The sequence below is a fragment of the Blennius ocellaris genome (genome assembly GCF_963422515.1).
Source record: "Blennius ocellaris genome assembly, chromosome: 17".
Taxonomy (NCBI): domain Eukaryota; kingdom Metazoa; phylum Chordata; class Actinopteri; order Blenniiformes; family Blenniidae; genus Blennius; species Blennius ocellaris.
The window spans coordinates 11098125-11226089 of NC_137666.1; the positions used below are offsets into that span (position 1 = coordinate 11098125).

General features: G+C 41.3%; 5 protein-coding genes across 9 annotated transcripts; 2 read left to right on the forward strand and 3 right to left on the reverse strand.

Moving 5' to 3' along the window:
* The first annotated feature begins 5691 nt into the window (after positions 1–5691).
* Positions 5692–15389, forward strand: pygl (phosphorylase, glycogen, liver). The gene is made up of 20 exons (XM_080512529.1): positions 5692–5950; positions 6686–6787; positions 6878–6956; positions 7251–7354; positions 7980–8111; positions 8750–8861; positions 9088–9170; positions 9265–9402; positions 10155–10247; positions 10321–10467; positions 11098–11261; positions 11543–11657; positions 11898–11999; positions 12472–12619; positions 13342–13400; positions 13473–13614; positions 13696–13903; positions 13991–14125; positions 14210–14276; positions 14797–15389. The coding sequence occupies exons 1-20, from the start codon at positions 5708–5710 to the stop codon at positions 14983–14985; spliced, it is 2562 nt and encodes an 853-aa protein (XP_080368655.1). The 5' UTR covers positions 5692–5707; the 3' UTR covers positions 14986–15389.
* Positions 15390–15397: 8 nt separating this feature from the next.
* LOC308142188 (lysophosphatidylserine lipase ABHD12-like) lies at positions 15398–20827 on the reverse strand. The gene is made up of 12 exons (XM_080512530.1): positions 20613–20827; positions 19976–20078; positions 19675–19794; positions 19389–19419; positions 19277–19322; positions 18808–18937; positions 18659–18696; positions 17986–18065; positions 17047–17129; positions 16843–16921; positions 16611–16744; positions 15398–15523 (listed from the first exon to the last, which is right to left on the reverse strand). Exons 1-12 carry the CDS (start codon positions 20719–20721, stop codon positions 15496–15498), a joined length of 981 nt encoding a protein of 326 aa, XP_080368656.1. The 5' UTR covers positions 20722–20827; the 3' UTR covers positions 15398–15495.
* A 2877-nt stretch (positions 20828–23704) lies between these two features.
* Positions 23705–50111, forward strand: mideasb (mitotic deacetylase associated SANT domain protein b). Of its 5 annotated transcripts, none has more exons than XM_080512927.1 (13): positions 23705–23820; positions 28571–30388; positions 31920–32195; positions 32787–33132; positions 33339–33405; positions 35759–35901; positions 36246–36349; positions 38979–39054; positions 40057–40145; positions 41417–41560; positions 42802–42921; positions 44214–44416; positions 46826–50111. In XM_080512927.1, exons 2-13 carry the CDS (start codon positions 28838–28840, stop codon positions 47061–47063), a joined length of 3357 nt encoding a protein of 1118 aa, XP_080369053.1. In that variant the 5' UTR covers positions 23705–23820; positions 28571–28837; the 3' UTR covers positions 47064–50111. The 5 variants fall into 5 exon arrangements, with proteins under 5 accessions (XP_080369053.1, XP_080369054.1, XP_080369052.1 ...); XM_080512928.1 differs by lacking the exon at positions 23705–23820 and adding an exon at positions 26193–26245; XM_080512926.1 differs by lacking the exon at positions 23705–23820 and adding an exon at positions 26540–26690.
* A 9138-nt stretch (positions 50112–59249) lies between these two features.
* crip1 (cysteine-rich protein 1) lies at positions 59250–63762 on the reverse strand. The gene is made up of 5 exons (XM_080512353.1): positions 63572–63762; positions 60241–60335; positions 59998–60055; positions 59542–59589; positions 59250–59451 (listed from the first exon to the last, which is right to left on the reverse strand). The coding sequence occupies exons 1-4, from the start codon at positions 63609–63611 to the stop codon at positions 59546–59548; spliced, it is 237 nt and encodes a 78-aa protein (XP_080368479.1). The 5' UTR covers positions 63612–63762; the 3' UTR covers positions 59250–59451; positions 59542–59545.
* Positions 63763–90115: 26353 nt separating this feature from the next.
* On the reverse strand, positions 90116–113221 carry crip2 (cysteine-rich protein 2). Its single transcript, XM_080512350.1, has 8 exons — positions 113091–113221; positions 98718–98812; positions 94241–94298; positions 93336–93467; positions 92978–93046; positions 92746–92840; positions 91674–91731; positions 90116–91466 (listed from the first exon to the last, which is right to left on the reverse strand). Exons 1-8 carry the CDS (start codon positions 113131–113133, stop codon positions 91399–91401), a joined length of 618 nt encoding a protein of 205 aa, XP_080368476.1. The 5' UTR covers positions 113134–113221; the 3' UTR covers positions 90116–91398.
* Between the last annotated feature and the right edge of the window lie 14744 nt (positions 113222–127965).

Here is a 127965-nt window from a genome sequence, read left to right on the forward strand (position 1 = left end):
AAAATCGTCTTTCTCTTTGAGATTCGGACGAGGAAGCTAACACGACTGCTAACTGCTGAGGCCATTACATCTTCTCATCCAACTCTTCACGAGGAAGCAAGAAAATCTCTCCAATGACGAATTTGTTGAGAAGATTTTTTGAAAATGAGCGTACGAGGAAAAAAGACCCTACTTAAATTATCTCAGTCTGTTACCAGTTATATCAATGAGGGGTCATTTCTCACGTGTTTGTGTGAAAAATGTGTGTGTAGCAACTAATGACAGTATAACAGCCAATAACATAACAATTTTCAAATCTTGATATTTTTGCAAAGCAAAAAATAAATGTATGTATTATTACATTACTGGCTGCAGTTAATAGATTTTAGGCAGATTTTGAATGCTACTTCAATAATGTAATGGCCAGCCAGTGATGTAACAATCCATGTAAATCATTGGCAGAATACATTTGTTCAAATATTCTATGACATTATTGGCTTTATTGCATTTAAACTGGCGACATTTATGACGTTATTGGCAGGTTTTGCATTACGTTTGCTACAGGTGAAGGTGTGTTGAGAGCATGTCGGCCGTGTCACTGTCACTCCCTCATCTGTGTAAATGAGAAGCTTTTCTTAGTGGCTTTAGCTCGTGTGAATTATCCGTATTGTCCGTAAAAGAAAATAAGAGACATGAGACAAAAAAGTGCGACGCAGACGTTGAAATCGCGACTGCGAGCGAGGCCTTCGCGCAGCCTTTCGCTGCAGCACAGCTCACCACACAGGAGGGAGAGGTTCGGTTCGATGTATCATAGAGAAGTGAAGTGAAAGTAATGACTGTGAAGATGTTTGAATAGGGTGCGACAGCAGCTCGCTTAGTCCTGGCTTTTTTTTCCTCTTTTTCTTTCTTTTTTTTACCGTAGGTGACTGAATACTGGTAGTTTTGTAATACTGTTATTGAAATGATCTATTGCAAAGAGGTGTATAGCTTAATAAGTTATTGATGTTCAGAGTTTTTCAAATGACAATTCATCATTGTTTCTTTAGTGGATGTATAGTTACTACAGAGAAAGAGAGAGAGAAACTTTATGTCGCTTTAATAATGTAGTTTGGAGTTTTGTTCTCCAGCTGAAGAGGCTTTTGGGTTTTATTCCCTACAAAAGACGCAGCAGTGAGACACCGGGAGGTTCTTGTAGCACGGCAACAGGGCAACAGTTTCCTCCAAGGGCGACGGCATGCCACGACAGGCGCACATAAAGTTTTACGTAGCTCAAAAGCAACATTTGGTAGCTCTTTCTTGTCATGTAAAGCACAGCTCAGGGTGATGGAAGCACACTCGTTTTGTATCCTTTTGCAACACAACTTGTTTACAGCTCATGAGTGCAGAAAGTCGACCTGACGATGGAGCGAGATGAAAACTTGAATAATCACCTGTGCAATACTAATGCAGTCTTGGCAGAGCCGTCTGTGGCTGGAGGAGGGTCTTCAAGGTTTAGTGCTCAGAGATGCCTGCTTCCCGTGAAAATGCAACACACATTTACAGCTGATTTTGTAAGTCGTGCCAAATCATCATCTTTAAGCTGATTTAAAAACAGCAGTGCTGCACACATCTCCTGCTTTGGTAAAAACAAAAAAACAACAACAACAACGAAAAAACCAAGAAGAACAAACAGGCTTTGCAGGGCCCAGCCTAACATGACCAGACAGCTTGTTTTACAGTTTTAGGTCAACAAACACGCAGTCACCGTCTCCTCTGTGTTTCCAACCTGAAGGACCTCAGAGGTATCAGAGACTCTCAGCTCACAGTTTCATTAGAGAAGAAAAGAAAGATTGCATGCAAAAGCTTAAAATCTATAATAAAATGCACATGGAGCTGGTGAAAAGAGGTCAGGACCGGAGGGAGGACGAGCTGCTGCTTTATGCAGCGGCTGTCGTGGCGAGAGGAAGGCCGAGCTGACACCAGCACAGAGATAAAACATGGACAACACTGAAAATCATTAGAAGATTAAATGGATTTGAGAGTCTGACTCCCACAAAACTCAGTGGGATAAAGGGTCAATGAGTCAGGCAGACAGAGATAAACACTTTGAGCTAAACGACCCCTCTGGATCATGGACAGAGACACTCGTATTGGAGGAAGATGACCCACTGTGGCAAGAATATCTCAGAGATGCAACATCGGACTGTGGGCTCCAGTTCAGGATAATGTGAAGCCGATCAAAAGTCCTAAGCCTCCTGTAGTTTCTCCCCAAATCTTTCTCAATTTAGATGTAAAGAAACATTTTAAACTTAGTTTTCACACTTGCCTATTTTTCAAGGCCTATTATCTCCTGAATGAAAAGGGCTTTAAAAAAAAAAAAAAGATCTAGAATTCTAAGAAAGGAAATTGAAAAAGGTAAAACTGCCAAACTAATTGTCTAAAAGTTAAAAAAAAATAAATTGAAAAGGGCTAAATTAGCTTAAACAACAAAAATAATTAAAATGTTATGCCACCTTAAAAATGTTGTCTTAATTGTGTAGAGGCCTTAAAAATAAAACAGCTGACAAGACTGAAAAAGCTAAAACTGCTACAAGGGCTAAAATATCAAAAATGGTTTAAACAACGATAAAAAAATCATTATTTAAACAAAACAAGCAAAATGTTTTCAAGAAGCTTAAAAAAAATGTCTATATGGGAGTCAAAGGGGCTAAAACAAACAACAAAAACAGCTTACGCATTTCTTTAAAGACAAGCCCTCAACATATGGATATCACAGATGGATTGAAATAATAGACAAATATAACTGATAAAATTACTAAAGCAGGTGACTCTATGAGAAAACATATAAGGAAAACAAACAAAGAAGTGAATCATCAGTGCGAGGCTGCATCCAGAAGGTGACTGGGTTGGTCTGGGGGAACTGTTGCCCTTGAAGCTGCCGGGAACCTTTTCCCTCCCCGAGCATCGTAGCCCTGAGACGTACAGCGCATGTTGAGCAAACACATAAGGTGCTATCCTGTGTTTCAGCTTCATGGGTGTGCCTTTTTCTCCTCTTTTCAGTACCCCCAAAATCTTAATGAAACTTTGCTACAGACTTGAGTTCATTGCTTCAGCAGAGTCAACTGTAACATCTGTGATGCCTGACTTCACCTGCTGCTACATATCTTTTATATTGTACAAGGATCAGAAATTCCACTCGTTTGCTACGAGCCTGACGACCACAGCGATGAAGGGAAATCCCTCAGTCAGGTCTGATTTTATATATATATTTTCCCTCCTCCCTTGGAATCTTGCAGTGATTGTAAACTACACTACTCAACTGGCTGCTCAAATAATCTTTTCCGGTATGAAAAAATGGAAACACACAATTGAGGCTGCTGCAATGTTCAGCGAGTTGCAGGGCCTTGGCTAAATGTTTGAACTCCAGCTTCATTTATCTGCCTGTTCTTTCAAGGGGAGCCACTTTGTTGGCATTTAATTATAAAACACATCCACAAACACACACACACACACACACACACATATATATAGCCATAGTCCAAAGCATTACCCAACTATTTCCAAACACAATTTGGGAACAATTCAGGTAATTAAAGTGCTTTTTGGGTTGTTTTTTTGTGTGAGTTCAGTGTGTAATGACTGATGACCACTATTTTTCCACTTGAGTGCACAAGTGTACTTTTTCAATACAAATGTGTGTTTCAGAGCTGAACACACAAAAAAAATGTGATTGCTGATTGATGTTTTTTTTTGTTGTTGTTGTTTTTTTCCTCACTTCTAAACCAACCAAATACATTTAAACATTGTTGAAACAAACCCGGGGAAGAATAAATTCTATCGTCCAGCCTCATCGTGAAATCTCACACAGTCTCGCTGGGCGACGCTGTGGGTTTTATCTCTAAATGTACATACAACTGAGTGTGAATATGTGTGTGAGTGTGAATGTGTGTGTGTGTGTGTATTTGTACCTGCATTATAATCTCATTTTAAGTGATTCTCTAAGCCCTGTTTGATGCGAGGTAGAATGTCATTTTTTTATTATTATTATTATTATTATTATTATTATTATTATTATTATTTACATGAAATATATCTATAAAGAGTTTTATGAGAATAATAATTTTAACACGATATGATTAATATGATTGCTATAATTATATGTCTATCATTACCATGTTACTGCAAATATTATGATGATTTCAAGTATAATATGAGCCTCTGTGTTTCTGTATGTGTGAATATTCAATAAATAGGTGTCAATAAGATGTTTTACATGTGGAGTCTATCTATCTATCTATCTATCTATCTATCTATCTATCTATCTATCTATCTATCTATCTATCTATCTATCAATCTATTTTGTTAACAAGGTTTATTTCAAGCAACCAAACCTTTTGATTTGTAAACACTCCACTCGTAGAAAGACTGAAGAATTTACCAAGTTTCACAAAAACAACACACATTTGATCAATCATCTTTCTTTATTTTTCAGTCCATTCTTAGGGTTCAATGAGTTCTTCACCATCCTCCTTTGCAGCAGAAACACAAACAAGCAAATATGGATCAAAAGAAAAACAAGAATTACCAACAACAGAAAACATGTAATCTCACAATGCAGTGTCCAAAAGTCCAACAGCAACATGTATGAAAGAGTTCTTGAGCCTCTTGGGTGTACATTTTGGTGCAACAGATCTGCGGCCTGGTTCAGCAGGTGTGGAAGTGGCTGCAACAAACACAATCAGCTTCATGGGAGGAAGAATTTTGGAAAACCAACCACAAGGAGGGTCTTGGGCACTATGTTGGAGCAAAGGAGGGGTCGGGGGTCTGACACAGAGAGAGAGAGTCTGCTTTATAACTGAAGTGAAGATGTTGAACTGGCCCTTTTACTTTGACCACATTTTTCCCAAACATGTCTGTAACTTGAGTACTTGCTTTGAATGTGTTTTCTTTCTCCACATGTATTCATCATGTGTGCTTAAAAAAAACAAACAAAACAAAACAAAGGCCATCATTTGTTGATCCAAGATACAAATTCCAATTCATTTAATTTAATTTCATTCATTATATTTCATTCATATAAGTGCCAAATGCAACACAGTCATCTCAAGGCAATTTTAAATAAATAGAATAGGAGATGGTGGAAGTAAGACTTCTTTCAAAAAAGTCTTTTAACTTGAAGAAGCCTGCAGAAGTAGGCTCAGAGGTGAAGAGACATGATAGATGGATGGATGGATGGACGGACGGACGGATCATTACATGTAATATCCGAGAAGAAAACTCTCCAGCAGAAATTCATATTGCACAATGCTTTGAGCCCTGTACACTTCCACTTTGACCTTCTGCATACTGAAATTCAGTTTATCTTGTGTTGCATCAGTATTAACAGTTATAGGCCCTAATAAAACAATGCATGCGCACTTTGACTTTTGATACTTCATGATGTTGCACTAAGTTGCCTCCCCTTCATAAATAAGTATTATTCTCTTCATTGACACATATTCCACAGGAGTTTCTCTGAAGTTTGAACTCATGTCCATGCATTGAAGTCGTGTTGAGGTGTGTGTGCTTGTCTGTGCGTAATCACTGCTTCCTGCTGCAGCTTCCAGGGGGCTGGACAGGGAAACACCCTCCCCCTGCAGCCACCAATGAACCTCAGCGCGAGGAGGAGACTCCCGCATGAAATCTGCCACCGCCTCACCTCCAGTCGCCACTTGGACTCGGACCTCCCGCAGACCGGTACCGGGCCACCATGGCGACCCCTCTCACCGACCAGGAGAAGCGCAAGCAGATCAGCATCAGGGGCATCGTCGGGGTGGAGAACGTCGCCGAGCTGAAGAAGGGCTTCAACCGACACCTGCACTTCACCCTGGTTAAAGACCGGAACATCGCGACGCCCCGGGATTACTACTTCGCCCTGGCGCACACCGTGAGGGATCACCTGGTGGGGAGGTGGATCAGGACGCAGCAGTTTTATTATGAAGCAGACCCCAAGGTACCGTGAAAAACTTTTTTGTTATACTTTTGGGGAATAATATTTTTTTTTTAAATTGTTAAAAAAAAGCGTCATGCATCTGTGCAAACAGGTTTAGTTCCAACAACAAGGAACCAACTTTATCAACAGGCCCTGTGCACGCACTTCTCATTCCCGTATTTCCTTGTGCGTGTTTTGACAGAAAGGCCATCATATGCTTTCAAATGCATAAACCTGAACAGGTTTTTCCTTCTTTTTTTTTAAATGAGGAAGCAGTTGTTTGTTGCGTAAACATGTGCAGGTTACAAAGAGGCACTGTGTTGTAAGGTCACTCCACCATGAAGACAGAGAAAACGGGCACAGAAACTGGGTTGAGTAGCTTCTTGGCAAATAGATCAAAACTGATTATTTCTATTTTAACCAGCATTTGTGGGATGAACAGCAGTGTTTATTATGTGGCTTGCGCGTATGACAAATTGGCTCATATACGTGGCACCATTGAAACCGAAAGTATTATTTCCAGTTGATTATTGCTAAGAATTGTTGTCATGCGTACATGATCAACACAAATTTCCTAACATTATGAGCATATGCTTGTTTTAGTTTGTATCCATTTGTTGCTCTGTTCTGTTTCTGCGCATTAAACACATTGACAATGAGGCTTTAACTCTTGGTTAACCATCTAAATGCCCCAAAAAAAGATGGTGCATGAGCAGCAAACTGAAGTGTGTGTGTGTCTTGCACCTTCCTTTGCAGAGAGTTTATTATCTGTCTCTGGAGTTCTATATGGGCAGGACCCTTCAAAACACCATGATCAACCTGGGCCTGCAGAACGCCTGCGACGAAGCCATCTACCAGGTCACATTCAAGTCGATGGATCGTTCGGCTACAAATGGCTATGCGTGCATGCAAATGGTGATGGTGCTGTTCTTGTTTGCCCTGCTGCAGCTCGGACTGGACATGGAGGAGCTGGAGGAGATGGAGGAGGACGCGGGGCTCGGGAATGGAGGCCTCGGCAGGCTGGCAGGTAAAATACGGCGGAAGGTTTGAAAAAGGAAAAACAAAGTGTTGGAGATTACTGGAAGTTGCAGGAATTTGAAAAAATGTTTTCCTTTCAAACTGACAGTGGGCCACATCACATTAAGTTCCACGCTGTTCTGGCAGTCGTCCATCAAATACCTAGATGTGCCTGTTGTGCATTTGCAGCAACTTGCAGCCACAGAAAAGTTGCATCAGATTGTGTAAATAACTTCTCAACAGCCTTTAAAAGAACGGAGAGTTTATGCTCTGATTGCATGTGATCCTTTTTTCCCTTTTAAAGCATGCTTCTTGGATTCAATGGCCACCTTGGGTCTGGCAGCGTATGGGTACGGCATTCGATATGAATATGGGATCTTCAATCAGAAGATAAGAGACGGCTGGCAGGTAACTCACAACAGTTTCATTGAGAATAGTCTCAAAATATTAAATTCAAAATAATCTTTGAAGCTTGGCTACAGTCTTTTTGTGGAGCTCAGAGTTCCTCCCATATCTTTTACTTTGAAAATCAGTATTCTCCTCTAAAAGTAGACAAGAATTGGGTCAGAATCCAGCTCCAGTTGATCATTAACACAAACTCAGTTTGGTCAGGCTCCTGTAGAGCGGCTGTGGTGCTGCAGGTTTCTGGTCGAGGCTGGGATGGGTTAGTTCAAGATGAAACAAACAAAATAAACATTGTGTCTCTTGTGATAAGGAATCACAAATCCAGAGGCTTTTGCCCTTTTGAGTCATGCTCATTATTTGCAGTTCAAACCTTCCGTGTAAACATGCACTTGGGCACACATGCACGGTGGGTTTTTTCACAGGGGTGGATGAACTTTCACATCTAATCTGTGTTGCTACTGCAGGTTGTTTACAGAGTGAATGTAGTCCAACCAAAGACCTGATTACCAATTCCCCCTTTTCTTAATCGCAGCCCCAGTCAGAAGAGGTCATAATAAAAGTGTTTTCCTCTCTGCCCTTTCTGCCTCGGAGCTCTAACTTATCTCTGGACGTCTCCGTCCTTGTGTAGGTGGAGGAGGCGGATGATTGGCTGAGGCACGGGAACCCATGGGAGAAAGCTCGGCCTGAGTACATGCTGCCGGTTCATTTCTACGGGCGAGTCGAGGAGACGAAAGAGGGCTCCAAGTGGGTCGACACTCAGGTACTGAATGTGAGGGCTTGATCCGGGAAAACGCCGGCAAGCGTGCACACAGGTATCCAGTGTTTATACACCTGCTTCAGTGTGTAGGCGTTACAAAGTTGGTAAAAGTACACACATTAACTTATGCTTAACACAAACTATAACTCCAGAAAAACTTGATTCCTTAAAAGTAAAGTTCGTCTTTTGAAGGACGTTCCTATGATTTCTCTTGAACACAAATGGGTAAAGTGTCGCTGCCCGAGTTTTCTCCACCGACAATGTCATCAGATTCTCGTTCAGTTGGTGACGTCGCGTTCGTTCAGAGGTTTTTTGACACCGTGTTTTTCAGTGCACAGTGTCCAAAATACCGTGAAATGTCAAAAGGTTGTTTTTCTCTATAGCTCTCACCTTCTCCAGCTAATGCTGAGCAAAATCCTTCTCGTGGGGGCTGCATCAACATCTGAACCTGTACAATGTCCCTCCTTATTGGAGACATTTACTCTGCATATAATGGCATGAAATGGATTGTCAATGGACGATATCATGAACCCACACCGTCTTAAAGGCCGTTGAAGTTTTTAAGGTCTACTTTGTAAGCTATCCCATCAACCTGTCCCTGTGATGTCTGACACGGGCTGTTGTGGTTTCTCTGTGTGCAGGTGGTGCTGGCGATGCCTTACGACACCCCCATCCCAGGCTACATGAACAACACTGTGAACACCATGAGATTGTGGTCCGCCCGTGCCCCCAATGACTTCAACTTAAGAGACTGTGAGTACTCGGAAGGTTTTAGTTTTGTTGTTTTTTTTCCCTCTGCAGGAAATTACAAATCCAGTTTTGCAACACCTCCGCATTTCCTTATTCAGTTTGCATCAGATAAACTTTACAAATCTTCTGCAATCCCTGGAATGTGTTGCAAATGGGCTCAAATGCAGCAGTTGCTACTTGTCCTGCACATTTCCGGGTTTATGTTGTAAATAGTGTTTTCTGTCTCTAGTTAATGTTGGAGATTACATTCAGGCTGTGCTGGACAGGAACCTGGCAGAGAACATCTCCCGGGTGCTTTACCCCAACGACAATGTAGGTGGCGCTATTTAATGCTCCTTTACATCAGCGTGCATGGACCAGGTATCCGCACGTTTGGGAATCTTCATGCGTTTTCTTCATATCGTAGTTTTTTGAAGGAAAAGAGCTTCGCCTGAAGCAGGAATACTTCGTTGTGGCGGCCACACTCCAAGACATCATCCGCCGCTTCAAAACCACAAAGAAGGGCGGCCCCGGGCGTACCTCCTTCGAGAGCTTCCCCGATAAGGTACATTCAGAATCAGTCCTTGGTCAGTTCATGCAAAAGAAGTGCCAGCGTTTTGTTGGTGGATTATCTAAATTTATTTGGTAACCGACAAATGCAATTAGAAGTTTTCTGCTTTTTTTTTTTTATTAATTTTTTTTTACCCTTCCTGAAAAGTGTCTCTCTGTCAAGACATCTTTAGCTTGCAAAACAATAAAACCTTGTACTTGTGTTGGAGGCAGAAATAATAGGAATATCTACACAGGAGACGAGTTCTCTTATACCCCAGACATGCTGCAAAATAGAGACATTGTGGGGGGGAAAAAGCCAAATATAGGGTGATGGGGTTCATTTTCTAAGAACTTGCTGCTCTGTTTTTGTTTTGCCTTTCATCGCTGAAGCTAAAAATATACTTGAATATTTTTGTCCTATTAGGAAGGTTCTTGCCAGGATACTTAGGCTTCAGTGCAGACTGATTATCATAAACATGTACCAATTGTTTTTACATTCATTTATGCTTATAAAATTATTCTGCCTCTGTTTAGGCCCCTCATGATTTCATTGTTTATATCATCCATGTGGTTATCTGAAGCAGAAGTTGGGAATCGGATATGAGATTTGATTTGGCTAGTGATAAAATGTCTTTACCCTCGGCGCACCAGGCAGCAGCTTTAATAAATGGGAGATAAACTCTCGGTTTGATCTCTGTCCTTTAGTAGAGATTGTTGAATGTGGCCATTATAATAATCAAGTCAACACGACGTCATGTTTTCCAGGTTGCCATCCAGCTGAACGACACTCACCCAGCGATGGCCATCCCCGAGCTGATGAGGATCTTTGTGGACATTGAGAAGCTGGACTGGGACACGGTGGGTTTAAGTTCCACCATGATGTCAAATAAATGGCTTGCAATGAGTACCATGGGCTTCCTCTCCTCTGCAGGCCTGGGACCTCACCAAACGCACCTTTGCGTATACCAACCACACGGTCCTGCCCGAGGCTTTGGAGCGCTGGCCGGTGGAGCTCATGGAGAAACTCCTGCCCCGACATCTGCAGATCATCTACCAGATCAACCAAGCCCACCTCGATGTACGAGTAATGTAGCTTCAACAGCGTGTGGAGGCAAACCAGAGTCGAGCATCTGTCCCAAGCCTCGACTTCTCTCCATGATTCAGAAATAAGTTGTTAAAGCTTCGCATATATTAGGAATTGCTTTTCTAATTGATTTAAAAATTTTATGTTGTGGCACACTTAAATATATTTTACTAATAGAAGACAAATGAAATGTTTTAAAAGCTGGATTAAGAGTACAAGTAAGTTTAAGAAGGAAAATAATGAATTAATTTGAAATAGAATGGATGATCTATAAAGGTAGGCATTTGTTTAATTAACCTGTAGACAGTCTGGGCATTACAAGCACATAACAGATCAGTCGATACTTGTTTGTCGTGAAACTGATATAAAATTTTAACTGTAATAATACGATGAAGTACTAGAAAATAATAATTCTACATTATGGCGACAAAACGAGATGAAAAAGTACAATAAGAAAATGTCAAGTTTGATTATAGATGACTAAAGTTTGTAAAAACAAATTATTAATTGTAGCAACATGTATGCTGGTTGAGGGTCATGAGGTGCTTTTTAAAAAAAATATATAGTTACAAAATCCATATTGACAACATAAATGTAGTTTGCTGTTTTGTTTGGTCTGTGCAGAGGATTGCAAAGCTCTTTCCTGAAGACATGGACAAACTGAGGAAAATGTCTCTGATTGAAGAGGACGGCGGTAAGAGGGTGAACATGGCGCACCTGTGCATCGTGGGCTCTCACGCCGTCAACGGAGTCGCAGAGATACACTCCAACATCATCAAGAACGACGTGTAAGGCTCGAATCGTCATGAAATGTGGATGTTTTGAACAAAATCACAAACAAAGGACGGACAAAACAAAGTGTAGTTTGCAAACAAGCCAGCAGGTGACAGTTGCAACATGCATGTGGCCTCAAGTCGCCACAGGATTGAATCATTGCAACATTTTCACTTTTGCAGCAATGTGAGGAAACGATTGAAGGCACATCCACAGAAGTGTATCTGTCCACATTCCTAAAAGTCTGAAGGATGTATTTCTCCTTTTTTACTTTTTTTTTTTTTTCTTCTCCCAGATTTCGTAATTTCAGCGATCTCGAACCGGACAAGTTTCAAAACAAAACCAACGGCATCACTCCCAGACGCTGGCTGCTGCTCTGCAACCCTGGGCTGGCCGAGCTTATAGCTGAGGTCTGTTTGTGCGAGAAATAAACAAACCAGGCAGGCGTCGCGGAGGAGAACCCGAAATCTTCCCAGATATATCCTGCAGCTGTCGTCGGATCAAATATTGGCAGATCTTGCTTTCCTCTCACAGACTGTTGGCTTCATACAATTTTTTATATATATATATATTTATATGAGAAGCAGGGTAAAGTGCATGCTGTCATTTGGTTTTCAGACTTTTTCCATAGTGAAGATTAATTCTTTCAGGCGATTGGGGAGGAGTATGTGAAGGACCTCAGCCAGCTGCAGAAGCTGAATGACTTTGTGGAAGACGCCACCTTCATCCGAGACATCTCCAAAGTGAAACAGGTGGGGTCGAAAAACTAATTTTAGTTCAACTTTAAGGACAAAATGTTGACCAGATTCCTGAATAAGTAAAAATACTATTTTAATGTTATTGACCTCATAATAAAGTGACTCGCGAGGGAATCGAGAGGCTGGAGACGCTACGATTGTTGCACTGTGCACATTGACATTAGTCGATGGCTTTTAAAGTGATGACACAAAATAGTAGAAAAAAAAATCTGGGTTATGTTTGAGAGATGCTCTATTGTTTGCAGGTTTCCTTCAGTTATCACATTTTGTTTGGCATGCTCTGTTGCAGCAGAAATCCATTTCATTTAGACCTGAAAATCACTTTTATTATTTTTAATACCTTCACTTCAGGTAATTTTTTTTTCATGATGAGTTCTGTGTTCCACTTTGCAACTTTTAAAATAGTACTTGTCCAGCCGGCACCTTTTTCAGCTCAGTCACACATTTGTGATCCGTTTTCTCACAGGACAACAAAGTGAAGTTTGCCCAGTTCGTGGAGAAGGAGTACAGGGTGAAAATCAACCCGGCCTCCATGTTCGACGTCCACGTGAAGAGGATCCACGAGTACAAGCGACAAGTCCTCAACTGCCTGCACATCATCGCCATGTACAACCGTACGTTTTAACACTCCAGTTCGATTACCGAGCCGTGGCTCTGAGTGACGACTTTCACGATGCAGCCTGACGTGTTCTGGTGTGAAAGATTCCCCCAAACATCCGTGCAGCGAGAACGCCGTCTGTTCGATTGGATGTGGGAATTTTTCATGCAATTAAGTGGCTGTAATGAACAAGACTTGACTTTTATCAAGAAAATGCTTGTCCTGTCATAGTCTTGTACTAATGCAGCACATGATGAGCAAATGTCATGAGCTGCTTTTGGCTTTAATTGTAATTTAGCCAAAATATTATCCCTTAACAGATTGTTCAAAAGGCCAGTGTGAACATCAAGTAATGCATCTCTTGTACATCAGGTGGCAGTAGTGAGCCTTTATTGATCCACATGGTTTTAACAAAGGAGCCAAGTCAGTCACATGGCGAAAAGTAACTCAAGTCTGACAATCCCATCAGTAGCTTGAGAATTATTGCAGTTACTATCTGAAATGGCTTTCCAACATTAAGTGTATTAATGAATAACTCGACTCCACTGTAGCTCACAGTTCACATCACACTTGATGCAAAAAAACATGCATATCGAAGCTTAAAAGCGTTTTTGCAGAAATGTAGAATAACAATGATCAAATGTATTTAAGAAGTTCACATTTTAACATTACTGTATTTATAAATGAACCAAATCATGTGAAGGATGTGATCACTCATATTAATTTTTTCCCCATCAGGCATTAGAAAGAATCCCAATGCACCTTTTGTTCCACGAACTGTGATCATTGGAGGAAAGGTATGAATTCGAATGAAGAAAATCAAACCTCCCAGAGTGCGGCAGTGAGTAACGCATGTCCGCCCCCTGCAGGCTGCTCCTGGATATCACATGGCTAAGATGATCATCAAGCTGATCACCGCCGTGGCAGACGTGGTGAATAACGACCCCGTGGTGGGAAACAAGCTGAAGGTGGTTTTCCTGGAGAACTACAGAGTGTCTCTCGCTGAGAAAGGTGGAATTCACAGCAACATACCAGAAGAGTTTACCCACCATAAGAGGAGTTTTGTACTGAAGTTCATCTGCTTCTCTTCAGTGATACCTGCCACAGACTTGTCCGAGCAGATCTCCACTGCCGGCACGGAGGCTTCAGGAACAGGAAACATGAAGTTCATGCTGAATGGCGCGCTGACCATCGGCACCATGGACGGGGCCAACGTGGAGATGGCCGAGGAGGCCGGAGAGGAGAACCTCTTCATCTTTGGCATGAGGGTGGAGGACGTCGCCGAGATGGACAAAAAGGGGTACAGGAGGCACTTTTACAGATGTTCTACCATCTGCTATGACTGATTCAGTGTCATTTAAACTCAATTTTCTGTTTTCTTTGCTAGATATGATGCCATGACATACTACAAGACCATCCCCGAGCTGAAACAAGTGATGGACCAGATCACCAGTGGATTTTTCTGTCCCAAAAATCCAGATCTCTTCAAGGATCTCACAAACATGCTCTTCAAATACGACCGGTGAGGCAGGACATGCAAATAGATCAACATGTTTTGTCAGACTTTATCTCTAAGTTTTGTCTTCACGCTCTTGTGTATGTTCAGATTCAAAGTGTTTGCGGACTTTGAAGACTACTTGAAATGCCAAGATAAAGTCAGCAAGCTCTATCAGGTAATATTCACGAAGAAAACTGAACAGTGATCGTTTCCCTGCACTGCAAATTCAAAACTGATTTTGAATATGAAATATTAATTCCTGAAAATTGAACATAATGCAAAGAAATTGTGGATCAACTTCATAATTCAATGGAATCTTCTATTGCCTAATATCTCTGTGGTGAAAATTTACCAAATCCATGCAGTAGTTTTGACCTAATCTTGCTAACAGACAAACTAATACACGCTGAGGATTTTATTACATCCTTTGCTGATATTAATTACCACTATATCAGACAGTTTGTTTTCCAACCTTCTTACAAACAAATGTAATTCCTTGTAGCTTGACTAAGCTTTATTTTTATTTTTGAATCATCCTTCTCTATAGTATCGTGCGAGTGTATCCCATGTTAAATAGAAACGGAAGCACCTTCATTTTGATTTCCCATGTTTGGTTTTTTTTTAAATTTGGTTCAAAGCTTGCAGAATCATCGGGTTGATTGGGGAAAAAAAACCTGTACGTTTTTCTGTTAAAGAATTCAAAGGAGTGGACGAAGATGGTGATCAAGAACATCGCCGCCACGGGAAAGTTCTCCAGCGACAGGACCATCACGGAGTACGCCACCGAGGTGTGGGGGGTGGAGCCCACCGACCTGAAGATCCCGGCCCCCAACGAGCCCCGGGAAGCCATCGAGGAAACGGCCCGAGCTCTGAAGAAAATGTGACGTGGTTTCCGCCAGTGACCGTCTCCATGTTTACAGAGTACTCACTGTTCATTCCTCCACTTTGTTTTAACTCTGTGGTGCGTGGAGGAACTTTCTCGGGTGTTTCTTTACACGATTTTGTTATTGAAGCTTCAAGTCAAAGCACTGTTACAGGTCAGTCAGTAAACCGGGAGTCACGGCAGGGAGCTGTAATATTTAACCATTTGGCCAGATTTTACATTGGAGTGTCACCCGTTATTGTTTTGATTTTTTTTTTTCTTGCATCACTGGTTGTGGTGGACGGTGACCCACAGACGTATCTAAACTCCAAAGTCGACAAGATCTTTGCTTCTCTGCTGGTGAAAAGGTTCAATCTCACTTTATCCCACACTTGTTCTCCCTGCTGCTGAAATAAACGCATTTAACCGTGATGTCATTGGAAGACCTTTTTATTTCAGTCTGTTTTGTGGTTAAAAAGAACATTTCCCTTTTGTTAAAACAATAACAGTCGACCTCTCAAGGAAGGAAACGTCACTGACCCGCCTTTTGCAGAAATTTTCTGAAACAAAACAAAAATGGAGAATTGTCCCTAGCTTGGTTTCACAGACGAGATTTACAAAAATGTGTCAAAGCCTTTGAATCAATTTCTATTATGTATAAACGAGTCCAGTTTGATAAATATGCTTTCAGAGCTAAAGTCACTTTCTAAAATGCCCATAACATATAGAAATATTGCCCTTTTATCCCCATTTTTGGATCCCTGGAGGGTCAGAACTACATTTAATTGGTTTGCGTTAAGGTTTATTGAGACTATTAACCCAAAGCTGCTTTTATTGGTATGTGACGAATCATGTAAAGTATGTTGAGAAAGCTGAAGCAGTAAAAATGTACAATTTAAAGGTCGCGAGAACTTTCACAGTACAAGTAACTCTGCCATTCTTCCATCCACTTTTTTTTTTTTTTTTGCCCCAGTCCTTTTTTCTTATTATTGAAACAATCTCAGTAGCTGAAGGGCTTCACTTGCACCATTCTATTGTTGTGAGATCAAACCGGACTTAAGTCTCTTTAGGAACATTGTTTTTTCAAAGTTGGTGCCAAAATGTCTTTTTGCCCAAACATCAATGAGAGCCAGTAGTTTATATCATGTGAAAGTACAAAATGCCTCTCATTACATTATTTCAAACAACAAAATTGTCTCAATATGTCAAGGTTGCCATTAGTGAGCTGACTTGTCACAGCTTTACATTAATCAAATTTACTCGCACCAATAAAGGTGGCTGCATAGATCTATTGATGGTGAATCAAACCTGCAACCTTCTGATTTGAAGACCCTCTCGGCTGGCCCACATAACAGAATGGCAGATGATAAAGCCAACATGAGCCCAAAATGTGTTATTCATTTTGTTTGTGGCCCAAAAGAAAAATGCATTTTAGGTGACATAAAATCTGTCCTGAAGCTGGACATTGGATGTGTCTAATCTAAATAATAAAACCTTGTATGCCATGACGAACTACATTAATATGTATACTGCTTGTCTTTTCTCAAAGAATTTCCACAGTTTTTTGTATCAATAGGTTGATTTTCATGTTTATATTAATACTAATAGTGGTTGTATTTGGGTATCATAGGATTCTTTCATACTTACCTAACCACATCTGATAAGCTGGGATCGAAGTACACGTTGTTGTGGGAGTATCCAAGTTCGGCTTTGTAAGAGATCATTTCCACCTGAACGCCTGTTTGGAGTTTTCTCTGAGCCTGGAGTGAAATCTCATAAAGCTGCAGAGAAAAAAATAAAAATGCGTCGCATTTCTGCATTGAGGCAGCAATATCCACCAGAAGAATAGTTTAGAAAGAGCCGAATGTCTCTGCTGTACCTTCAGACCCATATGATGAGGAACAATGTTGTCATCCTCTGCGTGCAGAATGAGGACGGGGCTGCTCAGTATCTTCAAACTACAAGGATGTAAGAGGAAAAAGTACAAGAAAAGTAGCACACTATTCATTCATTGAGCGGATAACATTAGAAACGTGGAATTGAATTGATTTAATGAAGTGAAATATGTAGGGATGCTTCTCACTTTTCATCATTTGCAAAAGCAATTTTGTTCCTTTCGAGGATGTTCCAAAGCAAGCGCTCAGATCCTGGAAGGAACGTGTACAACTGGAAGAAAAGATGGAGCATAAACTGCTGTGATGTTTTGTATTTTGTGATAAAAACTAAATATTTGCAGAACAAAAAGGCAACATAACAAAACGTGTCATAATCATGCCTTTTCGTCTGATTGTTCCCTACAGCGCTTCTTCCTCCAGCCACTAGAGGTCAGTAACGTCTATCAAGCTCTGTTCACCTGACCTCATTGCTGGATTACCCCCAGACACACAGGTGCGTCTCAGAAAATTAGAATAAAACCAAAGTAAATGTCTCCCCAAAGCTTAACTAAAACAGTGTCACGTGTATTTTATATTAATGAATAAATGCAAGGCGCATAAAATAAAAAATTATATGAATTAATCTGCTTCTACCAAACAGAGTGAAACAGTAAGTTTAGTATTGTTCATAGTGTAATAATGTGTAGATAAGATATTCCGTGGAAAATATGTACAACTATAGAGTGAAAAGGAAGTATGTATATGCATATCTATAATATAATTAAATGTACAACTTGGATACATTATTATCCAACATACACTGAAATATTAAATGCCTTTTTGATTATATTAGCTTAAGTAATTAAAATCAAAAATACAAAATATTATGATTTTTCACAAGACATATTTTTTTCATTTTGTATTTCCTTCCTTATGGTGATCACAAAAAAAATGTGCTGACGTTTTTAGTTTTAAGACTTTTAAAATCACTGACATAATATTCTATACACCCCTGTATATGCACGGGTATAACTCAACATTTCTCATCTTAATTTTCAGTGTCTGCTGGGATGTTCTTCAAAATGTATCTGCTTCTTTTTACTTTTTGGCTTCATGCATGTTGAGTGGTGCAGAAAACCTGGTCTCACTTTCGCGAGAGGATGAGCGACGACGACTTCTCCGATTCTTGTGTAGGGAGCTTCGAGGATTAAAGCATCAACAACAGACCCTGATATGACAGAGAGTGAAGCAGAAATGATGACAAATACAACAAACAAGGGTCGGGTGGACTGGCGACCCCAACAAAGAAAGCTGAACAGTCCTCTGGTATTACTGTGATTATCATCAATTCAGCAAATCTTGTGCTTCATTATAACTGCGTGAAAATACTTGTTGTTAAAAGCCACTTAGGTGGAAATCAGAGCTTATGAAAGGTGTAATTACTCCGAATAGACTCAAATACAAAAGGTAAGACTTCCAAGTTCATGCTAATTTGCAGTTTCTGCTGCTTTCTTCTCCTCTTGCCGTCTGCAGATTGTTATTAAATCTACCCACAGGTCCTTAAGACAATGACATCCTGTACATGAGATCATATTGTTCTGGCTTTAAAGGCACAGACGTGTTGTTTCACGGAGGGACTTGTTGACCGGCAACGCAGGAATGTTGCTCGCTGTTTGCAAGGTGAACTTTTATAATCACATGAGAGAGAATTCTGTTAAGAAGTAACGTTACGTCGCAGACCCGAAAAACAATAGAATTCAACTGCAGAAATTATTTATAGAATCCATATTTCATCAGTGAGTCAAAGTGACTTCATCCTACCTTGTTGTTGTATTTTCACAGCGCTGTTTGTCGCCACCCTGCAACACAAAATACATAGCACTTTTTTTTAACACTTTAACAATTTCTTCCTGCTTCTTCTTCTTTGTTGGAGGATGCTTGTTTAGCTTGTCGGTGAAGATAAAACTGACCCAGTGCCCAGCGAGTGTCCCCACAGACAGACCAGACTCCCTCTGCTGTGTTTCTTCACCCAGTGGTACAGAAAGAGGGCATCGTGGGTCAATCCAGCCTCGCTGGGCTCCCCACTGGAATCTCCAAAACCTCACCAACAAACAGAATACAAGCTCAACATCCTGATGACTCAGGATCTAATAGTGGCCGATATTTTGTGTTTAGACCACCGACTGTGTGAGTAATTATTCTTTCATTTTTTATTATTTTCTTTTGGCCCTTCAGATTCTCTACAAACAGTATTACTGTGCAGTACACTATTGACAGATTTTACTTATTTTACTACCTTTCTGTTAACAAAGCCTTTCCTTTATTTGTTGTGCCTTTTTTTTAATCACCTTGTTTTAATGTATTGCATGCTATGCACACATTATTAATATTACTTCTGAAACTGCCATGATAAAAATGATCAGACAGTTGACGTCTTACCTCTGTAGTCCAAAGAGAAGACGTGGTATCCTGCTGCACTTAAGATCTGAAATTCAACATTGTGAATTTTATGTTGAGGCCCAAAACATTTAACAAATCTGAAGTATCTTACCTTCACCAGCTCAACTCTGTGATGTACCGCCCTGCAGAAATGAAAGGAGAACAGTAACTGTAAAAGAAGCAGCTTCCTTTAAATCAAGTATTGTGACCGACCGACTCCAACATTGTTTATTTCTATAAGTTAAACCAGTGACCTGTGTAGTCATGTACTGTCTAATGGAAGCATCAATTCTTACATCCATGCGAGTATTGCAATATACGTGTTACAGGTTGCAATACTGAGTAAAAAGTACTTAACATGGATCACAGTACTCTTTGTCCTGGTACGGGAAACACACCTGGTTCCTACATTGCCATGGAGGTAGATGATAACAGGGTGACCGTATCCTAGAGTCTCCCGATAGAACTCTGCGCTTCTCTCTGCAGCCTCCTCCCATTGACCGGCAGGGAGTGTATGCCTATATCCGAAAAAAACAGAAGAAAGGGAGAAAACTGTAAGCTTGAATATCTCTGAACACATATATAATAGATTCTCTATTCTCATGTATAGAAGTCAGAACCAACTTTGTTAAATATGCGTGCTATATTCCAGGATCTGAATGCCCTGAATGGACACAATGGGACTACAGTTTGTCCTACCAGACTCCCACTGAGACGCCTTCCTCCGTGTCGAGGTAGAAGTTGTGTGTGTGGTTCAGCAGGTCTTCGGGTCGGCTGAGATCCACCAAGAATGGAAACCTCACTGCAGCAGAGGAGATCACAAGAGGTCAGTAGGTTTGTGTTTGTCACACAGAGTGATACTGCCGAATCCAATAGCATTTCAAATGTTTCTACATGAATGTTGGGAAATCTTATAGTGCGTGTTGAGGTAGACCCACTTCAATACTGCACTTTTGCTTTATGATAGAAGATCATTATCAGCTGATTGAGCTTATTGTTGCAAGCTGGATTTCAAAAGTTGTTGGGCCTGAAAGTCAGACATGAAAAGCAGATGGCAGCAAATTTTCCACGAATTCTACAATACAGCCACAAAATGAGAAGTTGAGTTTGTGAACGATGGAGCCTGGAGGCTGCAGAAATGGAGTGATCAATGAGAAAACAGTTGAGAGGAGTACTTTGTACTTTTACATTGAACTGATATCAATGTGGGTAATGCAACCGTTTCCGCCACCTCTCGTGATGGCAGGATCGAGTGTCACACATGAATCAAATATTGCAGTTTCCCTCTGATTGAACACTTTGTGGAGTGATAATGGAAACGCTTGACAGAACTTACCCAGGTGGGCATAGATGACCTGCGCAAGGATCCAGGGGAACAGGTAGATGATGACAGGAACTGACACATACGCGGTCAGAAGGACTGACACGGCTCTCCTCGCCCTCATGTATACAGCGATAACAATTCCTATTTGTCCGGACAGAATTTCCAAATGTGCGTCTTTCTTTCTGTCTGAGAGGAAAAGCAGACGTGGGCGCCTGACAACACGAGGACTGCGAAGAGCTGAGCACGGCGGAGAAAGCAGGGCAAGGTTCAAGCAACTCTGCCCCCTGGTGGTAACGGTTCACACCACAAACGGAACGGACAACTGCGACAAACGCATCATGGGTAATGCAGTTCTTTTGCTGTAACTCAGGTTTCATTTTTGTTTTTGATTAGCTTTGTTTATCGACGGTAACAAGAAAAACTTAGAATATAAAATATCAGTGAAGGCTACAATTACTTCCATTTTCTTTATTTTTCACCCCTCCCACATCAATGATGTAAACTATTCTTACAGCATGTCCATCATGAGTATAAATTAGCTGTTCCTCTCCAGACCTCTCTCACACGACTTTTCCCTCCCTCATCACCAATTAATATTATTCACGTAGAAGCCTACATGTATGAAAGTGTAGGTTTTTTCTTCTTCTTCCTTTCAAGCTGCGGGCTTTCATATAAATGCAAATTTGTGAGTTCACTGGCAAAGGATGGCCACCAAGTTTTTGACACTTGAACCATATTGCCATATTGGTAAAGTGGATTGATGAAATAAGGCATGCTGCTAGAAGACCCCAGTTAGGTAATTCTCATTTGGCATCATCAAATATATGATAAAAATGTGTAAAGAATGAATAGGAGAATAGAATGGCCTCTATTATAATGTCACAATGTCTAACAAAATTGGAGAGCTGCTCCGCTCATAGTGCAAAAGATCCAAGAGAATCCCACAAAAACGGTACAATATACGAAACAAAATAATGTGATCAGTGAAAGAAAAGTTTCTTATTCTTGTCAAATGTTACTGATTTGATTTTCAAGACTCAAGGAGAACATTGCACCAGCCAGACAGACTGAAAGAGTGGAGTTGTCTTTTGCCATGCTGGATTTTGAATGTTTTGTAGGGAGGATATAGGCAACAATTATGCTTTCCAATTCTAAAATATAGCTCTATACATGTTCTTTAAAAAATAAATTCACTTTTAAAAATTGACAAACAAAACAATGTTTCCTCTTCTTTTCACAATATTTTAATGTTCTTATCAACTCTTTCCGTCTTGACAATCTTATATGTTTGAAAGGTACAAAGTCAATAAGGGTAATGAGTGTCATTAAAAATTGGTGTATTCAGAGTATTTTACTTAGTAGCGAGCTTCAACGGGATGTCCTATGATTTTCATTCTGGTTACTATTAAATAGGCTATTATCATTACACTCTTTTAGAATGATGTGCTCATAAGTTTGTTTTCTGACCTATTCAAGACATACAATTAAATTCAAGGGTGAAGGGTTTTCAAATCGAGTAGGCTCTCAGTATTCAATTTATTTTGTGGATCATTTGCTTTTGCAGCAACATTGTATTGGACTGACCTTTGATTTCCAGCAGGCTGAATCAACATGGCAACAGGCACATAAAATGTACTTGCAAAAAAAACCCCCAGCAGATGTCGCTCACCCCATGGCAGTTTACAATCCAGAGTCTTCATGTCCTCTAGTGTTTTCTGCTGTGTAATCCGTGAACACCATGGTTTGAGTTTGTTCTGTCTATATACGAATAATCTCTCTTTAAAATAATATATTAGCATGCTCCATTCTATAAACTTGTAAATTATGCCAATGTTGTGCAAAGCTGAGATCTGTCACTGTGCTTTAAAAAAGAGAGATATAAAACTTCGCTCTGAAAGTAATGGCAACAGGAAGTGGTGGACAAGAAATCAACAAATCAACAAATCAATCAATCAATTCTCAGGATTGTCAACCATAGATGATTACGGATGAAGGATGGTCCTGGACGGGATTGACTGAGAGATACCAATTCACCTAATAATCATTTATTTAATGCTTTATTAAACCCAGAGAGAAATTGTTTTACAGCGTTGCTCCACACAGAATAAATAGAACAGAAAGATATAGTTAAAATGTCAAATAAGGAAAGATAAGCAATAAATAAGATATATGAAATATGAATACGTACAAGCTTAATGGTGACTAGTAACGCATAGAAAGACTGAAATTGATCGAAAAACACAACAAACACTAAGTATAAAGAGGACTTCTAGAGTCTTTTGCCCACAGGAAGCAAAGATGAATGTATATGTAGTATACGATAATACCGAGAGAAAACTCAAGCATGCACAGGGAGGACATACAAAGTCGACGTGAAAATTTGCAATTTAAGAATAATGACAGTGGGAGATTTAAAAAGCTATTTGCAACCTAAGAGACATAGCTAACACAAGCAAGATGAATTATAATAAATGAATAAATAACATATTGAAATGTCTAATACTATTTGTAAATTCCTGGATTCGTGTGATGTTTTGGTGATGGTTGCTTTACTCTTGCAACTTGTTATGAATATTCTATTTGCGTCCCTTATGTTATTGTTATGAATCTGTTTACTGAATCGGCTCTGATCACATCAAGATGTTTCTCTTCTACCAACTTCCGGCTCTGCTTGTAGCCCTATTATGTCTTCCCAGAGCTTCTTTGAGTTAGTTTCTTTTTTCTGTTTGTGCTTGACTGGGGGTTAGAAATCACAGTTGCGTACATTTTCTAACACCACTTTACATTTAGCCACTCTCGCAGTTTTTGACTGCGGTATTTGACGATCGTTCAGCCCGCCGATGTTTCGGTATCGCTGCAGATTACCATCTTGATCTGTCGTTGAGCCGTTACGAATGACCACCATACTGTCAGAAAGTGCAGATCGCTTCGCCAGCACCGTCTCATCACCCCCACTTAACATCGGGTTTTTTTACTGAACGTGTTCAACCATGAATTTAATGGAAATTACAGCGCCATCCGATCCCAATCAAAGATATGTGAAGGCGGGTCTTGCTGCAACAGCATCAACTGCTCGTTAAGTGTCTCAACCCGGAAGTGACGTCCTGTGGAGGAATGCGTGTGGGGGAGAAAAAAAAAGTTTGAGATATTTCTGCCGTCACACCAGCAGCAGCACCGCACCAACTTCATCTGTTGGGAGGCAACGACACTGGAGTTTAATGTAAGTAGAGTATGGATGCTAACATTGCACGCTTTCTGCCCATGCTCTTTGCACTGGAAGAGGTGGAAGATGACCTGACGTCACCTTCCCTCCTCATGATCCCCCCCGACACACACTCTGGACATGAACCGTCAAAAATCGCGTTATTGTCATCCACAGCATGCTGCATTCAGCTCGAGTTTCACTGATGTTTGTGGACTCTTGGAAGGCAGATAGTAGAGATTCAGTTTTAAACCCTCTCGCTGGCCACTTTATTATTGGTTACACGTGTTTAACTCTCATGCATATTGATAATCAGCCGATCACATGGCAGCAGCTCAATGTATTCAGGCCTGTTGACTGGTCAACATCTGCTGAAGTTCAAAGCCAGCATGACAACGGGAAACATGAAATGTGCCTGAACACCCTTGGGAGGAACTTGGGGGGGTTTGTGCCCAAAGGTATTTGGGAAGAAGGGGAAACATATCGCCAGCCTAGGGATTAGAAGTCACAGCCACCCAGTCAAGATGATTTTTTTTAGCAGGCAGGGTTGAATGATGCTCTGCCTCTAGATTTATTATTTTTCTCAAATGTGAAGCTTTATTTTTTAATCACTGTTAATTATTGTGTCATTATTCATTGATATCACCAGTAGTGTTCGTTTTAGGTCAGTAACAATATTGCAGTGCAGACTCAGAAATATTATTTAGAAGTTAGAAGTAAAAAGTGAAGTGAAAGTGGTCTGTGCAACCTATTGTACAACTTTTCGAAGTGTATTTTTTTTACTTGCACTTTCAGCAAGAAAACAACAAATACTTTATATTAAAAAAAAATCGAGTTATCGACATCATAATTAAAAATAAGGATATATTTGCAGAATGAATAACAGAAAAATTTGTGTAACACATAAATATACTTAGACCAGAGTGCATTGACCATATCATCAGAGGTAGGCATGACTCAACCGCTTGTCAGCTGCATCTGTGAATGTTTTCAGGCTTTACACTTTATTTTAAGGGCCGTAGCGGAGTGAGAGAGAGAGAGACTGGCAGAGAGACTTACATGCTCTGTCACATCCAGCTCTGAGACTGCAACGTCTGCAGTATCTCTTACTACAGTTGGAGAACGTGGGATCATCCTGTTTACGCAGACTTTTTGGTCTTGTAGGAATCCAGCAGTTATTATTCAGTATATGAAGAAATGCAGGAAGTCAGAATATTGCCTGAAGGCTTGTGTGCTGGAAAAAAAAACATCTGCCATCAAATCCAGACTATCATTTTGTGTTTGTCATACGTCTTGTTTTATTTCACAGAATGGGATTTATTGACTAGATCTTAAGAACAAATAGTGGCATACAATTATCTGTTTTTGCTTGAGAAAGGGAAAATGGCTGTAGAGGTCACCTTATCGTGAACGATATTGTTTGCTTCAGTGTCTCTTACTTACTGTTTTTAGACAGTGATGTATGGATCCTCTGGAGTGTCTATAATTATGTGTATTCAAAGTTCAGGGCATCAATATGGTGCACTCAGTGGTAGGTACAGGTGAATAATACAACCATCTTTCTGCTATTGTAAGAGAGGTAAAGCCACTATTATACTACTATATAGGCGGCTCACATACACTTGTTAATAATGGCACTAACACTTTATTAAGAAAGGGCGTTTATGCCTACTATATTCTTTATCTGGGTTGTTTCACGACTGAGAATTTTAGAAATTTTGTATAAAGTGTAGTATGTGAGCATGTTTGACATGGACATTAAATTGCGATCATTTTACTGTTACAGACCAGTCGAGATTGAAACGGACCCATGAGATTGACCATAATTTGAATTTCTAGTCAAATCTTTTGATCTGCATTTTTGTAGCCAATATATGTAATATGTAATCTAAAAAATATTTTCTCTAACCCTTCTGTCAGGTATTTTCCATTAATTCTGCCTTTTTAAGAAAGAAAAATCTGCATATTCCTTGATTTTCTACTAAAAACAACAAACAAAAAGTGCAGAAATCCTGGTTAAATAACCAACCTCTCTAAACAAAAGTGTTTGTTTTTTCCACACCCTCTGAAGGCCTCTCCTCTGCTTTCAGAAATAGGCTCCTGCTCGCTGTCTCGTATGCAAATCTGAATTTCAAGCACACCCCATGCTTTGGAAAAGGGGGGGGGGGGGAGAGAGTGCGGTGAAGGGAAAGTGTGTCGGGTGCGTCCTCCCTTGTGTGCAGGAATTTCCCGCATGGACTGAGAAGGAGCTTGCTCCGTAAATTACAGCGCCTTCCATGTCAGAGGAACGCCTTATATGGGCATGGAAGTGGGTGTGGCCAGCAGGCTGGTGGCGGGGAGGAGGAGGAGGAGGAGAAGGAGGAGGGGGGGTATGGGGGGGAATCACAAGACAAGCAGAGACGCGGACAGACTGGATATTACAGCAGAAGGCCGCATTGCTCGCGTGAGTTTCATTTTCTGTGTGTGCGTGCAATCGCAGTGCAATAGTGTGCAACAGACAGCGGCGGCATTGCGCTCGAGCTGCTGCAGGTTAGCGCGCAGTTTCCTCCCGGGAAGTGCTCTCGTGTTTACGCAGCGATGTCGACCCCTTTTTCCTCTTGACTTTGTAGCGGAGGGGGGGGGGGGGAGAGTGTGGGGGGCGTGGAGGGAGTGAGGAGGGGAGGCTTTAGAAGAAAAAGTACCAGCGAGTGAGGTCAGCAGTGTAGCATGAGTCAACCTCGGGGATGTATGCAGTCATCATCGCGGGTCGGTGTTATTGTGCGGGGCCTTGCTGTCGCTGCTGGCCGCACAGAGCTGCGGGAGTGTGTGCGCGCGTGTGTGTATATATGTGTGCGTGCGCTCTCCTGCGGGCCGAGCTGCCGTTAGTAGCAGCTTTCATGACAAACACAGTAAGTATCCGGGCAGACTGGAGAGGACTGTGCGCCGTGTTTGTTTATATGCCTGCGACACTGCGTGTTATTGTGACAAAGTAGTTTTTTTGTTTAGTTTTTTTTTCTTTTCTTATTATTGTTTACCTCGACACGGGCGCGCGCTGCTCTTCTTATTGATCGCGGGGGCTTTCTGAAACGCCGTCAGTGTGAGCGGATCGCAACCGAGAAGAGGCGCGACGTGGTCGAAGCTCCTGACAAGTTGCATCGATCCGTTTGTGTTTTGTTTTTACGCACTTGGGTTGTGCGCGCCGCGTTGCGGGTTCGCCCGGTTGCATCGGGACGCGGCATTAGAGACGGGATAATCCGTTTGTTGCAACAAAGGGCTTCTCGTAAATAGCGCTGAGCTTGCTGGCTGGCCTTAGAAAGTGATGTGGAGGGAGGGAGGGGGCGTCCAGGAAGAGTCCTGTCGTGCAGGAGAGCATGTTGACTCCTCTCACATTTATTCTGTATTTGTGCTGTACAGATGGGGGGGTGGGGGGATTTAAATTAGGCAATGAGAATGGATTAGAGCGGCTAATGGTGCCTGACATGTATTTTAAGCCAATTTAACGTGTTAGTTTGTTTATTGGGCTAAACCCCAGGCTTGTGTAAGGTTGCACTTGTGATGCGTCACGATGATCCCTCACCTCTGATGGAGGTTTAAATGCTCGGGTAATCTCAGCACGGTTACTCTGCAAGATGAAGTGCTGCTCCTGCACCTTTCCCCCTGTTTGACAGCATGTGCAGCATCACATGGCATTACTTATGTACACACACTGGCACACACAGTGTTTGTTCGCCACATAGCAGCCATTCACTTTCCTCTGTCAGTGGTGCCCCAGAGCCAGTGCAGGATCTGAACAGCTGCAGCTGGCTATTTTAGGAAGTGTGTGTCTTACTAGCCCACAGGAGTAAAGGCTGACAATTGTCAGTTACTTCCCAAGTTCTAAGAGGCTGCCTTAGCCAAATCCATGCTGTAGAAATTGTTGTATTAATTTACGTAATCTCTTTGTCAAATTCTCATGTGCAACATGAGTCTTTTCGTTTATGTCCTTTGATTATAGGGAGTCTCACAGATGGAGCACGGATTAAAAATGTAACAGAAACATTCAGGATCTGCGTGCATCTTGAAGTTTGGCAGGCTGCATTGTGTCAAAATCTGTTATGAAACCTGGCCATCCGATAATATTTTTGATAACCATAATGAGTTGCCATGACAATTGCCAAGATCCACTATAAGATACTCAAGCGGGTGAGGCGAGTTGAACGTTTTCCTGCTCTCACTTATTTCCCCGTCATTCAGATTGTTACATTATGACTCATGTTTGTTCACTTTCAGTTACCCTTCCTTTTCGAGATCGCAGCAATGGTTCAAAGGGCACAGATTCACTTTTTTCACTTTTAATGAGTCACGCAGTCGTAAAAGAGTGTTTCCTATCATATTTAGGTTTGTGTCTGTTCAGGCACTATGTGATTCACATGTTAGACATACTGGGTTTTTGGTTCAAAAGTCATAGAATTCTAAGTCAATGCAATGTAATAACATCCTGTAATGAAATTTTTTTCAAACTATTGATTTGCTTTTATGCTCCCAGTAGCCCATGCAGGTCTGGACATATACGATATGTGTTAGCTCTTCTACAGGTCATTATCCCTGTGTCATGTGAGCTTAGCAAATAGGTCCACCCCTCCCCAGCTCTATTCACCCACTTGATACCTTTCATTGGCGGTCTATTGTTGAAAAAGCAAACAGCAGGTTTTTACGTAGCTGGGGCAGGATACTAATGAGAGCACCCTCCTTTGGGGACCCCTTTGGGCTGATGGCTCAAGGCTTGACCTCTCTCATTTTCTCTGTACAGGGTGTCACCAATGAATGAGAAACACACCTTGACTTCTGATGTGTTGAGCTCCCTGCTGGTGACCGCCGAGTGGGTCACAAAGAACTCCAGAGGAGAGGATTATCTTGAAGGATCCAACTCCTCGTCACCCTGATGTTATTGTAGCTCATAGCTGTCTTTCACTACGGAAATCCATACCTTTGTCAGTACTTTTTGAAAATAAAGACACCTCCAGTGGACTATCAGTACATTTAGGTGACTGAAATAATTACCTGCCTCGGCTTATTCATGCCCGTCATGAGCGTACCAGCCCAGCAGAAACCCAGCGCCAAAAGAACAGGAAAACGCATCACCTTTTTCACCGATCAAAGTGTAGCTATGAAGGAGACCTCTCAGCACCCAGAAGGTGCCTACTACGTCACAAGCGGTACTTCTTCAGACCCCGGACAAAGTGAGGCTGCAAGTACTGTTACCTCTAATCCGGAAGGTACTCATATGTACCTCAACTCTGTCATCTTCAGCCCAGATAAGGGCGACCAAAGCAGGGGCCATTATCAGCAGACTGTACCCATGAAGTGGGCTCACCAGGAGTCAAGTCAGCCACAGCCATCACTGTCCCAGCAGCAGAGAGCTGCCTCGTGGAATCCTATGTCTAACTGGGGGCAAAACTTTGCAAATTACATCGGTGGGGTTAATGTGTCAGACTCAAGGACCCAGAACACATTTGTGAAGGTGATGCACGAGGCTTCTGGCTTGCCGCCACATCAGCAGCCACCCAACAGAGGAGCAGAAAAGCCTGGAGTCGAAGCGTACAGGGATCCAGCAAAGCCTCGCAGCCTCGAGTGGGAGCAGCAGCAGTCACAAGCCTTTCAGGAGACCCTCAAACCCGGAGTGTTGAACACCCAGTCACAGAGTTCCTCACACCCAGGAGGAAGTTCAGTCTTACAGCCCTTTCAGTTGGCTTTTGGGCAGCCCAAACAGCACCTGCCAGCTTACTATCAGTCGTTTCAAGGGAACAGGACAACGTTACCAAACCCACCAAACTACTCGCAAACAAACCCTAAGCCTGCACATCAGTTACAGCAGCTACAGAGGCAAGAACAAATACAACGCCAGCAACATATCATTCAGCAACAAATTCAGCAACAGCAGCAGCAGCAGCAGCAGCAGCAGCAACACCATCATCAACAACAAATGCAACAGCAACAGATCATTCATCAACAGCATGTGCAGCAGCAGCTACAGCAGCAGCAACAGATGCAGCACGAGCAGCAGCAACAAAAGATACAGCAGCAACAACAGCAGCAACAGCTCCAAATTCAACAGCAAATGCAACATCAGCAGTTGCAACAACAAAACCCTCATGTGCTTGACTATTACCCTGGCGCACAAAATGCACATCCGCACCCGCAGCCTGTCGTGGTGAACTCCCAGGAGTCCACTGCTCCGGCTCCCCCAAAGATCCAGGAGCCGATCATCCAGGATATCACCCCAGAACCCCAGCAACCGTCTGATCCGCTTCTCCCGCCCCTGCAGCCTGAAGCCTTGTCCCAGACGCAACCTCAGACACAGCTTCAGTCCCAAACACATCTTCGCAGATCCCGGCGGCTCTCCAAGGAAGGCGGGGCGCCTTCCGACAACCCTTTCCTTCCTGTTGCTTCTGAGCAGTTGGCCGCCGGTCCACCGGGTTCCCAAAACGGGGCCCGTGACATTCAGGCCGCCCCGACGGGCGTCATCCAAAGCACTCGCAGGAAACGCAGGGTGTCTCAGGAGGTCAACCTGGAGACTCTGGCTCAGAAGGCTTCGGAAAGGGAATCGCTGCCATCACATGTTGTTAAGGTTAGTGGTTTCAATTAGAGGACTTTCTAAACATGCAACTCTCCTTTAAATTTTCTTTTCCCTGTTTCCTTCTTTTGTGCCTTTCCATTTCCATTTTCTGTTGTCAGCTGTTTTCTATCAAGCATAAGAGCCAGAGACATGGCCTTTATTAGGAAAGAACTGTTCTGAATCCCAGTGATTGCACTGCCGTTTAAATCTAAAATCATTGCTACAAGCTGGAAGCTGTAATTTCAAATATATCAACAAGAGTGAAAAATCCGTTTCTCTAGTGTTATCCTCGGGTATAATTGCACTGGGACTTCTACTCCCAGAGCAGAAGCGGGAACTGGAGCAAGCGGCTCAATGTTACTGCCAGGAAAACTGTGCCAAAATTTGTGTTGTTTGTGATTAACATGTTGCTGGAAGAGATGCTGAGTGTAATCAGCACCCAACAAAGTATGCGCCACAGAACTGAACAACGCAGCTCTGCCTTGTGCAGAAAATCTGTAGCTTAAACAAGACTTTACATAGAGCATATTATCAAAGGGTATAAATATTCTTTATTAAGAGCTTGAACATCTTCTTACACGGTGGTTTAAGTGTACCAGTGTGTTGAATTACCCTGATTATACCACGTGAAGTAATACTCCTATCTGTGTTTATCTGATATCTTCATTGTGCAACAAGTTTTGTTGCCAAACAGCACTGAGTCAGTAGTTCAGCATGGCTGTGAACTTATTTTGCCTCAAGGGGAACTGATCACACAGTTCTTTTTAGTTACGTGCCTGCACTCCCCCCACCCAAATCAAAGCAGAGAAACGTCCTGTCGACAGCCTGCCCTCTGCACCCTCCCACCCCACCCACTGTGTTTGAGTGTGTGTGCGTGTGTGTGTGTGTGGGGAGGAGGGGGAGGGGGGGGGGGGGGTCGCCCTGCCTGCAGTGCTCAGCAGAAAAGCTCTCCACCACTCTGGTGTCAGGACTGGAGTTTTCCACCAGCAATAATGAGCACAGATCCAGCAAAGCCACACAGCTGCATGCCTTTCTGCCCATGAAGATGCAGTGTGCAACGGCAGCATCCAGCCTGTGATGTGGTGCTTTAGATGGCTTTGAAGTTGCTTTGCAGATGATCGCAGCTCTAAAGCACAGAGGCTGCTCTTGCCCACTCATTATGGCTTGTTCTCAAAATATGTGAAGAATGCTTTTGGGGACAGTTCCCATGTCAGGCCTGTCACCTTATACACTGCACCGAGCAGTAGTGTACCAAGGTGCAGACGCGGATACCTGTTTGTGAAAGGCATGCTGACTGTGCCAAGACACATGTTGTCTTGATCGATTTGTCAATTTTTACTGCAGTTTATTTACTATTTGGTATTCTGCCATTTATGATGAGAACACTCAATGTTTAAAGGTATCAAAATGTTTGTACACACTGTTTAAATATCGATTACATTTTTGTGACTATAATGCTTGCATGTCAGCATGTTCAGATGAATCGAAAGGCACTGAAGTGAATTTAAACTCAAAATTATAACAACATATGTGCCATCTGCAGCAGGAGCCACACAGGCCGTGGAGTCCCACCGAATCAGAGGACATGAACGCCAAGCGGCCTCGAGACGACAACCTCCTTCCGCTTGTCATCCCCGTGTCTGTTCCAGTCCGGAAGCAGGAGCCGTCATCTCCCAGCAGGGACCCAGCATCTCTGGCGTCCTCCTGGCCCCCCAGGCCCTCAAACCCCATGGACCTCGGTCGCACAGACCACAAACCTTCGGTCATTGTCACCCGCAGACGCTCTCTCAGGAACTCCCTGTCAGAGAGCTCAGATCAGGTGGGCACATGTTCGTAGGGTCTTAGCACTGACAGTACATAGGACCCTATTGAAACCATAGGGATTATTATTCTCTACTTGTTTGTAATTCTCATTTATAGACCTTCAATTACTACAACTGTCAAAAGAAATTATAAAGCAATGTCAGGGATGCATTTTTTTTCCCTGGATCTTTTAATTCCAAACTGATATCCTTGAAGTTACGCCACATCGCCCCACTAACATCCTTTCCCTTCCCCCCACTGTGCTTCATGTCTTCCCTGCCCCCATTTTAGCCCTGCTCAGTTTTCTCCCTTTCCCTCATTTATTTGGGGACTGGATTTGGTGAACTGCATGCCCTGTCCCAGATCAGGCAGATTAGTGGGGTTTAGCTTTGCGATACTGTACATTATGTACCATACAGTGGAGGACCGGGGTACCTTATCCGTTCTCCTGCTCTGTCGGATTCCTCTGCATAAACACACAGCAAACCACCTATATAAGCTTGCAAACGTATCTGTCCTTTACTTGTATAGGCATTCAAATTAAAATGGATCACACAGAGACCCCCTTGTAATAAATGTGCCTCTAACAAGTAACTTCTCTGTCTAGACCGATGTCCCAGAGGGAGATAAAGATGAAGACTGCAAAAAGTCCAAACGACGTCCCCGGCCCGAACCTCTCTTCATTCCACCGCCGAAACCCGGTTTATTCATCGCCCCGCCGGTTTACTCCAGCATTACATCCTACCAAAGCCACCTGCGCTCCCCCGTGCGCCTCGCAGACAACCCGCTCACAATACCCCCCTATACACCCCCACCGATCCTCAGCCCGGTTCGTGAAGGCTCAGGCCTGTACTTTGCCACTTTCCTGTCGTCGTGTGCATCTGGTGCAGCCGGCGGCCCAGGCCTTCCGCCTGCAACGCCAAAATCAGCCACACGCAGCTTGTTGCGTTCCAGTAAGTGAAAAACGTACAAATGTGCTCCCCAACCTCTTTGCACTGGTGAACGCTTTCTTGCAATGAGTTTCCATAAATAATGAAATATAGGAGTGGATAGACGATATGTCACCACAGCAGAGTCATTGCTACTTGCACTGTAGACTTGGTCTTTATTTGAGATATGTTTTTGTGTTGTTATATTTTCTGTGTCTTTGCGCTTCCAGACAGCTGTGACATCACGCCACCAGTTCTGTCTGCTATGAGCGAGGCCACTCCAGTCAGTATTGAGCCGTGAGTATTTACCTCATCTTCTTCCAAGATTGAAATGTGGGTTTGGTTAATTCCGTGCGAAAGTATAGGGGCACACGTTGTCATGGCTGGAGTGACTGTTGTGCAGTACTAAGATTGTACTCAAATCTTAGCAGTGGCTTGAATCCGACTTCTTGAAACTCTAAACCTGTTCCTCAGTGCGGCCCTTCACCCCGCCACGATTACCGCTGGAATCTTTTGCCTCGTCATCCGCACCAGGCATTAGTGCCGGCCTTCAGCCTCTGATCTAACTATGCTGCCTTTCAATAAAACACATCCTGTAATAACAAGTCCATAGTGACTGTCAGCGGAAAGCCTTAAAGATGAAAACCAATGTCAGTGTGTGCTTTAGTGGTTTCTGTGTCTTTCCATTCACAAAGAGCAATTCAGGTTATTCAGTCATTTCAGTGCAATGTGCAGATGTTGGTGAACTGGATTATTAAAATGATGCATTGAAATCACTTCCAAGACATGGCTCTTGTTGCTTTTAAAGTTAAAAACCTATTCGATGCAACTTAAGAGAGGAGCACGATGGTGACGGCAGGATAATATCATAGCAGACACTCACTGAGCGTTTACAGGAGCAACTGTTGTATCTGTTTTCAGGGCAGTCAGACTGTCATTGTTTTAAAAAGAGAAGTCGGATCAATCTGTGATCCAATACCTTGCTTGGGAGTTGAAGGTATGCGCTCCTTCACCTGCAGCTCTCGATCCAACCGCTCCCTGCTGCGTTACTCTGCTGCTGACGAAAAGCCGGAAGAAGACATTTTGTTGTATCTGTGACGCATTTGATGCTATACTGTCTGTGGCTGCTTCTCCATGAAAGAACACCTTGACTATGCGTCGCCAGCTGCAGGAAATATTTAGTTTGCATTTTGTAGTAACTCAATACTGCTCAGACACGGGACTTTCTTGAGGGGAATTACCCCCTTGCACTGCAGTCCCCCTCTGCAATGTAAGAAAGACTGAAGTCGCAATGTCGGTGTTGCGTTTGTCTGTGTATATTTCGAGATTAAGTAATGTGATTGCGTCATTTGTTGTTGCAGTTTGCCAGAACTGCTGATCACATGTGATTTTGACCATGGTGGTTTGTCTCCTTCGCTGTTTTCCCCGGAAAGAGAAGGACAGTGCGTGATGAGTTGTTACTAGAAAGAGTTGACAGACTAATTAAAGAAACAGTATTGTGAGGGCTGAGAATGTATCCGGTTCCCACATACTGAAAACACTTCATAAAAGAGAAAATGGCCTTGACCTTTCTTAGAATGCTGGAAAAAGTTTGAGGTGTGGAGACAAAAACAACAAGGCTATACAGAGAAGCAACTGTTGAAGGATATCATCTCTGTTGAGCTCGGAGCAAGAACACTAGTGGTGGTAAATATTCCAACTCAGAGATTTAGAGATTACTCAGAAATTAAACTAAATGAAAGCAATATCGTACTGTTATACTTATGTAGTTCAGTTATTTACACACATTTTCATTATCAAACCAAATTTTTCTGTCATCTGGCCATTGATAATACTGGTTATCATGGATACTAGAATATAAAAAAAATTGTATATAGAAGAGCAGTTGCAGAAAAAGTCAACAAATGATGCTTAACAATGCATCTAAATACCAAACCAGATTAGAATCTCTGAAATATGACATCTTGATTGGCCACTGTAGAAACATAACCCGTTATAGTTGAAATGTTTTTCTTATAAAAACCTTTTTTTTTTTTTTTTTTTAATTGCGCCAGCATTGATGTGCATTTTATGAGTGTGCATTGTGCGAGCTGCCGCTTCACTAATGCCAGCTGCTCTGCAACTTATTCAGAGACGAGTTAATGAGGCTTTCTATAAATCACACGTTGATAAAATGCAACACAATCCCTCACAATGTCAACTCCATGCAGCCAAAACACGGCGTACAAATGAAACGTCCCTTGCATTTCCGCCGGGGATATGTTGGCTCTTTGATTTGTTTGTGTTTTCACAGCTTTTACACTAAAACATCTGGTATTTGATATGAAGTTAAATTGGAGAGAAGCACATTGTATTGTTTCATGCATTTTTTTTTGTTGCACTATTTAAAGAACATGGCACAAAGAGAAGCAAGCAACCATAAAAAAAAAAATATATATATATATTAATCCAGAATTAACACAGAAGCTTAAGTTTCAATGAAGCTTGAAAATAAAGCTTAAGTCTAAATTCTGACAGTGCAAGTGGCTGAAATATTAGCGTGAATGAACGCCTCCCATCTGCAGAAACAACAAAGGCTGAATTAACAATAGGTTTAACTCAAATTAAAGCGTTTCCAGTCTTGCCACTCACTCTGATGATCTGTTCTCAGACGGATAAATATTGGGTCACGGTACCAGGCCGAGGTGCCAGAGCTGAGGCAGCGGGCGGCTGTTGAGTTGGATCGTTACAGCGCGGACCTGGTCTGGGCGCCGCTCAGCGAGCTGGACGAAAGGCCCGACTTCCAGCAAAGAGGTTAGAAAAACAAATATTTTGTTGTTTAACGTAAAGCTACTATTCAATTGATATGAATGTTGCATGTCAAATACCAAAAGAGTGACAATTTGTAGTTTTAATAGTCTATGCAACACATAAAGCAAATGAAACAACACGAGATAGTCTGTTATATGTTGCGTAACGTTCCCACTGTGGCAGGGGTTCTTAAAGTGCACGAGGATGAGCCTGACCTTCACACTTTTCCTATTTTGGCGTACAGCTCATTCTCCAGTTCATCATCCAACTGTCCATCAGATCTTTTGTCCGCTAAAGAGATACAATGATTCATCCCTCCCCCTTCTCTTGCTCTCTTTTCCTTTCAGTGGAGGACCTCATGCACCTGGCCTGCTCCAGTGTTTTGTGTGGAGGAGGGACCAACCAAGAGTTAGCCCATCACTGTCTGTATGAGTGCAAAGGGGACATAATGGTGAGTGCAAGGAGAACAAGCCGTATTGACTGGCTGCGCAGTGACTTTCATGAATAATAGAAAAATGACCGAGAGCCTTGTTTTGCGTTGCTCGGACTTGTGCCAGGTTTTCTTCGAAGCCCACACATGTACCACCAACCTGTTTTCCTCTTGATGGTTGCCTTCACTGCTTCATTCTCTGTGGTCTTTATCAGACTATCTGGTGCCTCTATATAACGATAAATCTTGATTTTCTTCAGTGAAATGAAAGAAAATACAATTTGCAGATCATTTTTAGGGTTTTTGCATCTGCACACAGATATCTAAATGTTCAGTGGTTACACAGCCAGTTTTCATTTTTGAATTATATGTTGAACACGTTTACATACGCGTTGTCATTATATGCACATTTTTCTTGGATTTCTTTTCAAAATATCCAACCAACCTTTCTTACTTGAATCATCAAAAACTCTAATATTGTTCATGGACCCGCTACTTTTAAATGTGCAGTATAAAGTAACTGTGGAGATGCAGTGCATGTACATGTGTTCGTCCACTTCCTGCCTTAACCTGATATCTCCCAATAACCTGTTTGTACGCGTGCATGCAGATGTAGCCTGTGAGTGCTCTCAGCTAAGCTCTCGGAAGTGACTGATCTGTGGAATTTCACTTTGCTCGGCTGTGAATTTCTGTGGTGGCCTGAGATGACTGAGATAGTAGAAGACTGTTGCCTTGTTTAGAGACGTGAGACGTGCAGAGAGAAAAGAACAGCTTTTCTTTAGCAACTATCTTTAAATGAATGAAGTCTTCAGCAAGTATTCGTAGCTCTTTTGTTGCATGTGATCATAAGATGATCTTTGTCATACTCATGTCACCAAGAACTGTGTCTGGACCAATGAGTGCTCCACCGCAGCAGTGACGCATCCGGTGTGTCATACTTGTGAGATCACTGCTGGACAACAGAAAACATCACAGCTTATCATTTAGAGTGCAGATATCCAAGTATAGATGTACTGGACTGATGTATACAACATTCAACTATCAACAATATACATTGCACTTCTCTCAAGCTGTTTTCTTGCACAAGCAAGGTGTTTAGGAATTGTATTATGAAAACAAGCATAAATCACAGCTAGAAAAATACCAGAACAATAACTTGAAATGATCTGAACAATAAATCGCTTTCACTCCACTAGTTTGCCACAGTAAACATGTTTTAAGTTTGTTTATACAGAAAAGCTTTTTTGTCTTGTTTTAATCCTGGGAAATCTGAGAGTTCTGAGAGCTTCATAAAGTAGCGGTAAATCAGAGATTTATTTCGTGGTTTCTCTTTCCGAATGAAATCATCAATATACCAAGAACAGAGGACACAGTTCTAGTTCTATTTACTGAATGTATTGATTTTATGAGAAAAGCAGATGTTAGTAGCAGGACTGTTGGATGACGACCATTATTAATGCTACTGATGCTTTTACTTAAAAAAACTGCTACTAGTACTATTACCACTACAATTATTACTACCATGACTACTATCATTAGTATTACTAATAACAATAACAATACTACTACTACAACAATCATTGGTAATAATATTTCAACTCTATTACTACTGCCACAATCAGTATTAACATCATCATTAACTCTGGTAATATCTACTCTATTACTTCAGTAGCCACTGATTTACATTATTTGGATGCATTTAAAGGGTTAGAATGATAATGAAAGCTTGGTCTGTGTTTTCAGTGCAGCTCTTTGCTAAAGTGAATCCCTGTAAGGTTGCAAAGAAAATATGAAATTACAACAGCAAACACTGCAAACTGAAAGTTTGAAGTGTGTAAATATGTCACCAAATGATATTAGTTAATAGTCTTCATTAACAGAGGTGTACTCTGAAAACACACACATGCTCATGAAACAGAATGAACGAGTTATATTGTAATCATTTGACGAAGTGAGTTTACATTAAAGCAACAAGCATGTTTACATTGGCACGTGTGGCCCATCATTTCAGATGTTTGTTTTGCTTTTTGAATAAAGACGACTTTTAGACTCTCCTTGCATGTGCAGAACAAACAAGTCACAGATGAAGTCTTCTGTACAGGGAGCTTGAATCAATACTTCCGTTATTGAAGGTGCACCAGTACGATTTGACTCACAGACAGCTTTATGGTTCCACTGGTGGAGATTACAGGCCCTACTGGGCCAACGTTGTCAAGGAAACATTTGGGGGAGTGGGGGCTGTCAGAGCGCCCACTCGCCGCAGCGGTCTGGCTCAAACTGAGCGTCTTCCAGCATTCATGTGCCGTCAGATGGTTTCTTCTCAAAGAGCACAAAGTTGATTCCTGTTTCACAACCATCCACACAGCATAATAACCGTGCAAGGCACTCTGCTTCCTGGTACGTGCATAAAGAAAATGAAAATGGAGGCCCTATCAGCCCCTGGTGGCTTGTAAGCTCCGTTTTCACTTTGCGCCTCACAACATTTTGCAGGTTTATGAAGCAGGATTGGATGGTGTCATAGGGCAGGAGTGGACTTGCTTGGCATTAGTTTCAGGCTGTATAAAGACTCTCTAACAGTCGCTGCTGCGCAGCAGCAGCTGTGCCGCGGCTGTTCATTTTTAAGTGATATTTAAATGTTCTTGCCTCCCAGGCTGCCCTGTCCCTGCTGATGCTGAGGAATCCCATTTTCCCCAAGTCCAACCATCTGTCCAGCTACCACTACTCAGGTGCGTCACTGACAAATAAAGGAACTGTTGACCTTTGCAGTGATAAAATGCTGGTTGATGATTTTCTGATTGCGGTAAGCACTCTGGCCTTTCCGTGGGGACTTTACATGTTCTTCCTGTGAGTGTGTGGGTTTTCCTTCCGCAGCTCAAAAATAAAAGTGTGTGTGCGTGACGGTGTCTCTCTCAGTCAGTATATTTACCTATGTAGCTTAGTTGACCTCCTGTTTACCTTCTCGCATGCTGTTTAACACCCGGGGCATGGGGTCTCGTTCCAGTCTGACCGCTCTGTATACAAGCAGCAGCAGAAGGACTTTCAGTTGCATCATCACGGTGTGTTTGTCCCAGTTTGAAAACTTAGATTTCAGTCTGACTAAGGCAATAAATCAGCTTTTTGGTGTCGTTTAAATCTCGTGTGTGTTTGTGTGATGAACGAATGAACTGTCCTGACAATGGATGGATAAATAATTAGTTGATTCAGCGACTGACATAAAACACACGAGTCTTTAGTGAAATCATAATGAAACCCTCAAAAATATTTGCCACATGAATAGACTGATACCAGCATGTCTAGCCCGTCTTTTAGCCTGTTTGTCATTAAACTGGGCTGGATTTCTACGCTCTGCTCGGCCTCAGAGAGGCGGCAGCTGCGGTAGTGAGAGTGTGTTGTTGGTGGGTTAGTGGGTGACTGTGGAGGATTGTCAGGGTCAACGCGATGAGGGAACGGGGGGGGCAGGGGAGGGGAGGGGAGGGGGCTTACAGCATGTGGTTAATCCCAAGCAGAAGACAGGAGAGCCATTGTTTATCCAGTGATTTCAATGTGTGTGTGTTTAGGGTGGGGGTGGGATTGAATTTATCAGGAACACCACCCTGCCAGTATGTAGTGTGAAAGCAAATACTTTTGCACTTGTGAGGCGTTCCTGAACTTGTTTTGATGCACTTTATCAGTTTCAAACATTTCTCCCATTTCTCTCTCTCTCTCTCTCTCCTTGGCTCGCCCCTCAGGATCAGACAGCTGGACGGCAGCTGAGCGACGCCAGTTCAACAAAGGCATCGCCGCCTACAAGAAGGATTTCTTTATGGTTCAGAAGCAGGTATGTATGTGTCGTGGAACAAAAGAAGAAGGAAGTTAAAAGTCTTGAGTGCAGTGCTAATGAGACCAGGCCACCTCGTGAGCGTGCAGCCAACAGACCTTCCCCAGTGAACGTGATGTTATCTTTTCCTCCCTTTGAGTGCTTGGAGAAAAAGGAAATCCAGTCACTGTGGAACATTGTTTTCCTTTTGTTTGATTATTTGCCATATCACTGGCGGTTATTGATTTTCCACAGCGGGGTAAATATGTTTGTGATGAATCATTGCAAAGGACTTGGCATGTGTACTTCTCGTGATCATAACTCCCAGACTTTTAACTAAGAACTAACTTGTAGAGAAAAGAGAGCTACAGCTTTGCACCCATCCGCAGTTCCCCCCCCCAGGGTGACACAGTGTGACCATCCAATCACGGACAAGATTCAGTACGACGTCAAACCTCTGTGACGAGAGCTACTCTGTAACAGTTGCAAAGGCTACTGTTGAAGTCATGTTGGCAACCCAGCATTTTTACAAAGTATTACTTCTGTCCAAATTTTTTTGCATATTGTTCAACTTACTCTGTACACATTACACATAAGAGTAGATCACCTTCAATCACATTGTGGTGGTGTGTTGGTACGACTATGAAGGCTTCAATTTCAGTCGCGCTAACATGTTTGCTTGTAATTTAAAGCCCAGTCATTCTAGTTGTATGAACTAAACTATTAGACCTTTAAGCCAGAAGACCGACAAACAATAGTGAGCAGCTGTGATCAATTAACAGCTTGTTTTAAAGCAACGATGTTAAACAATGTTAAATGCTGAGGGGAATTATGGTGACGTGTGAGAAATGTGAGGACATTTGATAGGATTATTGGATTTATCACCAATTATAGTAATTGTTATCTGTACGGTTGCACCAGTTTAGCTTTTCATCATTCTTTTTTTTTTTTCTTTTGCCAAAAGAGTTGCTTAAACACATGAAACTAATAAAGCACATTCACATGATTTCTCAGAGCATTTCTACTGTCAAACGTGTTGCTTTTGAGCAGAAGACATGATAACTAGTAAATGTAACCTCGTAACCCAACCTTTAATGCACAAAGGTAATAACCATGCAAGATGTTCAACCATTGAGGGAAATTTGATGATCAGTGCTGTGCCCAAGGATAGTTTGACGTATGGACAGGGCGAGATGGAGGATCAAAACACTTGACCAGGTGGAGCACAGGCAGTAATTGAAAGCAATACAGAATTACATGAATTGGTAATGAGCCGTGCTTGTGATTGACAGGTATCCACAAAGACGGTTGCGCAGTGCGTGGAGTTTTACTACACGCACAAGAAACACGTGAAGATCGGCCGCAACGGGGCGCTACTCTATGGCGAGGCAGAGCCTCTGGAGAGCAGGACCACCGAGGAGGAGACGGACCACAAGGTCAGCAACATGCCATGTTCAATACGTCTACTGCAGAAACCAGAGTGAATGAAGCTGGGCAGTTCAGGAAGAGATGAAAGATGTTGAGCTGGAGTCAAGAAAAAAAAACTCCATACAGCTTATGACTTCACTGTTATATGACTATAGAGGTTTTTTTTGTCTATCCAGGTAAACCATGCTGTTAAAAGCTCCATAAATACACAGTATGGCAGCAAGTAATGACTGCTTTCATTCTAGTGGTATCTCCAGAGGGAGCAAAAGTACTCCCAATACTTAAGTGAAAGATAATTGTGGAAAAACACTTTGAAAAGTTCAGATTCAACTGCTTTTATTTAAGTAGAAGTAGAAAAATGTAAAGGAAATGTATGAAATTACAACAATGTAAGGCAACTTTAACCTTTTAATAGCAGTGGGGGATTTGTTATTTGTACACATCATATGTACACACGCGCAACAACAAACTACACCAACATGATTGTATAATCATTAACCATGACAGAGATCAGTATTTAACTTGTGTCATAGCTTTGAGTCATGAATGTGTGTGAACGTTTTTCTCCAAATTAACTATACTCATAATTTAGGTCTGGGTTTTGTATACATCAGTATGAATTCTATTTAATTAATTTAACTTTTGAGGACTTTTATTATCCTTTAAATGGAAACAATCTTGTCATTCAACTATCATTGAAGTAATTCGAGCTCTTTTATGTTGGTAACCTTCAGTGTGGAGAATTGTTACCTTCAGCTGCTTTGGTCCTTTCACTGCGGCTCTGAATTCTTCTCATCCAGGTTTAAGACGAGTTTGACGAATTTAAGAAGGAAAATAAAAAGTCCTAAGAAAAAAATTACTCGGGTGGGTTTTTCAGGTATTGCATAAGTACAATAACAAACTACATATACTTTATTTTCCACCTCTGTTATTAACAACTCAGAGAACTTGGAATTATCCAAACTGTTAAGTATATACATTAAAAACAGGTTTCATACATGTATTTCATTAAAAGTGCTCAAACGAGACAGGTTGGGAGAGTTGTATAGTTTTTTTTTTTTTTTTTTTTTCCTTTTACTGAGGTTACTGTTTCCCATAGACGTCAGTACATTGTGCTAAGGAAGTTCTTTGTGCTGATGGGGGAAGTGTCCAGTGGACAAACTCAGACAAAGAGACACCAGCCTTCTCTTTCTAGAATCTGTAAGTTGCTCTTCAGCGACAGGACTCACAGATGTTGTTGAACCGGCAGGGCTCGCAGCGCCTGGAGCCACAGCGGGAGGAGGACAGCCGGAAGTGGGAGGGGTCAGCTGACAGGAAGACGGACGTCTGCTCCGGCGGGGTGACGCAAATGCTGCAGTCCTCTGAAAATGTGAGCGTGCAAACATCAGGTCTCTTTCAACCATCAGTCTGGTATATATCTGGATCTTATGGAGCGCAGAAGGTTGTCCATGCTGAATTCATTAACTGAAATAGATATTTTATATAAATGAATTGTACATGTATAAACAGCCACTTCTTCCTCTACAGATTTTAGTACTGGGCTTTTTACAATGAGGACTATTTAGTTCCCAATCCCAGAAACAAAATTGTCCAACATCCACTTGTTCATTTATTTTAGATGTTTGTGTCATAGTTTTTCTTCAAAGACACATTTTTGAATTCTTTTCTGCAAATGTTCTTGTTCGCATATTAAAATAATGACATTTGGTCCAATCAGTGGTTCTCAAAATGAAACCTGAGGAACAAGAGGAAGCCACCATGATTTTCCTTCTCTAAATTTTACAGAAGAACCTGTGATTATAAAAGGCAATGCACAGAGATTAAAACTTGAACTAAAGCATGTTGAAGTGAATGTCTTGCTTAGAAGGATTGGGTTTATTGTGATTTCATATAAAAATGTTTTAACAGGCACAAGGTAAGCTCAATGGAAAATATAATAATTTTTCTATATTGTAATAAAGAAAGATGAGAAACTCAGACCTTCAAAACATAAGTACATGGAGAGGAACAAGTTGGATAAAAACTATTGCTGATTGCGTCTGTGGTTGTCAAAACATAGCCAAAAATTCATGTTTAAATTATATTATGTTGGAAATCAATCCAGTTCCACAGTTTGTGCTACTGTTTGTTTGATCCTCCATAATGTAGATACACAAATAAAATAACACTGTTGGATATTATAAATATTGTGTGGCAGAGAGCGAGAGGAAAGTTTAACCCTCGAGACAAGTGATGAGTATGTTTTCTATTTAAATGGACAATATGTTGCAACGGACGTCCTCGTGATCGGGGCTTAGAAAAATCACTGGGCCTCACCACTCAAGACACTTTGTCCTTTTGAACTCTGCAGACTTGATGGATGTGTGTTTGTTCTGCTGCCCTCTGCTGGAGCTTTAGGGACGCACCTCTGCTTGAGCCTCCCCTCCTGATCTTGTGTAACACAGTTATGTTCTCTCGATAAACAATGACACAGCAGACTTGCTCTTTGCACGAGCTTGAGAGCGTGTTTGTTTTTAAACATCCGTTATGTTGTCCTACATGAAACCTGCTCATAAAGCAGCTTCAGCCTCTTTATTTTCCCTCCTCGTTGCTCCCAGCGACTGTGTTTAAAGACATTTTGGGGCTCACATGTGATCGGCACCTGTCTTTTATTGTGCGCAGCAGCTGGGGACCGTCCTGATCATGAAAGGCCAGGAGGATCTGGGAAGGGAGCATTCGCTGTCACAGGTCATCCACCCTCCTCACCTGCCTCCCCCGACCTCCAAACCGCGCTTCGACGGCAACGCGCGCAAGACGAACCCCTCCACGGGCACCAAACCCTCTGCCGGACAGGAGGGAGAGTTCCCCTGCAAAAAATGCGGCAGGTCAGTGGTCAGAAATGTCACATCAGTCACCATTGTCGTGGACGTCGGCATGGCTTTGTTTACTCCCGCAAATCTGGCAGCAGTGGCCTCACAGCAGTCCGTCTAATTATAACACATGCTGCAGGAACTATATTGCCGCTGCTGCCCACTTGGACTATCTGTTAGTAAATAGAGGCAAGACTCCCGTGATTTCTGTTCTGAGGAATCGAACGGCGGTGTCATGCTTTGATTAAATAACAGCCCGTCCTCTGGCAACACCGGGCCTGTTATTGCCAACCGTTTCCCAGCAACCGAAACACAGAGCAGACACGGCACCTCACACCTCTCGTCAACGCAACTCGACCCAGGCGAGTCCACGAGAGTGCCGCTCACACCTCACATGCGAAACCTGCGCAGAGTGGCCCGGTCATGGATTATCCACCAGCACACAGTCCGTACAGTCAGGTCATTCACAGCTTTTTGAAGATTTAGAGCCGACCCCCTGCTGGGGCCCTGTGATTTCACACTAATTACTTATCGTCTGATCCATCTTGTCCATCAGCAAGTTTTCAAAGCTTATTTGTAATCATTGTGTTTTATCAATTACAGCAGATTCAGTTTGGAAGAATTAATTGGACATTTATCGTAAGCAGATGAATATATTTTTACGTTTGCGACCAAAACATTTCCATTGTTTTCACTTTATTAAGAGAATGATAACTATTGTATGCAAGGGAGGAACGTTGAGACAGGAAACACGTAGGATGTTGATTGTCTGCTCATTTGCAGATATTCGAAAGGTTCATATCTAATATAAATGACACGCTGAAGCCTTTTTCACTCTATGTCCTCCCTCGATTAATTCTGATGCTTTCAGTGTAGCGTGAGCTTCTATTTGCTTTGCAAATGCTGTGCAGTTTGTAGAAAGTGTTCAGATTTCACTATGCAATTGAGAGTTTGTCATTGACCTTGTTTGTTTACTTCAAATCGTTTATAAATAATGCCTGTATTTAGATTATTTGCTAGAAGATGCTTTATTGTGATTGAAAAGGTACAACAGGAAATTACAAGAATGCGTTCCGGTAGCTACATGTGTGTATCAGTATGAAATCTGAACAAGTAAGAATACACCAAAACCTGAATATAATGCAGAGTGGAAGAAGCAGAGCAGTATAAAGATCTGTAACTAATCTGATATTTCACCGCGAACCTATTTGGGAATGAAGGTATCTGCTTTTAAATGTCTCCAGGACAATACAAACCTCAAAATCCCCGATAGCTGCGTGCAAATCTGCCACGAGCTGTCCCCCGTATCCCCGGTAAATGTACTGTAATTTCCAAAATTGTTTTTAAAAAAATGGAGGCGTGTTCAAAGGGGGTTTTCACACTCACTCTTAGGTCCACCTCGTCTTTTTAGAGTCAGCAGCCTCAGAAAGGCACAAACCCACATAAGCATCAAAAAAGGTGCAAATGCACATTATATTTGGGAATGGTTGGGTGTAACAGGGTCAGCGTGAACACGGCACACGCTCTGATTTGGAGCTAAACAGCTGCTCTGAAACCTTTCGGAAGAGGTCGTGTCAGGGTGTGAAGGAACCAACTCCAGGATGCTCTCGTGTATATTTGCCGTGTTGTGTACACGCATGGAAAGAGGCTTCTATCAATCACTTCATAGAAGTCATAGAATGCTATAAATGATGTTCCCATGCACTCTGCATGCTAACGTACTTGACCAATCAGATGGCGCCCTACTGCACGAGATGCCCTCCTACTGTGTAGATGTGAGTATCTGAGGTCACAAAGTGTCTAGAAAAAGAAAAAAGACACCCAGATGTCGTTAAAGGAGATTCTAGCTTCTGGCTTGTTCACCTGATGCATCGCCACTCAAGACATCGGAGAGTGTTGATGAAACGAGAAGCGACAAAAAGGAAAATGTGGTTCAACAAGCTGCACTCGAGAAGCTAAAGGGAGCATTGTATTTCCCACGTAGTCATGGAAACACGAACAGTTGGTTTGATTTTTAGACCGCAACTGAACAAAATGACCAAACTACAGCACTTCAGTCACCTCCAGGTTTAAAAACATCCAGCAATCTCGGTAAATTCCCTTGTTTATGAGCCGAAGATACCCATTTCTGTTTTTACCATGCGCCACTTTTTGTCCTGTCCATCGCTCCCCATCCAGCTCAATCCCACATGGTGCTTGACCCACTTGGTAAAAAAAAAAAAAAAAAAAAAGATTTTTGGGGAGCGATCCAAGCATGGCAGGACTGCTGGGAGCCTTGCATCTCTGCACAGGCCGGCAACTTTGAAGCAGATGATGGATGAAGCTCTATTTCGGGTTTCCTCTTCGTATGTACAGTCCCGCTTCCAATGACGCTTTATCGAATCCAAAAGGCCGCTCTGACTTTCTCCTCCCCCTGTGCTGCAGGATATTCTACAAGGTGAAGAGCCGCAGCGCTCACATGAAGAGCCACGCCGAGCAGGAGAAGAAGGCGGCGGCGCTGCGACAGAAGGAGGCCGAGGAGCGCGCGGCGGCAAAGGCCGCGGCCGAGGCCGCCGCCATCCTGGCGGCGCGGCAGCAGAACGGCACGCGGCAGATGGGCGGCGACAGCACCAACGACGACTCGTCGGAGGGAGAGGACGACGACGACGACGACTGGCAGTGAGAGGAAGGAAGGCCGTACGCAGCGCAGCCTGAACCTCTGGGACGGGAGAAGCACGATGTTTGAATAAAGAAGAAGATTTGAAAACCCTCCATTGAACTTTCTGTACATTTAGTGGATCAAGGAGACGTCGGTTGCTCGGCACATTCAGGGACAGAAGAACTCCCGTTGTTGGTTGTTTTAACTGTGAATGCGTGGACCCAGTGAGCGGGCGCTTTCTAAAAACTCCCCTTTAAACTCTCGCTTGAAAAGCATTTCAAGAGTTACCTCTCTTGGTCACAGGGCTCGGTCAAATCAAAGCCATGCCGCTCCTCCGGGCGACCCCCCCCCCCAGCCAAGGCTTCCCTCTGCACTCTGAGTCTCGCCCTGCTTCGTTTCCACAGACGTTTTGTTTCCCCCCCTCGCCGTGTCCCATCAGTGCGGCGGCTCTGGTCGGAGGATCTCCCTGTAAACTGTTTGCCTCTTGTTCCGCCGCTCTTCTGCACTCGAAGCTGCCAAACGCTCTTTCAGACGCATGACTGTTTCTTCGGGCTTTTCGTTCTGAGACCCCGCCCCCCCCCCCCCCCCTCGCCCTCGTCACCTTTTATAGCCCCAAGCCCCCAGTCTGTTCCCCACTGTTGATGCCTTGGATGTTTTGATGCTTTTTATCTCAAAATGACAATCAATTTTACACTGTTGTTGTTGTTGTTGGTTTTTTTTTTTTAATGAACATATATACAGGTGAACGTCACTTTTTCTGCCTGTGTAGCTATACATGGTTATCGTTGTTGTTTTTGTGAATATTCCCGTCTATGATTATTATTATTATTAATATTATTATTATATTCTGGTTTTGGCTGCAATTCAATTGAGTGCTTTCCTGTTTTCTCCATAGCTTTTTTTTTTTATTTAAACACGAAAAAATGCTATTGCTGCCTGTTTTTAACTGTGAGATGTTTCTTTTGGGAAGCCAGAAATGAAGAAAATGTATGTGCAATAGAACAAGTCGACCCCCCCCCCCCCCCCCACACACACACACACACCTTCATTACCTGAGTGTCCAGGCCCTCCCACCCCCCACAGTCATGCTTACAACCGCCTGCTCTGGATGCCACTCTGTCAACCCTGTAACTGATAGGAGACTGACTCAGACTGTTGAAGCCACACATCTCTATAGATACACAAAACAAAGTGGAAAAGACGGCAAACATGACACACCGACCCAGAGCTGCGTTTCAGGACAACGTCCACTTCCAAACGGGCTTAAAAAACGGGCTTTTTTCCACTGCACAATAAACATGCTTAGCATGTTTAAATATCCAGATTTGACTGCATCACATGACTTCTGTCAATTTTTGCCAGTAAATTATTGCCTTTTGTCAACAAACAGTTCCACAAACATATTTTGATTGCAAACACGATTTTCTTTGTTTTGGAGAATCGGATCATATATTTCTACCTCAGCATTTTGCCCCTCACACCTTCCATAGACTGCTATTGATTGGGTTTTGTTTTTTTTGTGAAATACTAAATTGATTTGTGCAAACTCAAGATTTTAGCAGGCAAGAGAAGATACATGTGGTTTTTGTACTGCACTTTTTTATGCAGTTCATGTAACTAAATTCAGATTCTGCAGGTTTTTTTAAATTTAATATTTCAGAAAAGCTCTTCACTTGAACCTGGTTATTGCAGTTTATTTCCACACTCATGATGACTAAAGATAAATTACTGGAAAAACGTGACTCATGACTATAAAAATTGTTTGGGTTTTTTTTGTTTGTTTTACTGATGATCCAGAAGGCAGAACCAGCAAACACATAGTTTTTATGCTTAGTAATTCTGTTATATTACATTTAGACTGTTTACATGTCAAATCTGTGGACGGGCTTTAAAAAAAAAAAAAAAAAAAACTCCTCTTTGTGTTCAAATTTGAGCAGGTTTTCACATTGAAATTGTGCATTCTTGTGCTGAAATGCTGTTTGTAGTGAAAGCTGATATGTCAGGAGAAAAAGAGGAAGGGATCCTTCTCCGTCTCTCTCTCGGCATGGGAATGTGTCTCGGGTGTGCGGTAGCTGGCTGTTGTGGCACTTTCACGCCCCACCGAGAGCTTCTGTGTGGGGTCAGCAGCCGCTGAAGGGCACGGCCGAAATATGCACCCAGAAAAATGTGCAAATTAGTCGCAGATTCCACATCTGTGTGAATATAGTCATTACAAGGATGCATTAAAAAAAAAAAAAAGTATCTATATTGATTATTTAGAAATGTGGCCATTCAAGGGCAATATTTTAATCCGTCTGATCCTGCTGTGTGTCTCTACAATCGCCTTTATGTACGCGTTTACCTTGTGGCTGGTTTGAGGCACCAAATTGGCCATTTTTAATCCGAATATTATTTCATATGTCGATTTTAAGCCTGCCGGCCCGGAGCCAGAAACAAATGGGTTAAAGGGGGTTACTTTCCTTTAAAGGACAAACCACAGTGGGGGAGCTGGAGGGCTCCAGTTACCAGTTACTCCATGAGCTGAGCCTGGGTCTATGCACAGACTGTGTGTGTGAGAGTGTGTGTGAGTGGATGAGTGCGACGACGTCAAATGTTTAACTGTACGCCAGTTAATGGAGGAAAAAGAAAAAAGGTTTGCAGACTGTTCACATGTTTGGTGTATTAATTTATATTTCCTTTATATCGGGGCTTGTCCGGATGTCGCTGTCGGGGGGCGCTGTGCTCGCATGCTGAAGGTTTTTCACCATTTGGATGAAAGAGAGGCCGCAAACTCACAGCTGTACACTTTCCTACTTTCATCCGGTTGGTTAAGGGAATTTTAAGGGGACAAATGGTTTATTTAGCTAAAGATTAGAAATATACATATATATATATATATATATGAATGGAATTCTATGTTTGCATACTTTCTATGCTATTTTCATATGGGGTTCACACTAATGACAAAAACAAAGGAATCTCAAGTGCTTTTTACTACAGTGTAACTTATTTGTTTTGATTTGATTTTTACCACCCGTGTTTTTAGTAATGATTTATGATGCACTGTATATTAAAGTTTTAAAATATCCTGCACGCTGTTGAGTGGCTCCGTTTTTGATTCCCGTGCCGAAACACTGACGTCTTCCCAAACAAATGTATTGAAAGATGAATCTCCAGCCTCCTTGTGTGTTTTACGATTTATCTGATCAGCCTTTAATCTTGATCAATAAGGGGTCATTTCGACAAAAATCACAATAAAATTCATATTCTGTTCACTTTCACTGAATGGGAACAAAGTCTGAGAAAATCCACAGGTAGAACTTGCTGAGGTGAGAGTGTAAACCATCGCTAATGAAATAGAGAAGGAAAATCTCCTTTAGTGACAAACTATTCACAACAGCCCACTTTTTAGAGTTATTTATTGCAATTCAAATCGTTCCAAGTCCAATGAAATGGTACAAATGCATTTGAACTGTTGGGAAGTAAAAAAAAAAAAAAGGTAAGGTTGCTCAAAATGGAAAATGTTTATTTAATGTATTTTACAAAAAAAGGCCTATTGGCAGGGGAAAAGAAATGTGTTAACTTAAAGATGCTCTGCAGCACTGGCAGTTGATCAAACCTCAACAGATGGTGCTACTAAATCCTTCAGGTGTTCCAAACATTGCTGGATGTCCTACAAACCCCTTAAGACAAAGTGAAACAGTAAAATCAAATAATTTAGATTTTTGTTTTACCAATTCAAGTTTTTCATGTAAAGTATGAAGGACTAACAATGATCAGTATCTCCTGTGGTTAATAGAATAGTTAGAACTTTCAGATATGTATAAATTTATACATTTTCAACAGTTCAAGGGTTTTCAAATTTTGGTCAATCTGACTTTTGGCATTGTGTTGTGATAATTTTGACTACTTTCACACAGCTGTGCAACAATAATGATGACACAGCAAAATATACAGATGAAATATGAAATACTATTTATTTAATTACATGTAATGGAATGATGCACTTGAAATAAATTAATGAAAAGTTGGACATTATACAAAAAGCGCATTTGCTGTTCTCGTGACTGAATATTTAAGGTCCTGCTGCAGAAGCGCTTTAGCTGGTGTTACTCGGTCACGATTCACGAGGGGGCGCCATCGTTGCAGTGTTTAATACACTGAAGTGTCCATACAGACCAGAGGGGGGCGTTGTTAGAAAGAGACGTGTCAGCACTGACATGTCAAACATATTTAGTGTATTGTTTTAGGTAAGGATTTCACTGCGGGATTAAAATAGATTGAGACCATTTTCTAAAATGTGCAGTTTTCACTTGTAACATATTTCAGTTATTTCTCTCTTTAAAAAAAAAAAAAAAAATGTGATTCCTGCACACAGCAGTAGGATGTAATTATCAGCATCTTGAATGGATTTGATATATTTTCCCTTTACTGTGCAGCCTTTTCATGACAATCAGCATTTGTGTGAGGCTACACTTTGCTTGCAGGTTGACATGATTCAAAGCACCATTGGCAAAACAATAAGAGAAGCCAAAGAAAGGTCAAAAGACCTTTAGAATGCAAGCTTAACATACTGAAGTGATTAAAGGTAAATACTTGGTACAGTTTAAATCCCCTTCCACCCTTACTGTGTTCAGTTTATTGCTTTTGTTGTGATTTTATAAGCAGCTAACGCCTCATTTTACACCCTCTTGTGTCTTTTCACCTCCCAAGTGAAGAAAGAAAAATCAGCGGTTCCAGAGAGCATCGCGCAAACGTGGAGATGCGTGAGTGTATTTGTTGCACGGGGAGGTTCAGAGACAACGTTTGTGCTGGAAGATCTGACGGTGGAGATAAAATGACGACTCCAGCAAGCGGCAGGGCAGTCTGGGAAATGCAAACAGCAACAGCAACAACATGCAGCTCAGATGCGTCCTTGTGTACTCTTCTTAGCCTGTTCCAGCTTGTGGGAGGACGACAAGGAGGAGGAAGAGGATTGGATGAACGCAAAGCTTCATATTGAACATCTTTCAGTTGCACAAGACATCAGAGTTCAGCTTTGGGAGGTTTCAGTGGAGAGGCACTGGATCGAGCTGATTCTCGTCCATCTCTCAGAGCTGAAAGAATTGCACATCATGTTTGGCATTTAAAATCACGCTTTGGAGAGCTTCCCCTGACCGAGTGATCACTTTGTGTTCAGCTGCTATTGCAGGGCATCGATCACGTGGTTCACACAGGTTATTTATAACAGTCCAGAGCCTCCGACAACACGTGTCAAAAGAAGCCTGACAAATCTGGCCAGGTGCTGTCCTGAGTGAGTGTGTGTGTGTGTGTGTTTGTGTTTGTGTGTGTGTGAATCAGAGTGTGTATATGAATGAATGTTGGGATTTTATCACCGTTACTGCCAACCACTCTTTATCATCATCATCATCCATCAAGCAACTCCTGAAGTCCAAAACGTCCTGATGAGTTTTTTATTGAAAAGGTCACATGAAGCACCTGATAACATTTTCAATATTCAGGCAAATTATTAATCAATTTGATGAAAACAATACAGTTTCGTGAAAACATGAAAGGTCCCATTTGTGTCCCCATAGCTTGTGTATAAAGAGCACAAAGAGACCAAAAGGGAAAGACAGACCGGGGTTTAGGAACAAAATGATGTTGAAAATACAGTCTAGTGACTAACCAAACCCTAACCCTATATGAGTGAAGTGACAAAAACAAACGAGGCAAAGCAGGATGACTAAGAATTAAGTTTACTTATTCGCATGCATCCATTATACTGATACTATTAGTACAACCCATGAAATATCCTTAATTTATTACAAACATGTTTTAAAGCCTGGGAAGAATTTTTTTTCCCCTGTAGTTTATCATCAGAAAATCTGTGTATATTGGTTCCAGTTGACCAAATGTAATAATCTTTCACGTGTGACTCTTTATTGTGTTGTACTCAAAAGACACACAAATGAAGCGGTAAATTGCCGCCGAGCAAGAGACGTAAAATCCTGGCTGCTTTCCGGCCCTCGGCTCGGCGGACTAATACCTGCAGCATGACGAGGGTGTGAACCGTTGTTGGTTCCACGAAGTCAGTCAAACTGTTGGCGGATGTCAGAGGAAGGGAGAGAGGAGGAACAATCAGACCTTTATGAAGTTTTGCATACATACTTGTCGAAAAATGAAAAGAAGAAAAAGTTGGTGAACTTTACATCTGCCAAATAGCACTTTAATAGCATTAGTGTAAATGTTGTTTTAGCTTGATGTCGAGGTGGTTTGGATTAATAATAGTGAGGCTCTTAAAGGCTGTGAAGCAGTTTAAAGGCTTATTGGAAGAGATGCATGTTTGCCAGACTGTTTAACCTGAAAAAAAATAAAAAATGATTGACACTCTATTTTTTTTCTTTTAGGATCTGGAGCCAGACTCAAAGGCCTGCTGGCCTCATTATCTCCCCCAGCACAGAGGCTTCCTCCTGGCCTTTGAAGCCACTGATGGCGGCCGTGCGAGCCTTCATGGCAGCAGCTCATCTTCATGCACAGACGCTGGATCCTTATTAGCAATTACAACGCCAGAGGGTCTATTTATACACATCTGCTGAGACCGAGCGTCGCAGTGGAAACAGACTCGTCCGCTAATCAACCCCAGCCCCCAATCGTGGCGAACGAGAGGGGGAAGGAGGGGGAAAGAGAAAACCAGGGGCAGCAGTGGGACGAAAGGAGACAGGCATGCATATTCAATCACTAAAACGAAGACCAGATTGCTCTTATTTACCACCTCGTCTCCTCAACGTCTGACTGATCGTTCACCTTCGGATAGAGACATTTAGTAAGGCTGCAACATGTTCTTCTTCACTGTTTCTGCACAGGTTGTGCAATGGATGTTGCACAAATTAAAACGCTGTCATGTTTGATACAAGCGCTGGTTTGTTGAGAGGGTGGCCATAGTTACCAAGGACTTCAAGAGGCGACTGCTTGAGGCATATCAAAGCCGGGCTTTTCACAGCTCTTGATCCTCATCAGTTTGATTACAGAGGATCAACTTCACTCTCCAACACCCAAGCGCACCAGTGGAGTGTGGGCGCTCCACATCAACTCCAGCTCTCAACACAAACATCCAGGACATCCCCATCAACATGCTGCTCCTCCCGGGTCACCTCTACCCCACGCCGTGGCCGGGTCAAGGACTTTCTCACCAGCGCAACTAAACCCCGTTAGACTGAGCCTTCCACCGCTCCTCCGCCGTCAGTGACGGGGGGAAAGAGTCCGAGTTTGAGAGCATGTGAAGTGTTCCCCGCTAAAACCTAATAACCCGCTGTCGTGAAACTAAACTAAGTTAGTTGAACTCAACCAGTCACAGCCGTTTGAAGATTTGAGGTGATTTCACTTTATTTAGACAACTGCGCATCCCACAAATGCTGGTCGCTGCACAAGATCGGGTTTGAACTGCTTTGCTGCCATCGAGCAGTCAGAATAAGATCTGTGACAATGCAACAAGATGATTTTACATTTTTAAGTTGCATTTAAAACACTGGTGATGCAACAGATGGACTCCTTCAGTGAAAATATATCATGACAACAACCTCCCGTACGACATTTTTTTTTGTCAATCTCCTGTCCTGAACTTGTGCCTTTGGAATATTGATGAAGACGTCCTTTCTCTCGCCAAGTCCTAATTATACAGAAACAAATGTTGCTGTTCAATTATTCAAGCTGTGTTGCAGCAATGGTAACAAAAATAAAATAACCTACATACGTGCGGCTAAATCTCCATCTGATGTGAGTGTTGATTTAACAATTTCTACTTAATTTAGCTTGAAACAAATCATTTCTTTTTCTAAATATAATTTAGCAGCACAGGTCAGTTTTTCTCAAATAATTTATGTTGAACTAAATCTCCAGGTGCTACACTTAATAGTTGATGTTTTTTTTTTTTTTTTTTAAGTGTGTGAAAAGTGGACCATTGAGTTCCCTCTTTGATGGCGGGAAAACTTCACTAACTATTTAGAACGTTTCAGAGCGCATATCCAAACACAGACCAGCGTCAAACTTAATCTCACCAACGCACTTAATCATTTTTATGTGTTACAGTCTTGTAAGAAAAACAGATGTCCTCAATAATCTCAGCGTGTGTGTCGGTTCTTATATAAAGTGGCAGACTCCGAGTTTTTACGACTTCCCCAACTTCGCACATCTGATATAGTTTAAAGTATCCACAGTTGGTGGCTATCTAATATCCTTCCTATTTGGCTGGATTATCTCACGTATAGTCTTTTTATCCTTTTTTTTTTTTTTTTAAACTGAGTGTCACTGAAGAAATATTCAGTTGTAAACCCAGGAAAAGCAGACGTGATGTGTAAATCTTCCCCAATGAGGTCTTGAAGTCATGTATGTTGGAGTGAGTCTGGGATTCGTACGCACGGCAGCTTGTCCGGGCCCTTCTCGTTCTCCCCCTGCTCGGGTTCACTGCAGCGATGCAGCATGCAGGTCTGTTTATGCATTTTAATCTGCGAATACCTGAAGAATAAGTACATTGTTTGATGTATTACGCAGGAGAAATGTTCACTCGCGTCCCAACGGAGATAAACTGAGTAAAACTTCTCCTGGCAACATTTGAGTTAATCCATTTATAATGCAAACACTTACTCATGCAATTATGTTCCAGCAGTAATATTACTTGAATCAGGTTCATTTATAGTTTTGTTTATTGTTAAAATGATTGAAATGTTGTTGTTTTTTTACACAGTAAAATCAATTAACTCAAGTGATCTGGGGGTCCGGGTGATGCCTTTTCCCTACAGTTATTTTATTTCCTCCATTCATTTCTCAGAAGAAATTGTGATTAAAACTAAACAATTAGATTGTGAAAGTATAATTTCATGACAGCTAATCTTTTACACTTTGTTCAAATAATTGTGGCTAAATTCTCATCATGTTTACAACTATTATGAATCTTTCATGCCAATGCGATGTTACATAGCCAGCTTTCATTTGTTTCATTTTTTTTGCAGTGATCTTTTTTCTATTTGTTTACATGTAATTTCATCCTACAGGCTGGATGAAACCATCTCGTGGCCTCATTTTGACCTACATGTTTGACTCCCCTGCCCTACCGGTCTCGATCGATGACGATGCTCTTGAGCAGCATGTCTGATCTGATCTTTTGCCTTCTTCCTTCCACTTTCTTCATCCTCTCAAGGCTGATGCCATCCACAATGATTCCTTCACAGTCTCTCAGTGTTCACACAGAGACCTCAATGGTGCCTACCCATGTCTGTGTGCATGACTGATGAAGGCTGTTAAGCTTATTTTCCAGGCACTAATGGCTCTGATTTTATGGTTCCATGGCCGAGAGCTTCAGATTCACGCTGACGAGGCAGGCCCGTCCTTCCCTCACTGCTCCACACAGAACAAAAATAGTAACACTCCACTTTAAGTGCGGCCTAAGTGCTTCATAAATGTACATGCTTTTTTCATTATGATCACATCAGGAAATTATCTCCAGTTTAATACATTCAAGCGTCATGAATCGGGAGGCAGAAATAGATCCGAGCTCTTCTGAGCCGGTTTGTTGCCTTTGAACTTTTGTTCTGGTGTGTTCAACCTCTGATCAGGTTCAGCGTCATGTTGCAGGTTTCACAATGACTGCAAAGATGTTTCCTGTGCGCAAAGCTGAGAGAGGGAAATATTTGCATGCAAAATTAAGAAGCATTACTATCACGGGAGGAATCTATGTATGCTGCAACAAAACAAGTTGGAATAAAACAGAGAAATAAAGGCTAGATTCCCCCAATTTGACAGATTCCATATTTATGCTTGTTTTAAGCATACGTGGGCTGTTTCTGGACACCCTTGGGGCCCCAGACAGGAGGCACCTTGGGGCCGCCCCACCTCAGGATATATCTTCATAAGCACTAAGGTGATATCCAATAATCGTGGTCGTAAAGTAAAGCCGATAAAAATCAAGAGACATTCATATAGAATTGAGATAGAAATTCTATCCCCACCAATGAAAACTGGTCAACTTTGAAAGAAAACCACCTTTAAATTATGACTTAACCCAGTTCATCAAAATATAAATTGTAATTTGTGTTTATAGATATAGTTGACATTCAGCAATCACTTGTTTTAAAAACAGAATTTATAATTGTATTTTATAACTGTACAATCTTGAAAAACTTACATTCTAAATATGAACCCAGCGATGCTAAATTAATTCAATGTTCTGTCCAGAGTTTGTTATTTTCATTCCCTAAAATAAAATTGATCAAGGCTGAATATTTTCTAAATATGCTGGAAGGTACAAAAAGTTTATAATGATTATGATTTATAATCATTTCTGTAAAACAGCATTAGTCTGTGTGCATTCTTATTATAATTATGCAGATTGCGTTGTGTTGATTTTCAGTGTATGCCTTATTTATTTATTTATTAGTTCATTCATTCATTCATTCATCCATTCATTCATTCATTCATTGTGTTTGTCTTCACTATAATGTTTCATCTCACTACTTTAAAACCTGTCTGGTTGTCATTAGTTCATCGCAGCTCTTTTCTTTCTGCTTCTTTTCTTTAATAGTTCATCAATCTGTTTCTGTTGGGAACAGCTAACCTTCACATCAAAGAGCATCTTCCTCCAGCATTAGCTGATTTTTATAAATGTTATTAGACTGATCCGCACAGACCGAACGGCTCAGGAAGCCAATTAAAAATAAATTAAAGAGTCACAAGTTCTTTTTCATTGTAGAAAATAGCACGGTCATTCCACTAGTTTTTATAACCGGCAATTGTACTCATTTAAAACCCTGCTTGACGCTGTGTTTGGCACCTTTTATATTAATTATATTCAGTGCCTGACATTGTTGTGAAAATGGTGATTAAAAACTGCACAACTTCTTCAAAATGACACATCAGTGGTGCATACAGTGGGTGCAGGCTCTGCATGTTTCCATCAGCTGCCTGTGTCTGAGGCCTTCTTCCTCTCTCCCGCTACACTGAACGTCTTTGTGCTGCAGAGGAAAAAAGGGTGACGGCCAGACTGACGGGGCGATGCCCGGCTCACTCTGTTGGGGCTTGTTTGTGTCTGTTGCCACAGCAACCAGCGGAGCTGTGATGGCACAGGCTGGATGGGGAGCACAGAATGAAAAAAAAGAAAAGAAAAAAAAAAAACAAGAGCTAAGAGGAAGCATCTGGTGGATCTGCAAAGACTCAGCTGCTCCGAGGCCGCGCTGCTAACCACCATGTTTGAGCTCGAGCAGGGATGAGATTTTTGGTTCCTGTTAAAGAAATTACTAAAAATATCACAGTGGGAAATGAAACATCACCGCGACTGAGACTGAGAGACTGAGAGACTGAGAGAGGTCCATTCAGCAGCTTAATCTTTGTAATCTCCCCCCCGGAGACACAGTGACTGTGTTGGTGTGTTGAAAAAAAAAAAAACATGATGATTTTTCATGTAAACAAATGCAGATGCAAATTAGTTATCCTCTCTTTTGCAAAATGTAAAATTATTTGCAAAAGAATCTCAAATTGTGTGCATTACTTTTACTTTGGTAAGACAAGAAGTCTTTGTAAAACAGATTTACAATACTATTTAAAGCACAGGTAGTCTAAAATGCTACATAATTACAATAATTTGAGTAAATAACTTATTATCTTACATTGTATTTCAATTTAGTCCAATATTCAGGTTGAATTTGACACCAGGATTTAAAAAAGTTCTTCATTGATATCTGACTCATCTTGGCTCCATTCACACAACCTTTAAAAAATAAAATCTGGGATTAAATTCATGTTCTAGAAACTTTTCATTCTCACAGAGGGTCAAATTGTGACTTTTACCATAAGAATCAACAGTATGTGTTATGGCTGAAAGTAAACTATGAGTCTAAATTAAATCAACATATGTTTTTGTACAATTCAGAAATACAGTCATCAAGATGTCGTGCCAATATGCAGTTCAAATACAATCTCTCCTCCTCTATTGACTCACTGAACTCAGTTTCAACATTCACTCTCAGCTGTAATGAAATTATAAACATGGATCTGTAAAGTGCAGATAAACTACATCTATGGATTTGTTTTGCTGTTTTGCTAAATGATCATGTAACGGTGTCGTTCCAAAACTTGGAACCAATGAAAAAATATGTTTCTTTAGTGTTTCCCATTGATTTATTCATAATGTGTAAATTATGAACAGACAATCTGAGTTTTCCTCCACAGAAACTCTGCGGGGACACAATAAATAAAACAACAAAACATTTACAAATTATTTAATCAGATTCAGGATGAGACTACAATTCATGGCAATACAAAATCAAACAACTGAGTCCATGCCCATAACATAAAAGCATAAACACACAAAATGTTTCTTCTGAATGAGAAAACGGTTCATTTGCTGGCTTTTATGTGGACGTCTATCGCGTGCTGCTTTCTTCGATCGAGGGTGACATCATGACTGCAAACCAAACAGAGGCAATGTGTCAGGAAAGTTTAAACATGTAAAAGGCAAATGCAAATAAATAGAATAATGCTGTGTCTACTGTACCTGTCTACTTATTATAGACGTGACTTTCAGCGCCACCGCGTCCAAATCCTGTGAAGGAACGGAAAAGAAAAATCAGTGGAGATAAACAAGGGTATTTTTCCCCACACTTGTAAAAGATTAAAGAAATATATCAACAGTTTACTCTCAGTGTGCTCCGATAAGAAGCATTTACAGCCTCACAATATTACCAGGGTGTTAAAGCTCAAACCAAAGATGACCAAGAACGTTGTAGATATTTGTACATAAAGGTTAGATAACATTAGATGGGTGATTGTGAGGCAGTGGGTCAAAGAGAGCCAATGATCTGAGGCAAGGAAAAGTGAATGGTGGTAAAATAATGTTTAGGTATGGTGTTTTACGAATGTTTGGGAAAGTGCCATATGAATAATGAGATAATAAATAATGTCACTTCTATGTTATTGTGCAACATGGTTTGTTTGTGGAGAACAGCTTTACCTTTAGGTCCAAACAATGCAGCGTAGCAGGGGTTGTGACAGTATGGCTTGCCCTCATGCTGTAGGAAATATTACACAATATTTGTTTGATACAACTTTGTCACAGTTTTTCTTCTTGCAGGGCAATTAGAGCTGCATTTCTGCAGCAATCTGATGCAAAAATTCACCACAGGGTGATAAAACTGTGCTTTACGTGTTTGAATGTGACAGGATGTGCTCATATTTTGTACTTCAGATATCTCACCTCTGCATGTGCGCCTGACGTCAGCGTCTTCTTGCATTTCTCGCACTTCAGACAAGGCCGGTGCCAGTCCTTTCCCAGTGATGATACCTTCTCGGCTGCAGGACAAAATAAAGAGAAAAAAAACATTTGTGACGACGACCTCGAACTTCTTCAAGAAGTGTTGCAGGGTCACATGCGGGTCAGATCAGGCCTGCAGGGTCTTGAAAGCCATTGCACCATGGATTGTGATCTGCCATAAAGTGAAAATCAGCCAGATTTAATCCCTGCAGATAAGTCTGGGAACATTGTTGGGCGGAGTAATTGAGAGGCGAGTGTCCCTGAGGAATCTGACCTCCTCCGGACTCATAAACTGTGATAAAAGAGCGTCTTTATCAGACCGTAAAAGTGGGAGAAACTTGATTCAACAGTGCTGCTTTTCAGGGCTTTATTGGAGAAGATGTGCAAGCGATTAAATGACTTTTGAGGCTTGTGACTGTGCATTAAGAGACGTTCTGATGAGTGCACGATGTGGTTCAGCTTGAGAGCGAACGCGACGCCCACAGGAAATGCTGGAAATAGAGAAGTGTCATGATGAAACATTCAAACTGAAAAGTACATAATGTGATAAACGTCTGCAGATTTTCCTGAAAAACCATTGAGAAAAGAAGACGAAAAACAACAGATGATACATAAATGAATGAAAATAACATTGTCATTAAAAATCCCAGGATGTGACATAGTTTCCCTCCTGAAAATAACCCGATTTGGCACGAGGTTATGCAACAAGCAGTAGAAACGAGAGAAAGTGCTCAAGGGTGAGGTTAGCCTCTCAGGCCAGTCCCACAAAAATATTTCAGCCCAATGTGGTGAAGCCAGAAATAATTACACTACTTAACTTGAAAAAACAAACCACTGGACCGAGCAAACAGTGGACTTTGAGCGGCCAGGAATCGAGGAGGAAATGGCCAAAACAAAGTCATAATAAGGATGCAGATCATTCAAGAAGCTGGTAAAGGCTACATTTTGTGCATCTGTCGTTTATCTTATCTGCTGATATGACAGGAACCACAGCAGAGATATCCACCCTGCATTAACTCTCAGTGAATAACGTCTGATGGAAGCAGTCCAGTATACACAAACACATTAATCTGAGTGCAAAAACACATTCTGGGAACGATTCATGGAGAGGCTGAAAACATGCTTCAAAAAAACAAAACAAAAGTATGAGAATGCAATTCTAAGCATTCGAGGTTGTGGGAATGAAGAGCGACAGGACTTTGACTCAAGCTTCTGGAAGTACTGTTACTTCTGGAAGTTTGGATATTTCTTTTCATGCTGAGAATGAAAACTGGGATCACACTGCAGCTTGGAGGCAGTAGAGCTTAACAGACAGACAGGAAATGCCAAAACAGCTGGACTATATTTTATCCAGATGTAATACCTTGTGGATGCCAGCACTTTTAATTATATTGGATATAATGTGAGGTATATCCTTGCTTTTGATCCTGGAGAAAAAGCTCTAAATGTATGATGGCTGCTATGTAAGTAAATAAAAGAGCTGGTTTATTGTTTCACCATCAGTTTACAAGGCACTGTTTATGTCTTTGTACAATTACACTCATGCATTTCCTTCGTTCCTGCAGTACAAAGCAGAATCTCCCATTTCCGGCCACCGTAAAGTGTCGTTTATTGTTTCCCCCCTGACTTGGACCTCCATCCTTCAGGCTGCAGTAGCGTGACTGTTTCCACCCGAAAGCTCAGGAACACTGAGGCAGATGAGCAGTGGGGAGTGGAGATGTGAGGTGTGATGGGAGACGAGCACAAGCCACAGGATGGAGTCATGGAGAGCGTTAATGTGGGAGGATTGAGGGGAAACTCGTGCTCGCGGTTCAAGACAATGACGACAATGTGCACACACACACACACACACACACACACACACACACACACACACACACACACACACACACACACACACACACACACACACACACACACACACACACACACACACACACACACACACAAACAATACAGGGCATTTTTACCCAGTTTTGTTTTGGAAATGAACTCTCTCTCGTCTGGCATGGAGAAGGGCGAGCTCCCTCTGGGCAAAACAAATGTGTTTGCTTGTATTGCTCGGGTGGGGGGGGGTGGGGGGGGGGGGGGGGTTATACATGGAGAGGGAGAATGGAAAGAATCGCTCCCTCTTCACATGGTCCATTCATCTGACTGACAGTCCAAAGACTTGGCTCTGTATGTCAAATTGGCCTCGGTCTCTGTGTTTTCCTCTCTAGAAAACTTATCTGCTGAACTACTGAGCCACAGACCATGTGCCAAATGGATTAAGACACAAACAAAAAGTCATCTTTCCTCCTGGGATGTTTGTAATTGGTTCTCACTTTGGTGGCATCCTCCTGGGACAAGTTTGCATGGGGAAACTCTTTCTACTCATTATTGATGAAGTCCATCAATCATCCAGGATGACAATCTAATTCCTACTGGGAGTGGAGTCTTACACGCAAACAGTTACCTGATAACAAGATCAGATCCTGAAAGGCTGTCAAGCTCTAAGCAAGACACACACGAAATAAAGAAAACAGAAGCAAAGTTTAGCTGGGATGTAAATCACCTAATTTAAGTCCCAGGTTGTTAAAATAAACGAGAACAGTTCACACTCAAGTTTTTCTCAGGTCAAGAGTAAAATATTGTACTTTAAGCATCAGAGCATTCAGTGTACAGGATTTCCACTTATGGTCCTCAAAATATGATTAAGATCTCCAGTTATTTGTCACACTATTACTATGATACAATGGGGAAGCAGTTGATATTTCAAATCACTAACATGAAAACATTTGCTTGCAAATTAAGAAAACTTTATATACTTTAATATAAGCGTCAGAATATTAATTATGCATCTTTTATTATTTTCTGTAAGAAATTTGTATTTCAAAAGCCAATGAGTTTTTCTACTGCAACAGACGGTAGTTGTATCCATAAACGATGTATCCTATATCCAAAGACCATCATATTAGCTATAACGTTCACTACATTATGTTTGTTTAATATTGATAATATAATAAACGCTGCTGCTCCAATTTCAATACTTTCACTGCAATTGAGCATTTGAAGGGATTTCAAAAAGACAAATAACGAACTCATCTCCCAGGACATTTTTTTGTGTGTGTGTAATTTCAATTCCCGAGTAACTGAATAGCAGATTACCACGTTGTTGTATTTTGTTTGCTTTCCTACTTCCTCATCCGTGCGTAAAAGCGCATGCCAAAGTGAAATCAGGAACTGCGCTTGAAATAAGAAAGAAAAAAAATAGAAAACAAAACGAAGATCTTACCGAAGTAAACCTCCTTCTGGCAGTTCGGGCACTTTGGCATTTTGCTGGATCTGTGAAGTTGTTGTAGAGGAGAGGAAGCGAAGGAAGTATCCTGCGAGCGGAGAGAGAGAGAGAGAGAGAATGCAGCGGTGCTGATCGAGCGGCCCACCTGTAGGCTGTGTGACTGACCACGCCTCGCTGTGAGGTGCAGATGTGCGCTCCTCCAGTATTTATAGCGGAGAGGGGCGCTCAAACTTTTTCTTTTCTCCCCCCCCCCCCCCCCCCTCCTGACAGTGGGAGAGGCCTCAGAAACAATGTGCTGGACTCTGAGTTCGCACACAAAACATCACATGGGCCACTGAAATGTAATGAGATGAGGCTGCCACTATGCCCTGTCATTCTGTCAGCATGTACTTACATACCAACAGCTTTTAATCCACACAATTAAAGATGATTTACGTACTACAATACTCACAGTTTGTGTGGTTCCCGTATGCATAATTTCACAAGTGAACTTAGTGAAACTATGTTAAACAGTGGTGTCACATATATGGCCTGCATACCAAAGTGGAATCAGCTAAGGTTCAATTGCCTTGCAGTTTGCATATTAATAAAAAAAAAAACTGCAAAGAAAAAACGAGTTTTAAACATTTACGAAAATATGCACACCAATCACTGAATAAGCGACAAACTTTTGCAAACATCAGTCCAGATTTCATCATCATCCATTATATCTACTGTCTCTCCTCGGGACATTTCCAAAACAGCCCATCCATGTGCAATAAATCCATAAGTCACGCCATCCTTACTGTAAACAGTTTGATTTATGAATATGTACTTTGTCGAGGGGAGAGCTGAAGCTGATATCAAAGTATAAGAATGTGAACAAAATATTTTGTTTGTATATGATAAATAACAATAGATATTTAACGCTGCAGCTGAAGGGTGTAACCCGCATACACCCACTGATACCTGATAAGTAATCGTGTCATTACTGGGACGCACTTTAAAAGCTGGACGGCTCATTAAAATGCATTTGCGGGGAAAACACTGAATTATTAATCATCTCTCTCAGCGTCTTGTACCTTTGAATCCCAGTCTTGCTTCGACACCTTATAAAACACTCCTGCAGATCTGTGTAAACTGAGATTATGTGATTGATAAACAGACTCTCCTGATAAAACCTCTTGCCGGGTTTTTATCTGTGTGACTGTGTGATCTGTGGAGAAACGTGACCTCCCAGTCGCTTTGCCATAAACTTCTTGATACTTCTTCTGACTCTGCCAACCTATTCATTGCTGGCAAGATAATCCACTTGTTGAATAATCTAAGTTGAGCTACAGGTGACTCACCTTTGTTTGGAGCTACAACAACACAAAGAGAAGGAAAATTATGATTTTTCTTGCATTTAATGATCTTATCCAAAGAGAATTCTGCTTGATATCCAGTATTTGGCACCATTACCTGTTCAAACATTCAAAAACAGTGTTTTGCTCTTCGATTCTTATGTTTGAGCCTTAAGATGGTCACACCTTTGAAAATATTGCATGTTGGTTTGCACTCAGGGATGAAGTGATGTCAAACGACTCCCAGCTCGGTGTAATCATTACAATTTGAGCAGATCACACCCAACCCCCAGTGACCTTTGACCGTTTGTAAAGTTGTTGAATAATAAATTTGAAAAAAATGCAGGTCTGTGTTTGTGTTGTAAACTGATGTTTATTACTGTATTACTGTTGTGGAGACACGTCTGTCTGCACATCCAAGTGATGACACTTCACTGGATTTGTGGGGACAAAGATTTAAGGACTCATTTGGAAATGCAAAGTGATTTCAGGCGGGTCACGTTTGTAGCGCAAACTCAGGTGAAGGTTAGGGTTGGGCAGTCTGCTGAGTCTGCAGGACCCAGTGGGCCGATGCAAAGTCCTCAGAAGATGGGAAAACACAACAAAGGTATGCATAGATTTTACTTGTAAAATAATTTTATTTTTCAAAGTGTATTCAAAGCAGACACCTTCAGGCTACTTTCTTATAACTTCTCAAACACTGTAAGCCTTCTGAAGAACGTATCCAATGGAATCACCATGGCAACAAAACAAAATCAGCTGTTACCACACTCACTATATAATGTTGAAATTTATTAGTGCAATCTCATGACAGCCACAGTGATAACACTGACATTTTAGAGGTCAATGCATAATTACAAGGACGGGATATTGTATTTATTTAAAACAATGCAAATGCAACTACATTCAAATATTGTTCTGTTTGTACAGCTTGACTTATAACCCTGTGTTCCCACACTAGATTTGTTAATATGCAAGAGTGTGTTCCTTTTATATCATTTATGTATGCTGCCAGGGCCATGAAGAGATGAATAAATCAAGCTAAACATGTGGGTAGGTAACTTTTCTGGTTGACTGTAAGGGCATGGAAAACAATGACAAAGAGGAGTTGTGTGGATGTGGTCTAATATGTTTACTTCATTGGGAATCTGAAGAACTGAAGAGGAAGGACCAATAGCAGGTGTGATAAACAGACCCTAAAGAAAGAAAATTCACCAAAACATAGAAAAATGTAACATGTGGAAACAGTTTTCCGATTAAATAAATCGTCAGTGCTGGAAATTCTTTGGTTTGGCAGATTTTATAAAATAAACTGTGATCCTCCTCAGTTGTGGTTTAAAGTGATGGATCTCCCTGCAGGTTTTTCTGATTGGGGAATCTCCCCAAAGCCACTGAGATGAGAGGATCAGCCACTTCTCTCTTCATCGGATGGCTTCTATTAAATCAAAGAAGCAAAGCAGACAGGAGCTCGGCCCTCTGTGGATTCATCACTGAGCTTATCTCTCTCTCAGCCACCCACATAACTAGGGGGGTCAGGCCTCGCCGGGCCTTGCTCTCCTCCGAGCTTTCAACCAGCGAGGCAGGTTTGATCTGCTGCCGCCTTGTAATTACATCTCGTCAGTGGTCGTCTCAGCTCACGTAAGTCAAAAACATGTTCTGTCTCAGTAATCGAGTGCAGTGGAACAGACACGGAGAGCATGAAGAGTCTGCAGAGCATCAGCTGTCAGATAAGAGCTTCAAATTGAATAAGAAAACTTTTATTCGTGGACTTTCAATTCAATGGCCACGAGCTTCTATTTGTAGATATGGAAACTAGAAGGCTGCATCACTTCCATTCAGCATTGTAATGAAAAGTGATGCAATCTTTTTTTACCCTTGTGAAAGAAGTGTTTTCACACAGCACTGACATCATTTGAACACACGAGGACTGACCAGTGACCTTCAGCCGGTGAATTCACATGATTCATGTGACCCCCCCCCATCCCCCACCCCTCCTCGATTGGAACACTAAACATTAAGGAAGCTACTGAGAGCTACTGTGAGGGAGGAAACTCTCCGGAGAGCTGAAGGTTGTGGTCTGAGATCATGAGCGTCGATATCTGGAGCAGTGAAATCTGACATCCGCTTTAACGAGAAGAATAATAGAAAACGAGGGAGGCCTCTCAATTTGCTGGAAGATTAATGGACCATCTAAAATTGCTTGCAGAGCAGCAAAATGAGCCGAATAAATTTCTTGTCAGGGCTCTCGAAATAACCCCCGTCTCTGCTCGGTGGATTTTCCTTGGGTTTCTGTTGCGTTTAGAAGAGCTGCGCTGTAATTACACACCGTGATGGATTGGGGTCTATGAGGAAAACAGCACAAGAAAACATGATCTGTTATTTTGGGGCAAGCGGATGGGGGGGGGGTAGGATAGGGAAGGAAAACAGCCGTAGCCGGGTGTCGGCTCATCACTCCCACGGACTCTGTCAGACTGAGGCCTGGAGGAGGGAGGCGGGGCTGGGGAGAGGATGCAACCAGGAAGCGGGCCTGGAGGATGAGGACACTGTGCCCATTCACTCACTGCGACTCATTTTCATTTCACGCGCTTAGAAACTCTGATAGTCAGATTCAGAGTTCACTGTGGTTAGGTTCTTGTTTCAGCTCTCTGTACACTTCCGTCTGAACACTGTTTGTGTGTCACGTCAACTCTGCACAGTCACACCAACAGTCGGCAATAGTTGAATGGATCCTCAAGTGGCATTTTCATTTTGTCTGACCTTTGCCGACACAAACAGTTTGAATACGTGACAATAAGACTGTGATAGACTTAAGATATGTCCGTGGTGTAGCCTGCATTTGCTCATGGTCAAGCAGGATAACGTGGTTCAGAAGATAGACCTGCTTCCTCTGCTTCCTGTATTCCTCACCGTCTCATAAACCATGAGAACCTCCTAAACTCTTATTTTCTCACAGTAATCGTTTTTTGTTTTTTTTCCTTCACAGAAGCAGTGCAGATCTTTCCAGGATCGCAGTCTGGTGCTCTTTATCTCTGCTCTCTTTGATGCTCTCATTACTTCACCCTCGGCATCAGTTTCCTGTGATTTGAACTGAACGGAGAAACTCTGGACCATCTGCACATTATTGTGGTTTCTGCAGTGACTAATGCCCTCCTATCAGATGCACACTCACTCTTGATTGGCTCACTACAATCAGGGCTGCAGTTATTCCCATTTGATCAGATCTTTTGACTTAATATAATATCCTGCAATAAATTGAGTATTATGAATGGTGTATTAATAGCACACCACAATATAACGCACTTCATTCTGGACACCTTGAAGTTCATCGTCAGTGAACTCACTGACATGTTTGTGGTCATTTGTCTGCATCCGACGCATTTTTTTGTCGCTTTCAACATACTGGTCTGTGTTGTTTTAACAGACCCGCTAATCACCTGAGAGCAACATGCAAAGTGACTGTTTGGAATAAGTGAGTGAAGGCTTTTGTAACAGGGAGTGGATTCGGACATCTCGATGACAACAGAGAACTTGTTTGTTGACTACTGAAATACTGACGTGTAACAACTATCGGCTGCTGATCGGAGCAGCGAGTTCAGTGAGTTGAACTACTATTTGACTCTGCTGTGCAGAGCTCTGGTGAGCAACAGTTTATTTGAATCGGGAGCGATAAATAAATAAATAAAGATCCAAAACATGCCAGGCATAACATCCCAGAGAAGCAAGGATGGCAAACAATGAAATACAATAGTAGTGTTTCTGTAGAAAATGTCTACAGCATATTCAAAAGCATGCTGTGAGAAAGAGACAATTTTTGGTTTAACATACCTGTTTATGAAATGCACATTTAATTATGTATTGCCATCTTTCTTTTAAATCTGTTGTTGAGTACATTTATTTTCCCAATCATTACTAAAACTGTGGTTTGTTTCAACACAGAGACAGGCTTTTTTTGGGGGGTAAATCCCATCTATTCTTTATACCGCTTTGTCCAACTCAGGTTTACATGGTGCTTCAGCTGGTCCCAGTTCACCACAGGTAAACAATTCTCCATCCAGTGGCTGCAACTACATGTGGAAGAAAAGCTGTACAGGAATAAATGCAAATGTTTCCTGATTTATTTTGTCAGTTTTTCAGCCATACAGATCATTGTACATCGAGCTGAGCGTCATGAAGGCATCTGGACTTGTGGATTTTCTCCTTTGGTGCCCCAGGAGGATGGTGGATTCAGAACATAAGGACATCCCACCGCATCCATAGAAAAAGTGGATATTTTGTTCAGTAGCTTAATTTGTTGAAGACTTTTTTTGATGAAACTTCAACTCCCAGAGGAGCGACTCCTACAAACTTTTAAGCAAATCCAGTTGCATTCATAGCAGACGTTCCCATTGCATTACATTTCATTGTCTGACATTTTTGTACTTTTTAACTTTTGAAAGAAACAATATTTGAGCCAACGAGCCCCTAATCAAGGGTTTTGTGTACTTTATTGTGTATTTTAATGTTCTTTCTTGTCGTGCCAGAAAAGTGGATCACTGCAATATTCTACATGCAAGATGTTTAGACCATGTTTATCTTGGTCAGTCTGGAGTCCTCCATCAAAACAAGCACACTGACGAGCACACAGCCACTTGCTGACCCCCGACGCACACTGGTGACTCTCCACGGGAACGATCACAGAGGAAAGGATCAAATCGAGCTTCATCGAGAAGAAAATATGGCTGCAGAACTTTTCTGATTACAACAACAACAAAAAACAATCAGAGTGTCAGGAGTTTAAAGCAGCCCTTTAAACCCGCTGTGCTACAGTAAACCATTTCCATTAAGCCTCATTTAATGCTGGGAGCTGGCAGCGGCTCAACTATTCTGCAGGAAAGAAAGGTCAGACAAATAAACACTGAGGCAGGCCGCAATTTTCTTGGCAAGTGGTGATTGTTTGTCGGGATGATTGTGTCCGCTGCCATGGCAACCGCAAGTTTGTCAATAACAGGAAATGAAGAGGCTGCATGTTTCTGTGTACGCTGAGTGATCACTTCCTTTTGAAGACATGAAACAAAATTTACTCTCAGCTCAACCTGGGCCGTTGTTAAAGTTTGTGAAGAATTGCACGCAGAGGAGACTTATGAAGACACAGAAGAGAATAACCAGATCTTTCAATGTTATTAAATACTGTGGGAACAGGGATTGGGTTGGGACATATAAGTTAAGTCTGAAATTAAAGCTGTATGAAATATTTACATATTTTATCTCAAATTTATTTATTTTCTTCTTTTTGCTACCCTAACATAATTATCATAATGATAAAAAAAATTTTGTTTATTTCAAACAATTTTTTAACTGCTTTTTAGCTCGTATGATAATTTGTTGCTATTTTTTCCCCAATTAATTTATGCATTTTTCCACATTTTTCTACCAAAACATTTTTAAACTGTTTTTCCAACTGCTATACAAATGACTGCTACAAAGCTTCTACAATTTCTAGTATACATGATCTTTAATACTTATAGTTATTATATATGCATTTGAAAACAATCCATTGAATTTGCTGTGTTTACAGAATCAGTAAATAGGTTTATCTCTGCACATGAAAAATGTATGTTGGATTGAATTTCCCACTTGTTTCTTTTTTTTTAGATTCAAATTGAGTGAAGTTCTTGATATGTTGGATATATACTCAACGTAAAGAGTATTTTTACCCATATTTTATCAAGACAGCACTTCCGGCACCTTATATTGACATAACAACACATGATCCAATTATGACCGATCAAAAAAACACAGTTTTTCATCCATAATTTTCTTTCAAAATTATTGTTAAAAATGATAGCAAAGACACACAATTATGTTCTCAATACTTGTGAAAATGTGGGCTCTAATGGGTTAACACTAGGAAACCAAAAATACATATTTATTTTATTATTTCATGAAAACCGAGTCAGGACATCCTACCTGTTATAAATTTGTGGCTTAAAAATTTGACATGCACTAAAATGAAAACAGGTAGCCTTTTGTGCAGATAGAGTAGATAATATATCTCACACAGAAGTGCCTGTACATCATCAACATCTGGTTTTTAAGCTACAGTATTTCGCCTCCTAGATTTCCCCTGAGCCCTGAGATTTGTTGCACTCACTTGCTGCACTGCAAACTGCATCACATAACCTGCCTCATCATATTTCGTTCATCCTTGCGTGTTTTTTCCAGGTATCTCTCACATCCTCTCCGGTGTGAAGTTGCTCCTTGTCAGAATCCTCCTGCCACACAAACAGATAATTGGTGATTGGATGTGACGACAGCAGCATCAACAGCTCCGAACCAGCTTGTATTCTTGTTTTACAACCTGTTTTTATCGCCTTAAATTTGCTGTCAAAAGTCACTTTGCTGGAAGTCGTTAGCTGCATGGTAACCAGCAGAAAAACAGGCTGGGTTGAATTAAGGGTTGTTGTTTTTCTTTCCAAAATGAGCACCAATCCAATTTTCGACAGTCGCTTTATATAGAATAGTTAAAGGTTGGGGATTAATTTCAACAACAGCACCAGCATAGACCAGTGGTAGCAGAGTAATCCCATATATTTTAATGACTTTCAGCGCAGATTGTGAAGTCAAAGTTTTCTGAAAGCTTGTCTTTCTTATCATGTGTCTCAATTCTGTTGTGGAGGTTTCATTCCATGTCCTGTTTTATATCCTGCATTTCAACCTTTAGAATTACAAAACACTGTGTCACTTGTCTACTGAGGGGTCTTAAGCTGTCATCTGCCTGATGATTCTAATTTTAGACTCATTGGCAAGTCTGCAGAAAACACTTTGCTCTCTCTTAATAATTGTTGGCTGACAGTCAAAAGACAGAGAGCTCTGACCACAAACAACATAAAACCAGACACGAATCATCAATAAACTGATGCTCAAGATCAAATTAAACAGCCAAAGTTATTCTTGGAGAGGAACCATGAACCTTCTCTACTATTAGCTTTTAAACTATTCTTGCTTGAACATTGTCTCACGTACAGCTCCGCCTTTTTAACATCAGGAATTTTCAGTAACAACAAAAAGGTTTTGGAATGTAAACATGGTCCCAGTGAGTGAGTGCCTTCCACCTAAAGACTGGCAAGTGTCCCTTGAGGGCCCCTTGTGGTGAGGAGGATAACTGCAGATCTGGGCCAGTCGTATGATTCCAGAGAAGGGAGTTGGGTCAAGAAGTGCTGTGAAGAAGGACCTTCTCTCTGGGATAAATTTCACTGCTCGTGTTGATTTGGCCTCTTTCTTTTCATCATAACTGGAGTGGAGAGCACGGCTGGAGCCTGTATTGACTGCCTGGTCAATGTGTTTTTGTTAAAAAAAAATACTCGCATAAACTACGACCATCTCAGGTCTTTTCTCTCAGTCTGCCACAGTCCCCAATCAACACGCAGGATACCTGGAAATACCGGTTTATCATATTTTAAAGCAGAAACCTCAAATATGCTCAGTGTCAAAGGGTGGATTTTGTTTGTTATCTGCGACATTCTTTAAGGCTGCACCTGTGTGAATGTCAACCAGGTAAAAGGTTATTTTCAAGACACCTCAACCATTTCTTCTGCACTCAAGCACCTGAAAACTGGGAAACTTTGGAAGCTCCCGATTTCCTGTTTTCATCACTCACATGTCGATAACAAACAATCAACATCACTGAAGAACTGATGTGTCGCTGTTGTCAGAGTCATCTCATACGTCAACTAAGAGGTTAAACTGAAGCTCAGGTGGTTCAGTTTATTGTCCAACAGATGGTTCAGTTTATATATTTTATGTACATTTAATGCATGAAGTAAGTGTTTGGCATCATCGACTGCTTGTCTCATGTCAGGCTTTCGGTGCAGCCATCGTCTCCTTCCTCTCCTTGGCTGCACATTGTTGCAAATTTTAGTTTAGTTTGACCTTTTTCTGTTTCCAACTCCTACTCTTGAATGCACTCACCACTGAGTCTGTTCATGCCCACACCGTGTGCATTGGATAGAGAGAACTCTTAGTTTATTCTAAATAAGATACTGTAACATGACATGCTTCTCTTTTTTGTCACATGAACGAGGTTGCAACATCTCCCACATTTATTTGGGGAGTTTGTAGCCACTCTGGGGCTGTTTATCCTTATGCTGTTTTGTTTATCAGCAGCTAAAATACTAATTGTAAAGCCTTGGAAACAACTGTTCTATTCTTTTATTTCTCAATATTATATGCACGGAACAATGAACTGCTTGTATGAACAGAATTAAATAAAGTGGCATGAAACAGTGACTGGCAGCTGCTGAGAGTTAGAAGGTTTTTTTTTTGTATTGCTATTGTGACAGGTTGCAACACCTGTCACATTTTGTTGTTGTTGTTGTAATTGTTGTTTTCAACATTTTTCAGAGGTTTGGACCCACTTTGGGACACACGATTGAGAAATTGGCATGCAGGTACTAAAGCTTGTAGGCAATCCTCCTTTTGGAACTTAAAAATATAAAGATATTGAAGATTTTGTAACAGAAGTGTAAATATGAGCTCAGTTTCAAAGGGTTCATTCTGTCTCCTTCCTCCAGAGGTTGCAACTGGCAACTGTGTGCACCTCCACTGGGTAAAAGGCTCTCATTTGTCTACATATCTCAACTACTTCTGCTGCATTTATGTGCCGGGGAACTGGGATATTTACCAGTTGCAAAGACCCCATTTCCCAGTTCACAACATTCACACATCAAGTCTCAGAAGTGCTGAATTCTTCCGGATGTCGGGAAAGTAATGAACAAGCTGAAGAATGAAATGAAGCTCAGGAGGTACAATTTATTAACAGATCAGTTTCCAACATGGGGTCCCAATGGGGGAAAAGAGTGCAAAATTTTGTATATTGTGAGGTTGTCAAAATCAGATTTGTGCATGTGAAAGAAACCCAGAACAAGACACTTTATATAGAATATAGAGCAAACATCTTCAACTGCCTTTAATGATTCTATTTAGAAGCTGTTGTGAGACTGCCATCAGCTTCCACTATAATGTTTTGACAAATTGTAATGCGTTCCTACTGTTTTGATACTTGTCTGCAGTGGTGATGTGCCTCTGATCTCTTTTCTATTTCTGTTAGCGATCGGAAGGTGAAAAGAAGTTTGGTAAAAACATTTCTGGGATGAAGTTAAACATCTGTGCCGTGAAAAATGAATCGACCGCTCAAATATTTACTCAGGTTGTAACGCATTAAAAATATCACTAATAACAGAAATATTATTGATTTCGTCCCATTCATCTTTGTTTTATTGATTTCATGTGCTTTGGCTTTACCACTTGCAGTAGCTGATTAGAAACTGGACAGTACAAACATGTCCGACAGCGTCGGTTAAATATTTACACTTTGTCTGGCCCAGAGCGGGGGCTCCCTCATCCATCTCAATAAGCAATCAAAAGAGCACAATCGAGTCTTTGTTCACTGGGGTCCACGACTCCGGCAGCCCACAGTCAGTAAATCTCTGGGCTGCAGCCCTGAAGCCAGCATCCACTGAACCCAGCACAGCAGCTTCCATCCTCACTGTACATCGAGCTGCTTTTCACTGCAAAATGTCAAATAGCTCGTGACCGCGGCTCTGTAATTTAGCACCTGCTGACAGCCTCTCGGTTGTTCGTTACTTTCCCGCTGGTGCCTCCAAATCTCTGAATGTGTGAAGGTTTTCTTCTCATTAGTTCCTATATTTGACAGTTCTGTTTTATTTCAGTGCCACTGGGCCTATTAAAGCTGAGATCAGTCCTCAGAGATGTTTTTTTTTTTAATATCTTTTAGGAGCATAAATGGCACCACACCAAGGCAAACATGGGATTTGTAGTTGTTAGATCTGAACTCGTTTGTCAGCTTTGAGGAACTCAGTGGGTCTGTCGTCTCACCTCGGTGTGAATTTGGCCGGGAGTCAAATCTCTCACACATCTGTAAGCATTTCCAAAGGAGCAGCTGCTTTCTTTTCCACTTCTCTGCCTTTTTAGAGTTTAGAGTAGGTGGACACAAGCTGAGCTGCATCATCAGGCTTCAACTTAGACAAATTACGGCTCGTTGACCTGCGCAACACTTGGTGATTACTTCCAAAGTCTCTAACAGTGAGGCTTCGCAATGTGATGAAACATCAAGCTCCCGGTCTTTATTTCCATTCCAGATTTGAGTCAAAGTAGCGTGTCAGCACATGTGGAAGTTTACGATAATCAAAAGATACATGGATGAAATCACAGCTCAACAATGAGATTTTTCCACCCAATGGATGGACTTTGTACATAAAACTTCAACCAGTAATGGTTTGTTCATTCAGTAATTCTTGTAAGTCAACCATTGGGTAACTTTTTCATTATATACTTTTTACAGAACACTTTTCCGAGGCTTTCCAAGTTCCTAAAGCACTTGCCATTATTGTTCGTTTCACTCATTCACACACACACACACACACACACACACACACACACACACACACACACACACACACACACACACACACACACACACACACACACACACACACACACACACACACACACACACACACACACACACACACACACACACACACACACACACACACACACACACACCACTGCCATGCACAGCTGTCATGTAAAGCACTCAATCCAGGACTAATCTGGGGTTCACTGTCCTACTCCAGGACACTTGAACCTGCAACCTTCCCCACCCTGTGGTCGACCCGGGACTCGCCGGGCAGATAAGCTCTCTCTATTTGTGCAGGAGCAGCTTGTGGATCCCCGGGAAGAGCTGAAGGGGCACAGGGATGTTTCAGCCTCTTCACTCTTCATACTGTCAACATGACCCCATGTGGACAAAGCAACAAAGATGACGAATGAATGGAAGGATATCATTCGAGACCCACTGGCTCAGCCTCTCTTAATCAATAGTAGACGTGAGAAACTGTTTATTCAAAAGGTTTTGTAAGTGCAAGAGAGTTTTACTGTGACGACTTGGCCAATCAGAGGCTGAGGCAGGCCTGGAGCCTTCTCCGGCAGCAGGAAAATAATTTATTGTAGCCGTCTTTGTAAAGGTCTAGCTGCAAAGAAAAACATCCACATGAACTTCCTCAAGGTTTGCACGTCTGGAGGGTGCAGCCAGCTCTCCCTGTCCAGCGCTCCTGACAGGACATTTTCATCACACAGTGGTTTCCCTTTGATTCTTTTAAAAGCTTCATGGCTGGTTTCAGTCTCAGCTCAAACTGCATTTAAATCCCCAAGTCTGTAAGAGATCATCAACCAAAACTGCTTTGAATGGTCACTTTTTGATCCAGTCATTGCCTCAGAAATCCCACTTTAGAGGCATCAGCACACTAATGATCCACAAAATTACACGTTTGTGCTTTCTCTCTGGTGAAGAGAGGCAGCAGTGACCAGTGGTGGTCTATAAATCTTAACCAAGCTTGCATCATGGTCAGTCATTAACTGAAGTAGGTTGGATGAATAAGAAGTCATAATGTAATGGTTTATTAAGCTTATAATAGAAAATATGGCAATAATCTCAGAGGTGGGTTCACATATAACCATGAATCTGAAAATCAGTGAAGGAATGGAACATTTTAACAGCTTTACAACTCAGCTGTGTAATCAGGTCCTCCTGTTGTATTGGTGATTAAATCAATCAAATTTCGCTAAAAAGGTGGCTTGATTTCAAAAGAGAAAAAAAAACAACTTACTTTGCTTCTCTTAATTAATGAGATACTGTATGTATTTCCTTCATATTCAGAGATCACCAGGAAATTGAGAGATTTGTAACAATAATAATAAGTAATCAGTAATAGAGCCAGACTGCCAGAGTCTGTTATTCCAATGTTGACACTACCTTGGAAAATGGGAACTTCCCACCTGGTTGTGATCCAAATGTCTAGCTGCATGAAGGCACCATTAATGCTTTACTTGCAAAAATGTGAAGAAAAAAGTATTAGTAATTTCTCATTATTAATGAAAAAAGTTGGCAAAGATATACAAAATCTGAGTTATGACTTTATAAAGCATTATTCGCATAATTAACAGCGCAGATGCAGAAGTAATGAAAAGCAGAACTTATCTTCTGCTATTTAAAGGCTTTTAAGTCTTTAGACACAGTCAACTCTGTATGTATCATACTTTGAAACTGTAACGTTTCCTGCAACCTTTTGAATGAGCTACTAACGGAGCCCCATTGGAAACTGTCCTTTCTCCGCTCATTGCTCCTTTTTGATATAAAGTTCGGTTAATTTTAAGAGCAAAACAATTCCCCAAAAAAGTTGAAATTCCAAGAAAATTATCTTGTTAATTCTTGCACAACAGTAGTGGCACAGGATATCCTGCAGGGACATTGTGAGCATCCCAGTGGTCAATATACAAACACCATGATTTGAAATTCAAATTACTCAGGGACTTTGCCATATGCAGCCCTTTACAGTACTCTCTACCTTGAAATAGCTCTAGATTTAAGAATTGATGACTCTGACAGGCCAGTAAACTTTCCCATGTACCATTTTTAGATTGGTGGGTCTGAATGATTGAATCATGGCGATACAGCCATGAACTTTCTTTGTTGGCAAATGGAGAGATTTGCTGAGTGAATGGAAAAGTAAAAAAACAAGTGAGATCTAATGATATTTATACTTCACCATGTTCAGAGAGCCAATCGACCTTTTCCTTAGGACCGAATCTGTGAATGCCAGTGACGTCAAAATACAGTCAGAAGGTCATAAATCATCCAGTGCTCATGTTTGTTTATCTGCATTTCCACAGTCTCACACGTAACCACTCCCACAACTGCAAAATATTACCGTGGAGGCCTGTCAACAGTTTATACGCCAATGAGTGCAACATAGAAGTTGGATTATGCAAAAAAAAAAAACAGATTCTATATCAATACCAGATTGGATCATTTTGTTTTGACAGTTTGATTCTGTGTCCCATGTGTCTCATTCATAAACAAAGATCCGAACACGGTGGCCTTTATGTAACAGCGTTGAAGAATTTGTGGAAAGTTGAAACTGCTGGAGATAGACTGTATTTTGCTTGCTGCTGCCAAATTTATCTCCACAAGTATGGCAGGTGGCCATGTTTGTGGTCCTCTGTTGTTCTGTTTGGCCCATTAAAAATGGCTGTAATGTGAGTGTGGTAAATCAGCCGAGGGTAGGAGCTGTGTGACGTGATCCTCTAAATCCTCCTATAAAGTACACGAGAAGTATAGTTTTCCAGTAAAAATGCATCGTGTGTTTTCTTTGTTGTCAAGAGTCAAATTTGCAGCAGACAGTAGACAGGCCAGCATGACCCGACCTCCAGAAAACCATTCATTCAGCCCCCTCTTGTTAAAGATAGCCCTCCATTTCCTAATTGGTGTTCCAGATTTTGTAATTACCCCGTGTGATGTGGTTCATCCCAGGCAGGTCATCGAGGCCTCTGTAGGAGCTGAGGCTCCTCGAGAGGATCTGAGGCGCTGAGCACCAGATACTCTGACATGTTTTGAAGTGCACGGAGACGTAGATGGATTCTGACAAAGCAGGGCGAGCTAATGGATCCATCGTGGCGTGTGTCTGGGCCTCTGCTTTGTCCAGGAAAGTTTGACGGTGCTACATGTGTGCTCACTTTCACCCAGAAGCTCTATTGAACCAATGTTTTCTATTTGAACAGCATTGTTAGAGAAACTATCAGAGCTTAATCTGGTCAGGAAGAAGAATTATATTCACAATTGTTTCATTCAGAATGTGTTCGGCTATTGTTGGAATGGTAAATCATATCCTCCCGAGACCCAAAAGCAAAAGAAATCTTAAAATAAAAGGTAAAAATGAAAACACATTATATGAAAGGTTGGGACTACAAACAGTACTTTATTCTCATTTATGGTAACATTGATGAAATTACCAAGAAATTCAGCAACAATTAGCTGCTGCTTGGAAAATATGACATTTTGTGGATTCATTGGGTTGTACAGTAGTGTAGTGGATAGCACTTTAGCCTCACAGTGTAAAAACCACTGGTTCATTTCTGTGTGGACTATGCAAGTTCCTCCTGTGTATTCAGTGAAATTCCGACCTGACATCAAATATATGCATGTTGGGTTGTGTTAATTAGTGTATTTATATTGTCCAATCTTCTGCAGATTCACTTGTATTGAAAAATGCTAATGACCACTTTTACCATTGAGTAGTAAGTGTACAGGTATGTAAATACATTTCTGGGAATTGTAACAAAGCCGTACAGATGGAAAATTGCTCTAAGATTTGGTCATTTGTGATGATTCTTAGCATCTGGTGTGTTTGTACAGCCTTCACAAGAAAGACTCAGCCATAAAGTGAGCATAATGTAGTTCTGTTGCAAGTGTTTATGTGTGTGACACTACTGCAAAAGAATGAGGATGAAAATAGAGGTGTCTGACTAGTATTCTGTCCATAAAGTGGGTCTTTACCAGAGGAAAATAATTAAAAGGGCCTTGTTTTAATCGTACATATTATAATTAATATCACTATATGAGCTAAAAACAAACCATTTCCATTGGAAAATAAATCCTGTGTGAGATCGAGAACCTCATTTCCCCGTTGTAGTTTCCCCGCTTTTCCCATCATGCTTTCTAAATCAAACATCTGCTCAAATGTGCAGGTTCTAATCATCTAATCTCATTATGTCCTTTCGCCTTCAGGTTTGTATTACTTGTGTTGGAAAACAAGACAAAGACAGGATTGTTTCAGCTTAATTTGGAAATTCAACAGAAGCTTTAAAAAAAAAAAAAAAAAAAAAGTTTTTGCCACTGCTGCGATGCAGTAAAACAGCTCATAAAACACACAGGACTTCAACATGACAATTATGGAGGAACTGATTAGTCATGCTCATCACACACCCACTCAGAGACATTTCCCTGAACACGGCAGTGTTCGCTTTTTAAGGCCAGCCACTTTCTTTCCTGTTGCAGGGAACCGTTAAATTCTTGTGGCTTTCCTTGATCACTTTATTTCAGAGCCAAATGAAATAAAGTGTCTTGCGGTGCGAGGAAGTTGGCAGCACTATAAACTGTGTGTAATCCCATGGCGGTGAACAATCAAGCAGTAGAAGGGTTTGTTTTTTTTCATGTGCAGGAATATTTAGCCAGGTCTGAATTTGGAGTGTAACAAAGGCCTGTCAGACTTTGGGGGTTTTAATAAAGCACCTCTGAGAAGAATAAACCAGAGCAGTTTCATAACTGTAGTGTCGGGATGAAGACATGTTTTAACAGAACAGAGTTCATCCAAATCATACAAAAGTGAGAAATGTTCAAAATAGCTCGGAATGCCGCTCGTCTGAGAAACCCATGTCGCCGTGGCAACCGCCTCCCGATAACATAAACAGGCCTCGATTCCCTTGCCAGACAAATAAAAGGAGATTGTGTGTGTGTGTGTGTGTGTGTGGGGGGGGGGGGGTTCCCAAATGGAGGGCTCTGGACGGTCCCCCGAGATGGGCTTCCAGTATGTGAGAACACTCGGTGACCACTGTAGAAGTCTGTGGAATAATACGAGCGCAGCAGCTGGGGTATTCGCAGGGTATGTGTGCAGAGTTATGATCCTATCAGTGCACCCTCCAACCCCCCCTCCTTCTTCTGTTTCATCCGCCGTCTTTTGTTTTGGTAGTCATGTTGGCAGGAAGTGCACATGCAAGACAAGTTTAAGACCATATTTGATCATGTTAGTGGGTGTTGTAAATGCATTGCTATTATTTGGTGATATACTGAAAATGATTTATTTTACACAAGAAGATAACAAATATACAAATATAAAAGACACACAGGGACACATGTAGACTTACATTAATGTGCATAAAGTTGTGTACCACAAGGTATTGCAATCTGTTTTATTTCGTATCATTAAGGCATGTTATTTTATGTCGGTCCGCTTGTTGCACAGGATGCGGCTTCCCTCTGAGATGCTAACAGTTGGTGTAACTTGACAAAGAGCTCATGTGAGGAGGGGCGAGTGCAGTTTGACAGCTTGTGGCAGTTTTCTCTTGTCCTCTCCCATCTTTTGACCTCTCGTCTCAGCTCATCGACATTCCTGTCATCCCTCGTCCTCCCACACAGATTGCCTGCAGGGCTTCGGCTCAGAGACCCCCCCCCACACACACACGGCTTGTTTTCCTTGCATCCCGGCCGAGTACACACTGTCTCCTTTGTACACAGAGGGGCTGTACCCTTTTACCTGCTTGCTCAACAATGGCCGAAGCTGCCGTGACGTCAGTGGGAGTAGATGCATGAGGACGCTCTCACTGCGTCAAAAACTTGAAACGAGAAGAATGTTTTCTTCTCTGTGGCTGTTTTTTTTTTTGTTGTTGTTTTTTGGAGCATGCCTGTGTGCACAGTGGCTCCGGGCCCAACATTTGCTCATTGTTTTTGTATCTGAGCTCAATTACAGATAAAACTGAGGTGCAGCGCTCCTGCATTCACAGATAAATCATCACGCATGTTGAAAGAATGAGGAACAATTGCGATGGTTTTCATTACTTTTCTTTCTGTTTTATATTTATTTATATGGTGTATTCACATATGTAGGCACTCGTTTTTGAATGCATTTGTACCTTTACCATTACCTTTGTGTGCACCTGCAAATGCATGTGTACATACTGTATATATTTACAGATTTCATTGCATATATGTTGTTATGTATGTACATAGTGTATCTATGTATCTCAACAACTGTTGATACATTTTTACAGTTGTCTTTACATATTTACACACACACACACACAAAGGTGTGTACTTGTAGCAAGTGGCCTATGTAATCTGACACTTTGAAGTCAATTTGCACTCAAGAATGCTGCGTGTATTCCATATATTATATATTTTGGAAACTTTCATACTTCAAGTGCACACTCACACTGAGGCCCACATAAAGAGAAACACTGTACTCGATTGTTACAACCAGGTTTTTGTATCTCAATGGCCTTTAAATCGATGATTGAAATTTTGCTTGAATCTCATTTATATCTAATTGTGGTGTGACTGAACAGAGCTGTCAGTGACCCCGGGGGTCCGGGTTCATGTGTGTCTGTCTTCGCTTTCGGTTTCATGTTGTTCTGGGCTGCAATTGGTCCCCTTGTTTCGGGCGAACGTCTGACCTGCCCTCTTGCCCTCGTGTCCTGCAGCTTCCTTGTGACGAGCAGTCAGTGGTTAGTCTGCCCTCTCTCCCTGGCGTATAAATGTTTGGTCCACAGTCTTGTCAGTGCCACTCCGTCTCTTTTGTTCCGTCAGAGTCTCGTTCCAGCTTTTGTTCTTGTTTCCTTCGCGTCGTGACCTCACCTGCTCTCCACCACGTCTTTTGGAGAACCAGTCATACCATTCCCTGTAGGACTGATTCACCTGATGCTGAACTGAAAACTAAACTAAACTGTTTAACACACGCCTGAATCGAGCACTAAACCATGTCTTGAACGTTTAATCTGTGCTAGAAATACGTGCTGGATTATGATGTAGACAGAAAAGATAGTTGCTGCACTGCTTTGGCTTGATTTACTGAAGCATTACAGACAGTTTGTGCTTTCAGTTTGCATGAGTTCTATGTGTGACCACGCCACGAGGGAACGGGAGTCATCAGTTGTCAGTTTTGTGTGCATTAGGCCTGTTGACACAAGAACAATCTGCTGGAAAAAGTATTGTTTCCGTGTTTGTTTGCTTGAGTTCGCTATCGAGTGATGGAGCGCTGAGTCCACACAAGCACGGAATGAAATATGTGTTGTTGAGGAAGCATCTGACCAGGTCATGGAGATGATCCGTCACAAAACAAGAGCAACAGAAGAGATTCTGAAAGATTTGAAGAAGATTTTAAAAAAATCTGAAAATATCTGATAATAAAGTCCACAAATGAAAGTCGTGGAGAGCCAGATGATGAAATGACACACTGGAACTTCTTCATTAATCTCATCCCTCAAACATACACCTGATAATCCATATTTTAAAGGTACACGCTCCCATCGTGTGAACACTCTGTTGTAGCAGCCCTCCAACAATCATGAGCTCCCAGTAGACCTTTCTGTTCTGTCTCCGTGAGTTGGCATCCTCTCGACTTCCCAGCTTGCCAAACAGACATAAAATAACCCTAAAAGCTGAATAAACCGCCAGCTCTCATCTGGAACTACATGGATGCCTCTGAGCTATCCCTATTACTTCACGGACCTATTTCCATCACTCTTTGAGCCCCGTGGATAACTTTCCTGTAGATGGTGAAGGTATGCATGCCGGCCGAATTAAATCTGCACAGTGGAAATCTGCAGGAAAAACAGGAAAAGGTGACAAAAGAGGGAAAGAGTCAGGACAGGCGTGCAATCGCTCCAACAGCTGCTTCCCGCCTGTCTGAAGGGCGTGGCCGAGCATTATGCAAGAGATCTGACATCAGTAAACACACAAAAGCACATTTTGAAGGGGAGATGCTTGACGTGTTGCAGAAAGGACAGATGTGAAGGTCAGAAGGTTAGCGCAGCTCCAGCATCCTTGTATCAACTCTCTTTTTTTCTTTTCCTTAGCCTCACTTTTATCTGTTCTGTCTTTCATGAGGACTTCCAACTGACCCGAAAAATGACAGCACAAAGCCGCGCTGTTGCTCTTGGATTTGCAACCAAAGAGGCTGACTTTCTGAACTAATCTATGTTATGTTTTTGGCAGCACGAACAAGAGGGCGAGTCCAAGTAAAGCGTGTCCCTTGTGTCAATGCCATATTATACACCCCCCCCCCCCCCCCAATTGCCCCTTGCCATGTACTGTAGGTGTGAGATAACCTGGAAGTAAAGCCGGTCTCCTCGGGTTTGAAATATCAGTGAAGCTCCGTTTACCAGAAGCATGATAAAAATCCCTTCATCGTGGGCAAGACCAGCCTGGAGGGACCGGTGGGAGCGAGGGATACGGGGGGGATACGGAGTGTAGCAGACAGGGGAGGGGGGGGGTATCTTGGCTTCAAGCCTGGATGGTGGCAGCTTGCCATGGTTTCATGTCTCTCTGCTGCTGCTCTTGTCAGTTTGAGGCAGCAGTCGGCCCACCTGTGCTGAGCGATTGTTCCTGCGGGGTGGCCTGGGGGCAGAAACACACATGGGGGGGGTCCTGGTTTTTGGGCCGCTGGGGTAGCGGGGAGGTTGTGGGACTGGGGTCAAGAGGTTTGGACCGTGCAAACTTAGAGAGCTGTTTTTAGCACTTCAATATCAATATCAATTAAATAATTTCAATAACATTTTGACCCTTTTCTGTTTTTGTTTTTTTTTTTACAATTTTAAGCTATTTTAATCCATTTTTGTTGATTTAGCGGTTTTAGCCATTTTGACTCTTCTAGTTTGGCGATTTCACACATCTTTCTTCACTGTTTCAAGTAATTTTTTGTTGTTTTAGTTGATTTAGCTTTTTCAACCATATGAAGTTGTTTAACAATCCCCCCCCCCCCCCCCCCTTTTTTTTAAACTAACTTAGCTTTTAACCTAGCAGTTTAATTTTTTTAACCCATTTAAAGGTATAGTAGAGGATTTTCTTCATCCGGGTGGATCATCAAAATAACTGGTCCTCCCAATTGTCAATCATTCTGGTGATATATGACGTAAGCCCGTCGTACGTGCTCGTCCCTGCGCGCAGCTCACTCCACACGGTCCTCATCAAGCCGGTGGCCGACCCGACGCATTACTCTCGGACATTTTTACACAGTTTCACCCCCTCTGGTGCAAATCTTGTAAAGTGAGCTTATGTGAGCGATGCCGACTTGTGACTTGTAAACAGAGCGTGCACGAGGAGAACTGGGCTCGTGCATGTCTCTCGCACGCGTTTTAGTAGGCGTTCCGTCTCGGGAGCAGGTACAGTGTTGCGCATGCGCATTTTTTTCAAACGGTGGAGAGGGCGGTTCTTTCCTAAAATTCCTGAAAATCCTCCTGTATACCTTTAAGCTTTTTTTTTATATATTTTTGGGTTATAGCCATGTTAGTAGTTTTATCACATTTAGACAGTTGCCTTGCCATTCTTACATCATTCTAATATTAGTTTGTATATTCTATTACAGGCAGTTGGGGTTGGTGTGTGGGTTTTGGGTGTGTGTATGTTTGTGTAAGTGTGTCTGGGTGTGTGTGTGCGCATGTTTCTATTATATTTTATTTAATTTTTTCTCTTTTATGTGAAGCATTTTGTGTTGCACATATGTATGAAAAGTGCTCTATAAATACAATTTAATTTAATTTGATTTGATTTAACAAACATACTACTGTTGGTAGTGGTTTTTGTTGTTTCATGCTGCTTTAGACAAATTGACTTGTGAATGTTTTTTAGTTGTTTAGAAGTTTCACATAGTTTAGCTTTTTTAACCATTCCTTGACTCTTTAAGAATTTTCACAGTTTTAGCCAGTCTTACGCAAATGAGGATTCTAAAAAAAAATTTTTTTTTAAAGAAATATTAACAATTTAAACCATTTAACATCTTGTTTGCCAGGAGGAGGTCCTTTCAGTAATCTTATCACACTTGAAATGGAGGCCTGAGGGAGGATGTAAAGAGGCGGAGGAGGGAGAGGCCGACTTGTTCTGCTGTAACTGAAACTCTCACATCTGCTTCTCAGACGGCTGCTGCTGCACAGGGCGAGTACAAAAGCAGCTTTTTCCTCCAGTGTGGAGAAAACCATCAGAGACGCTGGAGGGACCGTGGATACAGATGGCACTGTCACTGTGATGAGCGGGACAGCGCTTATAAAATCCCTTGACGCCTTTTACTAATACTCAGGATCTGATGTAACTGTGCTGTTAAAACCAGACTTAGTCCTTATTGAAACCCCAGGCACGGGTGTGATTTATGTTATTAGGTGTGCACCTCCCCTCAGATGCCTGGATGAATTAAGGACTCTTGGCCCGAGCGAGGGCTCGCTGGTAAAATCATAACCATAACTGCAATGCAAATTTATTATCATAAGCTTTTCCCTGTGATCACAGCTGATCAGCGAGAATTTAGAAATGTGGAATCTAATTAACAAAAGGGCGCCTCAATAATTCATTCAGCCACTCTAAATGACTGGAAAACAAAACTCGGACTCCCAGGCAGTCTGGGACTGAAGTTAATCTAACCTGGGTGTGATCCAGAGCACAGAAAGCCCCGCACAGCTGTTTTGTAGGCATCAGAGGCAAAATGACACTTTACTTATGAAAGCAATGGAAAACATCCACTGGAGCTCAACAAATTCATTTCATATACTTAAAAACGGATTTTTCTTTTCATTGGCCTCTTCAATTTAAAAAAAAGAGTTACACGGAAAGTTCTGTCGTCCCCCTTTTCACTCTTTAATTCTTTGATTAAGAGATTTCAAGATATTTTTTTTATATTAAAAGCTGTCTTTTTTCACAATAAAGGGAAAAAATGAAATATTTTCCCTTAAATTCTCTGAATCTAAACAAATGTCAAAAAGTTTCAGTAATAGATTGTCTCACACTCCATCCTCCATTACATTGCATACATTAGCAAAATTAGTTTTTGTTTAATATTGCATTCAGTCAACCATCATCTGGAGCTGTTATCTTAACTGTTACTATTTCTCTAAGCTCCTGTTTACTATGTGTTACCCCATGGTTTTCTATTGCCCCGTTCCATCAACATTGCTGCTTTGGTCAGTCTACTGAAGCCTCTGGACATCTGTTAGAAGGGTTGAGTCGATGGAAGTATGCAGGATCTATTTAGGGAATAACATTCGATGGTGGAAATATTGTTTTATGATGTGAAACAAAGTCCCACTCTCTTCAATGAAAAAGGAAATGAGCCAAAGGAAAAGAAGGAGCCTGGGAGGATTTGATATCCACCTCATTGGAAAAAAAACTTTCGGAAAAGAATTTACCTTAAAAGCAGAGCTTTTTGTGTCCAACACCTCTAATGTAGAGCCACTTCACCCATGTTCAGTTCAGACTGAGGATTCATCAGCAGTCTGCAGCTCAAACAGACACATGATTACCTGGACTTGACCTGGATGACCTGGACATTTTAAACTGGTTTAGCAAAAGAAAATTAGTTTATATAATCAGGAGCCAATGAGTTTTTTTTCACAAATTAGAAGTGCATTTTAGCTCTCGATATGGAACCCAGAAATATGCAGAAATATCAAGATGACAAAGTGCTCTTGCCACAGTTTTGTGCTCATTTCAATTGGTTCTTTCATAAATGACTAGACATCAGATTTTAGCGTGGGGGTTGTCAAGCTTACGGACTGCAGACCAAAACCAGGATGATCTTGCATGACGTCGAAATTACGAAGAAAACTTCATATTTTCTAGTAATTTCTTGAATTTTAAGTTACATTCTTAGTAAATGTAATCTTTTTCAAGCTCTGTTAAAATATGTTTTAAATTTAAACATAGTATGTATTTGAACTAAAACAATACAAAAATATTAGGCATTATGGCTATTTGAAGGTTATTCATCAATTGTTATACTGTGAAATTGTGGCCCTTTCACTGAAATGAATTTGAAACGAAGACCATCTTCCCATAATTGATGTAACTGGTTAAAAACAAAACGACAAAAATGCATTGATAGTTTTATTACTGTGCACGTCACCACATTCACCAGAGTTGCTTGGTCAGTAACTCATAAAGAAATGTTCTCACTTCTGCAGGTGGTGGCAGTTATAATATATTGAAGTCCTACGTGTCTACTTATAATCACAAGAGATTATTCACTGATTCAGTCACCATCTCATGGCCACAGTCTGCTGTTAATGACGGGAAAACAATAAAACAGATCACATATATTTGGTCCAGGGACTCCACATGTACAGTATACCGAAGTGTGTTTGGTATCCAGGCAACCGGGCGGCCGGCAGGGCGCAGTCAAACAACGGCGTACAAAGATGACTGAATGAGGAGGGAAAAATGTTCATTTTTATGACTGAAACGATGACATAAGCTGTGTGTGTGTGTGTGTGTGTGTGTGTGTGTGTGTGTGTGTGTGTGTGTGTGTGTGTGTGTGTGTGTGTGTGTGTGTGTGTGTGTGTGTGTGAAACCACACCTGTCGTACAGTGAAACTCTTTGACATGTGACGTCAGGCATCTAAATCAACACAGTACACTTTGTCCACGATGTTTACTGAAGCAATGCTGCTCAAATGCTTTTGTGATCGATAAAGCTCTCTGCTCATGTTTTTAGATCCAGAAATGTGGCAAAAAATCAACGTGACTGACTATGACTTTTAGGTCCCATTTACATGACGTTTCAAGTGAAAACGCATCGATTTTGCATTTCTGTGCCACAAAAGTTTCGTGTTTTCACGACAACGCTTTGAAAAATAAGTGTGAGAAACTGAAAATACTGTAGTTGTAGGGCCACAAGTGGGAGCTGTTTTTGTAATGAAACCACACACACACACACACACACACACACACACATGCGGGCAGAGAACAATACGTCATAAATATTCTACTGGACCGACGAAGTTGGATTCTGGGTGACTTAACTATAAAGCTACCAAGCACGTAGGAGAACTACGCATGTGCAGGAGAACTACGACTTCAGAAAAGTCGCATTTCCCCCGTTTTCCACAGAGACGAAATGTTTTCAAAACATTCCACCTTGGTAGCTTTTTGTCCTTGTTTTCAAAAAGGGGATGGAGGCTCACACAGATGCCACTGGTGAAAGAAAGAAACAGGATGAAACCTTTAAAACAGAGCCTATGTTTAAGTCTTCAGCTTGAATATGTCTTCATAGAAATTATCTCTGTAAAAATTGAATTGTTGATCTACTACCTCTATGTCTCTACACAATATGTCAGACCCATGATGCAGGGCATCAAGCTGGCGGGTTCGCAAAAGAATACCAGGAGCACAAAAAGGACTAAAAAGGAAATGAACAAGATCATAGACACACAACATTAAGGAGCACAAGTGGAGACAGTACATATGCAAGATGAGAGAAGAGAGACAATGAGGCACAGCTGGCAACAATCACTGTTGATAAAGATGAGACACAAGAATGGGCGAGCTACCAGAGGGCGGACATCCAACGCAGCACAGAAACAAGAACCGTGGAAAAAATGAAACAAGACCCAGAACAACACAATGTGAAAACAAAGAATCAACAACGTAGAGACTGAACCGTCGTATAACACTACAGCAGATAGAATAGAGATCTTCCACTTGATGAAGTCTCAACTAAAACAATGGCTCCCAATGGTGGAACTTTCACCTGTTCAAGGAATAGTTTGTTGACGACATGCAATGAATTTTAAATATCCAGCCAGTGAGTGAAAACAAGTGCTTAGATGCAACGGACCTTCTCCCAATGTCAGTGAAATGCAATGTTTCATGATTGGAGTATTATTGGAGTCGACTCTGGACAGATGCTACGGGATCCTCCTTGATTCATTTCTCAATTTTAAAATGTCACATCGATCATTTCACATAAAAATGGTCTGCATATGCTCTCCTCACTTTGTAAGAAACGTGGTTTGAGGCTCAGATTCATGACTGCAACATAACGTATAACATATTTTAAAGTCACTTAAAAATTGCTAGATTCTCCCTTGTTTTATCATGCATTTACTGTATCTGTGCTATATTTGATATTCTGATTGAGTACATAGAGTAATTGGTCTTCCAGTAAAATAAATGTATGTGGAACACATTTAGCATACAAAATGAAGATAATACAGTTTAAAAAGTTGTATGACGTTAGGCTAATGAATGCTCGAATAATACCAAAACAAAACAGCAGTTTTTGTCATTATGCTCCTTTTTCTTTTACATGTTCTAGTGGCTTCAGCCATTTTTTCATGTTTCATTTATTTTATATGTATATTTCTTTGTTTCAACAGTTTTTGATAGTTTTTAGTTATTTCACCTGCTCTTACAGTTTTGACTCATTCAGAGATTTTAGTCAAATTTCAGATTTGTCTGTTCCGATCAATTGTAATTGTTTGGGTTAGATACCTTTTTAGCTTTTCTGGTGGTATTAGCCACATTAGCAATTTTATATATTTTAGCCATTCCAGCTATTTTACATATTCAGGGTGTTTTAGCCAAGAGAGAATCTACTTTTAAAAATAAGTATGATATGCAAATAAATTTTTTTAAGTATTTATTTTTTTGCATATATTTATGCAAACATTTTAAGGAGCATCAGTTGCAAAAATATATTGGTTTTCTTTGACATGTGCAACTCCGATTTCAACAAAATTTATGCTTTCGGGTTTCCACCCTGAAGGAGGAGCCAGACCTCACCAGTAAGCATCTACAAAATAAAAAGTCAGATAAGGAACAAAAGAGCACCACAAACTCCACCATATTTTAGTGTTGGTTTATTGCAATTCATGAACAGAAAAAAGAAGTTCAGAATCTGTCGAACAGTAACACAGATGAAGATCGGAGGGATTAAAAAGACGAACGCAGCAGTTGTGACTTCTACGAGGAGCCCTGCAGTGTCGATTAAGCCCTACAGTGTACAACAGGTAATAAACAGTAACAGTCATACCATAATACGCACATTCTTAACAGAATGACTTGTCTGCGGTGTCTTAGTTCCTACCAGCTAAACTATCGGCTAACGGCAACAAATATAATACTTCGAATAGCGCGTCATCTCCCGGAAAAATAACAGCAGGGATACTTCATTGAAAACAACAATTAAAATCTTGATGGCAGACATTTATACAGCTTACGTTGCCTCGTTTGACTTCCTTCACACTCTGAGGTGGTAGTACGACGGCTGATGAAATTCGATAGGACATAAATTAAAGCAATAAGCACGTGTTTGCCCAAAGCCTGATCCCAACACCCTCCCCCCCGTCTTTTAGATAAAAGAAAATAATCGTGTGAAATTTCTGTTATATTAAATTAGCGCAAGGTATCTAATCATTCCAAATAAAAATAGGTTACTTACATTATTATCAAAAGTGTATTATTCATATTTTTATTGGGTTTAAAAGCGTAATGAAGCTGCCTCGTTCTCATCTTTTTACAATATGTTGAGACTTTTTTTTTTTTCTTAAACAGAAGCATTTTTTTTTTTTGCCCACATGAGGAATGTTGTCAGGCTGCCAAACTGTAAATATGGCTTGTGTAAAGGTAAAGATTTCTTGGCAAAGCGCTCCTGAGCACCACCTGTGCATATGCAGGGGAAAATTTCTCAGCCAGCCTGCATTTCGCTTTACCCACAATGCACCGTTCCGTGCCTGAGAATCACAGTGATTTGTTTGCAACGTGCATGTTTGCTCCGCTTTGTAGGTGAAACGCAACGACAAATTTAAGACCTTTGTGTGTTTTTTTTTTAGGCTGTTGGAAAAATGTTATCGGAGCGCCTAATGTGGGAATGCGGACGGTGTCTGTGCCCTCGTGGAAATGTTCTATTTATAAACCACTGATTTCTGTGATGCCAGGTCTGATTCAGGGCAGAGCAAAGGAGCGAGAGGGAGAGAAAGCGAGAGAGACAGAGGGGGGGGGGGGGTTGGGGGGTCTGGAGCAAAAAGGCTGGTCGTCTCAGGAATGAGGAGGAGAACGAAGGCTACAGCTAATACTGCGGCCGATGGTCAGTGGTGTGCAGAGAAGAGGGGGTGAGGCGGAGGGGACAGAGGTTCAGGGCTCGGTCACGGCGCTGGGCTCCTTCTCATAGATGTAGCTGCCCACGCCACCTGTGTTCACGCCTGGAAAAACCACAGGGAGAGCAGTGGGTGAACAGAGAGGAGGGGTGGGGGGGAGGGGGTGGAGGCAGGAGAAGGTACAGGCTACAAAACATCCCCCGAGTGTTAGAACCTCAGGCTGCAGAAGCTGCTCAAAGCTCAGTGCCGGCACACATTCTGTTTCAAGTGTGGCTGATATTTGGTGGGATGACGGCTCCCCCTAGCGGTTACCTTTGGGCCCGAACAGAACGGCGTAGCAGGGTTTGTGGCAGTAGGGCTGGCCGTCATGCTGCAAAGAGAAAACACACCCATCATAAAACACATAGATTTAGAAAGAAAAAAAAAATGGCTGTAAACTCTTTTTTTGTGTGTGGCTTTTTTTTTTTATTAAAAATGGCTGTCATGGTCACATACACACAGGATGTGGTTAATGTGTCTTGATCTTGGTAGTACTCACATCATTTACAAAAAAGTTCTGAAATACACTCAAGTAACTATGATTTCTTAACTTTGGGGGTGTTGGTGGCTCAAGCACATGCATACATTATAAGATCAAACTCAACATATGCAGGAGACATTGAAACCATTGTTATAATGCGTCTAATGTAAATACAGCATAATTATTAGCAATACCGCAGATCATGACTTAATTGTATCATAGTCTAAATCTTTTTAAAACAAAAGAAAACCGGGAATAAATTATCTGGCTTCTCTTTATGTAAAACACTGAATTCCATTCAAATGTTTCATTCAATTTCGGGAGCAAAAGTAAAAAGATATACTCACATACCTAACCCTGAAAAACCTAATCGGTGTTTGAAGTATATATATATATACATATAAAAAGTACAGTGACAAAGTTGTTTTGGCTTCGGGTCATTTTAACATCTAAAATAAAACACAGTTTCATTAGAAACGACATCCTGTGTTAAAGACGTCTTTAGTGCAAAAATTCTATCATGTCCAGGATTCTGAATAATGTAGTATTCAAAACACAGAGAATAGTAGGAATAATAGATCTTGAAATACTAGAAACCGTTGCATTGTTCAGGTTTTTTAGACCCTGTTAGAAATGAACATAAATCAAAGAAACCTAGAGCAAAACAAATAAACTCTTACTATATTATGAGACTGAAATCCTCATTTTAACAAATTACAGCGAAGAAAGAAAGTCAATGCAAGCAACCTGACCAACTAAAAGAAGTGGAGGATAAAAAAAAAAAATTGGAATTAGATTTGTGCTTGAATTCATCGTGTTAATTCAATTTCCTCTGCGTTTCCCTGAAACTTTTCTTGGTCTCACCTCTGCGTGGCTGCCAGCAGACAGAGTCTTGCTGCACCTCTCACAGCGCAGGCAGGGCCGATGCCAGTCTTTACCCAGCGATGTCACCTTCTCAGCTACCATGAAACACACACACACACACACGCACACACACACACACACACATGCAAAAAACACACCTGTGAGAAAACCGCTTTGCAGGTTCACACTTCCTCCCCCCACTCCACTTTCCTGGAAGTGTGCGGCTGCTTACCAAAATACACCTTCTTGTTGCAGCGGGGGCACAGGTTGGCCTCTCCGGAGAAAGTGGTGATGCCTCCAGCTGCAGACACGTTTCAAACACATTAAGTCCAATAGAGTGGAAACGATTCATTCAATTGATGTGCTGCTTGTATTTGGAGTTAAAATCGAGCGGACACATAATTAAATGTGAAAAAAAACTTGGCAGCTTTTAAGTGGGAATTGAGTATTTAAATATTCAAACACTTCTTTCACTCCTTCCCACAGGAGACAATTATTATAAATAACAGAAACGCCCCTTTTGTTACATCATTTTCTAAGGACTCTTATTTACAGCAGCCACAGGATGGGAAGAAAAGATTGTTCCAGACCTTTCGACGGTGCCTTGGGTGCGAACACTCGCTTATCTTCAGTTTTGGCAGCTGAATCCACGCTAGTGGAAGAAAGGTTGTTGTTTGCTGGAGTCTCGTACACATAAGAGCCTGCTCCTCCGATGTTCACGCCTACAAATGCAGAAGAGATGAAGACGTTAAATGGAAAGAAAAAAATATATAACTGCCAACACATATCAATAGACCATAAATAGAGCTATGTGTTGGAGAGATAAAGCATCATCGGAAGAATATGTACCCATCAAAAACAAAAACATATGAATAAAATATTAAAGGAAGAAGTGTAGATGTGTGTGTGTGTGTGTCAGTAGACATAAATCCAATGCATATTTTTTTATGACCAAACAGAATATTACATTTTTCTTGGCCGATAATATATTCAAAACCCAAGTTAATTACATTTTGATTTTTAGTACATCTGGACAAATACATCCATTAACACAACCATCATGGTAATCAGAAATTTTTAATTACTCCATAATAATGAACTAAAAACAATGCTCTTTAACTTGTTTACTCTTAAGACAATGGTATTGAAAGACTTAAAAACTTTATTTCTCTGCAAGTATTTGGATAAACTAATACAATTAAAGTATATGAATAAACATATCAGTACCTTAACCGTTCTGAAGCCACCAAAAACCGACTTAAATGACATTGCTTGTTTTTAAAAAAACAACTGACAACAAACTAAAGAGTGAATGTAAATCTGGTAATGCAAGGTGGTGCAGTGGTTAGCACTCTCTCTCTCACATCACAACAGGAATCATTCTGTGCATGTGTGGACTTCATCCAGGTACTATTGTTTCTACCCAGTGTTTGACGTTAAAGGGTGTGGCTGTTAGTCCACAGTTTGACGTCGCTTATAAATAATTGCAGCTCACCTTTTGGCCCAAAGAGGGCAGCATAGCACGGTTTGTGGCAGTAGGGCCTTCCATCGTGCTGTGGGAGAGACAGAAAAGCATCATAATTAACCAACTGAACAGACAAATCATCATAGAAACAAACCTTCAGTTTGCAGAAGGAAAAACTGGACACGACAGGTATGACAGATCATATTTCCCTTTGTTGATTTGGGATTACGGTGAGTAAGATCAGATGACAGCGGAGAAACCGTGTCCAAAGATGGAGGCTGCACTTCTTTTTGTCTCCTTCTTTAGAGATGATGTCACTGTCCCAGGTTGCTCGGACACATTAATGACACCGGCTGTCTCTGGGAGACGAGTCTCTGTTGTTGAATTTAACGCCACTCTTCAATGTGTCTGCACACGCGTGACCGCCGATGTTTCCACTTGCAGAGGTGGAAAAAAAATAAAGAGGACCGGACTGAGACATAGATGGCCCGTTACTGGTGCATGCTGGGAACGCGGCGGTCACCAAGGGAGCATGTGATCAACTCGGGTTGGGGATCAGGGCTGGGAGCCAGAGTGGCCACTGGTCCAGAGCCCAATGCCCATAGATGAGAAGAATCGAGCAAATGCAGTGGAAAGATGCCAAGGCCTGGGTGGCAAAGTGCTGATAAAGAAGGCTGATAATAGCCACAATGCCACTTGAGCGCCTTTTCTCCTCAGAGATGTTGTGGCTCGAAAAAAAGAAAAGAAAAAGGGATTGTTCTTTCACCTTTAATAATGCATTAACTGTGACAGGATCAGCTACTGTTAAAGCAGCCACACTCCCCATTCACACATCCCGTCCGACGTTTATGAGGTCTGTGAGGGGCCGGATGATGGCGGCGTGCCGTGACAGAGCGTCCTGATGACTTTCTCAGGACCGGACACACAGGGCTTCATTGTGAGGAGTTTGGTGTTAAACTGTACAGCTGCGAATGTGGAGCGTAGAGGCAAAAAAGGAGCCTAAAAATGGATTATCCACTGCAGCACAGCCCACTCTCTGCCTCCCACTTCCTCACATTGATATTGGTCGCCTCCATCTTTTCCTCCTTGTTTGCCCAATGACCTTCCCTCATATTGAGACACAGAGCTTAAAGAATTCATACTTCAAAAACATTTAAAGTAGAAAACAAAGACGGTGATGTAAGGTTCTCATTAATAGTGATATTATTATGGAGAAAATCACAAGTTTGTGGTTTGCATAGTCTTTATCTGTCTTTTTTTTTTAATTACATTTTGAGTTATATGGCAGACAGGACAACTTCTGAATGGATGAAAAAGTCGCGATTTGACCAAATTGTAGAAATGTGAAGAAGTTTGCCAGCCGCCACTAAAAGCTTACTGATATTGAATTGGCATTAATGGATGCATATGAAAGATTGTAGTTTTCATTGTAAATATAAAATCAGTGTTGCTCTACTAAATCACTCCTGTTACTAAAGGCACTATTTTGTCTAAGATTCATTTTAATCTTGAACTTTTCTATATTGCTAATATCAAGGAAAGATCCATTGTGTAAAAAAATAAACTGTGAGCTTGTGACAGCCTGGTTACCACAGTTCTGCTTTGGAGACATGTAAATATGCGGTGGTGTAACGTGGAGAAGAAACACACACAAACAGCTGCAAGTAAAGGAATGTAACTTCAGCTCCTCATGACCAAACCCTTTTGTGTGTATACTCCGATGTGGTTTTAACATTTTGTCTCCCGTGCTCAAGCAGGTAAAAAACAAAACAAAAGAGTGCACCAAACATGTGCATTCAGGAAATTAAAAAAAAAAAAAGGACAAAAAGACTTAAGCTGCTATTCCAGTAGAATTTACGCAGCTCAATAAGGAAGTAGTAAAGAATGTGGATCTGGTCCAACGTGTTCACTCTTTCAGAATCCTCAAACTATTGTTTTTTTTTTTAAATGTTTCTTTTATTGATTCGTATGCTGTTTTTCTATGTAGTAAGACATTGCACCCTTAAAATAACGACAAAGCACTAAACCTTCTCTTAAAATTTAGTTTTAACAAGTCAATAGGGCAAGAAGCTTCTAATTTCTCTGAATATTCAATGCACCACATCCATGTCTGACTCCACTGCAGGTTATTGGGTTTGCAGAAGGACACGAGTACACTTGTTATTGAAACAATAGAACTGTTGCGTGATGCTAAATCTTAGAATTGCTGATCTTAGAATTATTCCTACTGTTTCTTAGTTGCTTCTTATTTTGTTTTTGTTTTTTTTGGCTGACAGCATTCAATATTATCCACAAATACCTGATGCCCTTTCAATAAAAGCAAGTCCTCTTATTTCTATAAGAATTCTCCAAAGCAAATGTTTGAATTGGAACATTTACAACTTCAGGACCTTTGGGATTTACAGGTGTTTATCAAGTCCAGGTGTTTCAGCAGGGTGTTGTGATTTGAGAAATGACTCAGTGCTGTGAGGGGAACGTGGCCTCGATCGTTTTAGGGTCACGGATAACGAGTTGTCGCCTCGCGTCATGCAGCCTGGCTCTGTGCCACGTCCAGCAGCCTCGGGCGGCTTCAGCCCTGAGACGTCAGGCCACGCTGGGCTCCATCCTGTCCCCTCCGAGTCCTTTTAAAGAAGTCGTGCGGCACGGCTTCGGGGTTCATAACCTTCTGCATACCAGGACTGACATGACATCAAACAGCCTCTCAGACAATCCCACACTCCCTTCATTTTTAATTTTTTTTTTAAAGTGAAATGCTTTTTCCCCCCCATTTCCATCAAGGTTTTTCCTGCTGAAGTCAGGTTTGTGGCATGACGTTGCAGCCGGGGGCGGGGCTTAACGAGGAGGATGGTGGACTACATTACTCTAATCATGCAGAGATTATAGCGCAGCAGTATTCTTTGGGGTCAGCGGGGGGAAAAGCTTTTGTTTACAAGGGGCTGAGATCACATCCTTCTTGAACTGAGAAAAAAAAAAGAGCCGGAGACTGAGAAAGGTGTGTGAGTGATCTCCAGTCATGTACAGAAAGACTGATATTGAATTGTTGGCCTGGGTCATGAGAGGAAAAATAAAAAGGGCAAGATAAGAAAATCCCCAGGCTGAAAGTGCCAGATAGTGAGCAGTGCACAGCCGGGAGAATCTGTGATGTGACTGCAGTCCGATTATGTAAGACCTGGAGGAAGGATCTGAAAACAACGCATCCTGCAGGACTTTGGGTTAATATTCCCGTGAGGACAAAATGTAATGACAGATGAAACAAGACATACAACAAGGGAGGAGAAGAAAAGGATGTGGACTCGGCAAGATAACAGCACAAAAACAAACAGTCGAAGTTCAAACAACCAAAACATTTTCAATTGTGTCCGAGTTAATGCTACTCTGTCAAAATAACCAGTGGTGGGTTTTTAGTTATGTGTACAGCCAGTGTTTAACCTGCATCCCATCTATCCATCTTCTACACTTTCATTTATCCAGCTTAAGTTCAAAGGAAGCTGGAGCTGATCCAAGCCAAGCCTGGGGGAAAGGCAGGGTACATCCTGGACAGGCCGCCAGTCATTTGCAAAGCAAACATGCAGGGCAAATGAAAACAGATATACATGACTTTAGAGTCACCAATAACCTAACAAGCACGTGTTTGGATTTTCAAAGGAAGTCCAAGAGACTGGCATCGGGAGAACATGCAAAGTTCAATTTCAAACAATGGATGATGATGAGGATTGATCCTTCAATCATCTCGCAAACTGATACATTTACAAGCATGGACCTGCTTGTAGGTTTAATTTGTGACCCTACATTGCCTGTGGGTGTGATTGTCTGCCACTCTGGGTTAGTCCTGTAATTACACTGGTTATCTGTCCATGCTGTGCGCTGTGAGCTTCCTCTCTCACTCACTTGGACAAATCACAGAAATGAAACACCTCTAGACGTGAATAAAAGCCAACATTTCTCAGTTTTCTTTTACTTCACATCACAAATGAAGACAGGTCTTCAGTAGCAAAATCCTGCAGGTGAACAGTTATTTATAGCAGGGAAATGACCAGAAAGATTAGGGTGCAACCAAACATTAGTTACAAAACTTGAAGCAAATTACGATGGATCTGTCAATCAATTATCAAACCGTGTGTAGGGGAATGCATTCTGGCTACTCAGCTGTGGTGGATCAGATGATCTGCATGTTTGATTTGGTTTTAAGGTGAAGGTTCTTCCTGAGGCAAACTTTCGGGGGGTGAGAGGAACCATAGTGAGTTCACCGTCACAAGATCTAGACTCTTATCAAGCTGGGACGTGATCAAAAATGTGAAATCACCAAATAAAAGCAAACAGAAGAAAGCGTAAACATCAATGCTCACTTGTTAATCCATTTGCAAGTGTTTTTTTCAGATTTTACTCTTTTCGAGATCATGCCAACAGATTGTATTTAAAGATGGAAACTGTTAGAACTAGACCAGATCAAAGTAAGCGTCCCATGTGTGATTTCATGCATTTGGTTCCTGTGTCTGGTGTCACTGACCTCAGCGTGGCCTCCAGCGTTCAGCAGCTTGTTGCAGCGGTCGCATTTGAGGCACAGTTTGTGCCAGTCTTTCCCCAGCGATGACACCTTTTCAGCTGCACGTGAGAGACAAAAGACAGAGGGAAAAAAAGGAGATGAACTAAGGCGTTCACATAAACCAGCATTTATATAGATGAGTCTAAACAACAGTCTTTATTTTCCCCATCAATTGTGTCGGCCTTTGTGCGCGGTAGAATGAGTCGTTCAATCAGCCGCCGTGCAGAAGGAATGACGTCCCTCATTGCTTCACTCCTCACAATAAAGATCACCCTGTGCTGTGCTCTGATAGAAACCTTGTCATGGTGCCAATTGACCGATTGTTTTCTGTGTGTGGCGGAGGATAGGAGGATGGGGGTGGGGGGGGTGTAGTGGGAATGCCCGTGTGCCACACAGGATGCTACCATGATGTCAGAGCAGAGTAAACCCAGAGTGGCGTGAGTCCCAGTCCAGCTGGGAGCAGCGGGGGGTGCCCACATCTAACCCAAATCCTTTGTGTTCCCCCGTCCAAACATCCACACACCCATCCCCCAGTTTACAGTAAAACCCATCCTGCTGCAGACAGACCCTCAGCCCCATTTCCGCCCCTCTCTTGTTTTTTTTTTTCTTTCTGCATTTAGCCAGACTGCCCGCCCCTACAGACAAACGACGGACCCTTATTATAACGCTTTCCAATAATAAATCACCCCTGCTTCCACACAATGGACCCCAAGGAGTCGTGCAGGCAGCAAAGGAAACACCTTCCCTTATCAAGGCAGGGCACAAATAACCGGATACATGAGCCTGTTTCCTACATACCCCGACTTAGAAATATGCACACACACATATATGTATCCAGCCATAAAGAGGATTACTTCCCACTGCTCTTCCTGTCTTGAGTTGTGTTCCCACATGTGCCATAATGTGTAAACATGCTGTGAACCTCCAGCGTCCAAAGAAAACATTCACGGTTTTGAACAAGAATGCCATCTGACATGCTTTATCAAGAAAAAACAAACCAAAAAAAAAACTGACCCTTAAGTTCCCTTGCATCGGTCAGCTTGTAGTGGTAAGACCTGGGTCTGAAACTGGGCTGTCCATAGTGGACAATGCATGTTCTCCATGGGCCTGCATAGTTCTTCCAGAGGTTACACTGGCTTTTAGGGCTGCATGATATAAGTTAACCATATAATACACGATAATGTTTACTATAACGATTGTAATACACCTTCAGTGGCATAGCAGTTGTTGAATTTGATGTATTTATTTATTTTCCCTTGATGTTTGTGGTTCTGACTTCTGGCCTGTTGTAGTCAGTTTTGATATGATGTTGAATAAGGACGTGGAACCAAATCTAGCTACATCTGATTGGTTAAATATGTTGAAATGCAGCGCACGAATGGACAGTACATTTTGATTTTGCGGTGACAATATATTTTGATTGACTGTGCAGCCCTACTCGCTTTGTTCCTAAAGACACGTTTTTAAGTCCGTCATGTTTATACCCTGCATTTTGCACAACATCAGATTGGATAGGATCAAACTGGCCCAACTGGAGTGAAAGTACTCAATTAATTCCAATTAATATAAAACATTGAGTGAGAATCTTAAGCAAAAAGGAGAACACATTAAAAAAAAAAAAAACACTCCAGTATGTGATAACATCCAGTACTGTAATCAAGTCTTTGTAAGCACTCACTATGTTTTGGCAATATGTGTTTCTTTCTTGGTACTTCCTCTTCTTTCCACAATCTAAAGACACTGGAATTAGACCTGGTGGGTGTGATTCTTGGGAACTAAGAACCTTTTGTTTATACGTTGTGTACATGTAATCAAGTTAAGTTTCTACTTCAGGCACGCACGTTAAGGCCAATTCAGCTTGACACAACAATAAATACAGTGCAAATATAAAGTAGAAATCTTCCCAAGGGTCGCTGTGGGACATCTGAGTGCTTCCTGCTGAGACTTGTTTACTCCCCAATCAGTTTTGCCGTCAGTTCCGCCTGTCAATGAAAACACTGAGACAAATGGGAAACAACAAGACCCCGGGGAGCATCCCGGGATGGAGGTGAGGGGGGACAGGGTGCAGTGTGAAGAGGGCGGTGGCTCCTATTAATGTGAGAGCAGAGGAATGCTGAAGTTGACAAAGGCAATAGCCGGAAATGTTAAATCACCCTTGAAGATGTCCAGAGATAAATCTCCATTATTCAATATTCTGCTCCTAAATCAGAAGGTGACTCAAAAGCCACCCAATACAAGTGGAGTTAACAGACATGTATGCCTGAGCAATTCATTTACCGATTCTTCTTTTTTTCTTCTAATGATCCATTTTAACAGAAAGCGTTGATACTTTCAACTTGTTAATGTCTAAATGGCAGCTCACGACTTGTCCCCACTACAACACAACATACAGTCCAAATATTTAAGTGTTGGATAACGTAAGTGTGATCATTTCAGCCTTAAATGCATTGTTGACCATTTTGAATTAATCGCACTACATTTACCAGTACTCAGTCACAGATGTTTGATTTATTCCACACAATCTACAAGGAAGAATAGTGGTCTTCATTACAGGGGGATTGTTTTACTGACGGAATATTTTGAAGACAAACTTTTTATATTGATATCAAGCTCGCAATCGTCCATCTAACATGTTTCAAAGTAATGCAAAAGGTAGCGTAACAAACTAGCTCACATGCTGGTAACTTCACTTTGCTGTTATCAGTTTACATAGTTCAGCTTCCTTCAGTATCACCTCCAGCTGAGAAGTTGTGGGTCAACAAATATTTCACATACACTCAACCTTTCGTATTTATATTATATTGTGTTACATTTTAAACTATTGTCAGGGCCATCACTATCAGGTCACTGTGGATACCGGAGACAGTTATTACTCAACAGGCATGTTGTTTGTTTTGTTTTGTTGAGTATGCAATTTGGAAAGTAAATAGATTGTCATTTTCACATGATATTTAGTACTTTTTATTGATGGATCTTTAGTGTTAAAGAAACCGAGCCTTCTTTAAGCAAACTGCAGACATAAGACGTGTTCTACCACTTGAATTTGTGCCAACAAGAATTTTTACAGTAGTTTCAACACCACAGTTGATATTTTACCCGTTTCAAACCATTTTGCTTGAGTTCATCTGCAGTTTATGGTCTCTTTTAAAGTTTTACTTGAAGTCTCAACTGCTTTAATACAAAATAAAACTGAAGTTGACTTCAAATGATTTCACTTTAGTTGGTTTAGCTTTTACAACATCACATATAATGTGAGATTATCCAACATTCAAACCTACTTGCGCATTATTCTTTCCCAAAATAAAGATGCACATTGAGGCAAAAGTTTGAGAGAGTCCAGTTTCTTGAGACTTCTAACTCTGAGAATTGTTGCAAACCTTTTAAACACCTTGAGGTTATATTCAGAGATCGTACAAACAATGCCAAGAGGACTTCACAGTGTGTGCTCACAGTGTGATTTATTTCTTCCTAAATGGGAGCATACACACATACCTCTTGACACTGGTATTCACGAGCGTTAAAATTGGAGTCCATAAACGTATACGGGTACTGTGTGTCCTCAGTGTTGTGCATTTATTATGTGTGTGCCGGACTGATTCATGAGCACGGACACACCTCCAGCAAAGTCTGAATCATCAGAGTATGAATGGACACAGACGTCAGAGTCGCACCAGTACGTCCTCTTTGCTCTGCGTGTGACTTTACACTGCTTAACAGCCCCTTGCTTTAAAGGGGAGCTGTTATTGTAAGAGGAGAGAGAGCCTGTCGATGTGTATTATATGTGGTGGGAGTAATAGGGTGGGGGATGTAAAGGAGATCTACATCTGTCCCAGATGTTTTTTACCCACAGCTTTCAGCGAGACTCAATCTTTATTATCCTTCACACGGCCCTCGTCACTTAAATGATGTCGCCAAATTTGCATTTGGGGTTTTATTTCATAGGGAAGCTTTAGAAAAAAGAAGAAATATATATATATATATATATATATATATATTTAAAAAAATCAATATTGTGTAATAACTGCACCATAGGACTGACGGAAGGTCTGAGCGTCCCAAAATAGCAAGCATGTGGGCACAAATGAAGCATGTGAAAAGCCACCCCATCTTCCTCCACCTCATTATTACAGCAACAACATGAGAGTAAATGCACCCACTCTTGTAAACAAACAAGCTCCCGTTCACAGGGGAAATCTCCCCGGATACTCACTTTTACACTGTCAACATCGATGAGGACGCACTAAATCCTTTTCGCCAATCTGTCTTCTCTCGCGACAACGTGCAATTTCCCCCACTCAGGAAGGATTCCCCAGTTGTTTAATGTAAACAGCTGACCTGCTTACGGAAACTCACAGTGGTACTAATTTTCAGCTCCCTGTGACTGAGAAAGAATCTATTGAGGAAGGTTTGACAAAAAAGTGGTTACACAGTTGATTGCACATCAATAACTGCAGTTCGTCATAAAATACTCGCGAAATTTAATACAGCATGAGCTATGTTGCTATTGAGGCAGCTTGCATATAATTTTATGGGAAAACCCGTCATTCAAATCTTACTTTACTCAATATCAGCAATTAAAAGCTGCCTATAGAACAATGAAAAGGGTTTTATTATGCCTGAACAAGAATAGTGGTTAGACAAGCTCCCACAGCAGACGACTGATCGCCTGACACCTTCGCACTATTTACACCGGATATTACCATGTGATTTCTATCATACTCTGTCACACGATCCAGAAGCAGAGGCCTATCCTGGTCGGCCTGTCTGGAATGCATTCGATGGATATTGTGACCGATGTGGTGAAATGTGTTTCCAAACTAGGGAGGATATTTGGTGGTTGTGAGAAGATCTTACATATTATGTTGACATGAATGACAGCGTGATGCTTGTCTCGATTTTGGCTGCAGGAAATCACCTTCCAGAGGAGCGAGTGTGGTGAAATCCATCCTGGAACTAAAAACTACAAGCTCACCCCAAGTCAGGAGGATTTGTGGTGCTCATGGCTTTCTCGTGGACTCGACTGCTTATTCTTCCAAACCACCAACAATCAAGCACCCTTTAGATTGTGCTTGGTTTCCATGTGAAACATCAGATGTATAAATGTGAAAGTAAATGACTTTTTACACTGTTGAAGGGTCTGGTGCACCACCATCTACAAGCGTCTCATTTCCTGTTGCTATCTGTGCTCGTTTATCGTGTCTGGCGACATTTTTAGCGAGCCGCCATTCACACAGAATCATTTAAAACTGCTTTTGACATCAAAGTGTGAGAAATATATCATGAGTCAGATGTTCAGCTGTCACAGGAAGCTAAACTACTGCAACAGCCATTTCCAAGCTTACGTTGCAGTGCTTTCATATCTGATGTTTTTAGGTTAACCCAGTTCAGTGTTGGGACCATGTGCAGTGTAACAGGGTAGGTGTGAACAAGACACTTACCGAAACATCTGCAACAGGACCAACCTGAAGAGCCGGTCTTTTCAGTTCTCCCCTGCCACACTGCGCTCAATCCCGAAACTCAAAAGTAGCTGTTGCAGAAGCAGCCTCAGGTAAGCTTGAAAAAGAGCCAATAACAACTTCCTCTTGTCACTGAACACCTGACTCATGATTTATTTGTCACATCCTGATGTCAGAAGAAGCTTTACCTCATTCTCGCCCCTGCCGAAAGGCATGCAACAACAGTCCCGTGTACTGGAAAGGTTTGATCTGAAAGTGTCTCGTTCCAAAAGGAGATCACGTAGGATCAAACATGGTCAAGAAAAATACCAACAACAGAAATTAAACCTGGAGCCGAACCGAGATTCAAAGCCTCAGCGATACTTTATCTGATATCCCAGTAAATATGCAACCATCAACTCAGTATGCACAAAGAACCTGGAGGAATAACAGTCATAGTGATGTGAATATTGTTTAGCATGTTGTCAAGCTCAGTAACCATGGATGCTCCACCAGCATGAACTGAACAATTTATCTAGTTTTGATGTTGGTCTGTACTAAATGGACACGTTAACTAGTATGAAAGCAGCTTCACCGATTCTATCCGCAGCTCTTGTCATGCTTGTTGGAGTCACACAGGGAGAAATGAACTTATGGTGACCTTTGAATTTGTAAGACTAATTAAATTTAAGTCCAAATCAACAGTTTGAAAATGGAAGAGTTTACCATCCAGATGGATGAGTAGATGAGAATAAAATCCTTTACTGCTTCAAAGGAGAAACATTTTTGAAAAGATTTTAAATAACTGTTTATTTTTTCCCATAACCCCGGACCTGTAAGGCTGAAAGGGATGATTTGGTTTGGCAAAACTTGACAGAACTGTCTTGAAAACCACTGTTTGTTTTTTGGCACTTTTCACACTGACGTAATAAATGTCATTAGTTCTACGAAACCTCAACAGATGAAGATGGTATTTTGTGGATGAGAGTCCTGGATAGAGGTCGTCACCAAAACCATACGATACCTGCATAACTGTAAGCTGCTTAACTTCATTTGTAAATTCCTGCACTAAGCTGCCTCTTTAGTCGGTCTTCCCGATTGCATCGTCAATATGGTTTAAATCAGAGAGGCAGCCTGCTGCTGATTCCTCCTGTCACAGTGAAAGAGTGGGGGAAAAAAAACAACCTGAGTAGAAAAAAAAGGTGCAGTTTCATGCAGAAATGAGCGCACCGACACAACCTCAGCTGCTGCGTTCCACCCTGCTCAGCATGAGTTAATTGACTTACTAAACATGCTCAAGTGCAAGCAATGCTTGATACGGACACAATTTGGGCCACCGTATTTACGCGTGCCAAAAGAATGAAGACATAAACCATTTCAGAAATGAATAATTTCAAATTTTACAGTTAAAACACAATTTCAAAACAGCAATAGTGGGCAATAACTGTTGAGAAAACTGTTTCTTTCCTTGTTTATATTCCGCCCAAAAATAAAAATGCAATTCTCATGGGAAAATGCCTGTCATAGAATGTGTTTCAGAGTTTGGAGGTAGAAGGCATTTCAACATCAAAAAGCTTCAACATCTTTGAAAATGAACTGGTCATGTGATCAAGTTTCAGCGTATAGGAGAAGGCGCTTCCAAAATAGAGGTGCATCAGAGGATTTCAGGCTTGTTATAATTAGATTTTTCTTGTTTGTTCAGTTACAGGATGCACTTATGTGCTGAATTGCATTAGAAGCGAGTGCAGGTTACACTCAGATCTCTAAACTGAGCAGCATGGAGGCAAGGCTCACATCAAATGGCTTACAAACACTATAAATGGACAGAATATCAAGCAACAGAACATTAAAAAAAAAAGAAAAAAAAAAGGTTTTCAAAGGGAAAACATTGAGGCCTCATTTCACCAAATAATTTAATTGCTTGATTGTAGCAGAGAGGAGACAGCAGAGCAGCCGGGGGACAGAGATTCACCCCAGGTCAGGAGGAGATTTGGTCTCTCTCTGACTCGAAGTTATGACAAATAAACAAGCACAGGAAGCCTGGTCAACATTTATTCAGCTGAACTTCCAACATGCAACGTGGCAGGAATTCCCACTAAGGGGTTGGGCCACTGAAATCACATATGGTTGCTCTCTTATCGTTCAATAATTCAATCAGGGTGCAACGGGGGGAAGGATCTAGTGTGCTTGAAAAAGAGGACAACAACATGGTTGCTGTAAGATCTCTCTGGGAAAAAAGGAAAAAAGCTGAACTAATGTGAGGAAACTTTATTAAAAACCATGAAAGGAGCCACTGCTGTATATAAATCCAAAGTTTAACTTAGCTTGTCACATGTGGGGCTGTTCTGCTTTAATTTGTGCATCGAATTAAGCTCAAGTGTCTCGTAACGTTCATGATGTAACCAGTGTTATTGTAAATATCACTGAATCATGGCTGGATGGCTTCTGTTCTGTTGCGCCCTCCGGTAACATGGACCCATCTGCTTAGCTTTTCTCCAATAAACCCATCCAAAACACACACACACACACACACACACTGCCCTCTCCTCTTTCCCATTCCCTGCACCCATCAGTGACAGCTGAGTCCACGCGGGTGTTTCACTTCTCGGGCTTTTGTCACAGCGGTGTGATTAACTGCACGTCCTGATAAACACAACACACCTGACTGGCTGGCTGGAGGTCTCAGCGGCACAGGGAGGTGCATTCTGTTCCAGAAATACATAAATAAATAAACAACTCATATCTCATGGGACTTGTAAGAGAGGGAAAAAATAAGACGCCCGCATTTCCTTTTCTGCATCCTCCAACTATTCTGCCTTCTGGAGCACAAGAACGTGTGACCTTTAACTTAAAGACAATGGCCATTCATTCGAACACACTGCGGCCGATTGACCTCAATGAAGCTTTAGCGTAACCACACGCTGAAAGGTACGGAGCCTTTATTAAAAATGGTGGCAAAATTAATTGAAATGTATCCGTTTATGGCCATCATTGCGTCGACATCTCAAGCATATATTGAGAGGCAGAACGTCTTTTATGTATCTTAACTTGTACATTTATGGTTAGTTTTTTATCGTTGCTTCATCTGAATTTTATTTTCTCAACTGAGCAAATAGATAATTCCAGAATATTGTGAAAAATAGTCCACTGCATAATGTCATTTGTTCAACAAACGATTGAGAAGATGACTCTAGAAAACCTGCGGACAGACTCGTTTCAGCACGACGAACACAGTATCCATAGTATGAAGTCCAGTTGCTCACATACTTGCACATGATTAACAATCCACTGGGAATGGGAAATGGAGTTTTCAAAGCTGAAAAAAAAGAGTTGACCTCTGCAGTGGTGTGCTGAACATTAGAATTGATTTGTCCAGGGTCGATGTGTGCGTGCAGCTCCCCGTGGCGCCGACTGTGATGGTGCAGTGAGGAGAGCTACGCTGAAAAGCCGCTGGGAAACGTGCATTTGGATCCGTCTCTCCCTGTGGCTGATGCAACCCCGGAGCAAAACCCAAGCTCTGGAGGTCGTCTGTCGCCTCAGTCAAGGCGAGGTTTCCTCCCCGGGCCTTCCCCCTCCTTCTCCTCTCCCTCGGCGAATAAAAGAAGCCGACCTCGTGAATCCTGCCCGGCTGACGTAAAGCGGAGAGTAGTTAACTCACATCCTGTCTATGCTGGTCAGAGGAGCCGCAGGCGGAGCGCCCTCGCCAACAGTTCGTCTCGGTGCCTTCTCCGGCCCTCCCTGCACCTCTGAGCCTGCTCACCCTGCGACACAGCGTCCCTGGAACTCGGCAGGACACCATGTCCCAGCCTTTAAACACCCGGTCTGCATGGGGAGCTTATAGATTGGTAACCAACTGACCATATCTCCAAAGGATGAAGCAGGCCTGTATCACCAGAACTGTGCCTTCAGAGTCACCCCCCCTTAATTGGATAATGAGCCTTTGAGGGGAAGACATCATATGACAGAGGCGTATAATGTTACATTACAACTCCTTTGAGTGAAATCATCTGAATCTCGTAAAGCAGTATAATTAAATTGAGTAGATAACAGCACAGTGCACTGAAGGAGCTTCATGTCCTGAGAAGGCAGATGTTTCAAAGGAAAAGTTTACAGTTGAAATTCTTCAGAAGCTAGAGTTGATTTTATATCACAAGCTTTTATTATTTATTTTTTTTAATAGTGACTCCCATGTCAACCCTTTTGGGGCAAAAATCTCGCCTGTAAAAGTTGCACGGACAGAAGGAGAAGAGAAATGCTAGAATGTATTTTTAGCCGACTTAAAGCAAACCATGTGTTTTCCAATCTGTGAAGAAGGAAATAACATAAACTGCTACAATATGACTATTTAAAACTAAACCGTAAAAGCAAACAAATGAATGTTGTGAACCACATTACTTGGAAATAACACAGTCTCTACATTGTCCAGTACAAATCTCGTAAATGTATCTTCATTTATGAGATTACTTTATAGGCAGCAATTAACAATTTTTTTCACTCTTGAATAATACAGTAAATGATCTGTTGAAAGTGACAGGGGAATGTCCTAAAATGACAACCTCTGGATCTTGTTTCAGTAATTAAGGCTCCTGGCATTCACTCCATGAATGAGAAACACATAAAGCTAAGCTTATTGTCAAGCTTTGCTCTTCAGCATGTTCTTGTACTCAACAAGGCCACTAAACTGGCTAAATGCAACATTGTGATTCTGTGAATAACAACTCAAATTAATCGGACAGCCACTCATAGGTGTATTGATCCAATTTGCATCCTAGCTAAGGTTGCACTAAAAGGAAGGGAGCACTCTGAACAAAGATAAACAATCACCCAGAAACACATATTTAAAGCCAATAATTGAACGGGAAATCAACTTTGCTTTACGTTCTTGCACGAAGTGTCACGTTCATCCATTCGGTCATTCACACACCCGTGGAGACAACTGCCATGCAAGACACTGGCACACAGCTTAGGGAGGACCCTTGGACACATGGCCAGGGCGAGATTGGGGATTGAACTGCCAACCTTGGCCTTGGAAGATGACTCCATCTGCCAGCTCAGCAACAGCTGCCCCAACCAACTCCCCACTGATGCTCATTCGATTGAAAAAGTGCCCAACATATGACATTTCTGTATCGCTAAGCTGGAACAACCAATAAACCATACGCTTAATGCATTCTCTAGTTTCCACATGAACCCCCAATTTTTCCACTTTAGACAAAATGTTTCTGCTCTCATACCTCCACCAGAAGCTTTTATTGGATTTGTGCCTGATGCATTGCATAGACATGCACCTGTCCACCCACGGTGCGGGGCTAAGAGCTTCAACACAGAGAGAAGTACAGAATGAAACCTTGTGGGGTATTTAGATGAATCGCACACAACCTACTTTGTTCTTCTGCGCTTATGTAACAGGTCATACTGCTGGAAGGCTTCACCTGTTATTCAGGGTGCAGCGGTTGACTTTCAGCACCTAGCCTAATGCCACCTCCATTAAGGGGAGATCATATTTGTGCCTCAAAAAGGGAAAGAAAAGGACCCTCATTGACTGGCAAACAGGAGCTGGTAGGTTACGCAATGGCACTGAGCAGGAGGCAACAACTCAAGAAATGATGTTACATAACTGACAAGGCACATTCACGCAGCCCACTGGGCAGCCAAGTGGAAAACAGGGTACTCTAGGGTTGACATTAGAGCTGGTGGAAAGGAACAAAAAAGGTGCATTGTGTGGACGTTTGGGGTAAAAACTCGACAAAAGGAAAGAGAAGGAGGTGTGTGGGAACTGTGCAGTGGTCCGCACCGCCAAAATGAGAGGACGAAGGTGCTCTGTCCCGTTTAGAAGGACAAACGTGTGCAAAGACAGAGAGAACCTTGTCTGAATAGAGATGTCGTTTCTCATTATAATGCATGAGGCGCTTTGGGAGTCTCCGTTTAAATAAAGGCGAGCCATCTCACCCCATTTCCCCCAGTCCGTGTTGTTAGTGGGGAGAAGAAGAAGAAGAAAGAAAAAAAAAACTCAAGGGAAAAGGAATTCGACGCCCGAGGCATCACCGAGTGACTGAAGAGGAGGAGAGAGTGCCAGGACGAGAGAGGAATTGGTGAATGAAAGAAAGAAAAGAGTGCGCTCACACCAGAGCACCATTAGCTCCCATTAAGTCCTCGTTTATTCAGTTAGCTGCACAAAGATACATTGCTCCCATTTGTCATGCACAGGAGTTGAATCACTCCGCTGAATTTGGGTCTGGAGTAGAGAGACTTACTGAGCCATGCTGTGCCGTGCTCACACGCTAGCCATGCATTTCCACTGGGGATGGTCACATGTCCACCAACAGTCCCTGGCGTATCATAAGCATCTCTGTCCTGACAGATGTTGAGACCACGAAGTGGACCCTGGGAATTTGTATTCAGCAAACACGACATTTAAAAAGTCGACTTTACTTTTTTTCCATTGCCAAATCTTCACTTCTGGTAGCAGAAACTTGAAAAGCAGAAGTCAACGCTTGCCTTTAGTGGCAATGAACGTGAACTGTCACCACTATAAAACAGCTGTCTGTTAAAGCAGCGAATGGAAAACCAGAAAGAAACATTTCCCTCAAACCAAAAGTATTTCCATCCCAGACTGTGGCTCACCACTGCCATTTGAAATACCGGTAGTGTTTTTTTTTTTTTTTTTTTTTTGCACAAGTAAAGATGAGAGTCAACTGCTGAAGGGCTTTTCTTCATCAGTTGTGACTCCAATCAGGACAAACCAGCTGGAGGACCAGGTGGGTAACAACAGGGTGGGCCACTGTATACGGCAAACCCTCGACCGCCACCGCAAGAAAGCAAAAATGGGAAAGAGACCATTTTCCTCTATCAGTAACACATGTCCTGGTGGAGTTTTGACATCTTTTGTTTTCCTCCCCTCACTTTACACCCCGATCTGCATCTGTTTTCCTCCACAGATGTGAAAATTCACCTCAGCTCTGGATTTCTCGTCTCTCAGTAGAGCCCGGAGAGGAGGGTGTGTGTAGGTGGAGCAGCTGAGCTCATTCTTCAATATCTCAAGACGCGCCACTGACATCATGCTGTTGCTTCTGGCCGTGGGCAGCGGCTCCGGGCTGAGCGCATCCTCCTCCCTCTGCTTTGTCATGGGTTTGAACAAAGGCTTCAATATTGCGCTGGTGTGAACACCTCCCCATCTCTTTCTCTCCACCCCATCCACGGTGTGACGTGTGCCCCTAATTGAGCACATCCTGAAACTCCTCGTAGCTTTTCATCATCCCCACCAGCCTCGTGCGCTCTCCACCCAATGCGACACACCCCAACCAAAAATAACTCCCACTAGGCAGGATCGCGGAACGTTACATAAAAAAATAAAAGAAACACACACACACATACGCACACAACATGCATCACTGAGGAGCTGTGTGACTCACTAGGCTGCGCCGCATTAAGGCTACATACAAATGAAAACACAGGCATCCATGAAAGTAAATCTTGCTTCTACAGATATTATTCCATGCCAATGACTGTCTGGACCCATATGATGAGCAGCAGCTGTGATGTTTGCTGCCACTCCTGTTACATAAGAGGGCTTCCATCCACTCGCATAATTGGTTTTGACCCCCATGACAGCTCTGATGTGTGCCGAGAAGAAAAGATCAGCACTGAAGAGTGGTGGCGGGTTTTTTTTTTTTTTTTTTGTTCCTCCTGCTCACATGGTACAGATAAACACAGAATCACTCAAGGTCCAATGAGGCAGCCGTGGCAGCAGCAGCATGCACCCTAAAAATAAACTGAGCATGATGCAGATTAACAGCTGTATTTTTTATTTTTTTTTTACGTTTAATCCCCTCTTTTACACATAAACATCTGTTATAGTGCCATCTTCCTCTGCGAGTGTGAGTAAAAGTTGGCGTCTACGTGGTTATAGGTGTTTCTGTTGTCCTATCTTTGTCTACAAGGATGCAAATGGATGTACATTTCACAGGTTTTCATCCCACTGACGCAGCATGATGTTGCTGTGTGCTCCTCTGTGAGTGGGCTATCTCAGCATATGGCGTTTTCTGCACTCTTTTGGCGAGCGCCTCCTTCTGCAGCCATCAACTGCCAAGCTTGGATGTTTACCAACAACAACAAATTGAAAATGGCACAGATCAGCGACTAAATAAGATAAATAATTAATTCAGACTTATGAGAAACCAGGGTATGTTAAGTCTTGCATAACTCACATCAGGTTTATGTCATAACAGAATTGATTCCATAGACATATTTGCTTTTGAATTTCTTTTGTTTACCTTTCACCCTCTTTGGCTCTGCAGCTTTCGGGTTTCCCAAAGTTTGCCCCTGTAAATCATTTACCCTTCTAGGCATCTACTTGTTTAAAAAAAAAAAAGACTAATCTGAGGAATGCAGCTGAGTTTGTGAAAGACAACTTTGGGATGTATAGGAAGGCATGGGATGTATGGGATGTGTATTAGTGGTGACCACTAATACACAAAACTCCTCAGGCCATCTTAAGCCATGTGGCTGCAATAGCAGACCACTGTCAAAGGATTTGGGATAAATATATTCAATGTGCATTTTTCAGTTATATTTCTGACATACGACATCACGTTTTTTTTTTCAGACTGTAATTCAGAAGATCATTCAGACGGTGGGGGATTTTGAGAAAACGTGCGTAAATTCTACGTAAAGACAGTAAAAAAGAATGAATGGGCATGCGCTACTTATAAACAATTTAAAGCCCAATTTGTGTCATTTTTATAAAAGCAATGATCAAAATTACAAATAATACACAAATAAATATGTAAATGAATATTTTAAAAAAATGATATTAAAAAATATCGATTACCGAACGGGATCACCATCATTGTCCCAAAAGTAATCCCATCCCCAACAAGATGATAAACGGGGCATCGCTTACCGAAATACACCGTCTTGTCACACTTGGGGCACTTTGAAGCCATGTCGAGATGTTGTGGTTCGGGTGAAAGTGATCTGTTGTTGGGCTTTCACTCTCTCCTCGGTGCTCCGGTTCCTCACAGCAAGTGTCACCGCTCAGCGCGCAGCGGCAGCCGTAGCGCCTATTCAACCAACGGACGCTCATTAGCATAGCCTCGCCCCCTCCGAGCCCGTCCTCATGGCTGCTTCAGGGACTACGGGAAATATTCTTACTCATCAGTTAACCGGTTAGATAACCTTCGAAATAAACTCAATTAATACAGCAAATCAAAGCTTTAAGATATATTGTACTACATAGATATGAAGTAATGGATTAAAGAAATAAATAACAAATACTCATAATGAATATAAGTTGTACTTTTAGCGAATTGTGGATTCATAACTGTGTTTTCCAAGTATTCTTCAATCATCCAGTTTCAAGCAAGACTGCTAAAGTTGGCACATCTCTGCACAATCTGGCAGCAGGCACAAATCTATAGTTTAAAAAAATCATCTGTCATAGGTAGAACCAGCTGTCACAGTAACACAAACAGGATTAATTTGGTTTTTTTTTTAAACTGACTTTATCTTATTCTAATCCCCCAATTGTGGCTGTCAAGAAAATATCTCAACTGTAATCTTCATATATTAAGACAAGATAAGATAGTATAGGATAGGATAAGATAAGATAAGATAAGATAAAGATCGGACTGTATTAATCCCACATGGAGAAATTCAATAATCACAGCAGCTCAACATTGCACAAATACTTAAAGACAGACAGGCAAGTAGACAATAGAATTGACTTGCTGCTACCTTGTTCTTAAAATGTTAATGTGGATATTTCATATGGAATACAGTTTTCAGTGTACCGTCTCATTTCTTGATATTTCCATTTTGATTCCTGATGCAATGTATGCATTATCCTCTTCCTAAGATTTCCTAAGATTAAAAGTGTTTTAACTAGGCTCCACATGTAGAAAGGAAAAACTACCAAAATCCAGAAATATCTTAACAAACAAGGTAGCCTTTGGTGCTTGGTAACTAGGGTTATTCGTCTATACAGAATAGAATAGAATAGAATAGAATAGAATAGAATAGAATACATTTTTATCCATGAGTGAAATTCTTATAATGACAGTTTTGGACTGCTGAATGGAGCGTAGCAGCAAGCATAGCCAGGGCTTGGTGGGGACACGTCAAATCAATATTTGAATTTGGTTTTTATGTTTACATTATAATTACAAGTAAGTAAGGCAAGTGTATTTATATAGCACCATGCTTTACAAGGAAATAAATTATAAACAAGGTGATGAAGAAAGACATGAAAAGGAGAATTAGTACATTATTTTGCAACATCCATTGTGTCTTAAAATGTATATGCTAGGAAATAAAAACAAATACTGATGCCAATACATGTTTAAAAAGTAACACGTACAATAAGTAGTTTTACAGATGAGTACGTTCTACTATTTTAGCTATATTTCTATTTCTATTTGTACTTGAGCACATCACAACGTCACACCAAAAAATAAAAAATAAATACAAAATAGAACTGACAAAAGCACATAAGAATACAAGGCATCCAAAAACAGCAGAACAAAACATGCAAACAAAGATTAGATGAGATTAGATAATCCTTTATTTGTCCCACAAATACATATTCATTGTTGCAGCAGCAGTGGACAGTAATACAAACAGTGACAATAATGAAAATAAAAGAAACTGTAAAAATAACAGTAACATTAATATAGAAACAAGATAATAATGTTGACAGTATTTTTATATTGTTGGTGGTGATGGGATTAAAAGATATTTTTGCACATAGGAAATAAATGTATACATCTGGATGTGTAAAGATCACTGAAATGTATTTCTGTATTTCAAATTTGCACTATTTTTGTTTTTTGTTTGATTGTTTGTTTGTTTGTTTTGACATGTCAAAAGGGCCACCACACCCTGAACAAGTCAAATAGAGTCAGCAATTAATCCAGCAATCGTGGCTTTAGATTCTCAGTGATTATTCAGTGAAATAACATTTTCCTTCTGCACTGATCATGTCTTCTTTCCAGAATCAACCAAGAGTCAGTCCAATTTGTTGTAAAAGTGCACCACAAAAAAAAAGAAAGCAGTCTGAGTAAATAACGTCTACCAAAGTAAATGTTTAGCTGGTTCCTGCTTTATCTTGGCGTTGACAAATGAGATCCTGCAGAATGAATTTATGTATGTTTTCTTCCCCTTGAAACACTTTCATCTTTTATAAACTATATTCACAGATAACAAATGTAATGCAAACAAAATTATCTATCTGATTATTTGGAAAAAAACAAAAAAACAGATGAAACGTTGTCCCTTTCACATGTTTCATGGAAGTACCTACCGGTATTGCCATTCCAAATTGCAGACTTAAACATGTGGGGAGGGGGGGGGGGGGGGTTTACAAGTAACTGCATTTTCCTGATTACTTTTAAAGCACTTCCTGGACAGATGCTAAATGAGATTACTGGATTTTATAAGGTCTGATACCGCCTGAAAACCATTAGGTTGCCATGTTTTTGCTGGCTGTGCTTTGTTTCTTTGCTGACTCTCTATTTCGTCCTTTTCCTCAAAACCTCCTCAAAGTTTTTCAGCCACGTTTTAGCTTACACCCGCTTGGCTTGTTGCGGTTGATTTTATCTGATTGTCTTCTCTTTCCCAATTACATTATAAAAACTGTCATGTTTTAGAAATATTGAATAAGACTACATATATATATATAACATTTGAAATTAAAATAAAGTTGATTTGTCCAGAAGGACTCAACTTTTTCAATGTTTCAGGCCGACCCCGGACTTCTTGAATTTCATGTTCTAAGTGGTGTGAGCAGTGCTTAAAGGCAGCATGCAGTATCTTCCTCTCCGCTCCAGCCTGTGGTCTGCCTCAACCAGTCAAGGCCAGGCGGGAAAGCTTTTTGGGCAAATGGTGGGGCAGTCCACCGGGACAAACACACACCCACTTCCTTTTTTTTTTCCCTTTTCCACACGAGGAGTAGGCTGCGTTTAGTTGAATCACAATGCTTTCTTTCAGAGTGAGTGACTTGTAGGAATTTGCCAGGCAAAGGAAGACGCTGAAACGTGGCTGGGGTGGATCAGCTTTCCCCTGAGAAGCCCTCCTGGCTTTGTGACAAATGAAGCCCACTGAGAGAGACGAGCGGGGCCGGGGAGAATAGCTCAGGAATCTCTCCGTCCACGATGAAACGTACTTGCTGAATTCTCCGATGATGAATAATTAAAAACACCAATTGACAAGAGATTATCAGTTCCTGCCACAGGGTGTCTGCCTCTTTCCACTGGGCCTCTTGAGATCCACTGAGATCATCGCTTTCACACATCAGTGCTGTCTGCTGTGTCTGCCTGCTGACACAGAGCAGGTCCTGGTCCAGGAACAGTCAGGCTGATATTCCCCACATCTGTGTCCCGCCTGATTAGCACCCGTCAGCATGCCTGCAACCGGTTCCTACTTCTCTCTGAGTTCACTGTTTTTACAAAGATGTCAGACTAACGGCTAACTGGAGGCTCAACGGCGGGCTCTCACAGGAAGAAAGAAAAAGAAAAAAAAGGAAATAAAAACTTTAGACCGCGTGCAGTTACTTTAGTTTTACAGAGGACACGAGTTCATTACCGTTCACCTCCACCTGGGTGCTGCGGTTGCAGTTTTGTGTCCAGTTCAGCCCCAGTGCACAATTCAAACCTGCAAACAGAGGAGGGGAGGTCAGATAAATTTCAGACCGAACTGGAGACCAAACTGAACGGTCAGTGAACACGTTGAGATAAAGAACGACTCTATTTCTCAAACTTTGATGAGTATCTAAAAACAGAGATTTTAAGGTTGAAAGATACAGAGCAGAACTGAATGATTTGGAGGTGAAATGGATGAAGCAGAGAGGTTGTGCTCATTAGATGCTTTTGAGGAGGGGGGGGTAACACCAGGGGAGACTATGGGCTGGACATATCCAGGTCACTAGTCTCACTTTTAACTTGACTTTGATCTGAGAGCACAGTTCAGACCAGTGGTGTGTTGCATTAGGAAACAACAGGGAGAGAACAGGAATAGACAGAAAAAGGAGGGGTGAGGTGGTCTGAGGAGCCTCAATGTAGACGACAAAGAGATAAAAACAACACTTTCTTTGACACATGCATATTTTATCTTTATTCCAAAAATAAAAAAAGCATGCTTTCGGGCACATCAATGACTTTATACACTTTGTACTGAGCCTGAGCTGCATTACTTGGCCTGTTAAAAAGAGTTATATAATGTCTCGTGTGGCTCGAGCTTGAGCATACATGTTGGCTTGCAGTTTCAGATTAATCACAGAATCCCTGTGTAACATCTTCAGCGTGTGAAGGCTGAAGGTTGATCGCAAGCAAGATGCAACACAGGGGAAAGTTTTGGCTCAGGTGAGGAAGTAAATCTTTCTCGAGTCAAAGAGTTAGTTCAAATTCTGTCTGTCTACCTCATGTGCCTTTGAGAACAACACTGATGGTTTCAAATAGATGCAACTAGATAACGCATATAAATGTACATTGTATTGATGAGGGTGCATTGGAACATTTACTTGTAGATCTTGAACAACATATATTTGTGTGTATTGCAACTATAGTTGTTTGCATATATGTATACGTAAGTATAGTTGTTTAGATTATTTTGTGCTTGAATTCAATCTTTAGGAATGGATGGACAAATATTTCAGTTCAGACAGTGTAAAAGTTATTGTTTTAATAGCTTTAATGTATAATGCATTCAAAATATCTCTATGTATATGTCATTAAAATCATTTACTTGCAGCAAAATAAAAATGTTAATAATAATACTACGACTACTACTACTACTACTAATAATAATAATCATAATAATAATAATATGTATTATTGTTATTATTATTATTATTATTATTATTATTATTGTTATTATTATTATTATAGTCCCTCAATTTAAAAATCTGATGTAAAAATGTAATCATTAGTAATGCCAATAACCAGGGAGACATTTTCTTTTAAGATATCAATTAATTTCAAAGAGAGCATTGATCTTCTTGAAAACCTGGGTTATCTCTCAGTAACTGAAAATAAACCCCAAATCAATAGGCAACCATATAAACTACAGTCCAGGCAATGGTTGGTTATTGGAAGTCTCATTTTAAATGACATAAGTTTTGTTTGCAGCTTAATTGATGATACATATGAAAAAGCAAACTTTACCTGTAAAAACGCTTTAATTTAAAAACCTAATCCAAACACACTCATTTAGTTTACACAGCAGTGATTTTCCTCGGTTTTGTTGGAGGCAACCCGAGGGAACAGCCCTCTGTGTCATCACATTCTGAATAAAATGTTAAGTAAACACAGGACATGACCTTTTCTGACAACACACATTGATTCTGTGCAAAAAGGAAGAACAGAAATGTGCAAAGTCACACAAAGAGCAGGAGACAGCGTGAAGAAGCCTGCGCTCATATGGTATGCATATTCTCTAACAAACTCCCCTGGCGGTGTTCGACCCTATATGATGACCAGCCTGAAGCGAAGGGGTGTTTATGAATTCCACGACTGCACCTGTCCTCAACACTTCACACCCCAAGACACATTACACAAGCCCTGTGCCTCAAGGCCCAGCAGGTGTAGCCTTTGGCCCCAGACAGTGAAAATCCTGCATAATTCTGCATTCGGCTCCTTCCTGTTTCCTTTCCTCTGGAACCCCTCCACCCCGCCGGTGATGAAAATGCAGGCATATTCTACCAGAGAGCCACGTCACAACTGAGCCCGAGACCACAGGGCCCCCTCTCAATGAGCGGGCAGGGACACGAGACGAGCCAACATGATTGTTTAGGTTGGATTGAAGGTTTCGGAGGCCTTGATTACAACTGTACGAACACATCATCCAAGAGACCTCAGACAGCTGAAGGTTTTCTGTGGTGTTTGAAGAGACAACACGTGATCTCTCTCAGCCGAGCACGTGTCTTTGAGCAAGAGAGAGAGAGAGAGAGAGAGAGACTGAATGAATTATTGAAATGTTCCCATCGCACACACTCCTGAAGAGCGATTATTTTAGAAACAGTAGCCTATGTATAGCTGTACTAGGAGACAGACATACGACCGAACAATCTCTGCGGATGATAAGCTGTATATTGGACGAGGGGACAGAGGACGGCCAGATTTTAATGGAGGGACGTGTTATCTTGTGGATAACGTTGAGAGGACAAGCAGGACTGTTTTTATCTGCCCTCTTCTCTCAAAATGAGATAGCGCCTTCCTCCTGTTAGGATCTGCTGAACCACAACACAGCCAAGTGTGCCAGCAGTTACAAATGATCTGCATTAAAGGTAGTCACACAACGTTACATGTGATTCTACTAATCAGATGTTCGCAGCTCGTGTCACACAAGTCACTTGAGTAAATAAATAGACTTTTATTAGACAAAGCCAGAACATGAACATCAGGTGCAAGTTACAAAAATTTAATTTCCTGTTGTAAAAATAGTCATTTTAAATGAAACGTATCATTTCAAAAAGGACAGATTAAATCAAAACCTCCAAACTCTTATGCTGCTGACTGAATAGGTATGAATCATTACATTCAATGGTCTGTATTACGCTTTATTAACACTGTTCCTTTTGACCCCTATTATCAAAAGGGGACATTAGAATGAAAGTTTGGCTCTCAAAATCTTTCTTGCACTAACAATAGATCATAGAAAACTCTATTGTTTCATATGGATGATTTCAATGTAAATTGACTGCAATGAAGTTATGTCATTGTTAAATAATAGCTCACTATAGTAATTTATTGCACACTCCGATCAGGAATTTACATATAACGGCGATGACTGACTATGGCTCTAAAGCAGAGTTCAAATACCATTCAAGCGTGGCTTTTGTATTTCATCCAGGTCCCATCATGAGAGTCAAACAAATAAGAAGAAAACTAATGAGGTCCTATTTGTATCTGCTCTCAGGGAGGCTCTGTGGAGCAGTGGTTGAGCAGACTGACTCTGACATCACAGGGGAATGCAGGAGGCAGAAGTTCAATTCCCATATAAGGCATGGCCTCCATTTTTTTTGTTTTAACCTAATTGTCCTGATTCAAATCAGGCCTAAAGATGATGGGGATGTGGTGGTTTGCACTGTGGCCTCACCCTGTCATCTCCCCGGTTCAATTCCATGCTTGGAGACCTTTCAGTGGGAAATGTACTTGTTCCCCTGTGCATGCGCAGGTATTTTCCCTCAAACCACTTGTTTTATTCCCCTGTGATACAATTTAATGTCATTATATTATTGCAAGTATTATTATTATAAGTATTATTGCAAAACTGAAGGTTTTTGATTGAATTTGGTGACTCTAAACTTGACAAGAAAGCAATTGTTTCTAAACTGAGAGTTGTGATATGACTGTAATCAAGGCCATTTTATTTACAATAAATTCAATTAAAACTGATGTTTTTAATATAAAAAGATATATTATTCTTTGCTTCAATAAAACCATTGTTAATTTATGTGTGGCAGACTCTGTAATGGGACCAGTATAACTGATCAAACTCTTCAAACTATGGTTGTCTGCTTCATACAGAAGTACTAAAAAATATGTCTCCTGTAACTTCTCAGTGTCATGTCTAAGAAATATTGTTCACGGAGCTATAGATTTGACAATGCTGTTTATATATTTATTTTCATAATGGAAAAACTGAATCTTTCATGATTTTTGAAGGTTTATACATTCTTTACAAATTGCAAATGGTTGAAACTATGTTGGATAAATATTCGTCTTTGGAAATGTGGATGGTTTATGAATGGAAATGTCAAAAAAAAAAAAAAAAAGTCCTAAGCAAGGGTCTGCATAATATCAATTCATTGTCATTAAAAAAAACACCAACTCACAGTCAGTAAATAATTGAAAGTTAGCAATATTTAAACTATAACAACAGTTATATACAATGAGGCCTGGTCCAGGTCTTTTAAGGTTTCAAGGTTCATCGCAATGACTCAGGCAATTAACTTTGATGTGTCCTTGTGTTTGTCTTTCACTCACACCAGTTTCAGACAATTAGGAAAATATTTCCCAACAATTTACACTGATAGTCATCGGCTATCTCGCTGGTCCACTCCAGGTTCATACATCACTCTCAGCCAAATCTTTCTCTTATTATCAGTGGCCTCTTCGCCACCGACCCATCGCAGACATGCACTCGGGGACTACTGACCCTGCCCCTGCGGCAGTTTGTGTAGACATAACAACGATCTGTTTGTAACTACGTTACAGCGTTTCTAAGAGCAGACAGGAGAGCGCTCCTGGGTTTTCTCTAGTAGCTGACAGACAATTTTAAAGTATTTTACTCCCCCTGGGACAGTAAGGGGCTTAGATTCCACTCAGGGCCATTTTTAGCATAGTAGGCGTATTGTTTTATTTGGCAAAACTCTTACATTGGTCGCTGCCGGTTGAGTCTCCTCTGCATGCTCACTGCTCCCCCCCTCTGATCTAAAAGCGTATATTTAGCCAGGCCATGTCATATATACATTCAATAAACTTGTCGTTTCACTTTTTCCACCCGGTGTGTACAGTACAAATACAAGGCCTATGGCCACATGCTCTGTGCTGCCTCAGCCTGGATGCCATCGAGGTGTGGCGGCCATGCTGGATCTTAACAGGGGCCCCTGTGGAGGCAGGGTGTGGTGCAGGCAGCTGGCAGACGTTTTTTTATTTTCGAGGTTTTGATCTATCTCAGCCTTCTTTGATCCTCCCTCACGTGGGGCTCACTATCATTTCTCTGAGACTCGGTGAAGTCTCACACACAAGGTTTACATGCTTTAAACTGCACAGACTTATATTTCCTTAGATCACAACCAGTAATGTGGAAGTCATTTCGAATTACATGTAATTCATGCAAATGATAGATAACATCTATAAACTGAAAAAAATCTGATTTGGGGGATTTTTCAAAGTAAATCATAGTGAATTAACAAAAGGAGTTTTACACGCATTGGATTCCGTTCTCTATGTTAATGGAGGCTTTATTTTGTGCCGCATGTTGTTGAAGTGTAAATGACCAGAAATCAATATAGTCTGACCACCGATTCATTTGTCTTAAAGACTGTGTGGCGGTCAGCAGATATGTTGCTGATGAATGTTGAGTCTCAAGCTTCAGTCAGCAGGTGATCAGCCACAAACTGGCAGAAGGGCCACGGCGTTAATCACGTCCTTTGCATGTTTGAATGCATCGACACAAACATTACAGCAATTAGACATTTACGGTAATAGGTTTATGTGCTTTCTTTCAGACACTTGGAAAAGAGGATCAATACCACTCTAAAGTCTGAGCTAAATATAAAAGCCACAATCAGCACACAGTTATCTTAGATACACATAAAGCTGAAGGGAAACTGTTTAAACTGGATTAATGAGGAAGAACTGAGGTTTTTGTGCGATTGAGGTTTCTCATGGGTAGGTGTGGAGCTTGGTCATCTGTTTTTACAGACTTGTTTTCTCAATGAATAAACCTTATTTTTAATTTACAAATATACAGTAAAAGTTATCATTGATCTATCAGTTCTTCAAATGTATCTCTGTTAGAAAATATTCTTTAAATCAGATGTTTTCATTACATAGGGCACCAGAGTGCTTAAAGAGAGGTAGAGCAACAGTGGGTTCAGGGGGATTCCTTTGCCCGGTGTTTTGTTCTTTTGAAGTTTTCAGAAGAAATTAGTCGATTTTTTTGAATGTATTGCAATTCAATACTACCGGTGAGTTAGAAATGTTAAATAAGTTTTAAGGCAAAACCAAAGGCTGATTATAACAGCCTCAACAGTCATATACTGTAAAAACTAAACCAGATGTTTCAAATAAGTTAGGATCTATTATGCAGCAGTCTATTATTATGAAAAACATTTGGATGTGAAACATTGAGCGAGATAGTGAAACAAAGCAAGGTGGACTCATCCTCCCACGCTGGAAAACTCCTGTTTTAAATCATAAAATTTTGTTTTCTTGTAGAGTTTCCTTCTACAGAATAGATTGAGACTATTGAATAATGGTTATGCTCTCTTTTTCTAAGATGTTATGATGCTGATATCTAGATTCAGATAAACTACAGCAATCTGAGATGTACTATAGCTCATCGAAAGTTATTACAAGTACACAGAGTCAGAGGTCTTTCAAATGACTTGCTTGGAGAAAAAGAAACAAATTTATCCTTCACATATTTCATGTGACAGGCACCCCCATACTAAGTCTGCCCATGAAAAACCTAAGAGAAAAAATTAACTGTGACTAGGTTTTGCCTGTTTGGCCTAAAACTTTGTAATAAAAAAAAATAAAAAATCACACAGCAGTGGAAAATGTTCTTTTCCCTCAGTGTCTAACAAAGCCTGTCTGTTCCTCTCTGGTGAACACGTAGCTGCCCTGCGCAGGTTTGGTCACAGTAAAAATGACTGTTCACATTCAGTACATGAAAATTTCTTTTTTCCACTTGATGTAAAGAAAACCTGCTGTGCACCCTTGAGTTGAGCTTTTGTGGTGTATAATTAGACCACTTTCAACATGGGTGGTGCCGCAGTGGAAAACGGTCGCACCTGCATGTTCAGTGTCTGCACAGAGCTTCAAAGAGACATACATTCACTAGTCATCCGAGCAGATATATCATCCATGATTGCTTTTTTAATACCACCCAATTGCCCCACATCATAAAGATGCATTGGTGGGGGAGGGGGGGGGGGGGAACCTGCACTCACATTAGCAGGCTCTAATGCATTTTATGCTTATTGATCTCCTAGCAGAGGCTTTTCAGATGTCACATATCTTATAGCCATCAAGGGCCACTAAAAATGCCCGTGCAAAGAAATAAACACAGATAAACATCCCCCTCCGTTTTCAGATAAATATTGAGAAGATAATCCTTTGACTGTGCTTGTTCAGTACCATAATCTGATAAATACGCTTGTTGTCCACAGGGTTTCACAGCAAATTTCAAATGTCCGGATGAATCAATGAATGATCTATAAAGGTTTGAACCAACGACTGAGTTTAAAGGCACAGAAATTCTTCTTTGCAGTCATATTGCTTTAAGTCTCAGTGACGCATAATAATAATGTTTTAAAAAAGCTCTCCTTCATCAGCACTGTGCATGTGGATGACCCTTAAGCAAACGTATAATCTAGATTTTTAAACACTCTATTGTCAGATCTGAAAGGTCATCGGTTGATTGATCAGGTCAGGCAGGACAAGAGGATTGGCCTCTGGTCAGGCCGAGGTTATGACAGCTGTTATCTTGTCAGAGGACATTTGATTGTGACAGAGAAAAGATTTGGGTCAGAGGTATTGATGATATGATTATAAAGTATACTCTGTGTCACAAGCGGATTTCTGACCGGAAGCTAACATGTAAAGAGATGTTGACTTTATTCTGACTGCAGGGAAATCACTTTTGGACGTGAGATAACTCAACATGAACATATATATTTTATTTTTTTTAAATGAGGAAATGATCACAGACCCACATGAAAATGGTAACTTATTTTACAGCCATTCTTGATTAAAATGTCAACTGTAATGGTTGTGGGTGGACTCCCCTGTGTTTTATGGCTGCTTTATAAATGAAGTAAATGTATTTACAATTTTGATCACTTGGCATTCATCACACCTGCTGACCTGCTATTGGTCTGTTGCATCATATGATTATATGTTACACACATAAAAGAAAAGCACATAAATGAATAGCTTTGAAACTCTGAAACCTTTCACTGTTATGATTTGCCATCATAATTCTCTTAATGTTATTCATTATTCCAATTCATATTATAACTCTTTTCTGTGACTATACTTTCACATCATAGCAAGAAGGTTCCAGATTTTAGTCTGGGCTGGACCTTTCGGTGTTGAATTTGCATCTACTTCCCTGTCTATGTGTGGGTTTTATCTGGTTTCCTTACAGACTCCAAAAACAAGCACTTGAGGATGATTGCTGACTCGAAATTGTCAACACACTTGAATGTGTGTGTGTGTGTGTGTGTGTGTGTGTGTGTGTGTGTGTGTGTGTGTGTGTGTGTGTGTGTGTGTGTGTGTGTGTGTGTGTGTGTGTGTGTGTGTGTGTGTGTGTGTGTGTGTGTGTTTGCTCCGTGACGGACTGGCGACCTATTCCTGGTGTAGTTTGCCTTTGCATCGTTGATAAAACTGTATAGAAGATGGATTGGTGGATGGATCATGAATGTATGGATTACGTAGTTAAAATAGAAACCAATGCGAACAGTGAATTTAAACATCTGGAATAAAATATGAGATCATTTAAAATGTATATTTTTTTAGTTTGATGGTGTGAATCTATATGATTTTGTTACAGTGGATGTACTCAGAAGACAAAGTGTCGCGAATGAAAGCCTCACTTTGCACTTCAGGGCTTAACAATTTGACTGTGCAAATGTTGGTGATAAAATTCATTCAAGTGACTGGAATGTTCTAGAAAATACAATTGAAGCACATGTCAGTAAGCAAATAAATACATGTATTTGATTTCATCCCTGACTGCACATTTCTGCTCGCCCTCTCTGATTCCTGATACATTTTCATGTAAGCTGCTTGGCCGTTGAAAACACAGCTTTAAATGTAGATATGCTTGATTGATTCAATAATAACACGTTTTTAATCAAGCATCAAGATGCGTCTTGGGTTTTGTGCAGTGCACAAAGCTGCATAATTGATCTGTGCTGTGCGCAGCAATATTACAGGATGGGTTTAACTGCCCCGAGAAATGTGCCTGTGAAACTAAGCATGCATCTCTGTGTTTGGCATGAAAAACATGCATCACAAGTTGCTGAGCCAGTGTGTTGACATCAGTTGGTGTTGCTCGGCCAATAAAATGACAGGCATTCTTCAAGGAAAGACACTGAAATCCAGTACGTGGTGCTTAGTTGCCATTTGCCATTCCTGTAATTCCTTTTACCGTGCCTGACTGTTGTGGGTTTCCCCCCTCCACATGGCATGGCACAGCTTTCTCACCAACTGCCAGCAACTCTCTGAAGATGAAGACACATTTGGCCGTTCACCAGCTGTTTCTGGAGAAAAAAAAAGGGAAAAAAATGTTGGTCTTGTCTGGCAGCTCTTGGTATTTTGGCACACGCCCATGCAGCTGAGGGTGGACACTGAAATGGGATTCCCATGCAAGGTGAGGCCTGGGTGTGACGGCTGAGAGCATCTTTGTGGGTGATGATACATGTTCTCCAGTCTGCATCCAAGTGTTTCTCCTCACTCTCACAGTCACTCCTCTTTCATTCTGCGAAGGTCATCGTATCAATAACCCACAAGTGCAGCGTGGTTAATCCCTTTTGGATTAGAGCCACGGTCTCTTATGAGGCTGAATATTTCAATCAGCGCCATGCGACAGATGACAGGCTGAAAGACATCTTCCAATTGCACCACAGACCATGAACCCTATCGAGAAAACAATACTGAGGATGTACTGCCATTTCTTAATACATTGTTACACTTGAGATCTGCAGCTCTGTGTGACAGCCTTCATGCTACTTGCTGGGCATCCTCCCAGAAATCACAGCATAACTCATTTATGTGTCACTTCCGCTTCTAAAAGTGACCACATCATTGGTCTTTATATTCTCCTTCCATTAAATGACTACTGTTCAGTTAAGGGTGCAACTGAGGACAAAGAAAACACTGTGGCTGGTGACTCCTGCTGGTAGACTGCAGCCAATGCAATCACTGGCACGTGTTTCCCAGCAAAACATCAACAAAGGGCACAATTGATCAATTACTGTAGAGTATGGGTTTGCAGTTTATATTAATCAAAAACAGCTGACGGCTGTAAATTCAATTTTATATAGTGTTAAAACAAAGCTCCCTTTGTTTCAACTCTGCATACGGCCAAAAGAAAGACCACAGCTCCCCCCTAAGTCAGTTGCATATCATTACAGGCTGATATTCTTAGGGAAGTCAGCTTGTCAGATTAGTAACACCAGTGGTACCAAAAAAACATCCGGCCCGTGGGTCAAAACCGGCCCATGAGAGGGTTCAGTTCGGCAGGTGGGATGACCTGGCAAAGCAGCATTATCACTAAAAGTCACGCTGTCAGGGTGGAGTTAGGAAAACATGCTTCCCGAAGGTTGCAAAAAGTGTAATCAAATTGAGCTTCAGCTGGTTTTGAACTAAAATGATCTTGACACCATTGGACAACACATCCGTCCATCCATCCATCTTCAGGAGGCTGGATCTTATGGAACCTGAATAGAGTTGAAAGCAGGGTACACATTGGATGAGTTGCCAGACACACAAAATCACACTCACATCCACAACTATTCACAATTAAAAGCCAGCAAGTAACTTAAAATACATGTATTTGGAAGGAAATCACGATATCCAGAGAAAATGTATGTACAGAGAGGGCATACTAAATTCACACAAAGCCACCAAGCACATACTCAAACAGCTCAAAGTGTGAGGAGTGAGTGCTAACACATGTGTACACCACTCCAATACCCCAGAGGTTTCGAAATAGAATAGACACTGCTGCCACTTCCCACAGCTCTCAGAGGAACAAAAATACACAATGTCACATACTGCTCTTATTTACAATGCAACATAAACATATACTTGAGGGATTTCTTTATGGCCTTTTATATAATAAATATAGGAGCAGTTTTCAACATGGGTATTAACAGCTTTACAAACAGAATCAGGGAACTGGAGCAGCTCAAAACCAGTCATGTTTATTTCCTGGTATTTCGGCCCTGCTCACTCCTGCATGTTCTTGATCCAACTGGTCCAACACACCTCAGTCTGATGAATCATCACGCTGTGAAGAAAGCCTGATAACAAGCATTACATTTG

Bases quoted from the DNA above. Each gene is read 5' to 3' on its own strand.
- pygl (XM_080512529.1), top strand. From the start codon at position 5,708: ATGGCGACCCCTCTCACCGACCAGGAGAAGCGCAAGCAGATCAGCATC. The intron at 11,658-11,897 runs GTCTGTTTGTGC...TAATTCTTTCAG, and splicing joins TGGCCGAGCTTATAGCTGAG to GCGATTGGGGAGGAGTATGT. The intron at 13,401-13,472 runs GTATGAATTCGA...CGCCCCCTGCAG, and splicing joins CTGTGATCATTGGAGGAAAG to GCTGCTCCTGGATATCACAT.
- LOC308142188 (XM_080512530.1), bottom strand. From the start codon at position 20,721: ATGAGGGCGAGGAGAGCCGTGTCAGTCCTTCTGACCGCGTATGTGTCA. The intron at 19,420-19,674 runs GTGTGTTTCCCG...TCATTTCTGCAG, and splicing joins CATGGCAATGTAGGAACCAG to GGCGGTACATCACAGAGTTG. The intron at 18,938-19,276 runs GTAAGACGTCAA...TTTGTTGGTGAG, and splicing joins CTTCTCTTTGGACTACAGAG to GTTTTGGAGATTCCAGTGGG.
- mideasb (XM_080512927.1), top strand. From the start codon at position 28,838: ATGCCCGTCATGAGCGTACCAGCCCAGCAGAAACCCAGCGCCAAAAGA. The intron at 33,133-33,338 runs GTAAGTGAAAAA...TTGCGCTTCCAG, and splicing joins ACGCAGCTTGTTGCGTTCCA to ACAGCTGTGACATCACGCCA. The intron at 42,922-44,213 runs GTGAGCGTGCAA...TATTGTGCGCAG, and splicing joins TGCTGCAGTCCTCTGAAAAT to CAGCTGGGGACCGTCCTGAT.
- crip1 (XM_080512353.1), bottom strand. From the start codon at position 63,611: ATGCCAAAGTGCCCGAACTGCCAGAAGGAGGTTTACTTCG. The intron at 60,336-63,571 runs GTAAGATCTTCG...TTTGTCCTGCAG, and splicing joins CCAGAAGGAGGTTTACTTCG to CCGAGAAGGTATCATCACTG. The intron at 59,590-59,997 runs GTAAAGCTGTTC...GTTCCTTCACAG, and splicing joins TGCATTGTTTGGACCTAAAG to GATTTGGACGCGGTGGCGCT.
- crip2 (XM_080512350.1), bottom strand. From the start codon at position 113,133: ATGGCTTCAAAGTGCCCCAAGTGTGACAAGACGGTGTATTTCG. The intron at 94,299-98,717 runs GTCAGTGACACC...TCTCTCCCACAG, and splicing joins ACGCTGGAGGCCACGCTGAG to CACGATGGAAGGCCCTACTG. The intron at 91,467-91,673 runs GTAACCGCTAGG...TGGTTTTTCCAG, and splicing joins CGTTCTGTTCGGGCCCAAAG to GCGTGAACACAGGTGGCGTG.